This window comes from Taudactylus pleione, unplaced genomic scaffold (assembly GCF_031769625.1).
Source record: "Taudactylus pleione unplaced genomic scaffold, aTauple2 ptg000638l, whole genome shotgun sequence".
Classification (NCBI taxonomy): Eukaryota; Metazoa; Chordata; class Amphibia; order Anura; family Myobatrachidae; genus Taudactylus; species Taudactylus pleione.
In genome coordinates this window covers 2,253,604-2,397,782 of record NW_028285040.1, presented here as the reverse complement: position 1 = coordinate 2,397,782, position 144,179 = coordinate 2,253,604, and the positions used below count along the sequence as shown (strand labels likewise).

The following is a 144,179-nucleotide window of genomic DNA, read 5'->3' as shown; positions in this document are numbered from 1 at the left end:
CTACTTTGTTGATGCACGTGCGGCTACTGCGCACACAATTCACAAACACAGAAAATATATTATTTAGCACTTGGGAGGAGCACTCCTGATGGACAGAGCACCCCCTGGACAACACTACAGCACCCCTTTAGGACTGGGACACTGCACAGGACTTTGGAGTGGACACAGCCCCTATGGAGAACTGACTGCACAACACAGTCCAGCCAGCCCCTATGGACTTTGAAGTAGTGGACACAGCCCCTATTAACAACAGCAGCACAACACAGCCAGCCCCTATGGACTTTGAAGTAGTGGACAACAGCAGCACTACACTACACTACACAGCCCAGCCAGCCCTAACTCCCACCCTCCCTCTTCACTGTCCACAGCCGAGTGAGAAAATGGCGCCGACGCGGGTACCTTATATAGGATCCAAAACCCGCGAGACTCGGAAGGCGGGATGATGACGTTTTGCCTCGATTTCAGATCCGAGTCAGGCGGGAAAAGTCGAGCCTGACTCGGATCGGGGGGGTTCGGATTTCAGAAATCCGAACCCGCTCACCCCTAGTTTGAACGCCGTTACGGTGGCGTGCATAAATTAGCCACTGCGATGCCATACGTAGCCTGAGTGCTCACTGTGTACAGGAAAGTTAGCAGTTTATAAGTGAGGTGTGACCTGCCTTAATTGTGCGAGTGGCTCCGATGGTACTCAGTGTTACTGATGTTTTGGCTGGATTACAAGGTATTACAGATGTGCGAGAGGGGAAGCGGGCGTCTGCATTTGTCCGTGCGAGTGCTTTGCAAATACAAACATTAGCATACTCTCACAGCAGACTTGTGTACGCGATTGCAATAGCATTAGTGATCCTTGCTGAATCAGGCACTAAGTCTGTATCTTTAGCGAATAACAATCTATCAGCTTTGAGGTAGCTGTTATCAAGTACATTCTATAAAATACTAGAAGCTGATTGGTTGCTATGGGGAACATCTCCACTTTTTTCACTGCTTTATACATTTCCCCCTATGGGTGGTGTGTAGGGAATATGTATGTTATACCGCTGGACCTAAGCCCGGTGGATTAAATACTGACGCCGGAAGGCCAGCAGATGGAGATCCCGACAGGGTAAGTATTAACCCTACCCCTCCCTTAGTGGTGCCTAACCCCCCCCTCCCCCCCTAGTGCCTAAGCCTAACTCCCCCCAGTGGTGCCTAGCCCTCCTGGGGAGTGCCTAACCTCCCCCTGGGGGTGCCCGATGCCAACCCCCCTTCCCCTAGCCTAACCCTCCCAGAGGAGGGGGTGCCTAACCGTAAGTCCCCCTGGTAGTCCCTAAACCTAACCCTCCCCCGCGGCTAACAGCTCCTGACGCCTCGGCTTACCTACTGTACGTTCAGTATGCCGGGCGTCGGGATTTCAGCGTGGGGCTAATGATAGGCGTCGGTATTTAGACGCCCATCATTAGTCCCATGCCGGGCTTTCACTGTCGGGAAGCCGGCAGTCGACATTTTGACCGGCAGCTTCCTGACTACATCCCGGTGTGAACATAAAAGAATAAGGAACAAAGAAAAAAAATTCTGGACATCAGAAAGAGAATCAAAATAACAAGCATAACTATATGATATACAGTAGACATTTAAATGGAGACAGTGTAATCTGTAGTGATGAAATCCCAGACCTACTTATTTGTCGCACACAAGCGGCTACTTACGAGGTGTACTTGCGCATCTCTGCGAATCTCCGGGGCTATTCAGACTAGCACACAAGTCAGCTGGCTCTATACTTGCAGGTAGATGTATAACGGGGGGACATCAGGACATTCGCACTTACCATAAGTTTGTCGGGGTCATGTGAACGGAATTGCGGCCTCTGCACATGTCAGCATGTGCCAAGACCCGGCGTTTGCAACCTGTACAGTAGTGATACACCTGTGAATGATGTGGCTATGGGTGTGTACCCAGAGCCAAATTAACAAAGGGGAAGGCCTTCACAAAAAAATAGGCCCAACCTTATGAGCAAGATGATAATTAGCTGGCCACATGTGAAACTTCTGCACTTATGGGGCTGATAGTGTACACCCCCACACAGCACTGGGCACTGCTCATGTGCTTCTCATAATAGGCCATTCATTATTTTCAGGCATATGTGGCCCTAAGTCCGGCCCTGCGTGTACATTGGGGATATGTTGGTGGAGATGGTGGTGTTAGTGGCTATATGTAACGGAATGCTACGGTGGTAACGGTTCTGGAGCTGTATGACTTGCCCCTGGAATGTAAGACCTTATGGCAGTGCTACGGCACTTTTTTATGTAAGGACTAATCACACTGGTAAATTAATAGTTATTTCACAAATTAGATCAGAAATTTTTTTTTTACCAGCTATTTTCACGCGATATAAACCTCCTTGGTTCTGGTGCTGGTGTATGCCCCTTGTTCAGCTCTGGTGAGGTAGAGAGAGCTCGGAAATGAGGATCACAGGAATAATTTCACAGTCAATAGCATCAGTTTTATGTCCTGTACTCAGGGCCTGAGTGAGCGCTGTACGCTATGGTGGTGGTTTCGCAGTTCAGCGGTTATCGGCCGTCCTGCCCATGCATTAAGGTATATTATCGTAGTCGCTCGCAGTGAGTATTTATTCGCCGTGTAGTGTTTGGGGATGGTAACAAGGAGTGTCGGCTAAAAACGCAGGTGTGCCATGACCGATTTGGGGGCGGAGGTCACACCCTGCATCTGCGATCCTAGACGCATGAAATACGGCTCCAGTGTCTCAGTTCTTGTGGCCTCTCTGCGTGACCAAAGAGTTATCCGGGACTGATGGCATCTAATGATCTGTGGGCGATGCCAGTAGGCGTTTCATTACATATCCTGGCGCCTGCGTCATTTGCATATTTTTGCCGTCAGTCTGCTATCGGCCGCCGGGGAGAGAGGAGGATGCCCGGATGGGGAATGCACACGTGCCCCCGCCTTTCTTAATACGCCCCTGCAGCTACTATGTTCTTTTAATCCTGATTCAATATTTCTAGTGCTACAGATGTGTCTTCACACACCTAGCCTCAACATGCCATGTGGCGCGAATGAGCTGCGCCAAGCGGTGTAGCATTGTTTTTGCATCCTTTCCACTGGCGGGTGCATCTAGCCGCAACCCAATGTGACAAAACCGCTTCACGAGACTGTACTCATTCATCTGATATGCAACACTTCTGTCCATGAGAAATAGCGGGTAGCCTCCCTATTTGTGATGCTGTGTTTGCCGGTTCACTCGTACGTTCCACACCGAGACATTGGTGACATCACTTCAGGTTCCAATCCAGGCGCTGAAACCGTGAAGGACTCCAGTTATTAGTGGAATCCTCAGATAAGCCGTTGGCATATTTTGATTTTTCTACAAGTAGTTGTTGAGCATTACTGTACATTAAAGATGATCTTAAAGGATTTTACTGAAGGGTGGCCGTTTGGCTTATTAACAGGATTTTGTTTATGTGAACAAATATGGAGTTGTCTTCTGCAAACATTTTTTGTCTAGTTTTTGTAAACCCATATAAAGAAACATAAGTGTCCAATAGTGAAGTCTTTCATAGAACACCATGACTTGTGCAAAGTATTTTTTTTTTTAAGTCTCTTACCGAAAATCTAAATATTGATAGCTTCTCTGAACTTCACTGATTCCCAGCATTGACTATAGTTGGATTCAGTATTAGCTCCTCATAGCTCAAGAAAAGTTATTATCCACAGAATACCTTCCAATGAAATAGGCAACATAGCATAATATTGTTTTTCAATTATTTTAATTAACAATCTTTATAAATAACTGATCTTAAATACACTGGATGTTGGCATACGATATTACTTCATTTCCTCAATTTTGCCACCAAGAAGGGAGGTAGATGTGGTAAATCCAGTACAAATTTATCCAGTCACATTTCCAGATGGATTCTTGACGCGTTTTGTTCCTTGAAGTGTTTCGTTCAAGGGACTTTTTCAAAAGGGTACAGTGCTCACGATCATCCTGAGAACTGAACCTGTTTGAAAAGTCCCCCAGCCACAATATTCTCCTACGCATGTTATTTGAAGTAGAACTGGGAGGAGGAGGTGGAAAAAATTAATGAATATTTCTAATTATTCTCTTTTATATATGTATTTTTGGGTGCCACCTTTAGTATCCATCACAAAGGGACTATTAACAGTTTAATGAAAAAACTTCAAGAAATTGTATATTCAGGCCAAGCTAAAATATTTAGACAAAGTGCCTTTGCAATAAGTTACTGGATGGCCAACCATGTAATGGGATATCCACTGTTAGCAAACCATTTTTTTTTTCTTCAAGGCAATTAGAGTTGTGTTTACAATCTGACATATGTTACATACTATATGTTTTACAAATCCTAAATATTTTGCTGTGAGTACCAAGTGTCGTTTGGAACAGTATGATTTTATAAGGTGACCTAAAGCTTGGGGATTACTATAAGAGGTCCTATTAGGTTTTACTACAGCTTGTAAACCATATAGAGGCCATGAAACTAGGGCTGAGAGATGAGTGTCTGTGACAGCGGGAATAAGAATTGAAACACATGATGAAAATACAAAACGCTGAAACGACTGCTGAGCAAACATTACAACCAATGATGGTTAGAACATGTAGATTCAGGGTTCATATACAGTGCATCCAGAAAGTATTCACAACGCTTCACTTTTTCCACATTTTGTTGTGTTACAGCCTTATTCCAAAATGGAATAAATTCACTTTTGACCTCAAAATTGTACACACAATACCCCATAATAACAAAGTGTAAAAAGTTTTTTTGCGATTTTTGCAAATTTAATTAAAAAAACAAACTAAGAAATCACATGTACATAAGTATTCACAAGCTTTGCTCAATACTTTGTTGATGCACCTTTGGCAGCAATTACAGCCTCAAGTCTTTTTGCATATGATGCCACAAGCTTGGCACACCTATCTTTGGGCAGTTTCGCCCATTCCTCTTTGCAGCACCTCTCAAACTCCATCAGGTTGGATGGGAAGCGTCGGTGCACAGCCATTTTCAGATCTCTCTAGAGATGTTCAATTGTATTTAAGTCTGGGCTCTGGCTGGGCCACTCAAGGACATTCGCAGAGTTGTCCTGAAGCCACTCCTTTGATATCTTGGCTGTGTGCTTCGGTCGTTGTTCTGCTGAAAGATGAACCATCGCCCCAGTCTGAGGTCAAGAGCGCTCTGGAGCAGGTTTTCATCCAGGATGCCTCTGTACATTGCTGCATTCATCTTTCCCTCTATCCTGACTAGTCTCCCAGTTCCTGCTGCTGAAAAACATCCCCACAGCATGAGGCTGCCACCACCATGCTTCACTGTAGGGATGGTATTGGCCTGGTGATGAGCACTGCCTGGTTTGCTCCAAACATAACGCCTGGCATTCACGCCAATGAGTTTAATCTTTGTCTCATCAGACCAGAGAGTCCTTCAGGTGCATTTTGGCAAACTCCAGATGGGCTGCCATGTGCTTTTTACTAAGGAGTGGCTTCCGTCTGGCCACTCTAATATACAGGCCTGAATGGTGGATTGCTTCTGAAAGGTTCTCCTCTCTCCACAGAGGAATGCTGTAGCTCTGACAGAGTGACCATCGGGTTCTTGGTCACCTCCCTGACTAGGGCCCTTCTCCCCAGATTGCTCAGTTTAGACGGGCGGCCAACTCTAGGAAGAGTCCTGGTGGTTCCGAACTTCTTCCATTTATGGATGATGGAGGCCACTGTGCTCATTGGGACCTTCAAGAGCAGTAGATATTTTTCTGTACCCTTTCCCAATATTGTGCCTCGTGACAATCCTGTCTCGGAGGTCTACACACAATTCCTTGGACTTCATGCTTGGTTTGTGCTCTGACATCCACTGTCAAGTTTGGGATCTTATATAGACAGGTGTATGCCTTTCAAAATCATGTCCAATCAACTGAATTGACCACAGGTTAAATTTGCAAAAATCTCAAAAAAAGTTTTACACGTTGTCAGTATGGGATATAGGCCCTCATTCAGAGGCGGTCGCAAGAAGCGATCGCTTTCTTTGAATGAGGGCTCCTGGTTACCACCCACAGCTTAGCGACCGACCAGGGTGATGGTCGCGATGGTCAAGACCATTGGGGCTTGCAACAAGACACTAAGGTTGGGTCTCGGCAACCGCAAGCCCCAGGGAGCTTCCTGCTCTGATCGAGCAGGAAACTCCCCACTGACATCACTGCTGATGTCAATGCGGCCGCCCACAAAACGGCAGGCGTTCCATCAGGAACACCTTAGTTTGTGTAACCACCCCCGTGCCCCGCCTACAAAACGGGGCAAGATGTCGATCAACATCGACAGCCGCCCCTTTTGTAGTGAGCTCCGGAGCGAGAGAGTTTCTCTCTCACTCCGGGGCTTGCGCAGTGCGGCCGCTGTGCGTGCGCAGGACCAAAACATCGAGTCGGTTGCGAGCGCTCAGCGCTTGCGACCGACTCTGAATGAGGTCCATAGTGTTTAGAATTTTGAGGACAAAAACATTTATTCCATTTTGGAATAAGGCTGTAACATAACAAAATGTGGAAAAAGTGAAGCATTGTGAATACTTTCCCGATGCACTGTATCTTCATTTGTATGAACATCTTTGTTCCATGTAGTAAAAATAATTGTTCTCTGATGTTTGAATGCACAATATTATGATGTCTGTCTTTTCTATGCGGCAGATGATATAATCTGTCTAATGTGTCATTTGCACCTGTACAAGTGATAGGAAAATAGATTTTTTTATGTAATTTATAGATCAATGATGGTGTCTGTCCCAGTTTCGTGTTGTCACTTGATGCGGAGAGGGAGTTTAATTTAATAGTCTGGGATCACCTTAATGAGACCCTCTGGGTGTTTTGTCTCCCTCTGCAATATATTCCAACCATAATAATGCTCTATTCCTCTCCCTCCATGGTTTCTTCTCCTCTCCCTTTTTTATTCAAAGGGGTAAACGACAAGGCTGCCCTGATCTCAGCTGTGTCCCTAGGACCGTTAGCCCTTTCCCCACAAAGTCATCCACTCTACTCCGGTATCCGGATTGGCTCACTAGAACTAAAAGTTTCCTTCTTTGCCGATGATATGATGCTGCCGATCTCTAATCCAGCCACCTCGATACCTGCTACAATGGGTTCCATTGCACTCTCTGGTTCATTTGCAGTATATCGGATTAATGTTCAAAAATCTGAGATCCTCCCTTTAACCCCTTCCTGTGCTCCATTTCTCACGTCTCCTGTGTTATCGCAGTTTAACGGTACTCATCCATCTTTGAAATACTTTGGGATTCATATCCCAGCTAATTTAAATAACTTACATAGATTAAATATCTCCCCTGTTATTCACAAATGTTTGTCTCCGCTTCAACATTGGTAAAACACCTTTCCCTTCTGGCTAGAATAGAGATGTTGCCCATAGCAACCAATCAGATTCTACTTTTAACCAGCACCTTCTAGAAGATAATAGCTAGAATCTGATTGGTTGCTATGGGCAACATCTCCACTTCTAAAAACTCTCACTTTAGTAAATATTCCCCTAAGAGTCTGTTATTTCCGCAAACACTCTTTCTGTATAGAGATTTTCCCTTTGGCTGATGTGGCGGCTTGTTCTAAAGCATTTACCAGATTAATTTGGCAGTCCAAGAAGCATAAAAAACCTCGGCCTTGCCTAATATAATCTAGAAGAATTGTGGCATAGGTCTCCCTGTTTGGGGGCGGTAACGGGGGTCAGCAAAAGGTAAGCGTGCCAGTGTGTGTGAACGCCGTTACAGGGGCGTGCATAAATTAGGCACTGCGATTCCATACACAGCTTGGGCTTTCACTGCGTGCGCTGAGGTTAGCAATTCGTGAGTAAGGTCAGACCATGTGCAAGTGTTCGTGAGGCTGCGATTGTACTCTGTTACCGATGTGTTCGCAAACTTGCAAAGTATTATGTATGTTTGTAAGGTGGGCATGCTTATGTTGTGCTGCGACGGCATAGTGATCACAGTGGATTAGCATATCATCACAGTGAGACTGCATGCGTAATTGCAGCCGCGATCCAACCTGTATCAGGCCCTATATTCACTATATTGCTGACTGGCTTTCATTTAACCAATGGCCCTTTGTAGCAATGTATTACCCATATGCTCCAGTTGCATTGCTTCATCTACGAAGAGCGCTTATTCCCTCTTTTTATTATGCCCGGTTGCCGGAATGGTTAGAGGAAAGGACTAAGTACCTGATTCAGAGCCGCTCGCACCCAGCGTATGCAAATTTGGCTAAGTGACGGCATGGCAGGCGCTCGCTCGGAAAGGCATAAGCACGCCCACTTTGTCTGTGCGAGCAATCGCTTTGTGTATGCAGACACACATTAGCCTATGTAGAGACGCCCACTAGCGCACGTCATCTCCAGGAAGTGTATTAAAACATTGGTACATCGCGCACCATTGGAAGCGATCGCAGCGTTTGTGGTTGCCTTACTCTACCGCAAGCACTGCGAGGACTTCAGTGTAAAAAACAGGCCGGTGACGTGTACTATGACGCAGCGTGTTAATTATGCACGCCTTACAAATGGCATTGAAACACTCAGGCACGCCTGCGTTCGTACCTCCACTCCCCTGTTATTAGTGTCCTGCCCCTGTTACCACCCACAAATGGCCTCTCCTGTCACTCATTACACTGGGCTGTGGTTGTTGGGCGAGCGAGCGGATTGCGATCACACAGAGTACTTTGCGCACGCGCAGAACGAAGCGTGCACATGCGCGGTTGCTTACCAACTGCCGCATACCAGCGAGCGAACAGTCGCTAGCGAGCGGCTCTGAATCAGGTCCTAAGAGCCATCTATGATGTGTATGACCCTGGAGGCTCTATACTGTCTTAACAAAAACCTGAGAGAATGGTTTAATATCCCCATTCCCATTTCTTTGTGTAATTACAACTGCGTCACTTTGTAACAAGTAAATCTTCCCATATTGCGGATCGTTCTATTGTCACCACTGAAGCTCCTGGTTTTCTTATACGTTTTCTCACCTCAAATACATTGTCGTATTACATTTCTTTAACCGGATCTGACAGCTAAGGGACCCTGGTAATTTATGCAGTTCTTTAAACTTAGCGTGAACAAAACATTTTCCTGATGTCTCCGCTTTGCTCGCTCACACTGCTAAAGTATTAAAAACTCTGGGTTCATTTAAACTGCAAGAGGTACAAGTCCTTCCACAGATACTGTACGTCTCACAAGCACAACGTCTGCATGTTTCTTGGGGTACAAACAATGGTCCAAAGTGCAACGCAGCAAATGCGGATGAAATTCACAACATGCGGCCGTGCCCAGAGATCCGGTGTTTCTGGAACAAAGGGCCTGATTTAGACAGAGGTGCAGTAGTGGCTGTGAGTTTTGGCGCATCTGCTACTGCAAGTTCAGGCTAATGCTGTAGCCAATGGGATTCCTACATGAGATGCACAACCCACTGCTGCTCTAATCCGCTGTGGTGCATTGAAAGTCGCAATGTCAAGCAGATGTTGGCTGCACCATCGGACATTAGACCAACCCCCTGGTTGAGCAGCATGTTTGGTGGTGCATGGCTGCTGGTGCCTGTGGAACCGCATCTTTTGACGCAGTCCCTGACATAGGCATACCTCCGATGATACCGTCACCGCCCAGGGACGCCTATCGAAATTGCATGGCTCTCCATGCAATTCCAATATGTGTCCACCGGCAGTAAACATCGGAACGCATGCGCAGTGCGTCTAGGACGCATGGGCAGATTTAAAACCGTGTGCTCTTGTTTATCAATCAAACATTTCACCTCCAGCTTTGCACCCTGTACCTTTCTGCTAAATTTAGTGTTTGGAATTTGAGTTCCAGTGTTGGTCATCTCTTTCCCACTCTCACACTGATGGTTACTGTGGCAAAGAATGCACATCTCAGCAAGTGGCCTAAGATAAACGTTACCTCCTTGTGCACCAACCCTATGGCTGGTGTAGATTATTTGTCTGAGTATGGCCTCTAATGTAAATGATTGAGCATCTGTACGCAATCACTGTTGGCGACATACCCGCGACACTCATAACACGCCGATAAGACTGACCGTCTCTGTGCATCTGTTTAGTCACCGCCTGGGAACGCCCAGCACTTTTCCAAGACATCTCTAATACAGTGCATCTCATTCGCAGCAGCGCCTTTGTGTACACTCTGTGCAACGCGTGCACCAAAGGAGATTTTAGGGATTTTGTGCACGCTCAGTAGCAAAAAAATCACTCAACTCCGCGAACATCGGCATTGCATGTGGCTCTGAGCCAGGTCCATTGTATTGTTTTTGGTTCTTTTTATATTTAACTCCCTGTGGAGCACATTTAGCAGCTATACACCTTTTACCCAACGTGATTGTTGGATTCGCACCATTTATCCCCCCTCCAACCACACCTCTCTTTACTATATTGTTTTTTTATAAAGGCAAAGTTTTTGGCATTTAAACCCACTGTATTACAATGTCTTCTCTGTACCCCGCGCAATCTATTTATGTGTTTCTTCCTGATTGTATTTTGATATATTTGCCTGTCTGCAGTATTTTCCAATTGTCTTGACAATGCTTTACTCTGTGTCCAGATGGTGGTCGCAGCGAGGATTAGGATGCAGGATGACTGACAGGCAGTGTCCATTTGTGTGGGCTAATGGGAGGGTGGAATACATGGCGGGGCCATTTTGTGGGCATGTCACAGCCAGCGACTGCATCCTTATACGCAGTTTCACAGGCCTCGACGACTTTGTTGCCGCAATAATGGATCAACTGCGTGACTATCGGACACCTGAGTAGATCTCCGATTACTCACGATGTCCCGTTACATAATGCAGCCGGGGCCAGTGAAGCTACGTTTCCTGTAACGCTTCCTGTCTCCGCCCCCCAAACACCAGTAGCATGTCAGTCATGCCGCAGCTTTTGTGGCACTGCAAGTGACCTCATGGCCCCGCATCTGCACATGCTCAGTGCGGCTTCTGTACATGTGCATATCTACAGACATCGTAGATGTGTGTAAACATTGGGTTTAGGTACATCTCTGAATTAGCCAATCCAAAGGAGAAAAGAGAAACTTACAGGTAATGACAGATGCCATTACACAAAACCTTATTTCCACTTGATAACTTGCATTTTTAGTCTTTAAAACTACAGTAAGTTATGATAGATGCAACATAGCTGATGTTGCAACATAAATGCTGCTCCAATATAAAACATATTTATATATAGATAACTTTCCATGTGTCATAAATAGTATATAACTTGTTGAGGGCAAGTTATTATCTCTCGTTTGCCCTCTTTTAAAAACGAATTCTACTGTAATCAACTATATTGGGCAGCACAGATGGTGTAATGGTTAGCATTACTGCCGCACAGCACTGAGGTTGTGGGTTCGATTCCCACTACAGCCATATTCTCCCTGTGTATATGTGTATTAACCCTAGTGTGTATGTGGTAGGGAACATAGGGCCTGATCTGCACATGCGCATGCATCGCAGTGCGCGAACTAGCCACTGCGAACGGGAAAGAGATTGCAGTGTGTACGCAGACCCATTGCAGAGTGATGGTGGGTGGTGACGGGGGGGGGGGGTCGAGTGAACGCAGGCGTGTCAGTGCATTTGAACGCTGTTACAGGGGCGTGCATAATTAAGCCCCTACGACGGCATACGCAGCCTGAGCTCTAGATACCGACAGAAAGTTTAGCAGTTTGTGATTGAGGTCTGACCTGCCTTAATTGTGCGTGGCGCTCCGATGATACTCGATGGTACCGATGTTTTCGCAGATTTGCAAGGTATTATGGACGTGAGTAAAGAGAAGAGGGCGACCTTATGTTGTGCTGCGGCAGCATTGTGATCGCAGTCGTTTGCCTAATTTCGCAGCAGAACTGCGTACGCACTTGCTGCCGCGATCGCATCAGCGATCCTTGCTGAACCAGGCCCATAGATTGTAAGCTCCTCTGGGACTGATGTGTATGGCCAAATATTCTCTGTAAAGCGCTGTGGAATATGTGTGCGCTATTTAAAGAAGTGGTAATAAATAAATAATATATTTACAAAATATTACTTACCTAGAGCAATATCGCCAAATCTGCTGACCCTGAGACAGGCAGCGCCACGTTGTTGATGCACAAAATCTCCCCACTAGAAAGAAGAAAAGAAACTGCTGTCTTAGTAAGAGGACAATGGGCCTCATTCATTACAGATCGCTGTTGTGATAGCCGCTGCCATTACGCAGGTCTGCTGCGAAAATATGCCTATGACTGCAGTCGCACAGCCAGCATAGAGACTCTCACTAACGCTATCTCACATCCGTAATACCTCGCTGTCCTGCGTATACATCAGGAACATCGAGTAACATCGGACCCTCACGCACAATTACAGCAGGTCTGACCTGCCGCAGAAATTGCTAACCTCGTCGCACGCAGTGAGTACACAAGCTGCATATGTCGTCGCAGTGACTAATTTATGAACGCCCATGCAATGCCGTTCAAACGGACAGGCATGCCTGCGTTTACTCTGACCACACCCCCGTCACCACCCCCAAGCGCTGATGTCCCGTCCCTTGATCTGCCATGGCTTTCTTTCTGCGTAGGTGATCGCAGTGCGATCACAATGCCAACTCACACAGTACGCACCATTGGCCGATTTGCGTACGCTGTTGCAGCTGCGATCCGTAATGAATCGGGCCCACTGTTCATTGTTCGGGTAAGATTTCTGTGGTTCTCTGTAGGGCCCTTTAATAGTGACCAGGAAAAATCTCACAAAGAACGTAGGCTCAGATCTTCACTAGTCAAAATGTTTCATTTATTTTAATTTCCTTAATTTACTTTTGCAAATAAGCAACATGTACAGAGAGGTGCAATGAGCAGAAATCAAGAAGGATACAGACACATCAAATAAGAGACGTATATTATTAGATAATCCACAGGTCCAGCTGTGACTGTAATTGTTGTCAGGCCTGCTACTCATCTACCTACTGTATGTATTCTGAGTTTCCCTCTCCTCTGTATATACATTGCTCAAGACTCACTCACTTCATGTTATATCCTATCAGGTTTATATTACTTTGTCATTTTATACCCCCCCTCCCCCCACATGCATGCATGTACATTATCTGATGCAACTATCAGAGGTTATCTCAAAGGTTCAATTATCCAATGTTATGTACCCTTGAGTATTGATTACAAAATGCCTCATGATCTACTTGGAATACTCTGTTATAATAATGAATCACTGGGTACTTTTTGTACCACTCTTTCACCAAAATGTTTTAGATTGTATTATTTACTTGTTATAGAACTGTTCTAACAAATCCTTGGCTTTGGATTTAGTATGCAATAACATCGTTATTATTTCATGTTTGTACACTAACAATTGTTGATCATATAATAAAAGCATCTCCGAAACCACAACAAAAAATTAGCAAAAATATCCGAATGTGACCAGGGGTATTGTAGGTTTCATATTTTCCTTAAAATTGCCTTATTTGCTCTTAACTTGCTTGTTATTGGTTGCAGGGTCACATTAAAGATCTGACATTATCTTGATTTGAGGGTTTACATTACAAAACCCTGCAATTTCAAAAAAGGGTGTGCAGACATTTTATATCCACTGGAAATGGGTCAAGGCGCCCGGCTTATGTAACTGGGACTATCTAAGGCTGCCTCACACGCTAAGGGCCTGATTCAGCACGGATTGCAAGGCCGCCTTCGCACGCACACCCGCTCAATGCGAAAATATGCTAATGAATACAATCGCACGGCAACCGCAGCGCTATACCAAGACTCCCACTTCTCATTACATACATCGGCAAGTCAGCAAGAACATCGGTAACATGGAGTAACATCGGACCCATACACACAGTTGTGGTTGACCATGACCTGCCGCACAAACTTCCTGTCGCCATCTAGATCTCTGGCTGCGTATGCAATTGTATAGGCTTAATTATGCACGCCTCTGTAACGGTGTTCAAATGCAGACGCACGTCTGCGTTCCGCCAACCAACCCCCCCGTCACCCTTCCCTAACGGTCACTTCATCTCAATTCCCGCTATGGCCCGAACTGTGTGGAGATTGTATATTCTCCCTGTGCTTGCATGGGTTTCCTCCGGATACTCCGGGTTTTCTCTCCCACACCAAAATTATACTGATAGGTTAATTGGCCCCCAACAAAAATAACCCTAGTGTGTATGTGGTAGGGAATATAGAGTGTAAGCTCCTCTGGGGCAGGGACTGATGTGAATAGCCAAATATCATCCGGAAAGCGCTGCGGAATATGTGTGCGCTATATAAATAACTGGTAATAAATAAACTACAAATTGAACGAGTTGTTAGAATCATTGTTCATGTACAATTACCTGTTTTGTGTCAGTACTGATATATGCTTGTTTGGAATAAAGAATAACCTACAGTGAATAAAAATAAAAATCGCAAAACTAACACTGTGTTGGGACTGAGGGCCTGATTCAGAGCCGGACGCTCTTTCAGAGCGCTCGCTCTGAATCAGTGCCCTCCCTCTCTTTTTTGTTGAGCGGCCTCCTGGCTGCTCGCATAGCTGTGGGTGACCACCCACAGCTATAGCGAGCGGCCAAAAAGATGGTCGCAATGGTCAAGACCATCGCGACCATCGGGCTTGCGACGAGACCCTTGTGGTAGGGTCTCGTCTGCCGCAAGCCCTGGAGTGCTTTTGGCTCTATCAGAGCCGAAAGCACTCCCACTGACATCACTAGTCAGTGGGGCCGGCCCCAGACGGTAGGCGTTCCCATGGGAACATGTGGTTCCAAAACACAAAGTATTCAAATAAAAGTACAGCAGTTACACGCTATGATCCTCATATAATCTTAGCGCAAAGAGATTATACAGACCCAAGTACAATTATACATACGCAGCGCTCTGGACCAGATGTAGGCATCAGCAAGAAACTCCTCGTCAATCAGCATTCAGCACAAAAACTAGGAACCCAGGGTCAGAGCATATTTATACCCCCCAGAAATAAACAACACAATAGAGAAGTTTGTTGCTAATACCATTGGGCCTAACAGGGAGGGCATATGTTACAAGGCATTTAACAGGTTGATTCAAATAGACACAACCCAGCCTCTAACAACTGGGGGTCTCTGGTTTCCTGCTTCATGCAATCATCATAACAGTTGTTCATATTATGTACATTTTGTTGCTTGAAGTCTCTGCGGTCTATAAGTTGAGAATGCATGATGCGATCTCCACACCGATGGTACCGGAATACTGTTGAGAGAGTAAGCATCAGTACAATTCCAAACATGGCTTACTTATCACGTATAAAACCTTAGATAAGAGATAACCTTTATTTCATAGCAATTATGGTAAATGTGCATACTTGAATCTTATACCTTAAAGCTTATTAAACCTTTTATGTGAATATGTAATGTGTAAGTATGTGGGGTGTGATCTAAAGACGCTTGTTAACTTGGGGCAGATGCGTGCGCATGAAGCTAATAAACAGCGTTTCATACAGGATCTTATGCATTCGCTAATATGCGATTAGTTACCAGCGCAATTGTGCGTATTAATGTGTGTATGAGAAATGGTGCACTTAAATCTCGGCTAGCAGTGTGGAATGCTGAGCCTTATAGTTCCACACGCCCCCCTCTCTCAGCAGCCCCCACCCTTCCCAGGCTCAAAAGTACAATCCTTTGTTCTCCCAGGTTCCTGTGTAAATGCAAATTAGCACAGCTACAAGACCCAAACCTCAGATAACACTCTTGGCTTTGAAGGTATTTTATTGCAGGAAGCCTGCTAATGTAAGGTGCTACAAATGACCCTCTTGCTGTATTCGAGCAGGGCCACCTGGAGTGAGACCAGACGTTATGTAAAGGAAGCTTGTCTACACAAGCTAGTTGTCACGTGGCCATTTGCTCTGTTCAGCTAATGCAATCCAATTTTGACATACTGTACAGCCATTTCTGAAATATATCCTTTAAGGGAATTATAATAATATACACTTTATCCAGAGCACCCAAACTACCTAAAGTCATGAAATGGGCTTTTGGTGAATCGCCGTAACTTATGGCGATGGTGTCTCTGCGATTCAATTTTAAACTGATCTTGTCTCAGCCAATAATCCAGCTTCGACAGTCCACCCTTTGATAGCGAACAACATGCTATCACAATCTGATTTTAAAATATAATTTAGGCTTACATTTATATACTATTTAGTGTTATTATGGGATGGCACAAGGTGGGTGTTAATCCATCAATAATGTGTCTCTGAGTGGGGACATAAAACTACTATTATACGCACACCGCAGATCTTGGAAGATCATGTGAAAGGTGTGGGGATACACCGGTCCTATAAAGGCAGTCTTGAAGGGGAATTGAGACTTTACATTATCTGAGGTGTTTTTAAAAATAACATTTCAATAATACATTCTATGTATGTCTAAATATAATACATTAAATGATGGTATTTCCTAGTTCAGGGTTGTAATGCAGTTCTGTATTTACCTCGGTATTCATACTGACCACCATCATAATTTCGTTCTTTCGTTTTACTCTATTTTTACATTTTCCACACTTCAACACAATAGGAACACACCGGACACATATGCCAATTATTATGATGACAATCAGTATAAGGATTAAGAAGTTGCCTATACTGGCGATAATTTCCTGGACCCATTCCCCTAGACCTGAGAACCATTTCACTGGGTTCAGCCATGAAACCCATCCTTCTATCTTCTCCCTTACTTCAGCCACTGAAGCATTATGGTTCTTACGAAACTCCCATTTTAGCTGCATAATTTCATCCATCTTCCGGTCTATCGCCTCCTTGGGGTTGCTGGTATCATTGGTGACATAGGTGCAACATTTTACTCCAAATTGGGTGGCCAATGTTACGCAATACCCTCCAGTAACAGCAGTTAAATAATTTAACACTAGCCTGTGTTACACCAGTCCTTTCTTGTATGCTTGCAATTTTCTCCCTGTATACCTGAATGTGTCATCATACATCTCGGTGATATTATCTATCAATTTAGCAAGTTCCTGAATATATCTAAAGTTTAATGTACCCCGAGCGATCCTGGTGGGATCCAATGCGACTAAAACTTGAAAGCCAGCTGTCTCACTAATTAACTGAGTGGCTTTGTGCACGTCACCAGGTATCATATTTCGTTTGCCTCTGTGTTCATATTGTGTGTGAAGATATGGTGACGGTGTGTTGTTATGTATACCAAGCATTTCCACATGTGTGAGGGTCATAACTTCTGGGACTACTCTTCCCAGGTAACACAAACCTTCGGAACTCGGGGAGAGCCACTTATACGCTTTTCTTCCACATACAAAATATACATTATCAGGGAGAACATAAGGAACGGTATGCATCATTATCATTAAGCACATTTCCCTTGCAAACAATCCTATTTCTTGGTCTTCCATCTGGTACATGCAACTTTCTGGCTGTATTATTTTAGCACAATAACCATCTGGCACCTTACCAATAATTTCTTTGGTGGAACTCAATGTATACCGATACCTAAAATGTATCCCACTAGATTTAATTGAGCGTAACAGATCATGGTTTATGGACTCATTATCAGCTCTTTGTGAGAAGGTCATCGTCTGATTATTCCCCATCACTTCCCAACTCCTGGGTTTATTGGAGTTGGTTATGTTTAAACACAAAAGTGATCTATCTACTTGGAATTGATATAGTTTGAAATGAGGTGGTTTGGATGAGAGAAATTTTCCATCCAATGTTTTCCCTTTTTGTAATTCTAAAATTTCCGTGATATTCAGCAGAAATGGCACCAACCCTACATTATGCTGTCCCTGTGGCACATGTGAACACACCCAGCAATCAGTTTGATTTAACACTTTGCCTACCATGCTATGATAATCCTCTAAAGGATACCCACCCCAGTACGGGTTATATTTAGGTTGGCACCGTTGGATACAGTTCTCATCAACTAGGGACCCACAAAGCTCACAAATACAGGAATCTTCAGGCGATAAACCTCCACACCATCCCCGACTATCCGGAATGACAGCTCTCTTAACAATAACAGTACTAAGATTGGTCAGACACTCCCCTGATTGGCATTGCACTCCTCCTGACTCCACTCCATCAGCACTGCCATCCGCTCCCATTTCCTCAATCGGTCTTCCATCACAGAAACTGGATATTCCCGAACCGACCAGGATGGTGAACACTCTAAAAGAGAATATGAAAATGAACACAGCAGGCCCGTCCATTGTAACAACAATACCTGCAAATTTCTCTTAGTTCAGGTATCTCACTACGACCTTTTCAATCCTCCCGGAACAAGCTCGCGAGCGACAGGTCCACGCTGTCAGCCTTGTCTCCGACTTGTTTCTCCACCAGTAGATTGACCTTTTTGCAGTGAGTGGAATGGACCCAGGTATCTCTCTCAGCCACCTTCAAAGATGTAGTACTTGTCAGCAGCACCTGGTATGGACCTTCCCACTGATCAGTCAAACCTGAACGCAAGAAATTTCTGATCATAACATATTCTCCTGGTTCAACATCATGACAGTTAGTTTCAGGCATATCATGGGACAACAATTTGATTACTCATTGATATAAGATACTTTACAGTTATCTAGTTGTTACCCTTCAAGTCTTCCTGTGGACTTATAATCAAATGAGGTTGTCTACTGAACAGTATTTCAAATGGGGACAGATTTAGAGGGGTCTAGGAGTGGTCCTTATGCTATGTAGGACCAAAGGTAACGCTTCTGGCCATCCTAGTCCAGTCTCTGCCATGATTTTACTTAACTTATTTTTAATAGTCCCGTTCATCCTCTCTACCTTGGCACTGGCTTGCGGTCGGTAGGAGGTGTGAAGTTGGCTATTAATACCCATCAGCTTACACATATTTTGAAAAACATCACCTGTGAAATGAGTACCCCTGTCACTCTCAATGATTTTAGGGATACCGTACCTGCATACAAATTCCTGAACTATTTTCTTGGCAGTAAACACAGCAGTATTAGTGGCCGCTGGGTAGTCCTGAACCAAATTAGAAAATACATCAGTGCACACTAATACATACTTAAGATTCCTGCAGGGTGGTAATTGGATGAAATCAAATTGTATCACCTGGAAAGGTCCATCAGTCGGTGGAATGTGGGAAGGTTCGGTAGGGATCGCTTTCCCTATGTTCTTCCTCAAGCAGGTCAGACAGGACATTGCTATCTTTTCTGCTTGTGAAGAAAAACCTGGTGCGCACCAGTATGCTCTCACCAACTTGCACATACCTTGTTTCCCAGATGAGTCAGACCGTGTGCTGCCTCAGCCAGGCTGCGGTAATATGCCTTGGGGGCTACTGTGGTTTACCTTGTCCGTCCCTCCAGAGCCCGGAGGACTCTTGCCCACATCCCTTGGACTTCCAAATGGACTTTTCCTGAATTGAACACAAATTTTGCATCTCAATTAATTTCAGCATATCAATTGTTTGGAAAGACATAATTTTTTCAGTGGGAGAAAACATTTTTAACCCTGCTGCCCATTTTGCAGCTTCATCAGCTCTGTTGTTGCCCAGTGACACCGGATCATCCTCACATGTATGGGCTTTACATTTAATTACTGCCACCGCTTTGGGCAGTTGGATTGCTTCTAAAAGATGTTTTATGTGTCAGGAATGTGCAACTGGTGTGCCTGCTGCTGTCATAAAATTTCTCAGATGCCATAGAGCCCCAGAATCGTGCACCACCCCGAACGCGTCCCTCGAGTCAATGTAAATGTTAGCAGATTTGCTTGCTGCCAGTTCACATGCTCTAGTTAGTGCTACTAACTCTGCCACCTGGGTTGAGTGAGGAGGACCAAGAGGTTTAGCTTCTATGATGTCTGTGTCATTTACAACAGCATAACCTGTACATAAATCACCTGTGTCTATTTGTCTATGACAACTCCCATCCGTATAAAAAGTCACATCCACATTCTCTAAAGGTGTGTCGTGTATGTCAGGTCTAGCAATAAAGGTCTGATTCAGATATTCCATACAATCGTGCGTATCATTATGTCCGCTGAACTCACCTCCCGACAGCAACTCGCCTCCTTCCACCCTTTGTACATCATGTTGTACATATGGTAAATACATTGCTGGATTCAGCGTGCTGCAACGTTTAACAGTGATGTTTGCGGGTGCGATTAGAGCTAGTTCCCATTTGGTAAACCTAGCCGAAGAGACGTGTCTGGTTTGAGCTGAGTTCAACAGAGCAGATACAGCATGGGGAGTGTAGACAATCATATCATGACCCAATACTATGTCCTCACTTTTACTCACCAATAAAGCGGTAGCTGCTACACTTCTCAAACAAGTGGGGAGTGATCTTGCCACAGTGTCCAATTGGGCACTGTAGTATGCTACGGGCCTACTGGCATCACCATGTTTTTGTGTAAGGACACCTGCAGCACAACCATCGGCTTCCGTACAATACAAATCAAAAGGTTTTTCATAATCAGGTATTCCCAATGCAGGAGCTTTTGTCAGACTATCCTTAAGATTAAGAAAAGCCTGCTCTGTTTCCTCTGTGTGTATGACACGATCGGGCTTTGAGGAAGAGACTAATTCCTGTAAAGGCAAGGCCAAAATAGAAAAACCTGGGATCCACATTCTACAGTATCCACACATTCCCAAGAAGGTACGAATTTGCTGTTGATTCTGCGACAGTGTCATGTTCTGTATGGCCTGGATTCTATCATTTGTAAGATGTCGTAACCCCTGGGTTAGGCAGTGTCCCAAACATTTTACTCCGGATTGGCACGGCTGTAGTTTGTTCTTAGCCACCTTGTGTCCTGTATGCGAGAGATGAAGCAACAAAGGTTTAGTATCATTCAAACATGACATAAACGAGTCAGAACATAGCAATAAATCGTCCACATATTGAATTTGAACAGATCCATTGGCAGGTTGAAAAGATTGTAAACAGTCGTGCAATGCCTTGGAGAAGATACTGGGGCTGTCTATGAAACCTTGGGGTAACCGTGTTCATGTGTATTGTAAATGTGAATAGATACTGACAGTCAGGGTGGAGAGGCACAGAGAAGAAAGCAGAACAGAGGTCAATGACGGTGAAATGGGTTGCATTTGGTGGGATCTGCATCAGGATGACAGCTGGATTTGGCACTACAGGGAATTGGCTCTCTACTACCTTATTAACACCTCTAAGGTCTTGTACCAGCCTATAACCCCTCCCACCACTCTTCTTCACCGGGAAGATGGGACTGTTGGCTACACTAGCTGTACGAACTAAAATTCCCTGTTGCAATAATCGCTCAATTATTGGAAAAACCCCTAATTCTACCTCCTGTTTTAGTGGGTACTGGGGAATTTTTGGAGCTTGCCTACCGCTTTTTAAATTTACCATTACAGGGCTTACCTTTGCCATTAATCCAGTGTCCTGTCTATCCTTAGTCCAAAGAGAATCTGGAATTTGGGACAACATTTCATCTACCTGAGATGGATTTTCATTTAAACTTGTAGAGTTATACATTATCCTTTGGGGAGTGTCCAACATATCCCGCACCTCGTGTGCAACTCTCTCTGGGTTTTCTAAAAATACACCATCAGGGGTGCAATATATAACACATCCCATCTTACATAACAAGTCTCTACCCAGCAGATTAGTAGGAGTCGCAGCAGCCAGAAGGAAAGAATGCCTGGTATGCAACGGCCCAATAGTAACCTCTGTGGACTTTGTTAAAGGATAATGTTCCACTTTACCTGTTACACCCATTGTTGGTACTGTCTCGTTGGTCACCTGTAAATTAACGGGAGATTTTATCACTGACCTGGTCGCCCCTGTGTCTACAAGAAAAGGATATTCAGTACCAGCTACATCAACCATCATGACTGGTTCTTCCCTAGTACTTCCTGTTAACCTGACTATCTGTAGACTACAGGTATGACCTGACCCCTAGCGTTGGCTACCATTCTCCAATTAAGCATTTACGGCCACAATTGGAGCTGGTGCCTGCTGGACATTTGCTGGTCTCTGTGCATATCCCTTATTGGGATGTCCAGGTCTTCCCTGATTTGGGGTTCCTACTCTTTTTACTGTACAGTTTCTACTTAAGTGTCCTGTTCGTTTACAATTAAAACATGTTCGTGGATCGGGTGAAGACACGTGTTGTTGTGAGGTTTGAGCAGAGGGTAAAGGTGGTGGATATGGGTAAGGATAGGGAGGGTAAGGGTATTGTGGGGGATATGAGGTTTGTGAGTAGTATGGGACCTGTGGTTGTATAGGGTTTGTGGAATAGAGCTGTGTTTGTTGTTGCGTGGGGTTAGTGAGGGCATATAACTGTTCAGATGTGTGTGCAGATGCGAGTGTGTCTGTTGGCTGTGATGTTACCGTCATTCCCTCCAGAGCTTGTATACTGACAGCCATTAGTTTTTCGCTCTGGGTCTCTCTCTTCTTTGAGATGGTTTTTATCATGTTCTATGGCAGAGTCTATGAGGGTATCTATTGTGACTCCCCTCCAGCCAGGTTGTGAGGTGAGTCTTTAAATTCTCTTTCAGACCATCCATGAGTACCGTGACTATCATTCCCCTGTGGTGAGCGCTATCTTTAATATCTTATAACCCAGTGTACTGTGTGATATCCTGCAGAGCCCGGTCGAAATAATCTTCTGCAGATTCACTCTCCTTTTGCTTAATGGTGAAAATTTTGTTCCAGTTAACTACTACCAGAAAATATACACCCAATTGAGTTACAATGCGGGAAATGTTACCTTGGTTTACTTGGTCTGTTAAGGGAATGTCACCATCCAATACACAATCCGTGATAAATTTTGTCACGTCGGTATTGCGTGGTAGACAGGCCCTTAACACCACACGCCAATCTGTATTAGTTGGCTCATGAGAACTACCCAAATTTCTCAAAAATCTTTGACATTTGGCTAGTTCCTTTTTGGGATCGGGGAAATCATTTATGATGGAATTTAGTTCTGCTCTTGCCCAGGGACAATGCATTACTACTTCCCTCGTGGGCACTACACCGTTCGCATCTGCATTTCCATTCGGAACGGTTATTGTCCGAATGGGATGCAGACCGGCAGCGCTGCTACCTTTTGACCTTGTTACCTGGCTGGGGGTTTAATCTGTTGCTGCTACGTATGGTATTAACAACTTCCTATAACTGGTGCAGAGGTTATTAGCACTTCCCTTGCTGTTACCGATGGAGATGGCGGCACCACTCATGATTGTGGTGATGCAGCATCTACCATTTGCACAGCATGGGAAATGGCAGACATTACAATAGGCTCATCATCCACATCATAAACATTTTCTTTATGGTTGCTTAAGAGAGTGTACAAATTGCTTGTTACATTTTTATGGGTATTTTTGGTAACTGTACTTGCACCTCCATCCACATAAGGTGGGGGTGGTGAGCGTGAACTGCTGGCAACACTCTCCACAATGCTACCTTGCTGCACGTGCGCGCCATTTTGCGGGTCGCCCGTATTGCAAGTCAGCGTCGCAGATGTATTCTCTGGCAATGCGCTCGCAATGGCTAGTTTGCGTCGCTTGCACATTTTTAAGCCACGCATCCCCTTCATGCTGCCACAACTTTAAACATTCATAATATTTGACCTTTTTCTCTCGGGAGCGTATCAGACTGATGTGATCCCGGACATTATCTAGTACATTTTTATCAAAACTACCAATTCTGGGAAACGGTCTAACACTCTTCATTGTCATTTTAAACCATATATCACAATACCTTATCGTATAAGTACCGTACTTAGTATGCATAATACGACGGGCCGATCCAAACGGCGCTTCCATTAGCAGCACATCATTGTCTAACATCTCTATTGTTTGCATGGCCCCGATTCTGAGACAACTCCTATGCTTTTCAATAAAGATTTAAACTGGTGAAAGACAATCAAGATACTTTCACTTACCTGTGGACGATTTAAACGGCAGCGCCCACACACCTGGATAAGATTTGAAAAAGGCAACTTCCACACCCGGATAAGATTTAGTAAGGCAACTTCTACACCTATGGAAGTTTAAGTAGGCTACTTCCACACACCTCTCTACAACAAAGACAACATGTACACCTGCTGTGTATAGAACGGTAAGCTGCTTACCGAGCGACTAGCACTTAGCCCTTAAAGGTCATACGGTAACTCTAACTGTAGGGAACAAGTTACCCCTACCAACAAATACTCACTGTTACACACTTTTTCCTGTGCAGAAAAATACACGTTAACCCAGATATTGATAACAATTGAAAAATGTAAACCTCAACGGCTTTATTTAAACACGTGGCAGCACAACCGGAAGGACGTATAAGCTATTGTGCGACCAGTCACATACATAATAATGCGACTACCACACAACCGTATGACAACTTTTTAGCTGCGTACGCAAAAGTGCATCTTTACTGTGCGCAAAACTGCGACTCAGCCGCGTGCTCAATATTGCGACACCCCTTTAAACGTTAGGTTCTATCAACAAAGGAAAACAAACTTTTTCCTCTTGTCCCTGGATTCTAGTCGGCTTCCTTGGCTCATACGAAAACGGATAGCGATCTTTCAGCACAAAGCGGTTGCAGGTAAACCCTGCATGTGGCCACTCCACCCTTTGCTGAGATATCGATAACCGTATGTGCCGTGTGAGTAGGTAAGTGACTTCACGATGAGCCCCCAACTAAGGATACTGCCTTTGAACCTCTATATATCCATGCCTATACCTTCTAATATCCTTCCTATAAACCTCTAAGGATGACGCTAATTTGCGTACGTAGTAATCCAGTAAATAAAGACTCCAGACTTAGAACATGTGGTTCCAAATCACATAGTATTATTCAAGTAAAAGTACAGCAGTTACACGCTATGAGCCTCATATAATCTTAGCGCAAAGAGATTATATAGACCCAAGTACAATTATACATACGCAGCGCTCTCTGGTCCAGATGTTAGGCATCAGCAAGAAACCCCTCGTCAATCAGCATTCAGCACAAAGACTAGGAACCCAGGGTCAGAGCATATTTATACCCCCCAGAAATAAACAACACAATAGAGAAGTTTGTTGCTAATACCATTGGTCGTAACGGGGAGGGCATATGTTACAAGGCATTTAACAGGTTGATTCAACTAGACACAACCCAGCCTCTAACAACTGGGGGTCTCTGGTTTCCTGCCTCATGCCATCATCCTAACAGTTGTTCATATTATGTACATTTTGTTGCTTGAAGTCTCTGCGGTCCATAATTTGAGAATGCATGATGCAATCTCCACACCGATGGTACCGGAATACTGTTGAGAGAGTACGCATCAGTACAATTCCAAACATGGCTTACTTATCACGTATTAAACCTTAGTTACGAAATAACCTTTATTTCATAGCAATTATAGTAAATGTGCATACTTGAATCTTATACCTTAAAGCTTATTAAACCTTTTATGTGAATATGTAATGTGTAAGTATGCGGGGTGTGATGTAAAGACGCTAGTTAACTTGGGGCAGATGCGTGCGCATGAAGCTAATAAACAGCGTTTTCATACAGGATCTTATGCATTCGCTAATATGCGATTAGTTACCAGCGCAATTGTGCGTATTAATGTGTGTATGAGAAATAGTGCACTTAAATCTCACTTAAACTAAGTGAACACCTAGCAGTGTGGAATGCTGAACCTTATAGTTCCACACGCCCCCCTCTCTCAGCAGCCCCCACCCTTCCCAGGCTCAAAAGTACAATCCTTTGTTCTTCCAGGTTCTTGTGTAAATGCAAATTAGCACAGCTACAAGACCCAAACCTCCGATAACACTCTTGGCTTTGAAGGTATTTTATTGCAGGAAGCCTGCTAATGTAAGGTGCTACAAACGACCCTCTTGCTGTATTCGAGCAGGGCCACCTGGAGTGAGAGCAGACATTATGTCCAGGAAGCTTGTCTACACAAGCTAGTTGTCACGTGGCCATTTGCTCTGTTCAGCTAATGCAATCCAATTTTGACATACTGTACAGCCATTTCTGAAATATATCCTTTAGGGGAATTATAATAATATACACTTTATCCAGAGCACCCAAAGTCATGAAATGGGCTTTTGGTGAATCGCCGTAACTTATGGCGATGGTCACAGATGCAATCGCATGATGCTAATAGTAATATCGCCACATGTACTAAAGTGTGAGTTTATCTAAAATGGCGCTTAGGCGGCCATTCGCAAAATGGCGTCTTGCGATCAGTCGCAAGATGGTGTCGCTGCGATTCAATTTTAGACTGATCTTGTCTCAGCCAATAATCCAGCTTCGACACAGAGAATGTTCAGGGAGTTGGTCCCCGATCTCCCACATGATCCAAAATGGAGGGTGACGCGCCTCCCATTTTCACATCATGCAACTTTGTCAAAGGTGTGCAGTCAATAGGTCTCCAAGTAGGATGTCAACATTCACAATGTCGACGCCTGCAAAATTTCAACATCATAAATGCCAACATCATCATAATTTCGACATTTTCGTTAAACTTAGGGTTAGCGTTGCCATTAGGGTCACCCATGGGTTAGCGTTACCGACAGAATTACAGAATTTCACTTGGCCAAACCAGGCCCTCGCCCACTGCAGGTGTCAGCGGTGCACCATGTAAGTATTATACTATATTCTGTTGGGAGGGATGCCACTGAATGTGAACAAAAACAACGCAAAAAAACATTATTTGTTAATTTGAAAAAATAAATAATAATCCAGGTGTCTTTGGGTGCAGGTTCCACTGATGTGCTGCTTTTACAGTGCTTCATCTCTAGGTCAGCTAAAAAGACGAGTGGTAGTCCCGGGTTCCAGCGCAGCGGTCCTTGGTCTTCCTTTGTGTGCTGGTATAGTAATCTTGATTTTAGGATGAGTGATGATGGAGCACTTTGTAGATCACAGGTTCTCAAACTCGGTCCTCAGGACCACAAGCACTACATGTTTTCCAGATCTCCGCACAGAATCACAAGTGAAATAATTAGCTCCACCTGTGGATCTTTTAAAATGAGTCAGTGAGTAATGAGGACACCTGTGCACCTGCTGGGTGACCTGTAAAACTGTGAACTGTGTGGGGTCCTGGGGACCGAGGGCCTAATTCAGACCCGCTCGCAAGCGGGTCGATGGTGCCCGCATGCGCACGACGATAGAGCCAAAATCACTCCAGGGCTACCGCAGGGTCTCGTCGCAAGCCCGATGGTCGCGATGGTCTTGACCATCGCGACCATCATCATGGACGCTCGCGGAGGCCTCTCCAAGTTGCGGTAGGAGGGCCCTGATTCAGAGCGAGCGCTCTGGTCAGAGCGTCCGGCTCTGAATCAGGCCCCGAGTTTGAGACCACTGTGGTAGATTGATCCAGCTTGGTCCTGATTTAAAGTTAACGGAGGCTTCAAAGATCTATTTGCAGGGCTCTGGCTTTAGTCTGTGGATCCATCTCCGTGCTTCCGCTTAGGCGCCTCCCAGACACAGCCCGAGAACGCCCAGTACAAGATATTTCTGTGCGTCTGAATCGCAACTGCCACTCTGTGCGCACGGACTCTGGGAGCATGCACAGTTAAAAGCAAATTGTTCAACTGCGTCTGATTTGGACATTGTGTTTGACTGAGATGAGTCAGGCCCGTGAGTCTCTATGCTTTCCTCTGTATATGTTATGTTGTAGATTCTCTTAGACTTTCAGGTAGCAGCCTCCGTGAACTATGGGGCTGATTCAGAGCTAGGCGCAATCGTGATTGCGTATAAGCCGCACTTCGTGTGCGCAGTGATCGCATTGCAACTACGGACACACACAGGAATCCATTGCAAAGTGAGTGACAGGCTGTCAGCGTTTGGGAATGGTGACGAGAGAGTGGTCTGAAAAACGCAGGCGTGTCTGTCCGTTGAACGCCGTTTCAAGGGCGAGCATAAATGAGCTACTGTGATCTCCTACGTAACTTTGTGTGTCTGGAGAACTCCCAAGGCTGCAACTGGTCAGACTTGCCGCAAATGGAAGATGGCTGCTCGATGTGCATTGATGTTACCAATACGCTGTACGCATATGAGAAGGCAGCGGTGGGCGTCCTTATGCTCAGGTAAGCATTGTGACCATTAGCATATTTTCACAGCTACGATGTGCAAGGAATCACAGCGGCGATGGCCTTAGCGTCCGTCTCTGAATTCGGCCCTATATCTTTTCATAACCAGCCTCCGTATACCCCAGAGGGCAGATAGAAACATTAAGCCCGTCTGGTTTCATGTTATGTCTTTTCCATTAACTGAAAACCGGTCATTTTAGATTTCTCTGCTTTGTTTGAAAAACTCTGGGGCAATAAACCTACTGAAGGAAATCAGCCACAGCTCTCCCAGATCCTTATTAGTCATGTATCACTAAGAAATATATTATGTAAGTGTATCACAGCTTATATTCATTTTTCTGCTGTGTGCTCTGCGGAGATTAAAATGTGATTTTCCAAGATCTCGTTACACTGCCCCAATGAGCATCAGAGTTCCCGGCCTCCTGCCGTCTTTCTGCCATCTGGACCCGTATCTGACTTATGACTTGGCACTCACATCACCCTCCTCCAGCAACCTTACAGGGGATTGTATGACTGAAATAACAGACATTATGTACAGCCTGTCACTTTCTTCTGGATTATGGAAAACCTAGAAGATGGCTCAAAGATTCTAAGCTACAGAGATGTGCATTTGTATTGTAAGCAGCAGAGTTATAAAGATTCTAACCTACAGAGATGTGCATCTGTAATGTAACCAGCGGGTTTCTAAAGATTCTAAGCTACAGAGATGTGCATTTGTATTGTAACCAACGGGTTTATAAAGATTCTAAGCTACAGAGATGTGCATCTGTAATGTAAGCAGCAGAGTTATAAAGATTCTAAGCTACAGAGATGTGCATTTGTATTGTAAGCAGCGGGTTTCTAAAGATTCTAAGCTACAGAGATGTGCATCTGTAATGTAACCAGCAGAGTTATAAAGATTCTAAGCTACAGAGATGTGCATCTGTAATGTAACCAGCATAGTTATAAAGATTCTAAGCTACAGAGATGTGCATCTGTAATGTAAGCAGCGGGTTTATAAAGATTCTAACCTACAGAGATGTGCATCTGTAATGTAACCAGCAGAGTTATAAAGATTCTAAGCTACAGAGATGTGCATCTGTAATGTAAGCAGCGGGTTTATAAAGATTCTAACCTACAGAGATGTGCATCTGTAATGTAACCAGCGGGTTTATAAAGATTCTAACCTACAGAGATGTGCATCTGTATTGTAACCAACAGGTTTATAAGGATTCTAACCTACAGAGATGTGCATCTGTATTGTAAGAAGCAGGTTTATAAAGATTCTAAGCTACAGAGATGTGCATCTGTAATGTAAGCAGTGGGTTTATAAAGATTCTAACCCACAGAGATGTGCATCTGTAATATTAAGCAGTGGGTTTATAAAGATTCTAACCCACAGAGATGTGCATCTGTAATGTAAGCAGCGGGTTTATAAAGATTCGAACCCACAGAGATGTGCATCTGTAATGTAAGCAGCGGGTTTATAAAGATTCTAACCCACAGAGATGTGCATCTGTAATGTAAGCAGCGGGTTTATAAAGATTCTAAGCTACAGAGATGTGCATCTGTAATGTAAGCAGCGGGTTTATAAAGATTCTAAGCTACAGAGATGTGCATCTGTAATGTAAGCAGTGGGTTTATAAAGATTCTAACCCACAGAGATGTGCATCTGTAATGTAAGCAGCAGGTTTATAAAGATTCTAACCCACAGAGATGTGCATCTGTAATGTAAGCAGCAGGTTTATAAAGATTCTAACCCACAGAGATGTGCATCTGTAATGTAACCAGCGGGTTTATAAAGATTCTAAGCTACAGAGATGTGCATCTGTAATGTAACCAATGGGTTTATAAAGATTCTAACCTACAGAGATGTGCATCTGTAATGTAAGCAGCGGGTTTATAAAGATTCTAAGCTACAGAGATGTGCATCTGTATTGTAACCAACGGGTTTATAAAGATTTTAAGCTACAGAGATGTGCATTAGTAATGTTATCAATGAAGTTAATAATGTATTTCTGCAACTAATTTTCCTATTCTTATTTGAGAAAGTGCTAATGTAGCGCATAATATATTAAATAAGCTTAAGGGACTGTAACCTAAAATATATATATATTTTTTGCTTAATTATTCCTAGATCAGAGGATCTTGAATGCAAGACATCATTTTATATTATCCCTCTGTGCAGGCTATGGGGAAACTCTGCTACTGTACCTCTAACTGCTCGCTAGGGATGGCCATCGATGGCTCTACCATTGATGGTTTATTGTTGCAGGACTAAGCATTGGACTGTTTTTCACAACACTGCCATCAATGTTGCAGTCTTGGAACCTGCCATCGATGGCAAAAAATAAATAAAACAACACTTGCCATCGGTAACAGACCATCGATGTGATGCACATGTAGATAATAATAAATGAAACAATTGCACATTATTTCAAACCAGTAAAACTCATTAAAAAGACCGTAAGAGATAAGTGCCCAAAAGATTGGAAATAATGTGAATAGAAATAGAGAAGAGTATTTGCATTTATTTCTTGTATCTCCTAATTGTCAGTGTTAGCACCTCCTGGTCCCAGTAATATTATGCCAGATAATGTGTTACACGGATGACCATTTTAGCATATAACATTACAATAAATCCAGTGCGGATGATAGCTCCTTTGCTATATCTTAACGGTATGCAGTCGGGAAGGCGGCGGACCTAATCCCGACAGCCGGCTTCCCGATTGCTTAATCCCGGCGAGGGTTAAATGACAGGCGTCTAAATATAGACGCCTGTCATTTTACCGATGCTGGGAAACCGGCGCCCAGTATCCCAATCGAAGGGACGCCGAGCGCGGATAGCCATGGGGGGGTTAGGTTTAGGGTTCCTGGGGGGGGGACTTAGGGTCAGGCACCCCCCCCCGGAGGTTAGGTTTGGGGAAGGGGGGGGGACTTGGGGCTAGGCAACCCCCCCTCCGGGGGACTTAGGTTTAGGCGGCGGGGAAGGGGGGGTTAGGTTTAGGCGCTGGGGGGGAAGGTTAGGGTTAGGCAACCCTGAGAGTTAGGGTTAGGGGGTAGAATTAGGTTAGTGAATACTTACCTTGGACGATCGGGATTTCCTCCTCTGCCGGGATGCCGCTGTCGGGATTCCAACCGCCGGCATGGGTCCGGCGGTAAATCATACTGATTCTATCTTAACATATCCCTTGTACATAAACTGTGGCCCACAGGTGAGATAGTGCCTGATAGTGGCCCAAGCATTGACCTCACCTTCTAAACCAGCACCCTGTTAATATTTACCCAAAATAAATATCTTGCACCTGTCATGGTTAAAGGTACACAGGCTGATTAGATGCATATCATAGGGGTGTGCCTGACTTGTGTCTGTAGGCCTTTGCTGTACAGCTCTTATACATTAATGGATTGGTTCCACCTCTCCAACCACCAAGTGGTCATGCCTGCAAGATATGTGGAAGTTTGTTCTTGGGCATTGTGACAATTTTGCGCCATGATGCAGCTATATATCACACAAATACACTACAACTGTATACAGTATCTGACAAGACAAATGAGAGGCTGTGACAGGATGGGCTTTCTCTGTCACCCTTGGCTTATCTGTGCTTTTACCACATATCTACATATATACCATCGGGGCTTGCGACGAGACCCTAAGGTTGGGTTTCGGCAACCGCAAGCCCCAGGGAGCTTCCTGCTCTCATCGAGCAGGAAGTTGCCCACTGACATCACTGCTGATGTCAGTGCAGCCACCCAAAAAACGTCAGGCGTTCCTTAAGGAATGCCTCCGCTTGTGTAGCCACCACCCCGCCTACAAAACGGGGCGAGCTGTCGATCAACATTTTGTAGTGAGCTCCGGAGCGAGAGAGTTTCTCTCTTGCTCCGGGGCTTGCGCACGCGCAGTGTGGCCGCTGAGCGTGCGCAGGGCCTTAACTTCGAACCGGTTGCGAGCGCTCAGCGCTTGCGACCGGGTCTGAATGAGACCCATAGTGTGGCCAGGAAACAGCAGGACCCGGGCAGAAAGCGACGCGCGTCTGTGTGTGCCCCACCTCCTCAGAGTGTCCTCATGACAGGCAGGGTCTTCTGTGTGTCCCATCCTCTCGCGGCAGGGTCTGTCCTTTTATGTTTTTTGTATCCTGCAACTATTTCGGAACTGCAGTGCCAGCCACAGTTAGCTGGCCGGAGTGCGGGTGGCTAAACAGGTAGGTCGTTAAGTGAGGAGCATCTGTACAGTTTTTTTCACATTTACAATTATAATAGAAAATAAATTCATAGGGGGTAAATTTACTAAAGTGATAGTTTTAAAAGTGATGTTGCCCATAGCAACCAATCAGATTCTACTGAACATATAACTAGCACCTTCTAGAAGATAATAGCTAGAATCTGATTGGTTGCTATGGGCAACATCACTTTTAAAACTCACTTCTAAAAACTCTCACTTTAGTAAATTTACCCCATAGAGTAAGTTACTGTATATCTTCCCATTATCGCTAGGGCTGAGGTGGATCCAGCCAAAGATACATTTACACATTATCCACCGCGATCCATCTCTGCTGGTTATTCAGCTTAGCAGAGGCAGGAAAAATGTTGACGCTCCTCCCTCACTCCCATGTCTGTAAGTGGCTTTCCAACCTGCCTCTGAAAACAGGGATCTATTGAAGCTGCCATGGAGATCTTCAAAGATATTAAATCATCAGATTAATACATACTTGCCGACAATAAGCTCCAGCCTTCCGGGAAGGAGCTGATTGTCGGCTAACAGCGGGGGGGCGGGGCTGACCATTGACATCACATTGGGGGCGGGGGTGGCAATTGACGGCACATTGGGGCAGGGCCGGGGCGGGGCTGCACGATTGCGCCATCGTGGCCCCGCCCCCTATTCACAATGCCATTATTTTCGACATTGTGAAGCAGGGGGCGGGCCCAAGATGATGCGATTCAGCGTGAATCGCGTCACCGCCCCCCCTCACCGGGGGTTTCCAGTTTTTTCTGGGGGGAGGTCGGAAGTTGCAGGCTTTCGGGGGGGCCGGGAGCCTCCCGATTTTCGGGAGGGTAGGCAAGCCTGGGTTAATATAATTTGCTTATTCCTTTCTCCGACTTCATGGCAGCCCTGACTTATTGCGTGTTCCAAGAAATAGCCTCCAGCCCTTAGGATGGAAATGAGAGATTTTAGCCCTGATTCAGAGACACAGACAGGGCAGCGTCAGATGCCTGGATATTAATACAGATAACTGCATGAATTTAGAGTCGGCTGTACCCATGCACTTCAATTGATCGACCAATATATCGTGCGTCCATCGGCCAGTGTGTACCAGCGATATGTCTGTGAATGACGTAATTCACGGACATATCGCGTTGGCCGTGCTGCACAGCCAATGGCAGATATATCTGTCCATCGGGCAGTGTGTAGGAGCGATCAGCACTACGGAAATCACTTATTTCTCCACAACTATTTATATGCTGCTGTATAATCCTGCCCATTGTACCGGAGATTGTTTGGCCCGTGAATTCCCAAAAATATAATTTAGGACTACCAGAATTACTATAATGTGCCTATTTTTTTTCTACATGTCCTGGACGCAAATGTCAAGCGTAGAAAGCATACAAGGGGTAAATTTACTAACCATCGGTTTTGAGTCTATTTCAAAGCTGACGGTCAGTGATGGGTATGGACTTGCAGTCTACAAAACCAGCATTTACTATGCATCGGTTTTGACTGTCATTTGAAATCCAATATTGTTACCCGTCAGATTTCAAACTCCTATACCGCAGCCAGGAGCGTAGCTAGACCTATGGGGGCCCCATAGGTCTAGCTTGTATATAGACATGACACAGCAATACATTCACTGATATACATGCCAGTGAGAAGAGTTATACGAGGGGGACACTGGGCTGGATGGGGGAACAATGCAATGGGAGGGCACTGGACTGCATGGGGGGAATTTTTGCAATGGGAAGGCACTGTGCCAGATGGGTGGAACATAGTGATGGGTGGGCACTGGGCTGCATGGGGGGACATTGCTATGGGAGGGCACTGGGCTGCATGGGGGGGACATTGCTATGGGAGAGCACTGGGCTGCATGGGGGGGACATTGCTATGGGAGGGCACTGGGCTGCATGGGGGGAATTTTTGCAATGGGAGGTTACTGGGTCAGATGGGGGGGAACATAGCGATGGGAGGGTACTGGGATGGTTGGGTGGAATTTTTGCAATGGGTGGGCACTGTGCTTGATGGGGGGAACATAGAGTAGGTGGGGACCACAAGGCTGGTTGGGGAGGGAAGGTGGAAGACACTGGGCTAGCAGGGTAAGAAACACTGGAATGGGGTTCAGTGAGATGGCAGGGGGACACTGGGTTGCAAAATGGGGAGACACTTGGAAGGGGCACTGACCTGAGTTTGCTGATGTTCTATGCCTGGCTCCGCACACTCACTGCTATCGATCTCCTGCGAATGTTGAAGCACTTCACATAGCACTATGATCTGTTCAGGCTTTGTTGGGTTAAAAGATAAAAAAAAAAAAAAGGCTTCAGACTCCAAAAATAAAATGGGGTCTCCCGTCCCGATGAACTACTTCCCCGCATCCCTGGTGCCAGTGGATGCAGGGTTAAAAGTTATAAAATAGATAATAGTTTGTTACAGGCGGGCTACAAGTCCCAGACAGCCCATGCCAGCACTTGTTGAGCAACAAGTGCCGGCGTGCCCGGACATTAAGGGCACACTGTAGTCCGCTTGTAAAGAAGATATTAGAAGGAGAAGGCTTGCACACAGACTGCTTTTGCACACAAAAAAAAACATCCCTAACAAACCAATTACATACTTACCAAATCCTTGGATGGTCTCTTCTTCGTTCTATGCATTCTGTGCAGGCATCCACTGGTCTTGGTAAAATAAAAGAGTGGTACCCCATGGCTAGGCACTAGAGGGAGGGGTAGGGATTTGGGGATTGTACTTATTAGTACAATAACAGATATCCGCACCCGAAGTGACAGTGACATGACCTCCGGGACCCAGAAGACGCAGCTGCAGCCGTCGGAGCAGGTAAATCACCGCTGGCCCACCAGGGACTATATGTCAACATTCTAGCATGCCGACAATTCATCAGTGTCTACATGGTCAATGCTGACAGTATGACATACTTGCCAACTGTCTGGCTGCCCCTCCGGGAGACTAGCGGCATTGTAAAGCAGGGGGTGGGGCTACCATGACGCGATTCAGTGTTAATCACATCATCAGCTTCCCTGGACTGCCTACTTTCACTCAGGGGGGGGGTTACACGGGTGTCCGGGAGACTTACCCTCTCTTGTGGGTGGTCGGGAGTGCTACCCGATTTACGCCGTTCCGGGAGAGTAAGCAACTATGCATTATGACCATGTTGTCATTCTCATGTCGACATATCATACCACACCTGAAAGAATTCCATTTGTTGACACAATATTACCTGCCCCAATTTAGCTCTGCATGCCCACCCAGGCAGCACTGTGTCTGACGATCTAGTGCGTATCAGCCTAACATGCAAGCGAGCAACTGAACTCGCTGCCCCGATGGCGCTGTAAGTGACTGCATTCCTTTCAGATGGGATTTGTTGAGCATCTCAAAACCACAAAGCAGACATCAATGTGTAACTAACAACCCTCAGCTGAAAGAAATATCATCAAATGCTGCTGAGTGCAGTCTGTTTTGGTGAGGGTACAGCATGATGAATATTGTATTTAATGAATATGAATGTGTTCTGTTCCCTGGCCGTGTTGCCTTTAGCTGTCTGGCTCTCTCCTCAGCTGCACTCCAGTGAATAGGAACATGTAGAAAATGCTCTTTTTTTGGCTGAGCTTGTCAGAAGTTGGATTTGTACTTTGGGAAGGATGTGACCTGCTTTTCAGCATTATGTCCACATCAGCAACTGTTCTGCTGTATTACGGCAGCTGGGCTGCTCATGGGAACACCGCGGCATGAGAAGAGGTCACCGGCACGGGATACTATGTACTAAAGCAGTGCAATGTACGGTGAACTTGTTGCCAACATATTGCCCTTAACTTTGATTAAAGGTGCAGATTTCACAATGGGGTTGTTTGTTTTGTTTTCCCCCTGAACAGTTTTAACATTAAAAAGGAATCAAAGACCACGCTGACACACCCACATCGCTCATCCCAAACTGCGCCTCACTTGCTCCAAAATTCCAGCACATGCCACTCAGGGTCTCAGACCTGACACTTACTTCCTCTAGGCCCTCGTCTACCTAACATTTGTGTGTTTGATCTCATGCCCCCTAGTGTCATGCCTACCATACTGTACCCAACCGCACACCCACTACTGCTATCCCTATCATACTTATCCCTGTACCCAAGCTATATGCCCACCATACACAACCATGTACTCAGCCTTATGCCTACTAGCCCCTTGTCCACGATACACATTCCTGTACCCAGCTTCATGCACATCATACACATCCCTGTACTCATCATTATGCCCACTAGTCCCTTGTATACAACACACATCCCTCTACCAAACTTGATGCCTACTAGAGCTATGCCTGTCATACACCAAACTTCCTGCCCACCATTACACATCCTTGTACTCACCATTTTACCCGTGGTTCTCCCCTTCAATCAAAGCCGTTCAGTACAGTGTGTGTTGTTATGGCGGTAGACGGCTTCTGCTACCGAAATTCTGCTGCCACCGTGCCATAAAAATCTGTTAAACTTATTACAGGGGTGATATTATGGAAGTCTCATTTTAAATAAGGTTGGGAATAATGAAAGATTAATTGTGTAATGTAAATAAGCAGAATTTATAATACATTTGTTTTGCCCCTGTCAGTGGCGTCACTAGGGGCGTGCGACCCGCACCGGGTGTCACTCTTCAAGAGGGTGACACCAAAAATAGCAGCACACACACACATGCGGGCCGCACCCCATCCATAGACACGTCTGCTGCCCACACACCCCCTTCCTCGGCACCACCACACCCCCTGCTGACCCCAAATGGACTGGCCCTGCGGGTCAGTTAATTCTCTCACCGCGGCGTGCCCGGCGTCCAGAGCCACACACAGGCACAGAGCATCTCTCTGTGCCTGTGTGTGGCTCTGGATGCTGGCCGCGGTGACGTCATCAGGCATGCGGCACGCCGGCTGAAGGGGAAATATACCTTTCCTTTCTGGGAAGGAGAAGAAGGAGGTGCGTGCCCGCCGCCCAGACAAGCCAGCCTGGACTAAGTAAAGGAAGGTAAGTAGTACTGCACAGGGGTGGGGGCACAGCATAAGCAGCGTTACTGGGGCCACTGCATATTGGCACTACTGGGGATAGTGTATAGGGGGCACAGTATAAGGGCACTACTGGGGGCACAGCATAAGGGGCATTACTGTCTGGGGACACTGCATAAGGGGAGCTTCTGGGGGTATTGTATAAGGGGTGCTACTGGAGGTACCAAATAAGGGGCATTGCATAAGGGGCGCTACTGGGACCACTGTGTAAGGGCACTTCTGGGGGCACAGTATATGGAGGTCTAATACAGGAGGCATTGCATATTGGGCACAGCTGCAGGGTACATTGCATAAAGCGGCACTACTTAAGGGGGAACTGCTTAAATTGGCACAGCTACAGGGGGCATTGCATAAGGGGCACTACTACTATGGGCATTGTGCATAAGGGTCACTAATGTGGGAATTATGTAAAAAGGGCACTACTGTGGGCATTGTGTAAAAGGGGCACTACTGTGTGTCATAACATAAATAAGGGACACTAATTTATGGTGTAATGTGAATAAGGGGCGCTATGTGCTGTGTAATGTGAATAAGATTGTGCTACTGTGCGGTGTAATTTGAATTGGGGATAGTATTGTATGAACATGCCATTTTCTTTCGAGATCACGCCCCTTTTTTGCACCACGTGCCTTAGGCGCATGCTGTCCTTTTATTGATAAATCGCTGAGGAAGGGGCGGCCGTTCCACCATTTCTCTAGGACCACTTTAAGCACTGCTACCCAGAATACCGGCCGTGGCATCATTACGCCCGCCATCCTGGGAGGAGCACAGTGTGAATGCTGGACAGGTAAGGGGGAAAAGTTTGCGGCGCTGCGCATCTTGGTCTCGATTTTTATTTTCTTTGGGAGGAGGGGGGGGTTGTCACCATGCATTACAGCACCAGGTGACACCAACCCGAGTGACGCCTCTGGCCCCTGTCACTTGTGGGAATAGGCCTATAACGTGTGTATTTTCCAAGGGGTCAATACATAGTAAGTACCACTCATGGACCAGATACCCTCTCCGCAATCATGTTCACCAATTACAGAGGAGGACAAATCATTAGGAGTTCTAGGTTAGTGGTTCTTAAGATGTATTTAGTGCTTTGCATCGGTGGGTCTTTAGTTTTTTGGAGATGTATCAGATCCCTATGAGTGACAAATCTATTAGGCAATGGGATCCAGTGATTTCTCGTTAAATGATCATACAGATCCCCCATTAGTAGCATGCATGCATGCAGTGCCGGGGGCAATTACGGCTGGCATCCGTTTATTTCTACATCAGCCACACAGTGTTGTTTCCTTGGCAACATGCAGTAAGAATTGTCCAACAAAAGACACAAGAAACAAGTCAGATATAAAAATTTGTATGTATATTACAATGAAAGTATGACAGAGCACAATACCATCAGCAAGCTACGCGTTGTAGCAAGCACCATGAACATGTGTTCAGAATTTTACAATATTATACATCTTACACATTATAAAGCAATATATATATATATATATATATATATATATATATATATATATATATATAATTTTTTTTTTCTGGCACAGAAATTTCCCAGTGCAGCATTTTCTCCAGCTATGTTGGCCGTGATCTGCGGTCATTAGATCGCCTGGGAACATATATGAATGTTCTGACAAAGTAGCGCATTGTAATAGAACATAGAACGTTCACGGATAACATGCAGTCTTCTCTCCAATATAATTTATTACCCAGACAATGTTTGTACATCTGAAGCCCACGTCATCTCTCTCAGTGGTTGAAAAATAAATGGCATTCCTTGTGTTCCTGAAAGTTACTCTTTTTTTTCAGTTACAAACATAAAATATACACTGGTTAGTTTAAAAATATAAAGTAAGGGAATATATGTATACATTAGGGGCTCTATATTTCTGGTCTCTCGATAGTGTAAATAACTCCTATTTGTTAAATCACCTGGATTCCAGCAACAGAATTGTGCTATCGTACAATACAAATAGACAAGGTTTAAAACAGAACTTTGACTTTTGAATATATTTAATAGTTTGCATTCGGTCTGCCCACTACCTCCTATTATGTACCTACTGCTGCCTACACAAAATTGATGGAGCCATTTTGTCGGCTCAGCCAATCAATTCGCTAGCAAGTATTGACACCACTGAGGCAATCATGCTTCACGCCACTAGTTTCTAGCAAATTGACTGGCTCCATTCTTAGGCGTATTGGTCCAGCCCACAAAATGGCTGTCTCCACGGCAGGCAGCAAGCATATTTTAAATTCTGGGAAGGTCAGATACTAAGGCTCTGCCTTTGCCAGTATGAATGTTCACTTTTAGGATTTACATTACATTGTGCATGAAGGTAGTGTACAAAAAGATAATTACCTCAGATTTATTGGGGTTGTAGCCATGGGCTGCCACAGTTTAGATTTTTGCTCTTTATTAAATTAAGGCTGTAGTGCTGGGATTATAACCACTGCTGGTTTAGCAAAATCAAACTGTGACGTAACGGCTCACAGGTTCTTCCAGTGCGCGCAAAAGAGAACGCAAACAGCATACAACGACAAAACCTAAAATGTATACTGTAAAAAAAAAAAAAAATAATAATTATTTTGATAAAAAGCCAATTTTAGGCTCTATACAAGGAAGACTAATCTCATTGGTAAACCTAAATTAAAACAAGCTATCTATTGTAATGGCTGGAACTAGGAAAGGGTATGGTCACAAAAATAATCCTCTGTATATGAAATTACCCTGCACATTTTTTTGCCACTCACCACAGTGAAAATCAAGTCATATTTTGGCATAAAAGCAATTTTAGAGCCTATGCAGCGCAGGCTGAGAACAGTGACATGGCACTAGGGGCCACAAAGTATACACATATTCAGGTGTACATATAGCCAAATGGCACATTATTTGAGGTTCAGCAGGTAGCAGGACGTCAGCGAACCTCACACTGCGGATGGCATGAATTCAGAATAGACATTACCCCTGAATAGCCTGTAAGGAGGACAAACTTCGGATCTTGCGGAAGCAAATAATCACAGCTAAGGTTGAAGAAGTGACCACTCAAGGTAGGAGGGATCTTCACAAAGCTGACTATGATCTTCGGCAGTAGTGACAACTGAACTGTGCTTGTCCTTTCCTCTGGCGAGTCAAACTATTTCAATGCACAGAGCCCAAGCGACTGCTGGATCTTCATGACCTGTGCAGGTTAAGAAGGAATGGGACACGCCGACCTCTGGAGAACTTGTGCCTGAGCATTCCATTCACTTCTGAGCTCCTGCCCTATCTCAGTCTGCCTCAGGTGAGTAGACACAGAAACCTGACACTGCTGGTGGCACCGTCTGTGCGATACCGCCAGGTCTGTACTGTGCTAAGCTCATTAATTATGTACATTCAGGTCTCGCTTCAATTTATTTCACTAGAATAACAGCAGTTTGTGTTAAATACAACTAAATGTTATTTACCTGTAAATAAACAGGATTCTAGTAACTACCGTATTATCAAAATCCGTGATGGCAGTTGTCACCATACCGGGCTTGTACAAAAGTGATGTTTAGTATAAAAATGTCTATGGTATGATGAATAATAACAGATCAACTCTATCCCCCCCCCCATGTTAAAAAAATAAATAGATTGTTGGACTACATAGTGCAGAAACAGGCGTGTGATGCCCATAGCAACCAATCCGATGTATTTACTACACTTTATAAAAGCAAATTCTGACTGCCTGTTATGGGAAACACCATCTGTCCACCAGTTGTCATAAATGTTATCGTGAAATGATTTAATAAACGGAATCTAATTCTAGTCAGTTGAAGACAGTAAAACGAGGCTATTATATCATATCGTTCTCTTGCAAGTGGTTCAAATGAACCTTCCTCTCGTGGCCTCCTATTTTACATCACTTCCATGGCAATGGCCACAAACCTTCCCACTTTCGGGCTGTATAAGATGAATGTCATCAAATAAGCTTTATAGACAGCATTGTGCTAAGCATAAACACAGGATATTCTCAGATTAACAGCATCACATCCTATGGAAAGGATCTTGAGGCTTTATCACACGATGGGACAATGTACAGAATCCAGCTGTCTAATATGACCCCTGCTCAGTGAGCTTGTGCCTGTCTCAGTTGATGGCATAATGGCAATCCTTAAAGTGTATTAGAACTGGTCGTGTGGGTAAAGTGTTGAAACTAATATTTTGCATAGCAATGGTAATTACTAAAAAGGAGGATGAGCATAACTGGAATGTCTTAGTGTGAATGGCTAAAACCATTGTAATGCAGGGGATGCAAAACTTTCTACATTATACCGGTCACCCACACACAGTGGAAGAAACCCTTTTGTGGGCTGTACCAACATTTAACCATATTCATCCTCAATGATCTAATACATTCAATGAGTTCTTCCTGACTCAGTGATGTTATTGGTTCCTAGTGAACAGGAAGCCCCCAAAATGGCTGCATCCACGGTATGTGGGTGCCAGGTCCACATAAACATGCAAGATGTACAAAGCACAAACAACCCACAATGGAAGAACTGAAGACCTAGCTCATTTTTGCCTTCATAAATGATAGTTTCCTTTGCAACAGTGCAATAGTCTCTTTATTTGATCTACTAGTGACCCTACACATTGGTTCTGTGCAAGACATGTTTCTGACAACAAAAAGAAACTGCTGAACCATATTTTGGGTTCTGTAATTATGATCAAAGAACGAGAGTAGCCGTTTCCTGGGGCGTAGCCAACAATCATAAACGCATAGCCTGCCCAATGACAAGCAAAGTGACAATACTGGGGAAGCCCCAACGGCGAAACGCGTTCCTTGTGTGCTGGTAGGCTGAATATGGTTACGGCTCCAAAAATGGACACCAACGCAGAGTACACAGTAAATAACAGATCTACTGATTATTTCTGCTTTCAAATAGACACGGTTTAGATATTGTCAAGTGAGAAAACAACACTAGGAGGCTAACATCTCCCCCAGTACAGTCACTAAAGAGATTATTCAGCTGCCAAGTGTAGTGACTGCACCCCCCTCCAACATCCAGTAATGAAGGGGTGAACCTGAATCATTATAATGTGACTAAAAGAAAGAAAATAAACACACACTTATGTATGTCCTTGTTGGCAAGACCCAAGCCAAGTAAGTGCAAATGACAGGGGACCTTCATGACGCATTGCGTACAGGAAAAAAATTAGCAACCAATCAGACGTTTGCTTTTGTCTTCTAAGCTTCACTAGAAAAAGGAGGAAGAATCTGATTGCTTGCTATGTAAATGCCACATTTTTCCTTTCCATACTGTGAATGTAATCCCCCACTGATCTTAAGCTGCCACAAAATGTATTAATTGTTTAACAATAGCTGTTTTTTTTAGCGGAGAGAAAGGAACTGTATTAGATGTCTGTTTTAATAGTAAAAGCTGGGGGCTTGTAACTGCAGAACATGTTGCTACAACTAAAAAATACTACATGTTCTCTGCACTTATTTAAAGAAGTTTAAAGTTCGTTTTATAACCTGGTCTTATTTATTTTGACCAACCAATCACGTCTTACTCAACTGTAAAGTTCTGTAGGACTTACATACAATAAAGTATTATGTCTAGAATAGGTCAAAGACTTCCTTAAAACATATGCAGGGCTGGTGCTACCATAAGCCAGACCTACGAAGTCACCTAAGTTGCAAATGGTTAGGGGGTACCTAAAACATTGAATGAGTGGCATATCACTTATCCAGTGCCTTTAATGCCTGCAACACCCCCAATGTGCCAGCCACTGACTTGAAGGCTGCTGCTCCGCCAAGTAAATGTTATGTTGGGAGAGTGGCCATGAGGACCCAGCCAAGAGCCACAAGTTACAAGTTCCGCACCTCCTGCTGGCTAAGATAAGAGGCAGATGGGGTGGAGACGCAACACCTGGTGGGGGAAAGGGGTAGATTTGGGGGACAAAAGTTCTGGCACTACATACATGAAATCAGCTAAAAAAGTAACATTTTCTAGAAAAATAGTTTACATATGGATGAATGACGTAAGGTGCTGAAATTGTACCCGTGGCCCCTACATAAAGGAGTCAGCCCTTTTTATTTTGAACCAAAGCTCATCCTATCAATTCATTATGAATGAGTTATATTTAATATATAGTAACTGATCACATCTAGGTATAAATGTGAGGGCAATGAAAGCAGATTAGCGTTTAGCTTTGGGGTGGGAAGTAGAAAAGAAGTAGACATTGAATTGATTTAGGCTGTACGATGTCTGCTATTTTAAAAAGTGTCATATTCTGCAGCAAGTGTGCAAAACATTCCAGGGGGCATATGTAATAGGCTGTGGGCTTCGAGCATCGGCGATGTTTTAAAGCAGCAGTCATTTAAAAGGCAAAACCAGGTTGATTTGGCCTTTTTAATTGACTGATACTTTAAAACATCGGGAAGTCTCACCCGGGACTTGCCAAGCTTGAATTCCGCAGCCTATTACAGATACCCCCAGGCCTGATTCTGAGTCCGAGTCGATTTTGCTCGCGCAGAGTCACAGTACAGATTTAGACACACAGTAGCAGAAGTTGTATAGGCCGTCACTAGACGGTGGCTTATCAGACACACGGAGCAGTTGCGTCTTATGGGAGTGTAGCTGAAAGCGTTTGCGTACAGAGACGCACAGCCGCTCACACAGGAGGCCATACTCGGACAAAGAAACTGCGGTTACCGTATGGCTGGTGCACGTTTCGATGGTGCGACCGATGGTGCATCTAAAGACGCACCAGTCGGTAATGCAGTGTCTATAGTGGGTGGGCATCTTAGTCCTTGCACATTCAGACGCACGTCTACACCTGGGCTTTGTAGCGACATTAGCATAAAGTCCCAGGCGCGACTGCGGCATATGACGCAAGGACGGCCGCGACTGCATCCACGTCAGCATCACCCCCTCCAAGTCTGAGATTGGACTGGACCAAGTGTACCATCTCTTTCTTTTTGGGGGAGGTCACACAATTATTTGTGTATGTTATTGTCTATAATCATTTGTCTATATGCCCCGTTGACCTGCACTGTAAATTAAAGGTACATTTCCATTACTGTACTGTACTGGTACTCTGAATAGCACTCAAGCATTGACGATATAGGGCTGATATTAAAAGCCAGGTAAAAGGCTTGCCACTGAAAATAATCTCCGAAATAGTCAAAGAAAATGATAGTTGATTACCAAGGCACAATATGAAGAAAGTAAGAGAGTCCCTGAGACTCTGGTTTGGATCAATCCCTTTCCCATCCCGGCCCTCCCTCCCCAATATAATGAGAACATTTAGGAAAATAGAATACAAAATCTTTTACAGGAAATATAGACTACACTTGCTAAAATCACTCGCCTTTAAAGTGTCCATAGCTTTTTTTTTTCTCTTTAGCACAACCTCAATGTATCATGTGACAAAATGTTCTATTGTATCCAGAACCATAAGGCCTGATTCAGAGATGGATATATTGACGACGTTTATGCAGTTGTGCGATGATCAGTGGTCTGCGCATGTGTCTGAGTCTCACTGCCCATGCGCCATATTTTATTACCGCGGTCGCTTGTTGCAAGGGTTTATTGGCAAGGTGATTGACATGCAGGGACTGTATGTGAGAGCGCAACGTCGGGGGGTGGCCACAAAAACGCAGGCATGTCTCAGACGGCGGTCCCACACACGGTAATAATGGCTCTGGCGTCTTACTTCTGGCAGCAATTCTGCGTGACCATAGGTTTACTTAGGACTACGATAATCGTCTAATCTGGTACCGATGCCGCGTCTTTGTACACAGATGCTTGGATATGTGAAGCTGCCGGTGGGCGCCTCAATATAAATCCCGGCGGCTGCAACATTGCATATTTTCGCACAGCCGCTGCGTACAAAATCACATATTGGCGGCATTAGCGTCTATCTCTGAATCGAGTCCACAGTGACCCATCACCTACATACAGAAGGGCTGAACCAATATCTGGGTAATCAATTCACAGGCAACTAGTGACATGCCGATATATTGTTCCACGTTATCATAAATATTGTTTGGGGCGCACAACATGGCAGCCTCCATTTTGTGTAGGTGACGGTACACTCTGATTGGTCATGTTATCCTCTCTACCCAGCATGCCTTGCTCTGACAGACTTAACGCGAGAAAAAAAAAACGAGGCTGTGTTACACAAATAGAACTAGACTACGACTTCATAGTATTGCTACAATTCTCATAGATACATAAAGTATATAAAATAAAACAGTGCCGTTTCACAGCATGAATTCTTTTTTTTTTTTCCTACTTTTTTTTTTTTCCTTTCTAGGTTTCTTTTTCATTCTAGACGTCAAAACATATTTCCTAGTGTGCTGAGGAAACACAATGTAATACGCAGCAGCTGTAAGCCATGCCTTCAGTTAAATGCAGTGGTAGCTGTAAGGTTAGACACAAAACAAGCAATTGCCAATTTTACGCGAAGAGCACTTGGGCTACATTAACAAAGCGGAGCCTGTTGTAAGCCTCTGCTGCTCGGGTTGGAGCTGAAAACTTAAAACGGCACTCACACTCAGTGTAAGGCCCAGCATGCTGAATGTTATTGCCGCTTTAAATTTTCAGCTCCAACCCGCCGAGAAGCAGTGGCTTACAAAAGACGCCGCTGCATAAGTATAGTCCCTTGTGTTATCTGACCATGTTTAGAGGGAAGTCTCTGGGGTTTATCAGTAGATTTTGCAAGAAAAAAACCTGGATGGATGGTACCCCTCATATATGTTGCATCAGATGATGATGGAATAGAATGATTGCATATATACTATCCAAATACACAACTAATATGAAGTGCGTGCAAATCTTCTCTGGTTATATTGCTATACTTCATGATGTAATGATATACATCCTATAGTACACTTATGGTATAAAAATAATTCCATGACCTTACATGGTGGTGCAAAAAGACTACAACGTACAATCCTTCTAGCCGTTGAAGCTACCATTAGTATACGGACAGGGAACTGGTTGTCCTTATGTTGTTGATCTTAAAGGGGGTGGAAAACCCCCCAGTATGTATCCTGGGGACACGGCAGCGGTGGGGCACACCTGTCCCAAAATGAAGTCATCCTATAGGATATGAGCATCATGAGGTTAAGTTCCACATTATCCGAATACAGCAATTCTTAATTGTAAAGTAGACTTTCCCCCTGAACATGCCATGTCATTCGGCCGCGTTCAATGCAAGACTAATCAGCGATTCACCGATAGGCAGCTGGTTCTCCAACATTGAAGGGATAACACGCAGAATAAAAAAACACATATGTCTAAGAAGAAGTGACACCCAGAAGGTCTTCCCTCACTTTTCTGCACACAGTACAAGCTTGAGAATTGTAATCACTTTCCAGAAGGTGGAGATACAGAAATGAAAGGAAGTTTTTCCCCTCCTGCTCTCCGAACACAAGTACGTGAAATACTGACACTGATACATCTACCACTGTACCTGTTCTTCGAAGAAGTTATCGTTTATTTTGGTAAACCTAACTATGAAACTCGGCCAGCATGTACAAACTCTACTTCATTGTTAAAACTAAATAATCTCTGGTAATCAAAAATATCTGACCTGCTCCTTTCTCTGTTTCTGTGTAATACTTAGCAATGGAATGATAGGACTGCAAAATTGGGCTTAATCGAGCCTTGAACTCTTTTTGTTTTATGCAACTAGCATAACCTTCTCCCCATCAGGTCACGCCACAGGTCTCCACCAGAAGGGTTAGCTGGGGTTTCTAGTGCTGTGGATGGAATGACGGGGAGGGGGGCGGGGGAAGACCCCCTCAGCGGGACTGCTCCTCTAAGGACTCAGGGTAGGACGCAGTCCTGGTTGAGTGGCAGGTAACAACTCGGTTTAAGGTTTCTTTGTTTCCTTGTTTTGTTTTTTTTTTTAGTTTTTTTTGTTGTTGTTTTTTTTCTTAATGTAAGTGCTTTCAGCTGGATGGTCCTGAGTTGGTCCAGTAATTTGGCCACTATAAAAGAGCGGAATTGAGTCTCAGGGAATGTGTGTAGCCGCTATCGCTGGAGCCGCTTTGCAAACTGTAGTGGTCATCCACGTCGCTGGCACTTCCAATACTGTCCATCTCACCGGGGGTAAACTCCATGCCTTCAATGTCCACTTCTGAGGGAACAAAGAACACATCATTTAGGAAATGTTACTTATTAAGATTCATATCCCCCCAAAAAATGTACTGATCAGAGTCAAACAAGTGATTATTTACCAAACCCAAACCACCGAGTCAAAATATAGGTTTTCCTTTCTTCATTATATTTAATCAGCAAATAGATATACTCCAATCCACAAAGGCTTAAAGACTTCATATGCCAATCTGCCGATAAATTCTGCCTTCGTTATTTAGCATCGTTAGGGGAAAATGTATTGAAACTTCTAAGGAGGGCAGAAGTTTCTGTAGCAACCAATCAGCTCTTAGCTAGCATTTATCCAGTACATTCTATAGAAGCTGATTGGTTGCTATAGGCAGCATCTCCACTCAATAGAACCTTTGATACATCTCCCCCAAAAATAGGGTACACATACGCAGAAATCTGATTGGGTGTCAGCTACTCATAGCCAACAATCAGATGCTACCATAGCACTGAGAGCTCCGCCCACCTGACAACACTGAGATGTACAACCTCTCTATAGTGTGTCTATGAGAACTCTCCTCCAACTTGCAAGCACAGAAACAGACAAATCTCAGGTGCACAACTCCAAATTATTACTAATATATATATAAATGCAATAAAATTTTGCAATCAATAGATGTTTTTAGCATAATCATGGCCAAGGTTATGGGCCCACCCACCATATCCAGGTAACCTCTTTCGGGTAGGTCCCTAACATACTAGGGTTCAAATCCAGAGCGCAGGACCCCCCAAAACTGGCCCAGCCAAGCCGCCCTAGGGCACCACCATAGTAAGAAAAGTGCAGTGTAAAGTGAGGTAAAGCCTGCAGAGTGGAATACATTATAAAATAGCACTGCGCTGTACAGTAATTATGACACACGTATTGTTTATCGGTCTCACTGACGAAAACACTGATAAATATTTGTTCTTTGAAAATCATGTAGCTATGTACTAAACTAAACTAAACTTTGGCCTTAGGACCTCATTCAGAGCCGCTCGCAAAAAGCGAGCGCTTGCTCTGAATCAGGGCGGCAGCTTTCTTTTTTTTTTAAAGCCGGCCTCCTGGCCGCTCGCTAAGCTGTGGGTGACCACCCACAGCTTTTGCAAGCGGCCATGTGATGGTCGCGATGGTTGCGACCATCGCGCTTGCGACGAGACCCTGACATCACTGGTGAGGTCAACATCGACAACCACCCCATTTGTAGCCAGCCCCAGAGCGTGTGAATTTCTAACTCGCTACGGGGCTCGCGCACGCCGCACGTGCGCAATGCCCAGCCATCGACCCGCTTGCGAGCGGGTCTGAATAAGGCCCTTAATGTGCACCAGTCACTTCATGTTCTACGCTGATTTCTAAAACCTCCACAATCTTAAAACAAAGTGGACAAAGGTCAACGACAGAGAACTTTGGCCCTCATTCAGAGCCACTCGCTATTTGCGGTCGTTCGTTCTAAAACAAGGGGTGGCTATTCAAATGAACCGTTCGCTGTTTGCGGTCTGTTCACGCCTCTAGGTCTGAACGAGCGAACAAAACTTGCGTTCGTTTTTTGGAAAAATACGCCCCCTGGCCGCTCGCATCCTACGTCATGTCCGCTATTTATTAGATTAATCGAGTACATCGACCAGCGTATGAACTGCTCGCTATTCTTGTGGTTGGTTTTTGCTACCACAATTTTGCGAGCAGTTCTGGCTATAAAAGAACCCAGTGACGTGGTCAATGACGCTGCTGTGTTAAATATGCACACCCATAAAACGCCCGTTTTGACCTTTAAGCACGCCTGCGATCGGATCTCCACTCCCCGTTTTCAAGCACCTTCCCCTGTTACCACCCACATACGCCTCTTTCTGTCTCTCAAATTATCAGGCATTCGCTATTTTGCGAGCACATGAATTTCGGCCGCACTGAGTGGTTCGCGCATGCGTATTACGATCCGTACGCATGCGCAGTTGGGCAAACATCGCTCGGAGCGAACGAGCAGCTACTTGCGTCCGCCTCTGAATCAGGGCCTTTCTCCTTGTTTCAGCTTTCCCAACACTCCTGTATATTGAATCCCCTTTGTACTGTCTGCACCAAACATTATAGCTGTGTAATTATATATAATTGCCCCCCCCCATGTATAATATTATTAGCAGTTGCCTAAATATATGCTAATGCCTCCCAAAGCACAGCCTAGCATAGGGGCGCCCACTGCTGCCTTCTCTTAGCTGTGCAATGGCGTAAACATCGATAACATCGATGCATGTAAGGCAGGTCTGACCAGCCGCAAACACTACAGCTCACCGTACACGCAGAGAGCTCTCATGCTGCGCTGGAGAACGCGATGACTAATTTATGGACGCCCATCAAATGGCATTTAAACGGTCAGACACGCCTGCGTTCTTCTAACCGCCCCCAAACGCTGACCTGTCACTCACTTTGCAAGTGGGTCCTCTGAATTCATAATCGCAGTGCGGCGTATGCGCAGTAGCAAATAATCAGTCGATCTGGGTAAAAAAAAAAAGGTCACCGCGTCGATCTCTGAATCAGTCCCTATGTATCAAAACATTGACTGGGGCCCACATGATGAATGTAATTGCATCTGAATCAGTGCTGCCTGCAATATTAAAGCTTTGTGCTTCCGTAGATGAGTAATTACAGGTGCAATAAGTAGATGTTACACTGCAGTAGGTTAGGGGCTATGTAGTGCAATGATATAATGTAACCGTTTAGAAGCCATTGTGCTGTCCAATAAGCCTTCAGAATTTCAAGATTCCTACTGAATAATTCAATTATTCTACTGTTTTGCTAGGTGGTGTCTGGCTGTTTTTCCCATACATTTCAAACTCAGTCATCTTAATTTATCTTGACCTAAGCAGGGAGTCATAATTAAATTAGGTAATCGTAACAAAAATACATTCAAAAAGGGTATTTGTGTTCAGAGCGTATTCTAGTTCTAAGATTAATTATGAACGTAAGCATCAATTATACAACAATAGGTCACATATGAAAATAAATTACATTATTCACAATAAATCACTTTACTGCGATGTGTCACCTGCAGGAAGTCAGAGAGTATGGGGTCCTCCAAACCCAAAAGTACCCTTGTGATCTCCTACAAGTCAGTCATGATCTCACAAACATAAAGCCTTTGACAAAAAAAAAAAGGGGGAGGGGAATTTATGAAAAGTTGCCCACATCAACCAATCAGATGTTTGCTTTCAGAGTCGGAACTTCTACCACTGCAAGCAAGCAGGCCTACAAGGCCCTCAGGTGCAAGGCTTCACATTGCAGGCGTCAGACCCTTGCTTACTAAAGCTGGGTACACACTGAGACGATGTCGGCACCATATGTAGTTTCAGGACGAATCGGAACGACATATCGGCCGCATCGCTCAGTGTGTACGGCCAATATGTGCGCTCCCACGGTCGCATGCAGTATAGTCCAGTCGGCTGTGCCGCACCTCCAACCGGGCGATATCGCATGCAGGTAATGAAGGATGGAACGAGGGATCGTTCCATCGTTCCTTACCTCATTCTAATGTGTACCGGAGGTACAATATGTCGGCCCGACATATCGTACCGGTACACATCTATCAGGGTCTCATTCAAACCCACTCGCAAGTGCCGATGCGCTCGCAAGCGGGTCGATGTTTGGCTGTGCGCACACGCAGCGGCCGCACTGCGCGTGCGCAAGCCCCAGAGCGAGAGAGAAATTCTCTCGTTCCGTGGCTCACTACAAAAGGGGCGGCTGTCGATGTTGATCGACAGCTCGACCAGTTTTGTAGGCGTGGCGGGGGGGTGGCTTCACAAACGGAGGCGTTTCCAAGCGAACGCCTGCCGTTTGTGGGCAGCCCCACTGACATCACCAGTGATGTCAGTGGGAGAGTTTCGGCTCTATTAGAGCCGAAAGCTCTCTGGGGCTTGCGGCAGACGAGACCCTACCACAAGGGTCTTGTCGCAAGCCCCGATGGTCTGGACCATCGCGACCATCATCTTGGTCGATCGTTAAAGCTGTGGGTGGTAACCCACAGCCTAGCAAGCGGCCAGGAGGCCGGCTCAGAAAATGGAAGCGGCCGCCCTCATTCAGAGCGAGCACTTGCATTTTGCGAGCGCCTCTGAATGAGGTCCTCAGTGTGTACCCGGCTTAAGAAGAGTTCCATACTACGCTCATCTAAGGGGTCAATCCAATTAGGAGCAAATTGCGAGTTGCATTTTTCGTTTTTTGCAATCCAATAAGCAACTCACACTGAATCAGTCAAACTTAATTTGCATTTTTCCATTCGCACCACCCTGAGGGTGAGAGATAGAAAGGAAAATCTTTATTTTAAAGTTAAAATGTCGGGACATTTGGCTGAACCCCTTCGAACCCACCTCCCCCCCTAATGCCTAATTAGGAAATTGGAAGTTTCCAATTAGCTTAATTAGTCCAATAATTACATGTAATTTTAGGGGTAAAAAATGGCCTAAAATTACCCCAAAATCTACTTTTTTGTTAGTTTAGGCACCCCAAATTTAATTACAGTATTTTTTTTATTGAATAAATTATTTTTTATCATTTTTTTTTTTACAATTTTTCAGTGCCCTCAAAGTACCCCAAAACCTCTTTTTTTCCTACTTTTTGTTTTGCATTTGTCATTTAACTCATTTGGGATTAAACAAAAAAGTTTGCTTTTAATAATTTTTTTTTAATTTATTATTATTTTTTACAAAAACACAAATCAGCCATTTGACACCATTTAAAAACCTTCAATCCTTTCCTAATGCCCACAAACAGTCTTCTATACGGTCCTGCTAACAAAATTATCCAGTTTGGGGGGTCCAGGATGGTCTCCCTACTTTTTCATGCACTTCTCTCAAATCGCATTCGGCAGTCAATTTGCACCCCTCCGCTGCGAGTATTGGATTGGAGAATTCTCGGGAGCGCGCATTCGTGCGAAATCTGCGAGTTTCATTAAAGAAACTCGCTACTCGCAATTGGCACCTAATTAGATTGACCCCCTAAGAGCAGAATGGGGGAACTGAGATGTTCCTGCGGAATCGGCCGGGTATCATACAGATTTTGCTATGGGCCTTTCCATCCCTCTTTGCTTTCACTTTCTACACTTCACTAAAAAAATAACAACAACAACACTAGTCACCAAATATGCCCGATGTTCCTCAATCCATTATATCTACTGCAAGGGTCTCTTTAAACACTTTGGCAAACGGTGTTTGGATAATTGTTCTTCCCATTCCCATTGGATATGCAACTTTTTGTCTTCATTTCCAAATATATATGTCACCCAATGTTAATTCTCTGATGAATTAATGTTAGGAGGATCAGGTGGAGGAATCCTGTAAGAGGCAGATGGGTTATACATATTTTACAAATGATGCAGCTGAGGGGGCGTATTTATCAACAGGTGCGTAGCTCTATTGCCGTTTTCCATGACACGGTTCTATAGCCACACATGCCACCGCAAGAGGTGTTCTGTCGCCAATGTCTTATGATGGCAATAACATATCACAACCGACCCAAAAAAATGTTTTATTATGTGAATGAGCCTCTTAATAGTAAACAGGCCCCGGAAAAATGCAGATATCATCTTATTCAAATGAGATCCCTTGTGCTATTCAGTTGCCAATCCTGGGATAGAAGGATTAAACAAAATAAATAAAGACAGTAATAAAGTATTTAAAGCCCCCCTTCCCCTCTCACCTTGTTCCGAGTCGGTGGACAGGATGGAGCCCATGCTATCGGTGCGCAAACGCTCCATCCCGTGCAGAGAGAGCTGCTCTAGACGGCGCTTGAGGTAGCGATGTTCTCTCTGAAGCTGCTCCTTAATGTTCAAAGCTTTTCGGTCCTGTTCTTCTAATTTCTGAAGGAAAAGTAAAAATGTAAGAAATAGGTTGTGACCCCAATGTAATTCATACCTGATAATAACTGCTTATGAAAAAGAAAAATCAATCCAAAAAAATTAAATTAGTTTTAAAAGTTTTATCCATCCTGGTAGAAATATCCCCCCACCTGCCATCCCTATCCCTTCTTTTATTTTTTATACAAAGAACATTTAGGAGAACGGTTCCGCAGGTAACTGAAGAGACACCGGTGATCCGACCATAGTGGTCAGACGTTGGCTAATCATTCATAAGATAAAGCTCACAGTCATCATTTCATTAAAATCCATTCATTTCGCACCACAAAGTCCAATTAAAACCGGTGAAATGTAGTTAAAATTAGAGTAGTATATAGTAAGGAAATATGTCATTTGGATCATCTCAATGTATACCGCCCTTTTCTACACAAGTATGATCACAATCATTTCTTAATCCTCAAACTGTTAAATGCACATTTATTTTAATGGGGTCAGGATACAGTAAGCGCATGTTAGATTTGATTGCTTGATACAATGTTAGGATAGATTCCTGGATTGCGTCCATTTCTACTTATACCTTTCAGACTTTGTCACGTCTCACATTTTGAAATTGTAGCACACTTATCTATTCTCCCGGGACATCCAGGAGACTCCAGAAATTCCGGGTAGTCCCCCGGGCTCCCAGAGGAGTGGGTTGTCCTTCCTAGTGAAGTGGTCGGGGACAGGGAGCATAACACCGGGAATCACGGGCCTTGGGGATGGGGCCAATAGGACGGGAATCTATGCTAATGTCACCATGTTGGCCCTGCATCCACTTTTTTAGGAGCGCAATTCACTGCATTTCCCCATGAGTTAGGGGGCCTAATAATGCATATAGTCAGACCCCCGACCCCATCAGCTGCATCTCCTCTCCAGGGTTCTCACGGAGCGGATATTATAATAGTAGGTTCAGTATGAACTGTAGCAATGGAAGTGGCTGTAATCTATTAGGACCAGCAGTGTTAGTTACTACTAAGGGGTCGATGTATTAAACCTTGGAAGAGCGATAAAGTGGAGAGAGATAATGTACCAGCCAATCAGCTCCTAACTGTCATTATTTTAAACACAGGGGTCTATTTATTAAGCCTTGGATGGAGATAAAGTGAACGGAGATAAAGTACCAGCTAATCAGCTCCTAACTGCCATGTCACAGGATGTGTTTGAAAAATGACAGTTAGGAGCTGGTTGGCTGCTGTCTTCTATAGATTTTTCCCAATATCTTCTGGATGTATATAGTGGACATGGGGCCTGAGTCAGAGTTGGGAATAGAGAGAGAGATAGCACTTAACTGTGAACCTGGACAAACCATATTGCAATGCAAGGGGTGTAAATACATAAAAAAAAAAATTGCATGTAGAGTAAATACTGGCTGCTTTTACATGTAGCCCACAAATATAGCATAGCTTTATTATTACTCTATAATTTAGATGTCAGTTTGGACACTCTCCCAAATCTAAATCTCTCTGCACATTGTAAATCTGCCCCCCCTGCAGTGCAGCATGGTTTCACCCAGATGATCAGTTGAGAGAGATATCTCTCTCTATTCCCAACTCTGAATCAGGCCCCATGGTTTTACCCAGGTGCAGAGTTACTGTGCTCCTAAACCAGAAGCAGCCCCAGAGAGAGAGCAGTAACCGGTAGATGGGTGCTTGTAGGTTTCTATAGGCGTGGAACAACTCTTTCAGTACAATTGTGGACTGTCTAAATGACACCACAAGACAAAAATAAAGAACACTGTCCTCCAACGTGGTAGACGGAGAGAAGAAACCCAACTAACCTACCTTAATGTGCATTTTTGCTCTTTTCAAGAGGCTTAGAGTGGTATGTCGGTTGCTATCTGGCCCCAGGGGCACAAGCTGCTTCAGCTGCTCCAAGTATAGTCTTAGTTTTGCTCGCCTAGAAAACACAACATGTATACAGCATGATGTAGCGACACTTACTGCCTGAGCTACAAACAGTCCCACGCCTACGCTGCTTGGCTAACAGGAACCAGCACAGCAGAGGACGGGACGTAAAAGACACAAGACATCTGGACAAAAGGACAGACATGGCTGAGGTGCATGACCTGCAGCAGGTAGAGCTCTGCAGAGTAAATCCCCCTGGTGCAATGAGCCTGTAACAGAACACACCTCCGAGCTGTACACGGTATCTGTTTGTGGTGATCCTGCCGCACACACAACAAGGAAACGCTCACTAATAAAAGTGGCCTGCGTGAAATGAACCTGGCCTCTCACCTCTCAAACCCATGCTTCAATGTACACTGTAAAGGGCAAGTGAGCCGCTTATAACATGGCAGCGTTTGGACTTAAAATAGATCTGTAAGCAGGAAGCCCTGCAGGAGGGAGCAATGAGTGTAACACGGGGACACTGGGTCACTGAGGATACGGTGAGCGATGTTACAGTACTTTATGGGCTGTATACAACTGGGCCATAGAGACTTCTCACATTTCTAGAAAAACGAGAAGGGAACACTGGAGGCACACTGCAAGCCATTCCAGGTCTCTGACAGTCACAGTCTGCCCGGCATGATATATTTTGTGCAAATTGTTACAAAAAAAAAAAAAATTAAATTGAAATAATGGTCTGAATCGTCTGATTTTACACGTTAAATATTAGGAAGAATGACACTGGCAGTATGCTTACGGTTATGAGTTTAGGGATGTATTTGCCCCATAGACTGTGGCTGCGATTCAATTCAACGCGATGCTGAATAGCCCCAGGAGGGCCATTTCGAATCAGCACGATGTTAAGTAGGAGAATGCCGGTTCTTGTGACTTAACCTGGGTGTTTAGTGGTGAGAACCGTCATTCTCCGACGAAAGTGCCGGCCGCCAGGCTGTTAGTGCCGCGTTAAGCCAGCAAGCAGACGGCACTTTTGTCGGATTTCTCCTCAATCGGACCAAACAGCCCGCTGAATTGAATAGCTACAGGAGCTATTCAATTACCCAGACTAATCTGTATATCCCTGAGAAATTCCAGGGGACAGCCAGTCGCACCTCCAGCCAGACTCCAATCCGTCAGAGAAAGGCTTCACAGCTCAGAATCACATTGGGCTTTAGATACACGCCCACAATGCTCCTATGACACGCCCACAATGCTCCTATGACACGCCCACAATGCTCCTATGACACGCGCGCAAGGCAGAGCAGTTCGGTGGCACTCGCATTGTTCCCGCCCTGAGACACCCAATTTCACAGAAAGACAGATCTGACCAATTCAGAGTCAGAATGGGACAGACATACGCAAAGGTGTATAAATTTAGATTTGCGCACGTGCATAATGCAAAAGCTCGCCGTTTGCGTCTGTGCACAAGAATCCCTACAATTCAGAATCAGCCCCATAATGTATAGATACATACATAACACAGAGAACACTTATAAAGCACAAGGTTATAATGAGCTTGTTGTACACTTCACTTCGATTTTAGGAACATGATGAAGCGTAAGACATTCCTGGATGTGTTTACCCCTAATATCCCTCCGTAGTAGCCTGCATCTCCTCACTGCATCTCCAAAGCTTAAAGAGCAGCAATGAAATAATGCGGATCACCAGGCGCGTCCAACTGAAATGACAGCAGGTGCTGCTGATGTTACTGAATAAAACCTAAGCGAGGCAGAGCAAGCATTTTAGTTTTAGACAAAAAAGTCGCAATGCGACGCAAGGTGGCGCAGAGATCATCTGCCACGTGGCACCGTAGTAAGGTCACCCACTCAGTACAGTGTGGGAGTGTGGCGCGACAGGAACTTGCTCCATCTGTGTCATATAAATAACCCCTTGTATAACTCGCATGAGGATTCATGCAAAACAAAAAGGCACTTTGCATCTGATAGTAAAAGGAGTCAGTGTGCAGCTTACCTGTGCTTCTCCAGCTCATTGTGCGATGACCTGCCAAAGAAAAGAACAGCATTATAGAACTGCAGATGAGACAGTCATTACCCTCATTTCAGACAGCCCAGAGGTGCTTATACCACACAGGCAAGGTGTTAGCCTGGACCACAGCCTGTAAGTGATCACAGCGAAGGCTAAGGGGCACTATTTGTAAAAATAGGAGTATAGCTGCACAGTATAGGAAGAAATATGGGCGTATAACACTCATAATAATATCTACACATAAGCAGGACTGCGCACATATCGAGACGTGTACATTATCTCTTTCCAAGGCTTAGTACATAGGCCCTGATTCAGAGCCGGACGCTCTGACCAGAGCGCTCGCTCTGAATCAGGGCCCTCCTCCATTAATATGGAGCGTCCTCCTGGACGCTCGGATAGCTGTGGGTCACCACCCACAGCATATACGAGCGTGCAAAAAGATGGTCGCGATGGTCTTGACCATCGCGACCATCGGACTTGCGAGGGAAACCCTGCGGTCGGGTTTCCCAGCCGCAAGGCCAGGAGTGATTTTGGCTCTATCAGAGCCAAAATCACTCCCACCGACATCACTAGTGATGTCAGTGGGGCCGGCTTCAGACGGTAGGCGTTCCCATGGGAACACCTCCGTCTGGCAGGCACGCCCCCGGCACGCCCACCAAAGGGGGCGTGCTGTCAATCAACATCGACAGCACGCCCCCTTTGGTGCGAGACCCGGAGCGATGGAAAGTCCTTCGCTCGCCGGGTCTCGCGCATGCGCACGACGGAGCTCCCTCCGTCGTGCGCATGCGCAGTGGGGACCATCGACCCACTTGCGAGCGTACTGCCACTCGCGAGTGGGTCTGAATGACCCCCATAGACCCCACAGAGCAGTAACTGAGGGAACATCAATAGAACACTCAAGTCATCTCTAACTGCTACTCCCATAGGATATTACTACAATGTAGCACAAATTATAGCAACATTTATTTTCACTCCGTCAAAAAAAATGAAAAACATTTATAAAATGAGTATGAAGGAAATGGTGGTGCAGTCATTTACACTTCCCAAAACGTGCATCACCAGTGGACGGATTGGGGCAGGACGCATTTTGTTCCGAATTCACATGTATAAATGTTGGGAAGTGTGCTCACAGCAACCAATCAGAGGCTTCCTTTCATTTACATACTAACATGGGAATTGACAGAGTCAGGTTATTCGCTATTAGCAACCGCAATGTTTTTCTACAGTTTTCATAATTACCGACCACAGATTAAAGAGCTCATTACAGTTACGGGTACTCTCTCCATTGCAGTATAACTTACCAAGACCAACTGTGCTTGTGCATAAACTATAAATGTTAGTGTATAAAGGAGAAGCTTAACGTTCAGCATAGACACAAAAACGTATCTAACAAGAAATAATGAGATAGAATATAAATGAGATAGCAATACCAGAACCAATAGCATGGTGGTACAAGTAGCCTCCCCCTTCCCCCTACACAAAGACGCACGAGAGCTGCAAGCATCTTAAGATGCGCCTATATTGTGTTATTTACACAAATATGATAAGATAGGCTATTAGTACATCTTACACCAGTGTCATATTCCTTCACTGAATGACATAAGTATAGAGAGGCGATACGGCTCAGTCTGCAGTCACAATGCCCAATTTTACTCCACGTGCGCCATACAAAGAAGCAAGTTATGTGCTTTCCTGCTGGACATAAGTAACCACGATATGGGCCCCAAGTAACGGTGCTGATAACATTTTTATGAATACAATGAGAAAGGGGCAGGAGGACACTAGGGGGTAAATTTACTAAGAATCGAGTCTGGGGGAGTTTGCTTTTTCTTTCAACTCGATTAGCTTCACCTAAACTCGGGTGATTTATAGCTCCTGAGACTTGCTAATTTACAAAGAAGGGAGTTTAGCTGAGAGTGAGATGGCCGATGGGGAAGCAGAACGAGATTTCTCCCCCGAGTAGCAGGTTCTGCAGGAGATTTCTCCCCCGAGTAGCAGGTTTGCAGGAGATTTCTCCCCCGAGTAGCAGGTTATGCAGGAGATTTCTCCCCCGAGCAGCAGGTTATGCAGGAGATTTCTCCCCCGAGCAGCAGGTTCTGCAGGAGATTTCTCCCCCGAGTAGCAGGTTTGCAGGAGATTTCTCCGCCGAGTAGCAGGTTATGCAGGAGATTTCTCCCCCGAGTAGCAGGTTCTGCAGGAGATTTCTCTGCCGAGTAGCAGGTTCTGCAGGAGATTTCTCCCCCGAGTAGCAGGTTCTGCAGGAGATTTCTCCCCGAGTAGCAGGCTTTGCAGGAGATTTCTCCCCGAGTAGCAGTTTTTGCAGGAGATTTCTCCGCCGAGTAGCAGGTTTTGCAGGAGATTTCTCCCCGAGTAGCAGGCTTTGCAGGAGATTTCTCCCCCGAGCAGCAGATTTTGCAGGAGATTTCTCCCCCGAGCAGCAGGTTTTGCAGGAGATTTCTCCGCCGAGTAGCAGGTTATGCAGGAGATTTCTCACCGAGTAGCAGGCTTTGCAGGAGATTTCTCCCCGAGTAGCAGGCTTTGCAGGAGATTTCTCCCCGAGTAGCAGGCTTTGCAGGAGATTTCTCCCCCGAGTAGCAGGTTCTGCAGGAGATTTCTCCCCCGAGTAGCAGGTTTGCAGGAGATTTCTCCCCCGAGTAGCAGGTTTGCAGGAGATTTCTCCCCCGAGTAGCAGGTTTTGCAGGAGATTTCTCCCCCGAGTAGCAGGTTCTGCAGGAGATTTCTCCCTGAGTAGCAGTTTTTGCAGGAGATTTCTCCGCCGAGTAGCAGGTTTTGCAGGAGATTTCTCCGCCGAGTAGCAGGTTTTGCAGGAGATTTCTCCCCCGAGTAGCAGGTTTGCAGGAGATTTCTCCGCCGAGTAGCAGGTTTAACAGGAGATTTCTCCCCCAAGTAGCAGGTTTTGCAGGAGATTTCTCCGCCGAGTAGCAGGTTTTACAGGAGATTTCTCCCCCAAGTAGCAGGTTTTGCAGGAGATTTCTCCGCCGAGTAGCAGGTTTTACAGGAGATTTCTCCCCCAAGTAGCAGGTTTTGCAGTAGATTTCTCCGCCGAGTAGCAGGTTTTACAGGAGATTTCTCCCCGAGTAGCAGGTTTTGCAGGAGATTTCTCCCCGAGTAGCAGGTTTTGCAGGAGATTTCTCCCCCGAGTAGTAGGTTTGCAGGAGATTTCTCCCCCGAGTAGCAGGTTTTGCAGGAGATTTCTCCCCCGAGTAGTAGGTTTGCAGGAGATTTCTCCCCCGAGTAGCAGGTTTTGCACCCGAGATTGCAGTGTCTTCTCTCTGCAAATCTATCCCGAGCTAGCAGCCTGCTCATATCAGTGAGATATGTATAAGCTGCTTGTGTTGTATCTGTAAAAAAAACGGGTTAAAAGTTTTTTTTTTAAAAATGACATAGGGCCCCCCCTAAAGCTTAACCAGCCTGTCCTGGTTTCTAAAATTACGGGGAACAAAATGTGTAGGGTTCCACCGTAATTTAGAAACCAACACCAGGCTGCAGGGCCAGTCCTGGTTTTAAATATAGGGGGGGAAAAATTGCGTAGGGTCCCCCCTATATTTAAAACCAGCACCAGACCCAAAACGGCCGGGCTGTAATGCCACAGCCCGGAGACCCTCCGGGGCCAAAGCATTATCAGCCCAAGCCGGTCAGGCCAAGCCGGAGATCTCAGGAGAGGTGGGGACCCCCCAAAAAAGGGGTCCCCCCTCCCCCCATTAACCCCAGGCTTGGTCTGAAACCAGGGGCTCTTACCCGCACCCCTGGAGTGTTGGGTACGGGGGTAATAAAGTGGGTAAATTTAAGTAAACTATTGTATTTTACAGTGGGACTACAGGTGCCAGCATGCCTGCCCTTTGACACTTGTGGAACTACAAGTGCCAGCAGATGAGCGGCATCTGTACCCCCACTGTAAAATAAAAGTTAAATAAAGACAAAACACACACCGTGATTAGTAAAACTTTATTACACACACCTACCTATACCAGATTGCATACTCACCTATATCCTAGCGCTGGTCTCCGCAGCATCCCCGGGACTTGGCAAAACAAAAAAACAACTTACCCGACCAGAAGGACCCAGGATCTGTATGTGTGTTGCCACACATACAGATCCCTCGCGAATGCCAGCTGACGGGACTGCACGGGCTTTGCAGTCCCGCCAGCCAATCAGCGGCCGCGCTAACTGTAGAGCGGCCGCTGATTGGCTCCGGCTACTGACAGTTCCCACGTGGAAACTGCTCATTACATGGAGTTGGCAGTGCAGAGCTTCCTATAGGACGCTCAGCGCTGCTGCTCACCACCCCCCGCGCCGGGACCTCAGGCACAGAGAACCCCAGCCGGACGCCCACGAATACCCGCCGGCGCTGCAGACCGCTGTCGGTTCTCTGCCACAGCGGGCCACCCGCACTCCCGCTGGACCACCAGGGCAGATAAGAAATTATTTATTTTATTACCTATTTTTATAATGGCTCCATTTTGATTGGACGGCTGCCTGCTGCATGATGATGACATCATCAGCGGCAGCCGGAGAGGGGATAAGCTAGGAAGAGCAGAGGAGAGGCAGGTAATATTTAAAACTAAAAAACCGGGTTATGTCTGAAAGGGGTCTGCCTGGGAATTTCCCGGGTAGACGTTGTTGTGTGAAAGGGGGGTCTCGACCAAATACCTGGGAATTTGCACAGGAGAAATTCCCAGGTCTGAGCAGGAAATTTCCCAGGTGGTATATCTGAAAGGGGTATAAGTAGCTTTCACCATAAGGCACGATGACAGTACTGGATTGTATGGTGAATACTTGCATTTTCATTACTCACATGGCAAATGGGCTGGAGTTTATATACTTTTTCTATACTAAATAAAATCAGAAGCCATAACAGCAGCTGTCAGACATAGGCAATGTGAGAAAACAGAGCTATTCACCACTACAGATAGATCAGAACCATGTAAGCATTTATACAGTGTCCTGCAGCCATAAAAACAGCACACACCTGCAGGTGAGAGAGGCGGAGACAGCGAATTGTGTGCAGCGCACGGAATACACATATAGCGAGGATCGTCTCACCATTCCGACAGTCAGGGCTTTATCCCCAACTGCTGGAATGTAGTGTCCCACTCTGTATTGCTGTGCCCTCCACCCACACAATACAGGGCTGTTTTTTGGGAGTAGAGGGTATATACCGTGTTTCCCCGATAATAAGACCTACCCCGAAAATAAGCCCTACCCTTACTTTTGTAATCCAGTCCAAATTAAGCCTTACCCCGAAAATAAGACCTACCAAAATCCCATTTTGAGCTGGGAATGCTTCAGAGGTCAGCGTTCCCAGTCATGCAGTGCGCGGGTGACGTCATAACGTCACCCGCACGCTGAGGATCCTGTGCGACCGCGCCTGCTGGATCATGTTAGATCCAGTCAGCGCGCAAGTGAGAGGGACATCCCGGACGGCGGCGAGTCAGGTAAGTACCGTACTGTACTGGTGGGTGGGGGATCAATTAGAGGGGGGCTTGCACTGCAATAAGGGAGGCTGCATAAGGGACACTGCTACAGGGGGGCCTGCATAAGGGGCATTTCTACAAGGGGGCCTGCAAAGGGGGGGGGGCTGCATAAGGGGCACTGCTGTCACTGCTAATTAAAATAAGACCTACCCCGAAAATAAGCCCTATGGTGTTTTTTGGAACAAAAAAAAAAATAAGACAGTGTCTTATTATCGGGGAAACACGGTAGTAGTTATTGTGCAGGGGGAGGAGGGGGGTTCCTTTTTTTTTCCAACGACTTCCCCTCTCCCCTTGTTACTGCCCTCTCTCCCTTAGCGCAGCAGTTGTTGGGACCCCTCCTCTCTGCCTAGCCACCTTCTCCCTCTCTCTCTCCTGGGAGCTTTACATTCTCTCTGTCGTACCACCTTGTCCCTTTCTCCTTCTCTCTCATGGGACCCCTCCTCTCTGTTCTGTCTGTACCGGAACCTTGTCCCCTTTCCTCTATCCTGGTACCCTCTTCTCTGCCGTACCACAATGTCTCCTCTTTCTCTACTGGGACCCCTCCTCCCTTTCCTGGCACCTTGACCCCTCTCCTCTATCCTGGTATTCATCTTCTCTGCCGTACCACCATGTCTCCTCTCCTCTTTCTCTAAAGTGGGACCACTGCTCCCTTTCCTGGCACTTTGCCCCCTCTCCTTTATCCTGGTATCCCTCTTCTCTGCTGTACCACCATGTCTCCTCTCCTCTTTCTCTACTGGGACCTCTCCTCCCTTTCCTGGCACCTTGCCCCCTCTCCTCTATCCTGATATCCCTCTTCTCTGCTGTACCACCATGTCTCCTCTCCTCGGACCCCTCCTCCCATTCCTGGCACCTTGTCCCCTGTCCTCTATCCTGGTACCCTCTCTGCTGTACCACCATGTCTCCTCCTCTTTCTCTACTGTGGGATCACTGCTCCCTTTCCTGGCACCTTGCCCCTCTCCTCTATCCTGGTATCCCTCTTCTCTGCTGTACCACCATTTCTCCTCTCCTCTTTCTCTACTGTGGGATCACTGCTCCCTTTCCTGGCACCTTGTCTCCTCTCCTCTATCCTGGTATCCCTCTTCTCTGCTGTACCACCATGTCTCCTCTCCTCTTTCTCTACTGTGGGATCACTGCTCCCTTTCCTGGCACCTTGTCTCCTCTCCTCTATCCTGGTATCCCTCTTCTCTGCTGTACCACCATGTCTCCTCTCCTCTTTCTGTACTGGGAGCCCTCCTCCCTTTCCTTGCACCTTGTCCCCACTCCTCTATCCTGGTATCCCTCTTCTCTGCTGTACCACCATGTCTCCTCTCCTCTTTCTCTACTGTGGGACCACTGCTCCCTTTCCTGGCACCTTGTCCCCTCTCCTCTATCCTGGTATCCCTCTTCTCTGCTGTACCACCATGTCTTCTCTCCTCTTTCTCTACTGGGACCCCTCCTCCCTTTCCTGGCACCTTGTCTTCTCTCCTCTATCCTGGTATCCCTCTTCTCTGCTGTACCACCATGTCTCCTCTCCTCTTTCTCTACTGGGACCCCTCCTCCCTTTCCTGGCACCTTGTCTTCTCTCCTCTATCCTGGTATCCCTCTACTCTGCCGTACCACCATGTCTCCTCGCCTCTATCTCTACTGTGGGACCACTTCTCCCTTTCCTGGCACCTTGTCTCCTCTCCTCTATCCTGGTATCCCTCTTCTCTGCCGTACCACCATGTCTCCTCTTTCTCTACTGGGACCCCTCCTCCCTTTCCTGGCACCTTGTCCCCTCTCCTCTATCCTGGTACCCTCTTCTCTGCCATACCACCATGTCTTCTCTCCTTACTTTACTGAGACCCTTCCTCTTTTTCCTGGCACCTTGCCCCCTCACCTCTCTCCTAGGGTTCCTTCTTTATGTAAATATATATCAAAGCCTATGTTTTTCTGGGAAATATAATATATCTGAAGTTGACTTGTTTAGTGAAATGTGACTTAATTTGTCCAGAATGCGGTTTGTTCCATGAAGAAAGCAGGCATTTGTTTATACAATAACATTCTGTGGCAGTACAAGACGAGAAGAGTGATTGGCTTGCTTCACCTAGGTAACCTACAGTACATAGCTGGCGGATCCCTGCTCAGTGACCGGGCCATAACAGAACGGTTGGTAAGCCTATTGCTGACTTGTGATAATGGTTACAAACAATGGCCCTCATTCAGAGCCGTACGCTCTGAGCAGAGCGCACGCTCTGAATGAGGGCCGGCCTCCATGAAAATGGAGCATCCTCCCGGACGCTCGTATAGCTGTGGGTCACCACCCACAGGCTATACGAGCATGCAGTTTGATGGCCGCGATGGTCTTGACCATCGCGACCATCGAAAACTGCGAGCCGGAGCCTGCGGTTGAGGTTTTCAACCGCAAGCTCCGGAGTGATTTTGGCTCTATCAGAGCCAAAATCACTCCCACTGACATCACTAGTGATGTCAGTGGGCCGGCCTCTGACGGGAGGCGCTCCCGGGGGAACGCCCCCGTCAGGGAGGCACGCCCCCGGCACGCCTACCAAAGGGGGCGTGCTGTCAATCAACATCGACAGCACGCCCCCTTTGATCAGACACAACGAGCGAAGGACTTTCCTTCGCTCGTCGCGTCTGGCGCATGCGCACGACGGAGCTCCCTCCGTCGTGCGCATGCTCAGTCCAGAACATCGACCCACTTGCGAGCGGACAGCTGCTCGCGAGTGGGTCTGAATCAGGCCCAATGTGTGTTGCCTTCACATATCAAAAAGTAAATGTTTAGCTTTAGTTGTCCTTTAAATATCGGTTTATGCCGTAAAACTATGAATAGGTAGTTAAAATTAATTGTTTATTTTCCATTAGGGCTCGCTTGCAATTATATTGTTTTCCTCTTGATTCCTAGTGTTTTGAGTTCATGGTAATCACACTAAACAATAAAGTAACTTGCTCCTTGTGTGTTTAAAGATTTACTAGCTGTAAGGTCCAGTTTTTCAACAGTTACTGCCCTTGTGTGTACCTATAACTTTTTACTGCAGAAGTCTCTGCGCAAACTTTCCTCTACTCACACAAGGACGGTACCAAATGTGTACATATCGCATATACTTTCTTATGCATTTACCATTAGCAGTGTGAGCAGAACCCTACCTCAAACAAGGCACTGCGCACATTGCTGGCACCCTGTATAAACTGTAATACATATGAAACATATGTCCCAAATTTAAATGAAAATAAATCTCCGTCCTTGGCGACGGCTTTCACAGATGAATCAATTACTGGATATTTACACTGAAAACATTCCCTGTCACCATCTCTGAGCTCATGAAGGAGTGTAATGACTCTGTATAAAATGTCTCCCTGTACGCTACACAACCTTACAGTACATGGGTTTATGAAAAGAGAATTCATTTCAACAATAAGTGTTACTGCTGGGACCATTAAAGGTTGCCCGGCGATGTTTCGCGCCCGTCTCAGAGAAAGTAAGACCAAGCAATGATGTAGTCAGCACAGAGACTTACCATGCCACAAATACCGGTTACATAAACGTGGCACGGGCTAGGATTTCCCAACCGCTGCATACAGTCATTGCCAACATTATAAAATCATTTCCTAGGAAACGTCGCTACTGAGCGAGTGCACATCGGCACATAACACCCGGCACTATTTATTTATATTTGGATTAGAAATGGGATTCCCAGGTTTCTTTTTGGGAGAATTCCGGATTTATTATTCCTCATTTGTTTTATTTCACAGCTGAGTAAAAAAAAACCCCCAGAAAACATGATTCATTACGGATCGCTAATGCGATTGCAGCTGCGATTACGCACGCAGTCTCACTGCGAAAAATATGCTGATTGCAATGTCGTCGCAGCCAAACATAAGGGGATGCCCACTTTACCATACACACCTCCGTAATACTGTGCAAGTCTGCGAAACCATCGGCACCATCAGTACAATCGCCGCCTCACGCATAGTTGCACAAAGTCTGAAGTTACTCAGGAATTGCTAACCTCATCGCACGCAGTGTAAGCTCAGACTGTGTATGGCATCGCAGTGGCTAATTTATGCACACTGGCATGCCTGCGTTTCGACAACCCCCCCCCGTCAGGACCACCAAACGCTCACTTCCTGTCAATTACTCTGCGATGGGTCTGCGTAGACACTGCGATCGCAGTGAAGTCTGTGCGCACTGTCATGCATGCGCAGAATGCAACAATAGGCTGATGGCGTGCGTAATCGCATTTGCAATCGGTAATGAATCAGGCCCATTGTTTGCGGTTTCTTGTTTTTATTTTACAGAAGAGAGGGTCAGAGGATGCCGCACAGACTGAGATTGCAAGTGTCGTCATATTGACCGAACCACTCTGTCCGTGAAATTAGCTCCTCGGGGGCGGGGGACTGGGAGGAGACATGCGGATGTAGTGGGAGTGATGTGAGCGTGTAGGCGGAGATGGGATGCCCGTTTCAGAGGGATCTTTGCCTCCAGCGCGGAGCGGGTGCATGTGCAGATACTAATGATGACTGCTGCAGCCGCAGACAGACAATCAGTGGGCGAGACGGCATTACACATGCAGATGCACGGTATTCGGCATACTCTGGTGAAGTCTTGCATTAGCATACGTTACCGTGGTGAGACCGTCGCAGCAATATGGAAAAGCTATGGCAGATGCATTCAATGCAGAATCAGCATGGGCGCAATTCCTGCGAGTCTGCTCGTATTTATAAAACGGCAATCATATAAAAGGCAAAACCAACGTGGAAGCACAGCCTGGCGAACTATGGGCCTGATTCAGAGCCGTTCGCTATTTGCGGTCGTTCGTTCAAAAACAAGGGGTGGCTATTCAAATGATCCGTTCGCAAATTGTAGTTTGTTCACGCCTCTAAGTCTGAACGAGCGAGCAAAAACATACGCTCGTTTATTTGTTAAAAACGCCCCCTGGCCGCTCGCATCCTACGTCATGTCCGCTATTTATTAGATTAATCGAGTACATCGACCAGCGTATGAACTGCTCGCTATTCTTGTGGTTGGTGTTTGCTACCACAAATTTGCGAGCAGTTCTGGCTATAAAATAACCCAGTGACGTGGTCAATGACGCTGCTGAATTAATTATGCACACCCATAATACGCCCGTTTTGACCTTTAAGCACGCCTGCGTTTGGATCTCCACTCCCCGTTTTCAAGCACCTTCCCCTGTTACCACCCACATACGCCTCATTCTGTCACTCAAAATAGCAGGCACTCGCTATATAGCGTACAAACGATTTTTGACCGCACTGACTGGTTCGCACATGCGTACTAAAAACCGTACGCATGCGCAGATGTGCAAACATCGCTCGGAACGAGCGTACTGCCGCTAACGAGCGGCTCTGAATGAGGGCCTATATATGCATTGTGTATCATGTCAGCCCGTTTCATTTTTTTTATATTTTAATATATTCTGTTTTTATTGGAAGAAGATAAAAAATACAGCGTTCAAGCGTCATTTTGATAAGTTCACATAAAACAGCAAATCTCGACGCAGCGGGTGAAATTAACATCCCTAAAAAAAAAGTACAAAAAATAAGAAAGGGGGGGGGGGGGGGGATTGTAAGGAAAAAAGAAAGATAAAAATATATACATTGACCATACGAGGGTAAGCATTATGAGGAAAATCACACCATTTTATTAATGTTCCACCAAACGTAGTGTGTAGTGTTTATAAGTGCTTGTAGATTTATAATCTAGCCAAGGGTACCAGGTATTCGTAAATTCAGAGGTTTTATCAGCTGAGGTTAGGAAAAGATCCTCCATAGTCATAAACTTGTCTATTCTAGAGAACCAAACTTTACGAGTAGGTGGGGTGGATGATCTTCAAAGAGTAGGTATCGATGCATGGGCAGCATTACACAAGTGGCGTAGTAATGACTTTTATACTGTGACAATGGGGTGGAAGATTCAACAACCAAAAAGCTGGGTCAGTGGGGACAGGAGCACCCAGTATGTCTCAGGAGATTGCAATAACGTCATCCCAAAAGGGTTTAAGGTGGGGACAGGTCCACCAAATATGCAATAGAGACCCTACTGTGTGAAGGCAGCTCCAACATTGAGCAGATAGCGAGGGATACATTGCATGTAAAAGAGAAGGAAGCAGATACCATCAAAATTTTATACTGGGCTTCAGCCTGTTTCATTTTAACCTTGTATGTCTTATTTCCATATATTGCTTATCTCGTACACCGTAACCTATGTAGTGCACCTAAGACTGCCTCGCCTGGTACTCTCCTGTGTAGAATGAACAATGCATGATATTTTTATCTCCCTCACTATGGGCCTGGTGCAAAGGTGGACGCAGAAGTAGATGCAGCTGTATTAGCGATCGCCGGTCTGCAACTTTATGCAAATGGCGCTACAAAGACCTTCCCTAGTGTACATGCGTGTGTATGAATGTGCAAGGACTGAGACGCCCACTTTCAGCGTCCATGCTTACAGTAATACACTTGGACGCCACCATCGATCTCACCATCGAAACTTGCACTAGCCCTATGGCAGGTGCAGCTTCTCTGTCCATGTTTGGCCTCCGATGTGAGTGGTTTAGCGTTTGTGCACGCACACGCTTTCACCGACATGCCCCCGGCATTCCCATAACACACCGATAATCCATTGATCTGCGCCCAATGCTGCAGTCGCTTGGATTTGTGAATAATAATAATAATTGGATTTATATAGCACTTTTCTCCAATAGGACTTTCTAAAATACCAGGAACAGAGGTTTAGATTTCATAAAATACAGACACCATGAATATTGGGCCTGATTCAGGGATGTGCGCCAATGCCACTGCTGCTGCAAATATGCAAATGTCTCAGCCACCGGGATTTTGTATTGGACGTAATAAAGGAGCATTTCAATGGCTGGAATTAAAAGAAACTAAACATTCATTATGGAAATACCAGGAATGCAACAAAATATGTAGAAGAAATCAGATTAGCACAGAATGAAACAGAAAGACAGATTGCTAAAGATAGCACCATCTTATCCTATCCAGCCTCCTCCCAGTACATCTCATCCTCCAGCATCCTCCCAGCACATCTTATCCTATCCAGTATCCTCCCAGCACATCTTATCCTATCCAGTATCCTCCCAGCACATCTTATCCTATCCAGTATCCTCCCAGCACATCTTATCCTATCCAGTATCCTCCCAGCACATCTCATCCTCCAGCATCCTCCCAGCACATCTCATCCTCCAGCATCCTCCCAGCACATCTTATCCTATCCAGCATCCTCCCAGCACATCTTATCCTATCCAGCATCCTCCCAGCACATCTTATCCTATCCAGCATCCTCCCAGCACATCTTATCCTATCCAGCATCCTCCCAGCACATCTTATCCTATCCAGCATCCTCCCAGCACATCTTATCCTATCCAGCATCCTCCCAGCACATCTTATCCTATCCAGCATCCTCCCAGCAAATCTTATCCTATCCAGCATCCTCCCAGCACATCTTATCCTATCCAGCATCCTCCCAGCACATCTTATCCTATCCAGCATCCTCCCAGCACATCTTATCCTATCCAGCATCCTCCCAGCACATCTTATCCTATCCAGCATCCTCCCAGCACATCTTATCCTATCCAGCATCCTCCCAGCACATCTTATCCTATCCAGCATCCTCCCAGCACATCTTATCCTATCCAGCATCCTCCCAGCACATCTTATCCTATCCAGCATCCTCCCAGCACATCTTATCCTCCAGCATCCTCCCAGCACATCTTATCCTATCCAGCATCCTCCCAGCACACTCACACAAGACAGATACAACTGATACTATTGGGACAGTAAAAGATGAACTCAGAAAATAATTATCTAAGAGAAAATCATCCCTTGTACATGTTTACATGTTTTATCATCTGTGTTTACAAGATGGAAACAAACGTCGGGAAATGCAGGATGTTGTATAGAAACCAAGCTCAGCCATTGATAGACGGCTATGTGCTACATTATGGACTCCATCAGGTCAGCGCCACAAGACGGACAGAAATGCCGATATACAAAGCCAGGAAATTATAGGACTTCTGAACTTGACTTCAATCATTGTTAAAATATTTGACAGCTCCTTGTAAGGAGTATATAGGATATATTATATATATATGATATTATGCACAAACTGTCTTCCTACACTGAAGCTAGATAAAATTGTTAATTACGCACACACTTCTCCTCATAAGCCATGCCTACCCCAATCCTGTCACCACATTAGACTTTTCATTGTGGAGGTCGTCCTCCGGCCTCCATAGTAATGGGAAGGATACAAAAAAAAAAAGTTACCTTACCCCTGCCAGTCCAGACAACCCACGGCGCTGACCGGGAAGTGTGCCAAACAAAAAAATTAAAAGCTGGGGTCTCCCCCAACCTGGCTTTTAATAATGAAGTGGCATCCACATTAGAAAGAGGGGGGGTACCCTATTTCAAATAAAGTGGGTTCAAGGTAACTTGGGTAAATGGAGTATCCAACTCAACCCCCCACAAAGAAAAAGAAAAAAAAAAACGGGGAACTATCCAGATAAAAGTTCAAAACATCAATGTTCAACAATCTCCACAGAAAATTAGGAAGAGGTGCACCTCACATTGGCGACCGACCTGAATGCTTGATCCACGGTCTCCAGGATCTGGGTCTGGAAACTGCTTTATTACCGCCATGTGTTATTGTTATGGGTACCTCATTTTATGTTAGTTATTATCTTATGGGATCTTATGGGCATGTCCAATACATTTCCTCTTTTTTTAATTCACTATTATTGATTTTCTCCAAATAATTATTTCTCATTTGGGAACAAACCCTGAGGGAGAAATTCACACCGGCAGATATTACTACCACAAGAGGATCGATAGCTCCCAGTATAGGGTAAGAGGGTCATTAATCCCTTATGATTAAGTTGTACACATGCATTGATCTTAGGATATTACAATATACTGTGTTATGGTTTCCACATATATATATATAACTCTTATGGAGAACAAGGGTAACCTGTATCAGAACACTGGATATCTACTATTTGGATTGCACCTGTCATTTCATTCACATGGTCCATTCGGGACTACACGTCGCTTATTACTGTTGTATGTTATCATTGTTGCCCGCCTGGGACTATTGTTTGGACATCCTTTGGATAGATTTTTTTGTTGAACATTGTTCTGGACAGTGCTCACTTTTTAGCAATGTTTATTATTTTTTCGGGGTGTTTCATGGGAAGCGCCAGATGGGTTTGAAGCACTTTAGTTTGGTGTCATGATCGGCTTACGTCCCTAGTATTTACTGTCTTGTAATCACCAGATAACTGCACCCATCGGCGTCAGACAATAAGACCCCGGCGGTCTAGTGGGGGAGCGGACGGCCCTGGGCCCTCACTGCAGCGGCTTCCGGTGCGTCTCCAGCACCGGAAGCAATTCTGCCGTGCGCGATTCCCCATAAGGGACATCTCCGTGCGTCCGGTTGCAGTCCGGGTCCCCAGCTTCGCCGCTAGAAAGCTCTGCTGTGACCCGCCGAAATCACCAGAGACGTTGCTGGTGTTGCGGCCCAGCACGGGTAGACTTAAGTCGCAGTGCAGACGTCTTATTAGAACGCTCAGCACTGCTAAACTAGAAACAAAATAAAACAAAAAACTAAAGCTTGGGACTGTCTGAGCAGTCCCCGTTATAAAGGTGAGTCTAAATCCTGCTGCACCAAACGAAAAGCTGAATGCCTGTGGCTGGGGGCCGGGTATATGTGGAGGAGGACTGGGGCATTCTGGGAGCTGAAAGCTTTTGACTGTTTGGTGCCTGGATCACTCCAACCACATACCCCAAGGTAGTTCCTGTGGACCCTATGGAACCTGAAAAAGAAACATACATTTTCTATGGCACCAAATGACTCCCCACTTAAAGGACTTATGGTATTTTCGGAAAATGTCTTCTAAAGAAAAGAAAGGTGTAAGTTGTGTGGGTACCGCGCAAACAATCTGTGCTGTTGATGTTGGAATGTGACGAGCGCAGACAATGAGAAAGGGGCTCAGCACAGGAGTGAGAAACCCTCAGCAGCGAAGGGATAAATAACATACAGCCCTACCTAGTTCTCTGTATCGGGGTGGTATAAAACCCACAATCACAATACAGATACACTAACTTTTACTTATACAACAAATGTACTGTTACAGCAGCTCTTCAATAAAATAATATTACACACAGTGCAGGGGTGATGCAATATTTTAATTTTAGGTGCATTCACTTTGAATAAGAATAACTTTGAATACTAACTTTGCTACAAATCGTACCTCAGATAATTCTCAATGTTTCCCTTCTTCATTGCACAATCCTGGTCGGGATCCCGGCGCCGAAATCCGGACAGGTAGGGATCCCAGCACCAGTATCCCAACCGTCGGCATCCCAAAGGTAAGTATCGAGGTGCAGGGGGAGGGTAGCATTAGCTAGCGGGGAATGGGTTAGGCACTAGGGGGAGGGTTAGGGTTAGGCACAGGCGAGGGACAGTTAGGATTAGGGTGCGGGAAGGGGGAGGTTAGGTTTAGGCACTAAGCGGGGAGGTTAGGTTTAGGCACCGGGAGGGGGTGTTAGTTTTAGGGTGCGGGGAGGGAAAGGTTAGGTTTAGGCACTAGGAATGGGGGTTAGGTTTAAGCACCGAGGAGGGTGGGTTAAGATTAGGGTAGGAGTTAGGGTAAGAAATAGAAAAGTACTCACAGTTAGGTTCTATGGGTGTCGGGATCCTGGCTGTCAGGATGCCACTGTCGGTATTCTGAACAGCGACATCCCAACAGTCGGGATATCATACCTAACCAATCAGAACGACGTACAAAAGACACAATCTTTGTTCCAATTTGCCTTCATCCCGGAACACGCGATATATAGCATACACACTATGCAATCTTCCAAACAACGGACCAATATATCATAACGAAGCATTGCATCCGATCAGGGGCGGATTGGGATGGAAAACCAGCCCGGGAAATTTTTGCAGCAGCCCTAAATGGGAGGAGGTGGGGTCTGTGAAGGGGGCAGGATCTGATGACATATCTAAAAGGTTCTGATGGTATATAGGCGGCAAGTGGAGGAGAGACAGCAAGAAATGTGCAATCCCATCTCCTCTATATAATAATAATGCCACATATCAGTGTGTGCTGGGGGCTGTTTTATTCCCCCTCATATCACTGTATAGTGCCTTCACCTCGATAAAATAATACCACATATCAGTGTGCTGGGAGCTGTGTTATTCCCCCTCATATATCACTGTACTGCGCCCCTGTCATTAGCGGCGCTGCTATCTATAAGATAGCAGCGCCGACGGCAGGGCCATGTACGAACGGTCATAACGCATGACCGTTCAGCCGGCTGTAGCTGTCGTTGTCGACAGCTACAGCCTGGCGTTAGCCTATCCCCACAGCAGGGACAGCGCTGTCCCTGCTGCGGCGGCTGCCGGCTCCAGGGCTCCACGCGGGGATCTCGCGATACTTGCGAGATCCCGTGCATGCTCAGTGGAGCCGGCCGGGAGAGAGACACAGCGCATCAGCACTAGGCTGATGCGCTGCTGTCTCTAGCGGGTATTTATGGGCCTTAATGGGAGAGAAGGCTAGCCTCCCTGATTCTTCTTCTCTTCCTTGCGAAGTGTGAAGACCTTTGATTACCTCTATTCAAGAGCTGCAACATCCTGCAGCGGTCGCGGGGCGTTATACGTGCCGCATTGCTTCATCATGCCCCCAGCACTAGCCTCTTGGACCAAAAAATTAGGAGAGTATGTTTTTAGGATAGTAACGTGTTACAGAAGAGTGGTCATGCACAGGAATACTAGGTGACAGAAAGATGAGAACAATGAATAAATGGTGATGCGAACATTGTATTACTGGGATGTAGTCAATATAACAACGGCCGGAAAGCCGTCTGTCTAAATCCCGGCATCGAAATCCCAACTCGTGACTAAAGATAGGCGTCGAAATCCCGATGCCCATCTAGATCCCGACGCCAGAATCCCAACAGACAGCTTCCCGAACGAAGGTAAGCCGACCCGTCTTAGGTGTTAGCCGCGGGGGGAAAGTTAGGGTTAGCAACCACCGGGGGAGATTAGGGTTAGGCACCCCCCCCGGAGGGAATCGGTATGACATACCGCATGGTTCGATTCCTGGCAGCGGCAGCCCGACAGATGGACAGATCCCGGCAGCGGCAGCCCGACAGCAGTTGAAATCCCGATCGTCCTCAGGTAAGTATATACTAACCTAACCCCCCTAATCCTCCTTTGGGGTGCCTAACCCTAACCTTCCCCTCAAATGCCTAACCCTAATCCCCCCTGTAAGTGCCTAACCCTAACCCCCCCCTTCCCCACTGCCTAAACCTAAGTCCCCCCCCGGGGGTGCCTAACCCTAACCCTTCCTCCCCCTAGCCTAACCCTAACCCTCCCGCGGGGGTGCCTAACCCTAAGTCCTCCCCGAGTGCCCTAAACCTAACCCTCCTCCCCGCGGCTGTCCGCTTGTGGCGCCCGGCATCCTTTCAATCTAGACGCCTGTCTCCCGGCGTCGGGAAAATGACAGGCGTCTAGATATAGACGCCTGTCATTTAACCCACACCGGGATAAAGCAGTCGGGAAGCCGGCTATCGGGATCACATCACCCGGTTTCCCGATTGCATCCCCCCCGGAGGGTTAGGTTTAGAGTGCGGGGAGGGAGTGGTAGGGTTAGGCACCACCGGGGGCAGGTTAGGGTTAGGCACCCCTAAGGGAGTGTTAGGTTACTTACCTCCCCTGTCAGGTTCTTATACAGCCGCCGGTATTTCATACCCAACCCGTATTAATATGGTATAATTCTCTAGTTAGATTACATCTTGAATATGGGTTATAGCTTTGACCTATAAGAAGAATTAATTAATATAAGGATTATATTATAAAGTAGTTAAAAAAATAGTCTTGCCTAGTCTTGAAATAAAATACATTAGTATATACATTGTATAGCGCAATCTACTGCAAATGACAAAAAAGGCCCTTAGTACCAAGCAATACAGATAACAGATCAGTATCTGTATACAGTACTGCTCTGAGCACAACCAAGCCCCTACCCTAACACAACAAACCATAAAAAAATACTGATCAAATACAACACAAGACAAACAATCAAATGGAATGGGATTGAAATACCGGCGACTGAGGAAGCCCGAAAGGAGGAGACACTGGACTGGGGCTGGTAAGTATCTAGCGTTCCTGCTAGGCTGTTTCAGCGGGTTCTGTCCCCTCCCGCAGGCCACAGTGTCCCGCGGGTGGGGAAAACGGGTGCAGCAGTCAACGCCCGTGAATGGATGCCAGGTGCATGCGCCCGGGATGCATTCACAGAGACCGCAGCGATTGGGGGCTTCCCGGCATGTCCATAAGTGCCGGGCACGCCCCCAAGAGTGACGAGAGGGGGACACGTCATAAAAACATGCCCCCTTTTCAGTGGCCACGCCCCCTTTTGGGTGCGCACCTAACCCTCCCTGAGGGGTGCCCAAAATGTAACACACACACACACACACCCGGGGCTAACTGCTGAGACGCCCTGGACTTACCTTGTTTGGGATGGCGTCCTTCTGCACTCTGGCGTCAGGTTTGAGATAGGCGCCAGTAGTTCAACGCCTATCTTAAGTCCCATGTCGGCCTTTAGACCGGCGGCACTAATAACTACATCCCCAATCAACTGTGTAGGATTGCAATCCAAAAGACCCTATGTTTCTACAAGTAAAACACTTTCTTGCTTAGTAAACAGCCTGTCGCTCATTTTGCACAGATGTTTATATGCTAAATATACGCTTGGTTTGAAAACTTTCCTACTGAACAGCAACTGAGAAATAATTAACAACACATTAGCACTATACATACACGCCACTAGATTCTACAGGACGTAAATGCCTCTGCCAATACTTTCAACTATAACCTCAAGGGACATAAATCACGAGGAACTGAATATTTACATTACTTTTCAGGAACGTTTCTGCTTACACTGCACATTCTGGCTCAATTCACTGATCAGGAGGTAAGATGAATTACACAAATCTGGCAAAATGATTACCATGTGTAAACATAAGGCTCTTAAAGGCACAATATCACCCAGTTTTAAAAATCGTTCATACCCCCTCTGAATGTTATACCTCACTGGTTCCCTGACTCTACACCAAGAGGAAGCCTGCTTTATACAGCTAGAAACCTCTGTGACAGGTCTACTTCAGTCTATATAGTGCACTCGGTATGCATATAGTTACCTACTCCCCCCAGGGTGTCCAAGAGGCTCCAGAATTAAGGGGCCTATTTGAGAACCTAAACATCTTACTTATCAGGGTTTAACGCAACAGATATCATAGATTACTCCTGCGCTAGGCAAACTAATGCTGCAGAACGCAGTCGGTATTACTCGCAACGCTGACCTGGGCCCAGCACAATTTAACAAGCTCCGAAAAAACTTAGTTTAGTCTGCCTGGACTGTCTGCATGTGCAGCCCTATAGCTGGGTACACACTGGAGCGATGTCTGGCCGATTTGCCGTTTCGGAACTTTTACCTAACAAACAAACAAATACGGAACATGCAATACCGCGGAGTAATTATCACATTACAGGTAATCAGGAGCATTTTGGACACTTGTCCGCATTGCACTACGACACCGCACATTTATCACGCTAGCCATTTCAGCTCATGTCAGCCAGTAAATAGTGAAATACAATGAACACATGGTTTTACAAATGATGAAATGAATATAAAGCCTCTGGGACCATTCATGCCGTGACCCTCACTAGCTAAAGTTCTCTAGTATGTGCGGGTTCCAAACTATTGAAAAATCCTTCCTTGGATTTCTTCTTATAAATGTTCTCACAAATCATAATTTGCTGACAGCTGCAATATTGTATCTACAAGATGAAAAGTGACTTTTGGCGCAATGCGCATGTATAACCTATAGATCAGGCTGTGACGGGGGTCCAAGTATGGGAAAAAATTAGATCATTATCCAAAACAAACTTGACTTTAATTAGAGGAATTGTCGCTAAGCAATTGTCGTTTGCCCCTCACAAAGTTATGAAAAGACACAAAAGTACAAAATGCCAACTAAACATGGATATTACACCGAAAGGTATTTATTGGTGTCCTCGTCTCTCCAGCATAATATGATCAGGTCTCTGTACATTAATGATGCCTTCCTAATGGCGATTGGTTTTCCCCTCCTCTCTCTCTCTGTTCTTCTACTATCAGACACTGGTACCCAGCATAAGCAGTTTAAAACCACATATGTGCACTAACTTTTATGGTATGTTATTGCCATGGCTATGTTAATTATTATGTTGCTTTTTTAAAAATCATAATGATCAGTACACATAAAATGTAACTGGGAAACACACCAGTTCTGGCACCTAACCCAGAAACAGACGATGGACCCTACCAGGGGTGTCAATCCTAAAGAACCCATGAAAAGGCAGCAATGGTGTGTTCTGGTATTTTAAGCTGGAGGATCTAAGCAGAAGCAGAAGCTCTATTTCAAGTCTCCCCAGCTATACAGTGAATTGTAATAATGATTTAACATGGCAAAATCATTTTAATACCATTACTAGCAGGAGAAGATGCACGCCCCTCCCTTTTAGAATGTAAGCTCTTACGAGCAGGGCCCTCTATCCTCTTGTGCTTCTCCTTACTTCACTTTCATCTACTTCTTATGGGGCACATCCACTAGACGATCTACTCCCTGTCCAATCTCTAAACGATTTTCCCTTGATTTTTTCCCTTGAAATTTTATCTTTCAGTCTGAACGATTTGCAAACGATCTTTAATAGATCAAGTGAAATTCACCTGCATGTTCAGTCGACTGACGAGACGATCAAACGACCAGCGGGAGCGCGCATCGTTGATCGTTATCGACCAAACACTGCACGATTTATAAACGATTTTTAAACGATTGAACGATAACGATGTCGTTATCGCTCAATCGCCTGCTAATATCGTGTAGTGGATGCCCCCCTTTACTTCCCACTAGGGCACCTAACACTTGGTTGCTTTGCTCTGCTGCTTATGTGGGTCGCTAATGTAGTAATGTACATTATCCATGTCCTGGTCCAGCATTGTATTGTACTGAATTGTATGTCACTGCGGAACACTTGTGGCGCAATATAAATAGATGATGATAATAATAATAATAATAATAATGCTTGTTGTTTTTCATTGGTGAATAAAAGAGAGAGCGAGATAGAGAGAGTGTGTGTGTGTGTATGTGTGTAAGTGTGTGTGTGTATGTGTGTATGTATGTGTGTAAGTGTGTGAGAATGTGTGTATGTGTAAGTGTGTGTGTGTAAGTGTGTGTGTAAGTGTGTGTTTGTTGTGATAGGATCACTGGTAAAGTGGTCTGTGGCAGGTACATTTGTCCCAGATTCCTGTCTTATGTGTTCTAAACCCCCAGGAGAAAGTCTGCAGTGTAGCAGGCTTGAGTCTCGGCTTTTTGAAAAGCCGGTTTGGGACCTGGGGGTTGTGGGTGAGAGGAGAGGAGAGGGAGGGCTTCACCCACGGCCACTCCAGGTTTTGGTTCTCGCAGCCTGGTAACAGGCTTGTTAGGGTTCCCAGATGAAAAATGAACTATAAAGATTTATAGTATAAAGGGCGCTGCGATGGGTGGTCTTTCCAAGCAGCTGCAAAAGGGAGGTAGTCAGCCTCCTGTACAATGGTGAAGAAAAAGAGGAAGTATGCAGCGCTAATAGATACAAAAATTTAATAAAAAACAATTAAAAACAATAAATAGAGAAAACAATAACTGGTACACAGTATTGATACACAAATAAATGTGGATACACTAAAAGAATAATTGGAAAGTTCAGTGGACATAAAACAAATAATCATGCATGATATTGACCCTGTAGGCACTAATTGCTGCAGCAATATTAGGACATAAAGATGGAAGATAATGTCTTTCAGGCAAAAATGGAGTATAGTTGTATGTCCAATAGTGGGGAAATGATTACCAGCTTAAGTCCAGATGAAATGAGGATCCTGTAATTAGCGAGGGCGTCACAGCCGGCGAACATCCAACGCAAGGAAATACCTCTGGGAGATCAGTGCTGGAAAAAGATGTGTCCCAACTCCAAAGCAGGCTCCAGTATATGTCCTTAGAATAGTCCCAATGATAAGTGCCTAGATCAGGGGAAGCCACCAACACGTTTCGCTACCATTAGGTAGCTTTTTCAATGTGTCTCTGTAGCTGTTACACAGCCCTTTTTATACCACTTTACATTGTGCTTAATCATCTCCAAGTGTATCCAATCAGCTTATGTAAATTACACAATCAATAAAGAAAGAGAATGTAGACAATAGAAGGCAGACATGAAAACATTAAATCGGAAGTCTTAAAAAAATAAAACAAAAATAGAAGATAAAAGATTATTAAAAAAATTACCTCTTTTGCTATCTAAAAGTAGCTCCAATACTTAGTGCAACGGACTATCCCAGGTGTGTTAAATGTTGTTATTTGACTAGTGGTCAATAATGGTCATGTGACCAAATCATTTGGTTATATGGAACGCTACCAAAATACACCCTGCGTTCCAGGTCTCTTTAACATAGTCAATAGCTAGTTTAAGGAAGTCACCTGACTAGATCAAGTGCCGATAACTCGTCAGTAGAAAAGTCACGTGGCCGGATCGGACGCTACAGTATCACGTGATATGTTCCACATCTCAGATAGAAGCTGGTTCCTGTTTGGACAGTCTTAGTACGCATATGTATTTTATTCAGTTGGAACTCAGCGTCCTCATACCCTACCAAAAATACACTCTGCGTTCCAGGCCTCTTAATCATAGCCAATAGCAAGTTAAAAGGGTCACCTGACTAGATCACGTGCCGATCACTAGTCAACAAGAAAATCATGTGGCCGGATCGTACACTACATCATCACATTCCTTCAGATAGAAACTGTTTTTTGTTTAGACAGTCCTAATACACATGTTTTCTATTTAATTGAGACGCAGCGTCCTCATACGCTGCGTGTCAAATAAGATATCGGGTCCAATGAAGTATTTAATCTCCAATTTCTATATGACATATTGAAAAGATTAAAATTAAGCCTTATAATAATCATTCTTATTTAAAAGATATAACAGCCACAAATGGGCCGTATAATTATATAACCAACTGAAAGTGGCCCCTCTAAACTCTTATTTTATAAAATGGCATTTAGTTCTAATGCTTCATTCAAACCACTGGGAAATAAAGAATTCAGTTGGAATGTCCAGTAGATCTCCTGTTGACAAAGTTTTCTAAATCTATCACCTCCTCGTGGAGTTGGAGGGATAAATTCTAAACCTATAATCGTTAGTGAACTTGGATCATTATTGTGTTTCTCAATAAAATGTTTTGGGATGCTGTGGTTACATTTTTTATTTAAGATATTCCTACGGTGTTCCATGTATCGCACTTTAAGGGGTCTAGTGGTACGACCCACATATTTAAGGTGACAACCACATTGAAGGAGATAAATAACCCAACTAGTGTTACAGTTGATAAAACTGGTAATTCTTTTTTCCTCTCCTGTCATAGTGGAAACAGATATAGTTTTATTCAACACATGTTTGCAGGTGGTACACCTTGAACCTCCACATCTAAAGAAGCCATTGATACTAGTACCTAACCAAGAAGCAGTACAATTTTCTGGATTTTTAACATCAGAGTCTGATTTCATAAAACTTGGAGCAAGGATAGTTTTTAGAGATCGATTCTTCCTAAAGATAAACTCAGGATGAGTGGGAAGAAATTGATTAAGTATAGGGTCTACTTTTAGTATATGATAATTAGATTTAATAATTTGTTTAATAGTATTTGATTGATTATTGAATTTGCTAATAAAGGCCAATTCTCTTGATTTTTTATTATTTTTACTATTGGTGTCATTTACATTAATTTTCTCCGACATAGTCTCCTTTTTAGATTGTAACAAGGATTCTCTATTAGTCTCTGATACTTCCTTAAATGCCCTTTCTAAGATGTGTTTAGGATATCCCCTACTCATGAAAGATTCCAACATCCTATTGGATTGTTCTCGGAATCCTTCTTCTGTTGAACAATTTCTCCTGATCCTGAGAAGGTATGTTGGTCTTCCACGGCATATGATGGGCACTACGAAAATGTAGGTAAGCATCCGTCCCAACATCTTTAGTAAAATTGGAGGTTACTATTTGATCACCTCGAATCTCAAGGGTCACATCCAGAAAGTTGATCGTATGCTTGTTATATTGGTGAGTGAAATTCATATTAAAAGTGTTAGTGTTGAGAGAACGCACAAAATCAAGAGCTGTGTCCGAGTCCCCATCCCAAATAATAAATAGATCATCTATGTAACGGCCATAGAGAATCAGGTGGTCTCCGAGCCCGCCCCCCCCACACTAGACGATCTACTCCCTGTCCAATCTCTAAACAATTTTCCCTTGATTTTTTCCCTTGAAATTTTATCTTTCAGTCTGAACGATTTGCAAACGATCTTTAATAGATCAAGTGAAATTGACCTGCATGTTCAGTCGACTGAAGAGACGATCAAACGACCAGCGGGAGCGCGCATCGTTGATCGTTAACGACCAAACACTGCACGATTTATAAACGATTGAACGATAACGATGTCGTTATCGTTCAATCGCCTGCTAAAATCGTGTAGTGGATGCCCCCCTTTACTTCCCACTAGGGCACCTAACACTTGGTTGCTTTGCTCTGCTGCTTATGTCGGTCGCTAATGTAGTAATGTACATTATCCATGTCCTGGTCCAGCATTGTATTGTACTGTACTGTATGTCACTGCGGAACACTTGTGGCGCAATATAAATAAATGATAATAATAATAATGCTTGTTGTTTTTCATTGGTGAATAAAAGAGAGAGCGAGATAGAGAGTGTGTGTGTGTGTGTGTGTGTGTGTGTGTGTGTGTGTGTGTGTAAGTATGTGTGTATGTGTGTGTGTGGGTGAGTGTGTGTGTAATTGTGTGTGTGTTGTGATAGGATCACCGGTAAAGTGGTCTGTGGCAGGTACATTTGTCCCAGATTCCTGTCTTATGTGTTCTAAGCCCCCAGGAGAAAGTCTGCAGTGTAGCAGGCTTGAGTCTCGGCTTTTTGAAAAGCCAGTTTGGGACCTGGGGGTTGTGGGTGAGAGGAGAGGGAGGGCTCCACCCACGGCCACTCCAGGTTTTGGTTCTCGCAGCCTGGTAACAGGCTTGTTAGGGTTCCCACCTGAGAGTGGCCAATATAAGCCTAGTGTGTTTAGGGCTGAGTGTCTCACCTGGGAGAGCAGACAGGGAGTTTGCTCAGAGACACTGGGAAAACCTATCCTGTGAGTGTTGTGCTGTGCCTTTGTTGCTGGTGAGGGCATTAGGCCTTGCCAGGTTCTGGTAGTGAGGGAACCACCTGTGAAGTTAGTGCCCCGACAGGGCTAGGATTTATGTTTATGTTTTCTTTATGTTATTTCTGACATTGTACAATAAAGACTGGCGCCGACCAGCTTGTACTCGAATCCAGTCTGGCGTACTGTTTCCCGGCTGCCGTGTGTGTAAGGAAGGAGTCCCCTACCCAGGAGAGGGACCTCCTAATCTGACTGTGTCACAGTGTGTATGTGTAAGTGTGTGTGTGTGTGAGTGTGTGTGTATGTGTAAGTGTGTGTGTGTATGTGTAAGTGTGTGTGTGTATGTGTAAGTGTGTGTATGTGGTGGCTTAAAGCAGCCATCTCAAAAAAATAAGGGATTTCTTTTTTTTTTTTTTTTTTTTTACACAAATCACTCAGGTTATAAGAAGCAGCTTTGGTAGATTTCTTTTCTCCTTGGTTTTATATAAACTATTAATGAGTGACTTTCCCTAGTGTTGTGTCACTGCCATGGCAGCCACAGTCACGTGCCCACTACCCCAGCCATGTTTCTACTTTGTATCCAGCTTTGGAGAGCGATAAAGTAGAGAAGTTGCCTACTGCAACAAATCAACTTATAGCAAATCATTCATTTAGCACAGTCTATAAAATGACAGAAGCTGATTGGTTGCTACGGGCAACTTCTCCACTTTATTTCTTTCTAAAGTTTGATACATCTTCCCCATAGTCTGGCCAATGAATAAGAGGGGCTGAGACTGATAGGACCAATCAATCACAAGCTTGGACTTCCACTCACATTGAAGAACTTTATCAGGAAAACATCTGCAAGTAGCAGCCTCGCGGGTCCTCCATCTATGGGGAGGGGAGACATCAGAAAAAACCTTTCCCAGGTGGCAGCCTCACGGGTCCTCCATCTATGGGGAGGGGAGACATTAGAAAAACCCTCTCCCAGGTGGCAGCCTCGCGGGTCCTCCATCTATGGGGAGGGGAGACATTAGAAAAACCCTTTCCCAGGTGGCAGCCTCGCGGGTCCTCCATCTATGGGGAGGGGAGACATTAGAAACACCCTTTCCCAGGTGGCAGCCTCGCGGGTCCTCCATCTATGGGGAGGGGAGACATCAGAAAAACCCTTTCCCAGGTGGCAGTGCAGCTTTATACTTTTACTATCTGATGAACAAATGGTTACTAGCAGCCAGTTTTATGTTAGTAACTTCTATAGTGCTACATGCTGCTGGCTCTTCGGAATGGGTAAGTAATGCCGGCTGTCGGGATGCCTCCTGTCAGAATACCGAGATTGGTATCCCAGCAGGCGTCGGGTAAGTACACTTACCCTCCCCCTAACCCTCCCTTATTGTAGCCTAACCCTCCCCGTTAGGTTTAGGCACTAAGTCTCCCCCCTTCGTGCCTAAACCTAACCCTCCCGCCCAGTGGTGCCTAACCCTAACTCTCCCCCCTAGGGGTGCCTAACCCTAACCTCCCGCCCCAAAATCTAACCCCGATACGCTCCCTAAACCTAACCCCGCTGCTAACGCTAAGGGTGCCCCGGACTTACCTCGTTCGGCTTGGCGTCCCGGCATCGGGATTAAGACAGGCGTCGGTATTTCAACGAATATTTTAAGTCCCTTGTCGGGATACCCCTGTCGGTATTGAGACCGATGGCCGCTACATCTCGGTTCTTCTCCCTGGGAACACTTTATCCTTAAATGACATTTCCACAGTAACCAGTATTTCTCCCTTGTATAAAAACCTCAATATAATGTCATCTGAAAATTGGAGGCGATGGCATCTGCTTACATGGGCCCTGTGAATCTAGAATGGAATATTTATCATTGCAGCTGGTAATTGGATGTATTTTGGAAGCCTTTATTTTTAGAAACATGATAGACGACCCGAGGTTTACACTTGTGTGATATATCTTGCTACTAAGGTGAAACACCAGGGCGGCATAAATGGAGATCATTAGTTAATGCCAGCGCCGGGCTAAAGATGTGAAAAGGACGAGACGGACCAGGGGATGAGGGAAAGAGACAAAAAATCCCCATTACATCAGGCAGGCTGCAAACTGAGAAAGCAAATGACACACTCAGCCCTGCTGCATGCTATATAATTAGCTCAATGCTGCTGATGTCATTTGTATGCTTACAAAGCTAAAATACCATTCACACTGGTTTTAAGACGTTTCCATTGGTTACACTTACTCCCAGTACACACAGACAGCAAAACAGCCTCCGAACAACGAGGATGAAGAATAAAATACATTTTCATTTATTTTATTGGACAGCTTTAGTGGTTTTAGGTTGTTGTTTGTGCTCTTACTGCAGCGAGTTAGCCTTTGCCAAAACGATCTTGTCTATAATTATTAGTTAAGAACATCTGCCATTGTTCAGACAGATACAGCCTGGTGTGGACAGGTACAATTCACCTAGCAAAAAGTGGGAGAAGCAGCTGCGCTAAAGTCACATTGCTGCTTTATAAGTCATCGGAAAAAGGGCGAAGTGTAACTGAAGAGATACAGGTAACGTGTGTCACTCCAGCACCTGTGGAACTACTCATCTCAGCATGCCCTGACACAGTTCTGGGAATGTTAAAACTGTGGCAGGGTATAATGAGATGTATAGTTCCCCAGCAGCTGACGTTCCGGATGTTGCCTACTCCTGGACTAGGTCAATGACTGCAACGTTCACTGCGATAAATGAGTAAATGAGGGGAATGACAGCAATGAAACCAGTGCAGAAGCTAGTTCTGGCTGAGGCCTCATGTACGCATGGGCTTGTTAATGGTGCTGGTTTTCTCAATGTTTTATTAGTCACACGTCATTATGATAAATGATGCAGGACAAATCAGAGTTTTTTTCCCCCTACTGCGCCATCTCTATTCAAAGCATGAATATTTGCATTTATATAGCGCTAGCATATTCTGTAACAACTGGGAACAAACGTTGTAATGAAACCAGACTGGTTATTAACAGTCCGACAAGGAACTAAATGATTTGTGGAACCATTTGTCATTTTCTAATGGATTGGAAACGACAAATAGTTCAAATCGTCCAGTGTGTACGCACTATGCACGCTCCCGCCTCGCCGTCCGTCGCATCTTCAGATCTGCCGCACATGCTGCTCAATCTGAGGATGTGAGTGACGACCCCTTGCATTTGGATGTGGTGAGGGAACGACATATCGTGCGTTTGTTCACCAGATCGTGTGACAGTGTACGGACAGCACAATGTCGGTCGTCGCGTCTTCCGTCGGCCGTGTACACAGGTCGTAGAGTGTGTACCTGGCTTAAGTGGGCCATCGTGTGGTATGTACGGACAACACAATATGTCGTTAGTCATGTCTTCCGTCGGCCGGGTACACAGGTCGTCTGGGCTTAAAGGAGCCTATCCATTAGGCGACCTGAAAGTCTGAACGTCTAGCGTTCAGACCTTCAGGTCGCCGAGGTGTGGTGCCCGCACTGAACGTCGTTCGGTGAAGGAGCCCAACCTCCTATCTCTGAACATGCCAAACCTGACGAGCGTCGTCAGGTTGACGGGCATGTTCAGTAGATAGTCGCTGGTCCTTGCCGGCTATCCATTACCCGACTCTGTGAACGAAGCGACCAAAACCTCCTGGTAGCGGTCGGATTATTCACAAAGTCGGGTAATGGATAGGCCTCTTAAGAGGCCTGTACCTTCATTGTTATTGCCCCTTCCTATTCCTGGTTATTGGGAGCCAAAAAACTAGAATCTTTTTGTGTGTAATTTATTATTGGGTGTTGAAAAAAAAATTTATATAAAATAAAAATTTGGGCTACCATTAAAACCGCAAAGTAAGTGCAGAAAAAAAAAATAGGCAAAACATAAAAAATTCTGCAAATGGCACCGAAAGCAAAAATCCAGAGGGCTAAACAACAGGAGGAGGAAGCATTGCTCCAGAATGAATGGAATAACACAGGAATTTTTGGGGAGATACATTTGCAACAATTATCTTTAACGTAATCTCTCTGTTACTTCCTTACTAAATATAGCATCCACACCAAAATATCTGCATATTTCACAAGTCTCCCTCCGAGATAACGCTGTCAGCAGAAGGACCAGGAGGCGAGCGGACAGAACGGCGTGCTTTCCTTTTGCGTGGATAATATGGATTCTGAAGTTCTCTGCTCTCTCTCTGTAATAAAGACTTGCCTTTCATTACATAGTCAAAGCCTCCCTATCTAAATGAGTCAGCTCCAGACTAAAAACAATGCCACTGGCTGATGTGTGAATGTCTCCCATTCATTCCTATTTCTGAATTACAATTCAGAGCCTATTTAAGAAATGCTTTATGTGGAAACTATTAAATGGGCAGCCCAAACACAAACAGCCAAAGTGACTGGGAAATACAACACGAACGTGACGCGGTCTGTCTCCTGGATGTGACCAGAATGCATATTACCAGAAGACCCCATCCTGCCCCCAAATTCTGCTACTCCTACCTGTTTTCCCAAAGTACACTCCCCCATTCCCATCCTTAGATGACTCCCGAAACCAGCCTTCTCTTCCAGGACCCTTATAAGGCAGTGTCAGGTGGGGGAGTGACCCCTACTGACATTAAAGAAGGGAAGTTGCACTAGATGGGCATCCCCTGTAATGTCCAGAGGTGGTCTTCATTGTTCTCTAAGGGGTTACTAAGCGGTACATAGTTTGCACAGAAGCAGCTGCCACAGGCATTCAGGATATACTGAGTCACAATAAAGTAAATTTCATGGCTATTTTAAAGAGGTTATTATATGTATCTGTAAAGCGTATTTACCAGTTTTGCCCACTACACCAACTCCAATATCATTTCCTGGGAGTATACGGTGGATCAGGATAGACATCACCTATAGCTAGTGGGGAAGGGGTGGGGAGCAAAGCTGGATTCACTGCTGACCTTAAATGAAGGCAACTATGAGCCCTATACAGTCAATTGACACCAAGGCAGTTGCATTTTTGGATGTTAGTAAAATATCGGCTAATTATTAGTGGTACGAATCGATAGTACAATACTACAATGGAAACTCAAAGTATCATCATGATAATCCGCAGGAGGAAAGATATTATTTTCCATTACATTGGGCCATGAAGCATATAAGTGTTAATGACCCATATTAATCTAGGTGCCCCAGGCAACCAGTTCTGTATATTTCACTGGCATGTCCTACAGAGCAAGGTCCTATAGGGAAACCCCCCATCACCCCCACCCCTAGGGAAACTGGCATACCAGCATAAAGAAGGTCCCATAGGGAAACCCCCCATCACCCTCACCCCTAGGGAAACTGGCATACCACTGTAAAGAAGGTCCCATACAGAAACCCCCCATCACCCCCACCCCTAGAGAAACTGGCATACCACTGTAAAGAAGGTCCCATAGGGAAACCCCCCCATCACCCCCACCCCTAGGGAAACTGGCATACCAGCGTAAAGAAGGTCCCATAAGGAAACTCCCCCATCACCCCCACCCCTAGGGAAACTGGCATACCAGCGTAAAGAAGGTCCCATAGGGAAACCCCCCATCACCCTCATCCCTAGGGAAACTGGCATACCACCGTAAAGAAGGTCCCATAAGGAAACCCCCCCATCACCCCCACCCCTAGGGAAACTGGCATACCAGCGTAAAGAAGGTCCCATAGGGAAACTCCCCGATCACCCCCACCCCTAGGGAAACTGGCATACCAGCATAGAGAAGGTCTCATAGGGAAACCCCCCATCACCCCCACCCCTAGGGAAACTGGCATACCAGCGTAAAGAAGGTCCCATAGGGAAACCCCCCATCACCCCCACTCCTAGGGAAACTGGCATACCAGCGTAAAAAAGGTCCCATAGGGAAACCCCGCCATCACCCCCACCCCTAGGGAAACTGGCATACCAGTGTAAAGAAGGTCCCATAGGGAATCCCCCCCATCACCCCCACCCCTAGGGAAACTGGCATACCAAAGTAAAGAAGGTGCCATAGGGAAACCCCCCCATCACCCCCACCCCTAGGGAAACTGGCATACCAGCGTAAAGAAGGTCCCATAGGGAAACTCCCCCATCACCCTCACCCCTATGGAAACTGGCATACCAGCGTAAAGAAGGTCCCATAGGGAAACCCCCCTTCACACACCCCCACCTCCCCTTCCCCTGGGGAAACTGGTATACCAGCGTAAAGAAGGTCCGGGAAACCCCCCCATCACCCCCACCCCTATGGAAACTGGCATACCAAAGTAAAGAAGGTGCCATAGGGAAACCCCCCATCACCCCCACTCCTAGGGAAACTGGCATACCAGCGTAAAAAAGGTCCCATAGGGAAACCCCCCATCACCCCCACCCCTAGGGAAACTGGCATCCAGCGTAAAGAAGGTCCCATAGGGAATCCCCCCCATCACCCCCACCCCTAGGGAAACTGGCATACCAGCATAAAGAAGGTGCCATAGGGAAACCCCCCATCACCCCCACTCCTAGGGAAACTGGCATACCAGCGTAAGAAAGGTCCCATAGGGAAAACCCCCCATCACCCCCACCCCTAGGTAAACTGGCATACCAGCGTAAAAAAGGTCCCATAGGGAATCCCCCCCATCACCCCCACCCCTAGGGAAACTGGCATACCAGCGTAAAAAAGGTCCCATAGGGAATCCCCCCCATCACCCCCACCCCTAGGGAAACTGGCATACCAGCGTAAAGAAGGTACCATAGGGAAACCCCCCCATCACCCCCACCCCTAGGGAAACTGGCATACCAGCGTAAAGAAGGTCCCATAGGGAAACCCCCCTTCACACACCCCCACCTCCCCTTCCCCTGGGGAAACTGGCATACCAGTGTAAAGAAGGCACTGATAATCTCCAGTGGAAGCTCCTACAGTGCACCGAAGATTTCACAGACCTGTCGCATCCCTGGTTTGTGCACAGCTATGGCCTTCCAGATCGTGTTATCAGCGTCATCAGTCATCACCTACTCTGTGCCTCACTGTGAGATGTGATGGAACCACACAGTATTACTATATAGTGTACAACCTCAAGATCTTTATCTGAGCAGAGAGACATTTATTACACCGCATTTATGTACGAAACAGACAGCGTTCTTCATGTATTTCTTAACCTGTCCCTTCTCTACCGTGCCACACACACACATTACGTGGTCAGTACCTAAACTTAGAATCATCTGAGGGCAGAAAATAATGGCTTACACCACATCTATTTTATTCCAGACACAGAATCCTCCCTGCTCCCCGAGTGATTCTCTATAAAAGGTTTCTCAGCAGGACCTCTGCGGAATGTGACAGGATTGTAATTTACCCTTCCGATACACCTTGCAATTATAAAGTTACATGCTTATTTTGGGGGCTTTCAGTGGTATTAACTGCTTAGTGAGTGTCACCATAATCCACAGTGCTTGTATGATGTCTAACGCAGGCAGCAAAGACTTTAATCTGGAAGTAGTAACATAACATAAAATACCAGGCTGAGATAGGTCTATCTATATGATATTCCTCCACCCAAAGAGCCATGTTCTATTGACTGCGGTTAAAAAGATATCTGAAAAAGTGAAAAATTACTCACATATAAAACCACACTGTATAAAAGAAAGATGAAAAACAGAAACAACAAATGTAACATTATATTTTTATTTGCCGAGACAACGTTTCTGTAACGTGACTGGTCACAGTGCATGAAGGGACCAATCCACACTGCACTTCTGCAAAGCAAGTCTGCCCGGCTGTCAGTCACTATGTCTGCCGGTTATAGAAGCAGCCTCCATCCAAACCAATACAGCCAGAGAGGGACAATCTGCAGCCGATGCCTGTGACTGCACACTACATAGATATGCCTAGTAGCTGAAAGGACCCTGCCTGGATGTTTTCAACATAATAAGTGGTAGATTTACTAAAGCTTCTAAAACAGATAAGTGGTGATGTTGTCCATAGCAACCATTCTAGTTATCATTTCTGTATTGCATTCTAGAAAATGATCGGTTGCTATGGGCAACATCACCAATTGTCTGTTTTAGAAACATTATTAAATTAACCCCCAAAGAGTGGCCAGGCAGCATCCTCTGTCTACTTTTCAAGTGCAGCCATTGGTGGGTTGTGCTACCCACCAAGAACAGTTGTGAAAGGTCTACACAGTGACTGGTGAACAGCTAAACTATCCACCAGTTGAATAGCAGGATGCTGACACCAGTCCCAGTTAGGGAAGGGATGAGGGCTTAGCTAAATCCCCCCTACCTATTTATATTAGTACATTGGACCCTGCATTCTCCGGGTCAAGGGGTGCACACCACCACCCCCCTACACACCCCAGCAATGCTTTCCCACGATTCGTCCTCTCCGTTCCCTCATATTAGGAGCCATTAGCTGGGAGAGGGCACAAGTCTATCCCAAGTTAGACATGCTCCCACCACACATGTCCGAATCGGGGTAGTATTTGTAGACTTATTATATAGTTGTGTGCACGTGTGTGTAATAATGGCTGACCTTGTTCTTTCAATAATGTACTCTACTTCCACACAACTCCATGTAATAAAATATGGCTCAAATTGATTCTGTTACCTAACAAGACGGTGGGAACATCTGCAGCAAACATCACATATGGCACCAGACTGCTGTATTGTTTTCTCATGCACAAAGTACCATCAGGAAACAAAATGTCAAAGTGCAAGTGAAGTCCGAATTCCACATTCACATGATAATTTCAAGGGAGTTCTTAATGCTGACAAATGCAGTAAAAGGAGTATATTGGGGAATTCCACAGAGAAATGGGCTATACTGGAAGGAGAAGGGAAGTTTTGTAGGGGTCCCGACCGCAGAGACACATAGGCAAGATCCAAGATAGCAAATTATAGCTTTAGAAGCTTAAAACTTTTAGAAATATTACGTTCAGCGAATAAAACAAATCAACAATAAATGAAGAACTCAGTTCAACATATATTTTGCTTTGCAGAATAGAGCATCAGTGGGCCTGAATTCTTTGAGCCATATTCAATTAGAGGCGAAGTTTTCGCCTGTCCGACTGTTCGCTTCATTCGCCTGTTTCAGAGGCGAATTCATTCCATGCTCGTACACGCTTTTCGCCTAATTCAATTGCAAAACAGGCGAAAACGGAATTAGGCGAATGTGGAACAGGCGAAAAGTACTGAAAGAATTGGGGAAATCAGTCTGTACAGCAGAAAAAGATGCACTAACATAGGGAATCACTATAGATGTGTACTAATAGCCCTAATAAAACTATTTTGGGTACTTAAGTTGTTTAAATTGCTTGCTATTAGCGTCTAGGTAAAAGTGTTGAAGAATGGCATAAAGCAGTATTTTTTGGTGAAAATAAGTATTCCTGTCAAATTTGGGGTGCTTGAAAATGGGTGCTAGCATGTCTCTAAAGTGAACTTTTAAAAAACTTGAAAAATCCACCTCCTGCATGCACCTGCAATCCCAAAAAACACCTGACCCATCCTTGGGGACCCCCAAGAAGCCTATTTCACTACTTTTAATGTTTATCCACCCACTTTTTAAATTTTCACCCCAAAAATGACATATATTTTTTTGGTTGTTCTTAGGTCTTTGTTTCTGCTTTTTTTTTGCAAATTTGTCCTTAGGGGAGCTGTTCCAAGGGGTCTGAGTCGTTTCCCCACATTTGCACCCCAAAATAAAGATTTTGCATTTCTTTTCACCAGCTATTGATTGGAGAATCTTTTTTGGAGAATTTTTTCCACTTAGGCAAAATTGTACTGGAATTGAATTTGGCAAATTTTTTTTAGGCAAATTTTTTGCAAAGAAAGGCGAATATGGCTTATCGCCTCTAATTGAATTCCCCTCTTAGTGTCATCTTGTAACTTCTCTAGAGATCTGCTAAATAATATTGGGCCAAATGTAATAGGGTGACAGTTTACAAAATGTGACAGTTTAGCAGTAACCTCTCACATTGGTTCAGTTTTATCTTCAGAATGGGAACACATCTGGATGGGAGTTTAAATCGTGAGAGGTTTTTTTTTTTGTATAAAAACATGCAAGTTTGCCTGTTCTCAGACTCTATTACATTGGGCGAGTTTGCCTGTTCTCAGACTCTATTACATTGGGCGAGTTTGCCTGTTCTCAGACTCTATTACATTGGGCAAGTTTGCCTGTTCTCAGACACTATTACATTGGGCGAGTTTGCCTGTTCTCAGACACTATTGCATTGGGCAAGTTAGTATGCTCTCAGACTCTATTACATTGGGCGAGTTTGCCTGTTCTCAGACTCTATTACATTGGCCGAGTTTGCCTGTTCTCAGACTCTATTACATTGGCCGAGTTCGCCTGTTCTCAGACACTATTACATTGGCCGAGTTTGCCTGTTCTCAGACACTATTACATTGGGCGAGTTTGCCTGTTCTCAGACTCTATTACATTGGGCGAGTTTGCCTGTTCTCAGACTCTATTACATTGGGCGAGTTTGCCTGTTCTCAGACTCTATTACATTGGGCGAGTTTGTATGTTCTCAGACACTATTACATTGGGCGAGTTTGTATGTTCTCAGACTCTATTGCATTGGGCGAGTTTGCCTGTTCTCAGACACTATTGCATTGGGCGAGTTTGCCTGTTCTCAGACTCTATTACATTGGGCGAGTTTGTATGTTCTCAGACTCTATTACATTGGGCGAGTTAGTATGTTCTCAGACTCTATTACATTGGCCGAGTTTGCCTGTTCTCAGACTCTATTGCATTGGGCGAGTTTGCCTGTTCTCAGACACTATTGCATTGGGCGAGTTTGCCTGTTCTCAGACTCTATTACATTGGGCGAGTTTGCCTGTTCTCAGACTCTATTACATTGGGCGAGTTTGCCTGTTCTCAGACTCGATAGCACCTCCGCCCTCTGCTGGACCAGGCCCAATGTTCATTAGTTTAGACGTATGCTCTGTTCATTCAGCAGTTTTTCAGCCTGACAGAAGGACATCAGAATATATATATATATATATATATATATATATATACACGCATATATACACATATAAACAATGTCTGTATTAATCTTAGTGTACGCATGTTAACTGCATGTATCTGCATTTACAAATGAAAGACAGCAATTATTTTATTATTATAAACATTTATATAATGCAACTCACGAATATAACATATATAATGGTTTTGTAAAGAATATTCAAATGTTCAAGTGAACAAAACCTTGCCCATAATGAATTATAGACTAGTACCAAGGTGATATAAAGGTGTAAGGGTAAATAGGATAACACTTAAAATGTAAAAAAAAATGTAAGTGTTATCCTATTTACCCACACACCACCCCTCCCCCACGCCCATCCCTTTCGCAATACCCCACAACAATGCAGGTACATTAGGGATAAGGTTAGCACTGTGACCATCCTGAGACCCTAAATTTATCTGCTCCAAAAAATATACCTGATTTATATTTACAATAAAACACCTTTATATCACATTGGTACTAGTCTATAATTAATTATGGGCAAGGTTTTGTTCACTTGAACATTCTTTAAAAAACATTATATCTAGCCAGTGGCGGAACTCCCGGAGACAATGGAGTAATTTGCCGCCGGGTGCCAGCCCTGAAGGGGGCACCTGGCTCCATTGTCCCCCGGCCGTTCCGGGCACTGCTGGGGACTGGAGGAGCTGCATGGAGATAGAGTGCCGCTGATCGGCGCTCCATCTCCAGTGGAGATACTACGGAGGGTGCAGGGGGTGCAGTCGCATCCCCCATTTGCCAGACGCCCGCTGAGTGTGTTACCAGCAAGCGCACGGCTCCTCCTCTCCTCTCTTCCCCCCGGCACCAGCCGGAGCTCACTCCTGAGCTCCGGCTTCCGGGTGCCGCACTGCACTATGGGAGTGACATCATGACATCACACCCATATTTCCGAGGAGCGGGTGCCGGGGATGGACTGCAGCAGCACTGGAGCATGGTTTAAGGTAAGTATTTTTTTGTTGTTTTTTTTTTGTATATTTCTGCGTGCGGGGGGGCAGTACAGGGGGCACTATAGGCGGCTTATGACCGGGGGCAGTACAGGGTCACTACTGGCAGCTTACTAATGGGGGCAGTACAGGGGGCACTATAGGGGACACTACTGGCGGCTTACTACTGGGGGCACTACTGGAGGCAATACAGGGGGCACTACAGGGGGTTTACTACTGGGGGCAGTACAGGGGGTTTACTACAGGGGGCATTACAGGGGCCTTACTACTGGGGGCATCATATGGGTGCACTACAGGGGCCTTACTGCTGGGGGCACTTTTGGGAGCACTACAACTGGGGACACTACAAGGGCATTACAGCTGGGGGCACTACAGGGGCCCTTACTACTGGGGGCACTACAGGGGCCCTTACTACTGGGGGCACTGCATAGGGGGACCATTACTGGGGGCACTACATAGGTGGGCACTGCATAGGGGTACCTCTACTAAGGACACTGCATAGGGGGACCACTACTGGGGCACTGTATAAAAGGAACTGCATAGGGGGGCGGCGGCAGCTGGGGCTGGCATAGGTGCTGGGTGGGTGGTAAATTTTAATTTGGGGGGGGCACCAACATTTATCTTGCCTCCGGGCACCTGGGATGAAGTTACGCCACTGTATCTAGCGCAGGTATTCATGATTTATATTATCCATAGTGTTAAATAGGGGAACTGGGGTAGACCCCTGGATATCATCACTAAAGTGAGCACAGGTTCTCATAAATTTATTTATTTATATAATGCAAACATAATCCGCAGCACTTTACAGAGTAAATTACAGTCATTCCCATAGTCCCTGCCCCAGTGGATCTTACAATCTATATATTCCTCTAGGGTTATTTTTTTGCCAGTATCTAATCAACCTACCAATATGATTTTGCATTGTGGGAAGAAACCAGAGCACCCATAAGAAACTCACGCAAGCACGGGGAGAACATATAAACTTAACACAGTTATGGCCTTGGTGGGAATCAAATCCAAGACCTCAGTGCTGTGAGGCAGTAATGCTAACCCCTACCCCATTCGTGCTGTCCATAAAATTGTAAGTTTTTCCCTCAGTTTTCGTTTTCAGCTGGGACCCCAAACCTAAATCGCTGTATGTGTCAGGACCCCCTGCACAAATATTTGAATTCACCGCATGTTTAATGGTGTTATACACTTCCAGGTAACTTTAATTATAGCACTGCAACAATGCTGTATTTTTTTTTTCCTGTAACACTCTGTGATTTCCAGGCATATATTTATATCATACAAAATATATGTTTTTAAATTACTATTGCACATAAAGAAGCCAAAGAAATTCAGCCATGTTTTAGTAAATACAGGATGGCAAGTATAATACATTCAAATGACCTGCGGGTAGTAAACACATTTTACTTAAATGCCATGACAAGCCCTAAACATTCATTTCTAATATTAGAAGTCTTTCAAATAATCCCTTAAAAGTGACCCATTTAGGGTGTGGCTGACCCACACGCCGCTGTAACTCCCAGTGCGCAGGCTTCAGACACAGTTACTTGGTGGTTTGTGAATTCTTCCACAGTAACTCAGCAATAACAACCAAGTACAGCGTATTAGAACCACCTGCTAGAAATATACTGTATGCTAATGTCACTATCTGCAGCACTCCGGCTGCTGGAAGGAAACTGGCATTGGGATGGAAGGCTACATGTAAATGTTACCACAACAAAGAAGCAGAACATAATGTCCCAGTTCATGTCACGCTGAATGACCTGAAACGCTGCCCAGCAGACTGCTGAGGGGTGAGAGAGAACATTACAGTAATGTAATCTCACCCGCTGCTCTTAGTGCCTCCTACGTGTATCCCTGCTACTCCAAAATAAGGGCCTGATTCAGACCCGTTCGCAATCTGTGTACGCTCGCTAGATGCGTATGCAAATTTGTCAAAGTGACGCCACGGGAAGCGATCACTCGCCAAGGCATAAGCACGCCCACCATGTCTTAGCGAGCGGCCACTTTGCCTGAGCGTACGCCCAATCACACAGGCAGAGCCGCCCACCAGCACCACGTCATTTCTCCAGGAAGTGTATTAAAACATTGGTTCATCGAGCACAATCGGATGTGAACACAGGGCCTGATTCAGACCCGGTCGCAAGCGATGAGCGCTCGCAACCCGGGTCGATGGTGGCCCAGAGTGCATGCGCACGACGGAGCCGGCTCGGTCGTGCGCATGCGTGAGACCCGGATAGCGACGGGCAATCCGTCGCTCCGGGTCTCGCACCAAAGGGGGTATGCTGTCGATGTTGAGTGACAGCATGCCCCCTTTGGTGGGTGGGCCGGGGGGCGGGCCGGGGGTTCCCATGAGAACGCCTACCGTTTGGGGCCGGTCCCACTGACATCACAAGTTAGAGCCGAAATCTTTCTGGGGCTTGCGGCAACAAGACCCTACCTTCCCTGACCATCGCGACCATCATCATGGCCGCTAGCTATAGCTGTGGGTGGTCACCCACAGCTATGCGAGCGGCCAGGAGGCCATTCTAAAAAAAAAAAAAACGACCCTGATTCAGAGCGAGCGCTCTGTCAGAGCGACCGGCTCTGAATCAGGCCCACAGTGCTTGAGGTAGCTTTACCCTACTGCAAGCATTGCGAGGAAATCAGTGTAAAAGTAGGCAAGTGACGTGTACTATGAAGCTGCCTGATAATTATGCACGCCTCTAAAACGGCGTTGAAACACTCAGGCACGCCTGCGTTCCCATCTCCAACCCCCCATTATTAGTGTCCTGCCCCTGTTACCACCCACAAATGGCCTCTCCTGTCACTCATTACCCTGGGCTGTCTTTGCTGGGCGAGCGAGAAGGTTGCGGACGCAGAGTATAGTTCGCGCATGCACAGAACGAAGTGCGCGCATGCGCGTACACAGACCATCAGGCCGCTTGCGAACGCACAGCGTGAGTGAGCGGCTCTGAATCAGGCCCTAAGCCTCTATATGCCCGTCTTCTGCGTATAATAATGGTCCGGATCACAGCGTCGCTGCCCGTGTGTAGGAGATGGGACCACTGGCCTACTGTACAGGTTTCCATACTGACTGAGAGAATGTTCTACTTCTGTGTATTTAATGCTTAAGGAAATAAACCATATAATTCTGCTTAAAGCAATAAAAACCATCAATAGACCATCAATAACCCAGGATATGTGCTCTATTTCCAAGACTTCATTTATCTATTTTTAAGAAAATAGAAAAAGACTATTTTGAAGCGTTGCTGAATATAAAAATGTGCTAATGTTTAATTAAAAGGAAACCAGCGCTGTTGGTTGTAAATAGTGGAAAATAATTAAGAACCCTATTGAGAAAGAGTTGGCTCCAGTCCTGGGGAACAGTCAGGGCTTCAGGAGACGTGATCTGGAGTCTTATCATGGCCTTGTTGTTATACTATAATAAGTACATTCTCAGATCCAGAGCCTGGAAGCAGTGGAGGCTCTAGCTGGACATAGAGAGGGGTATACACAACAAGAGGGTCCCGTCATCGCTAAAGGCCGGCACTGTATAGTGTTAGCCCGTGATGTTTATTCTATGGAAAAAAGTGCCAGTACTCACTTATATAGCGCACAGAGGGCCTCATTCTGAGATCTGCATGATGCTTGCGCAATTGAGCGATTATATGCTACTGCACGTGCGCAAAAACCACTATGGCTCTTGCGTTCCCCTGTGGCAGATTAAGCACAATTGAACTCGGCGTAAGATAAGCTGCGGCTATTTGAATCAGAGCCCATGGCGCACAGGCTCAGACTCAGTCGCACAGAGATGTACAAATGTCGCCATTCTCTGTGGTCTGCGTACACTAATACAGCTTGGTCACTTCCAGCACTTTTATTTGTGTGAATAAGAAGCACATTTTCAGTGACCTGACATTTTCGCCCGGGACCTGACGCGCCGATAGCGGCTATTTGTATAGGACAGTGTATGAGGACACATCTGTATATTATTCATTCTATTGGAACAGGTATACCCTAGTACATCCATATCGGAGGACATATATATGAAAACTAGTGCAAAGGTAACAGCAATCCATATTCCTTTACAACAAGGATGGGGAACCCCAGGCCCGGGGGCCGTATAAAGCCCTCGGAATCATTTGGTCTGGCCCTTGCAGCTTTTTTCTGCCAGCCTCATCTGGCTATCAGGGTGCCTATAATGCCACCCTGCAGCCAGAATATATGCAGCAGTGCCACCAGGAGTGTCCTTAGGACACTTCAGACGGTCACACCGCTGCCCTTACAGCTCCCCGGAGCATCCTCAGGATGCTCCGGGCATTGCTGTAATCAACGGCGATTGTGGCCCCATCCCCTTGTGACATCACATGGAGGGGGCGTGGCCTGCACTAGGCCCACGAATAATATTATACATATCAAAATGGCCCTTGGCAGAAAAAAGGTTCCCCACCCCTGCTTTACAGTGTGACTATCACTAGAAGAATGACTGAATTATTGGGCCCATACATTTACCATGTATTACCCCAATTTTCTGTTCTTCCGATGCCAGGGTCGAGGAATCTAGGAAATTCAACATGTTGGAAATCCTTGATTCACCAATCCTGACCAAACAAATAATGGTAATGGGGAAGACAGAGATGGTGACCAGGACTATCTTCCTTATATTTACCGTCAGTATATGCTCTCGGTGAGCTTTAATCTATAATGGGGGCGATTCATTTAATATTCTATGGCTGGAATGTCTGCACCACTTAAATTCACTTTCCGGACATATTTCTACTGCCCCAGCTGGGGGAGGTGAATGACAGCGGATGCCAGAAGAAGCCCCTTATTGTTTTCCGATACTGCTGGGTTGTAAACTTTTATTTAAAAAAATCACAGGGGTCAGCGTGCCAGACCTTAAATGGCACACAGAAGTTATGGTGGGTACACACTAGACGACAAGTCACCCAAACCAGTGGATCGGGCAGACATATAGTCCACAACGGCCAGTGTGTACCCACTATGAGAGACCCTGCGCGTTCCCGTGGTGCCGTTCATCGCATCGGCAGATTGAGCCTACATGCAGCTCAATCTGTCAATTTGATGAACGACCCCCCCCATGCTTGCGGAGGCGGCTGGTGAACGACATATCGTGTGGTCTTACAACCATGATCATGAGGTGTCAAACGACCGCATGATATGTCGTCCGTTGCATCATTCGTTGGCCGGGTACACACACCGTCTAGTGTGTACCTGGCTTTACTAAAGATTTGCCCGCTAGGACCAATCTGTATGTTACAGAATTTAATTCAAGTCTCAATATTTTATCATTAAAAGATCCATCTTTGTATTTATTCAGTTACAGATAGTAAACAATACCAGTAAGGCCGGGTACATATCAGAACGACGTATAAAAGACACGACGGTCATTCCAAATCCCCCTCATCCCAGAACAAACAATATACAGTATACACACTGTGCAAGCTTCCTAACGACGGCACCATATAACATGACTGAGGACTGTATCCGATGAATCTTGTCTCCTGTACACACTGGGCCTGATTCAGACCTCGGGCGCTAAGCCGCGAACGAATGCAGCCAAAAGGGGCAAATACTGTGATGGCACTGTCTGGTGGAAGGACACCCGCTATGCCTTAGAGAGCGACGGCAGAGCAAACGCACGCCGGTATAAAGACACCCACCCCTCTCTCTTAGCACACGTCATCTCCAGGAAGTGTGTGATTAATCGGTGACATCGATAGCCATCGGAGTTGAACGCAGCGCTTGAGGTAGCCCATACCCCACCACAAGCACTGCGATCACTGCAGGCTGAAATCCAACCAAGTGACGTGTACAATGACGCTTCCGTGCTAATTATGCACACCCCTAAAACACCATTTAGACGCCCAGACACGCCTGCGTTCGCACATCCACTCCCCGGTTCACAAGCACCTTCCTCCAGGGGTGTATCTAGGGGTCTGAGCACCCCTGGTAAAGTAAGGGACTGGAGCCCCCCCCCGCACGTGAAGGTGTGATTGAGTGTACACATTATGCGATGTGAGATAAGTTGTTCCACTTTGCCTCAAAACGACATATCGCCCAGTATATCGCCTAATACTAAGCCTAAACCGACTGATCTACCTATAAGCTTGGTCTTGCAGGCTGCCATCAATTCTATGATCCTATAGCTCTCACTACTTCCCCCACTTTATAGTTATGTGGTTTTAAATGTGATATATATTTTCTGTAAAAAAAAAAAAAAAGAAGGATGCGTTATGTTTATATGTTGGACCCATTATTATTATTATGTAATCATCATACGTATACACATACATAGTGCGTGTATATATATATATATATATATATATATATATATATGTGTGTTCCCTCTAGCTCCGGCGGCAGGCAGGGCGCCAGAGCTAGAGAGGGCAATTTTGTGCGCGCGCCCGAAGAGGGGGCGTGGTCATGAAAAGGGGGCATGCCTATAAGACGCGTCCCCTTTTCATCATACTTGGGGGCGTGCCCGGCGCTTACGGACATGCCGGGCAGCCCCCAAGCGCTGCAGAAAGGGAGAATAGATGCCGGGCGTCCCGCGGGTGAGAACGGCTCCCGTAGGCTGTGAGGTTAGGGCGCTTTTTGCCCTCCTCCTGGAGGGCAGGGTGCTGTTTGCACCGCGCCCCGCTAAAACAGCCTAGCGGGAACGCTGTATATTATATATATATATATATATATATACACACACACACACACACACACACACACACACACACACTAGAACAACCAAATACACGGTGGCACACGGAACCCAAATTACACCAATGTTTCGGGACCAATGTGTCCCTTTGTCATGGCATGTAACCATGATAAAGGGTCACATTGGTCCCGAAATGTTGGTGTCATATGGGTTCCATGTGAAATATACACTTTTAGACCTTTTGTGCAAGCCTCTGAGTGCCACTGTTTATTTGGTTGTTCTTGTGGATGTTTTGGGTACGGAGGGCATCAGAGCAAGTGAAACCCAAGAGGTAAGTGCCAGTCCGAAGAAGCAATAGTTACTGTATGTATGTATATATATATATATATATATATATATATATATATATATAAATGCTTATTGCCTTATTTAGAAAAAGATTGCCAATATGCTGCTCCTCTGCATAGATCCCCTGTTAGGTCAGGATCTGAACAATGCATACAGAGCTAATTTAGCAAAGAAGGCGTCGAACTTTGAAACGACGGCCTCCAATCACATCGTACCACTTTATCGATCTTCTGTAAGGTGTATAATCGCAAGTTGAACTGATCTGAAGTGCTCTATATCAAGCAAAAGTTCCTATGTAATTCCAGTTACTTTTAATGTACCAGAGACTTAGAAGGGAGAATTTAGTTATTTGCTGTAACTTTCAAAGGTATCTTCTTGAATGGTAAATAATGCAAAATACCTCTTTGTGGAGTCTGGACCCGGACACCGAAAAAGACGGCCAAAGGCTACACATTAAATGATGTAAAAAATATTTATTCATACAAATTGTTTTGTGTTATTGTCATAAAAATGTGCTTACATAGGGCGGTATGTACTAACCATCGCATTAGCGATGCAGTACACCCCACCTGTCTTTGGGTACATACAGCTGTATGTACCAAGAATATCGCAAAGGACAGCTCTCCTGATAAGAGCTGTCCTTTGTGGTGTTGCCCGGTTAATACCTAGAAGTCCCTCTGGCGTCCTTCTGTGCATGCACAGAAGGCCGCAGGGGCTCAAGGGAGGGATCCGATCGGATCCCTCCCAAGGGGGAGCTTCCCGAAAAGAAGCCCATAGGATTCATAGGGCAACGCCACTTGAAGATGGCGTTGCCCATCGGGATGAAGCATGGGGAAAACTGCATTTTCAGGGGTTTTACCGCATTTTCCTATTTAGTACGTCTCGGCCAAAATCTTTAATAAGATGCTGCGTAGCCGCACTAATGGTGAGAAGTTAACATCCTTCTGTCTCACCCTATCACAGGGTGTGAGCTCCTGACAGTAGCAACACCTAGTGCTAGAAACTGCTGCAACTTCACCCTACGCGTTTTGTCTCTGTGGAGACTTCATCGGGGTAGAAATAGAGGATGGACATGTATCTTATTATTGCAAAACATTATATTCACTGTAGTATGATGTGTACTCTGTCTTGTCTGCCAGTTGAATATAGAAATATAGAACTGGCACACTAATCTTAACTAGATTTTAACCAACACAATTTGCCGGCCCCTGCCATATCATATGGTGCCTTATGAGCTATGCTCTTAGCGTACGAGCAGTCTTTCAGACGTCATTCCTGACTGGAAGAGAGCCTGTTATTTACCACGTCCTGTATGCAAAGTGCTCAGTTTCTGAGATGAGCCTCAGACAGATCCCTGCTAGAGGAATATATGGTGACCAATGTGACACTATTACATCTCATAGGAAAATACATTTTTAAGATGAGCACAAAAATGCACAAAAAGGACGGCAGTCCTGAGACATGTTTGTGGCATCTAGCAATTATAAAATATGCTTTAAAACGCAACAGCCAATCAGCATTAATGTAAAATTCCTGACAGACCATTATATAACAAGGTTAGGAAGGCTGCAGAAACACATCTGTGTATCAGGTTCAACCTTTTCTAAATTCTATGATCATCCAGAAGGAGGTAAAATAAAACTCCCAGTGAGGCAGCTGTCACACCGACTTCTCAGGGGAAAGAAAGGACATTTCTGACCATATACACTCCAATCAGAAGAATCCCGCCCTCGATGTCCACTACTAATTATAGCTAAATATAGGTCTCCAGTAAGAAATACACCAAATTTAATTTAGAATGTGTCTATAGAGACATAAAACACATACATTAAAATAGAAAAGCTGTGGCTCAATATTTCCAGCAGTATAAGCACCTTTATCTATCAATTTCTTCTCTGTCGCTGCATCTCTCCCTGCCCCTGCATCTCTCCTTCCCCCTGCATCTCTCCCTGCTCCTGCATCTCTCCCTGCCCCTGCATCTCTCCCTGCCCCCCGCATCTCTCCCTGCCCCCCGCATCTCTCCCTGCCCCCCGCATCTCTCCCTGCGTTTATCCATACCCCCAGAACTTCTAATTGCATTTTTTCCTTGCCCCCGCATCCCACCCTGTCCCTCTCCCCAACATTTCTTCATGCCTCTGCGTCTTATCTGGCCTAACCCCCTGTGTTTATCCATGCCCTTCTACCTTTCCTTGGCCCTCTTGCTCCATTTCCCCACATCTCTTACAGCCCCTCTTCCTGCAATTCTCCATTCTCCCACCTCTCTCCTTGCCCCTCTACCTGCCCACGCATCTCTCACTGCCCCTCTCCCTGCATTTCTTACTGGCCCAATGTCTCTCCTTACCTCTCTCCATGGCCCTGCTTTTCTCCATGTCCCCGCTTCTCTCCCGGCTACAAGTATCTCCTTGCCTTTTTCCTGCCCCTGCGTCTCTCCTAGCCTCTCTCCCTGACCCGTGTATCTCCTTGCCTCTCTCCCTGCCCCATGTCTCTCCTTTCCCCGTGTCTCTCCTTGCCTCTCTCCCTGCCCAGTGTCTCACCTTGCCTCTCTCCCTGCCCCGTTTCTCTCTTTGCCTCTCTCCCTGCCCTGTTTCTCTCCTGCCCAGTCTCTCCTTGCCTCTCTCCCTGCCCCGTGTCTCTCCTTGCCTCTCTCCCTGCCCCGTGTCTCTCCTTGCCTCTCTCCCTGCATTTCTACATGCCTACACATCTCCCTGCATATTTCTCTACCCCTGCGTCTCTCCTTGCCTTTCTCCTCGGCCCTACTACTCTCCTAGCCCCCACCTCTCTCCCTGCTACACATATCACCTTGCCTCTTTTCCTGTCTAAGTGTCTCTCCTTGCCTCTCTCCCTGCCCCAGCCTCTCTCACTGCTACATTAATCCCCTTGCCTCTTTCCCTGTCCACGCGTCTCTCATTGCCTATCTCCCTGCGTCTCTCCTTTACCCCCCAAAGTCCCGCGTCTCCCCTTGCCTATCTCCCTGCCCGTGTCTTTTCTTGCCCCCCCATAGCCCTGCACATCCCTCCTTGCCTCTCTCCCTTCCCCTGCATCTCTCTTTACCTCTCTCCCTTTCCCACATCTTTCCATTTCTCTCTCCCTGCATATCTCTCCTTGACTCTCTCCCTGCATGTCTTAATTTGCACTTCTCCGTGCATCTTCTTTACCTACCCGTGTCCTCCTTGCCCCTAACACCTGCATTTCTTCCTGCCCCCTCATATAAGCTGCCCCTCTCCCAGAGTATATGTATGCCCCCACATTTCTCCTTGCCCCTCTACCTGTGTTTTCCCACCTGCCCCTCTATTTGCAGGTCTTTCAATATATATGCACATATTCCCACCCACACCTCTCTCCTTGTCCTTCTCCCTGCATTTTTCATTGCCCCCCCGTACCTCTCTCTGTATCGCTATGGGACAATGCATGTATTGTATACTCGTACCTCCATATTCCCCTACACAACAAGTATGAATGTATTTGACCAGAATTAGACAGAAATATCCCAGGCATATTGTTATTAGAGATTATGCGTTATAAAGGGAATGTAGTCAGCATCCCAACGTGAGGGATGCCGACAGTCGGAATACCGCTGCCGTAATCCCGACAGCCGGCATCCTGAAGGTAAGTATCGGGAGTTAGGGGAGGGTTAGGCACTAGGGGGAGGATTAGGGTTAGGCACTAAGGGGGGAGTGTTAGGTTTAGGGTGCAGGGAGGGGTAAGTTAGGTTTAGGCACTGGGGGGGGGGGAGCTGGGTTAGGCACCAAAAAGGGAGGGTTAGGGTAGGGAGAGGGGGAGGGTTAGCATACCGACCAACAAGTGTCGGTATGTTAACCCTGTCGGGATTCCGGCGCCAAGATTCTGTCCGCTGGGATCCCGACTGCCGGCAACCTATACCCAACCCGTTACAAAGACCAGTGACTTTGATTGTGTTACAAACATAAAGAGGCAGGTGGCTCAATCCATTGTAGCTAGCAAAAGGTGCACATAAGGGGAAAACAGCAAATTCGCACAGCCCTGGACCAAGTTAGCCCTGGACCAAGTTACTAAACAGCGAGAAAAAAAAAACATTTTAAACAGCATATAAATAAAAAAATGAAATCATGTGTATTACTGATCTGATTAGCATGCATAAAATAAAGTGTTTATACTTAATTTATATGTCCACTACAGAAGTGCCCACATACACCTATCCTCAGAACGGGGCTATTTGGCTCGCCAGATATTATGTGACTAAGACGCGCCATGCGTCTCGCCAACAGTATTGGACCAAATATGGGTCTTCGTCGCATCACTATTGTGCCAAAAGTACGATGCACTAATACTTTCGACATCGGGCGCTGGCATTGCATGCAGCAGTTGTGTGCAATTCGGATGCTTACCTGGGTAAAACAGGCACAAAGTCTGACATGAGTGAGCCGCGCCAAGCATCCTTGCCACGCAGCGTTGTGCCTTATCTACGACTTTACACGAACTCCACTGCGAGGAAACTACTACTCCTAAGCGCCCAGTACACTGTAAGCGACTTTGGAGGCAGCTATGCTGCGGCGCACACAATAAACGAAGAAATAGGTATGAAAGTCCAGTATTCAGCTACATGGGGCGGAACGTCTAATTCGCGCCACGCGTCTCACGTCATATGGCACAGAAAGCATGGGTGAATGAGAATACATGGGTGAATGAGAATACACCTATATGTTCTATGTTGCTCCTCTGCAGCAGGCCAAAGAGGGAGAGGTATCTTTAAGTCAGAGGGACAGATTCAGAGATGTACACTAATGCCGCCGCTGCCGCATCTGTGTACGCAGCTGCTGGGTGAAAGTATGCAAACGTCGCAGCCGCCCAGGAATGTATTGAGACGCCCACTTGTGGCTTTGTAAATCCAAGCATCTGCACAAAAAGACGTAGCATCGGTTGCAGGTCTTCTGAGTAACCTTAAACCTCCAACATTGCGAGCGTCTAAAGTACCTTGACTAGAGTTCCCGCTAGGCTGTTTTAGCGGGGAGCTGCACCCTGCCCGTTTTCAAAAGAGCAGAAAACGCTCTGCCCTTATGGCGGCGCCCTGCTAAAACAACCTGCCGGTGGCTGTCACCGTCCGCGAGCCGCAGTGGTGAATAGATGTTGTGCACATTCGCATGGCATCTATTCAAAGTGAGGTAATAGCTTGGGGCAGTCCAGCATGTCCGTAAGTGCTGGCGTCCCGCCCCCAAGAGTGCTGAGAAGGGGACGTGTCTTAAAGACACAACCATTTTCTCGTGGCCATGCCCCTTTTCAGGCACATGCGAAAGTGCTGCAGCATGTAAGTCACGTCTGACCTGCCTCAAACACTGCGGCTCCCCTGACACGCAGAGAGCTCTCATGCTGTGAAGGCGATCGCAATGGATCATTTATGCACGCCCATGAAACGCCGTTTAAACGGTCCCAACACACCCGCATTTGCCTAACCACAACCCGTTACCTGTCACTCACTTTGCGAATGAATCATTTGTGTGATCATGATACAATCACTGCGTCTGCGCAGACGGCATTCGTGCACGCACAATGGCTAACAATTGCTCGATCCGCGTAAATATCGGCATTGAGTAAAACGAGATATGAGTGTGTAAAAATGATGTTTGTGTAAGCTGAGGGGAGGAGTCGGGTGAAGGCATCTTTGCATAATATAGATATAGTGTACGAGGGTGCCCAATGTTGGAGAGCCGTACAAAACGCAGGTTTCATTTTGCAGATGTAGATTACGTCTCATTATAAAGGGCGATGGATGGAGAACAGGGCCCGATTCAGAGATGGACGCATATGCAGAGCCGCACACAAGCGTCTGTGCAATTACTTCCATCTCAGACGCAAATAAATGTTATTAATAATAATAATAACAATATCCTTTATTTATATGGTGCCACAAGGGTTCCGCAGCGCCTTACACAGTACATAAACAAATGAGCACACAAGAAAACAGCAACTTACAGTACAAACAATGGAGGACAAATACATGATTAATACATTGCTGCATAACACTAAATAAGCAGCATGGTGTCAGTAACCAAGGGTTGGGTGCTGTTGTAAATGAAAGTATAATTAGGTGAAGGAGAAGCACATGAGGGAAGAGGGCCCTGCTGGTGAGAGCTTACATTCTAAAGGGGAGGGGGCAGACAAACAGGGGGCTGGATACAAGGGTCACAGTAATAGAACATCTATGGAGAGGTTAGTCTAAACTTAAGAGGAAAAGACAATGAGTTGAGCAAAATTGCACCAAGCCTCATGATTTGGGGGCCACAACCCAGCTCCATTTGAGGGGTCATCTTGCTGCGTCGTTCGGTATGGCATAGTTGGAGTGGATAAGCAGATTGCATGGGGAGATCAGGAGGGACGCAGGCAGCTTTGGAGATCCAGGTGCAGGCACAATCCATAGGCATGATGGAAGTGTGGTGGTAGATAAAAACAGTCCTTAATAGCAGAAATTGCTGATTTGTTACTTTCTCCTTCTGTTCTCATCCTGTGTAACTCCTGAATAACTCCAGCTTCAATTTAAATATTCCATTTACACTTTGAACTAAGCACTTAAATTCCAAGCACTGTTGCTAGAGCAGCCTCAGCTATGGCAGCCTAACAGATGCAAACGCAGAAGGAGGTGTCAGACCGATGTCGCAGGCTGGGATCACCATCGCAAGAACTCAGTGGAAAAACATAAAGTTTACATTTTGGCCCCCCTCAAAAAAAAAATTAATTTGGGAGCCCACACTGGCTGACATCATTGCGAGGACCCCCCAAAATATATAATTTAATATCCTGGATTAGAAATGCAACATTTATGCATTAAATGCTTAATTCTGGTACAAAAGAAGCACCAACCATTGCATGTGTCTGGCACAGCAGCACTCCCCACTCCCCACTGATGGCCCCGCTATACAGCCAGCGTGCCCTGGTGGAGAAAGAGCACTTTGTGCTGTGATAGGAGTCATGTCTCTTTAACTCCCCCCTGCACGTACACACAGCACTGCCCAGACAGGCCATCACGCTGCTGAGAGTCCCAGCACCCAGGTCCCAGGCTGACTAGAAGATGCCACCATTCCTGCCTAGGTACAAACCAAATTCTTCCTGATCACTTACAAAACGTACAATCATGGCACACAGCAGCTGCGTATTTGCCCTCAGACCTCTATTTATCCAGCTGCTGCGGACTGTGAGTCTGACTCAGCAAGGATCGAAGATGCCAATACGAACGTGGGCAGCCGACCTTGGCTTTCTGCGTATGCATCGCAGTGCGCAAGCGGCTCACTGCGAACGGGAAAGCGATTGCAGAGATTACGCAGATTCATTGTAAAGTGATTGACAGGAAGCGCCGTTTGTGGGTGGTTACGGGGAGTGGTTGGACGAACGCAGGCGTGCCAGTGCGTTTGAACGACGTTACGGTGGCGTGCATAAATTAGCCACTGCGATGCCATACGTAGCCTGCGTACAGGAAAGTTAGCAGTTTATAAGTGAGGTCTGACCTGCCTTAATTGTGCGAGTGGCTCCGATGGTACTCAGTATTACCGATGTTTTGGCTGGATTGCAAGGTATTACAGATGTGCGATGGGGGAAGCGGGTGTCTGCATGTTGTCCGTGCGAGTGCTTTGCAAATGCAAACATTAGCATACTCTCACAGCAGACTTGCGTACGCGATGGCATCAGCGATCCTTGCTGAATGAGGCCCTCTGTGCACTTTCTGCAACATTTTGCCGAAACGACAATAACACACTTTCAATAAAGGAGTAGCTCACACAAAAATCCAACAATTGTTCTATTTTAGTGACGTGCACATAGGATCTACCAATCATAAGCATTCAGGGGGTCATTCAGAACCGGTCGTTAGCGCCGATGCGCTCGGACCGGGTCGATGGCCCCCCACAGAGAATGCGCACGACGGCGCCGTCGTGCGCATGCGTGAGACCCGCTACGACCGACAGCGCCGGTCGTAGCGGGTCTCGATCCAAAGGGGGCAAGCTGTCGATGTTGATTGACAGCTCTCCCCGTTTGGAAGGCGGGCCGGGGGGGTGGCATGGGAACGCCTGCCGTTTGGGGGAGGCCCTACTGACATCACTAGTGATGTCATTGGAGAGCTTCCGGCTCAGACAGAGCCAGAAGCTCTCCGGGGCTTACGACAAGGGAGACCCTACCCTAGAGTCTCGTCGTAAGCCCCGATGATCATCGCGACCATCACCGGAGCGGTCGTTAGAGCTGTGGGTGTTAACCCACAGCCTAACGACCGCAACAGAGGCGGGCGGTCAGGATGCAAGTGGCCGCCCAGTTTCTGAGCGACCGCTTGCATCCTCCGACCGCCTCTGAATGAGGCCCTCAATGCTTATGGACAATCTATGGATTAGATATTTTATTTATATAATTTTATTTCACGCTAAACACTTTTAATGAGGCTCTATCATGTATAATGTAAAATTGATGTTCAAGATAAAGGATTTTTTTTGGGGGGGGGGGGGATTCAATAATTTTGGGGCACCCATCATTATCGAGGATGTTGCGTCTAAAATGCAGGGGATTAGCCATGTAAAGCAGTTAATCCCGCCTAAAAAGACGGGCAAGATGCGGACAAGGTGCCAAAAACCGTGCTATGGGTGGATTCTGCTCACACCTCAGGAAGCTGCAAGCAGAAATCTGCTAGAAGTACTGGGTGCCCGCGGAACTCGTGCCCAGCGGCACAAACAATTGAATTCCTCCCAAAATGTGTATGGTTAGTATGGTGCAATAATAGCCTTAAAGTCGTTTGAGCACTATTTTGGTAGATGACATTTTCCAGACCTGTCACTGTCCCTATGGGAGCGATTCAATCCAGCGTGTTACTCAATAGGCCCGTGAAGGCGTTCCCAGAGCTATTCAATTCAACGCGCTGTTAAGTCTGACTACAACCACTTAAGACGAACGAATGCCGGTTTCCCTGCCTTAAGCTGGGTGTCAAGTCGCAATATCCGGCATTCTCCGACTAAAGTGTCGGCCGCGAGGCTGTTAGCGCCACGCTAAGCCAGAAAACAGCTTTGCGGCCGGCACTTAAGTCGAGGTGCGAGCAGAAACCTTGTATTCAGTCTTAGCGTTGCGTTGAATTGAATCGCCCCCCCCCCATGTGCTGTAAACAATAGGCGCTTTTTACTCTACTTAAAATATTTAGGTGGCAATTTGCCGTGTCCATACTACAGTAGTATCCATCTTGAGATGTGACGCACCCAATGTGTAGGCTATGGGCCTGATTCAAAGATGGGCGCTGCGGCGACTTTGAGTGTTTATACACACTGCAACACCGTCCATGCGACTTTAGATGCCACCATCGTTCGCACCGTGGAAACTTGCAGTCCTACGCCAGGCGCAGCGTCTCCGTCTGGCCGTGGCCTCCTATGCCTGCGGCTGTGCGTCTGAGAAATCAGCCGTTTCCGGCGATGCTTCTGCGGCACTCCCATAACGCGCCCATGAATCGGACCATTTTGTGTGCACTAGTAGCCATCTCCCAGTCACCGCCCTGAACGCTGTACACCACATTTCCGATACCGTGCGTATACATCGTGGGGCGCATGCGCTGTGGGAGTGTCTAAGAATTTGCGCAGTGGCAAACAAATCACCTAACCGTGAAAATCGGCATTGCGTGCGGCTCTGAACCAGGCCCTATGTTTACTACCAGTCACCAGCATCATGCTCATTTACACCTATAGTAACCTATAGTAAGTGTAAGTGACACCCCACCATACAGGCCTATCTTCGCTTACTTCCAGCTATTCCTAGTCTGCAGATGCTCCAACAAACCATCGCTATGTGGGAACGCCCCAATGTCACCCAGCTACGCCCTCTCGCTCAGAAACGTAGATACGATTGAAATGACTTTCCCTGTACTGCCGTGCACTCAGGTCCCGAGGGCGCGCAGTGTGAATATAAAGACGCAAGATACGCTCAGCTCTGCGCCAATGCCTAGTTTCCGGATGGATACAATGAACACAATATATTAGTATAGAACAGAAAAATGTACTGAGAAGTACTAAGACCAGGCTGCAGCTATAGGGTTACACAACAATACACAGTCCGGACAATAATGGCTTATATTACAGTGCAATAACTAACAGCTTCCTAACCTCCTGTGCACCCCAGGCACTAGTGACCTCGCCCAGACTAACGTATGAAAGGCTAAACAGTAATTACTGCTGATCCACAAATAATACACCAACTAACGCAAACACATGTTCTTTCCGTTTATCTTTTGTTAAAGTCAACTCTTCACCTATTCATTCCAGTTCACCCTTCAAACCTATTCTACTAGTAAGCGTGTACAGATGTGTCCTTACACATCTTTGCTGCAGACGCGCCATCATCGTCGCGATGCGATGCGACTAGGACGCACCAGCAGACTGTGCTGATTCATTTGATATGCGACACTTGTATATCTGAGTGCGATTGAGTCTCTGAATTTGCATACTAAGTGCTACGATGTACAATGCTATTTACATTCCAAGTTCCGTTGTGCTTCATATCCAGACTCAGGTGCCCACAGATATACAGGTGTCACATATCACATTACTCAGCACAGTCTCCCATATACAGACTCAGGAGCACACAGATATACAGGTGTCACATATCACATTACTCAGCACAGTCTCCTATATACAGACTCAGGAGCACACAGATATATAGGTGTCACATATCACATTACTCAGCACAGTCTCCTATATACAGACTCAGGAGCACACAGATATACAGGTGTCACATATCACATTACTCAGCACAGTCTCCCATATACAGACTCAGGAGCACACAGATATACAGGTGTCACATATCACATTACTCAGCACAGTCTCCTATATACAGACTCAGGTGCACACAGATATACAGGTGTCACATATCACATTACTCAGCACAGTCTCCTATATACAGACTCAGGAGCACACAGATATACAGGTGTCACATATCACATTACTCAGCACAGTCTCCCATATACAGACTCAGGAGCACACAGATATACAGGTGTCACATATCACATTACTCAGCACAGTCTCCTATATACAGACTCAGGAGCACACAGATATACAGGTGTCACATATCACATTACTCAGCACAGTCTAAAGTTGTGTCCTAGTCTCGTTGTATTGTGACTTATACCCCTTTCAGACAGAGAAAAGAACCCGGTACTTTTCCGGCTCTAGCCGGGTCGACCCGGGTTTTTTTCTGTCTGAAAGGGTCAACACGGGACCTAATTCCCGGTACTTCAGCCCAGGTATTTACCCTGGGTTTTTCCCGGGTATTACACGGTTTGGCGGCTGTCTGAAAGGTGCCGACCCGGGTTTTTCTACTCCGGGTATAGTAAGCAGCGCTTATTGGCTAAGATGGCGGTGCACGGGCTGCACTTTTCATGACCTCATCTCTGTGTGCCATAAAAGCAAACCATTTATTATGACACACTGTATATTGCAGGGATAATCTGTGTTCTGTGTGAAAGGGGTCGACCCGGGAATTTCCAGGTCTTATGTGCTGTGTGAAAGGGGATTAGGAGCAAATTCCCGGGTCCTTCCCGCGTTGACAAGATATGGGAAAAACCCAGGTTTTAGGGATTTTTCTGTCTGAAAGTGGTATTAGAAGCATTTTTGGCAAAAAAACAAAAAGGCACCAGGCGCTAGTTGCACGGGACCTGGTGGCTCACTCACCCCAGGCATGTCGCACTGTGTTGCGTATTGAGGCTAGATGTATGAGGACACAACTGCGTCTGTACTCCCAGTATCACGCATTTCATCAGCGGATATCGTCACTATAAAAACACACAGTATATGGCACTGCCCAGCAAAATGCATAAACAAAATGTCCAATGCCTAATTGAAAAGCTGTGTCTTATTCTCACAGCTCTAATAAAACTACATTGCCAGCCTACACTGAACACTGGGGCTTGCGGTACTTGTACATGTGAGAAAAGGTTCTGATAGAAGTGGCAGCGGCTGTTCCTCCCACCACGTTCCTATGCTGCCGCTTGTAGAAATGTTGTACCAAGTCCGAAGCAACAAAAGTCGCAACTTAGCGTCTCCAGTACACCATGACTGGTTTTGTATGCAGCTACCATGCGATTAAGACACAATGGGGGCGATTCAATTGTTTTTTTGGGCCTGATAATTAATGAGCGCCCAGTTTGCTATTCAATTGTTCTGGGCGCTCATTAATTATCGCCCCTCTTCGCCGGGTAAAAGACAAAGCCCCTAACCAGGGTGTTTTAGACACATTTCTGCTCGCGCACTCCTGAGTGCGTGCAGAAATGCCGGCGCTGGCGGCTATCGCGCCCCGACAGAGCAACAATTGAATTGCTCTGTCGGGGCGTCTAAAAAAAAAAAAAAAAAGCCGCCGGCTAAACATTTGAATTCCCCCCCAATGAGCCTGTTCAGGGGTGGAGGTAATGCCAAGGTTAGTGCAGATGAGCGATTAGCAGCTACTGCGCATGTGCAAAAAATTCTGAAAACCCCTATGGCACATGCATTCCACTGAGTGTACGGGAGAGCTGGCATTAGGAGCGGATAGGCAAAACCTTGGGCACTCCTGGGGTGGTGACTGGGAGGAGCCCTGAGTGAGCGCGAAAAAAAAGCTGTCTCATGGGCGTGTTATGGGAGGGTCTGCATTCTCAGTCCTTGTGCTGAAGCCACAGAGGCCATGTTCAAACGTATTACAGGAGTAGACACTGCATCTGCCATAGGCCAGTGCAAGGGTCGATAGTGCATGAGATGGTTGATTGGAGTGTTCAGAACCACCGGCAGAGTTGCACCGTCCACTGGCATTGACAGTGGGTGTTCCAGGGGCCTGCGCAAGTCCCGGCGCACGCTAGTACACAAGGGGAAGGCTAAAAATCTAGCATTTGAATATTATTGCTGCTGCTGCAACTCCGCAAGAAGTCACAACCACAGCTGCAATAGCGTGCACCACCAAAACAGGCCCAATATTTAATGAACAAGGAGACTGCGCTGGCTGCGTCGGAGCATCTCACTCGCACCAAATGTGTGGCGGCGTATGGCGTATAAATGCTCGTTGTATGAGAACACATCTGTAATGCAAAAAAAAAAAAAAAAAACAAACCTCTCCTCCTGACAATTCTGTCTGTCACATGAACCAGACGTATGCAAAGAACGGTGCTCAATATTGTAATAGCAGCCCAAGCAATAAACTAATTTTAACAACACACTTACACTGTGACCAGTCCATCAATTACGGCTATTGCACGCAGTAAAATACGCAAACCTAATACAAACTGAGGTCAGGGGCCACACCATATAAATCTGTAACAAGATCATACGTGCAATGGCTGCAGAAGACCTTTTGTTCCAGCAACACCATAGAGACATCAGACATACTGAGGATTAAGCAAGTATTTATTACATTGCATTTTAGTTATAAACCATATATACCCATCCTTTAGCTGAATCATTCACGTAAGGGAGGCACGGAGCAGCAATATCATGCGTCAATGTATTACAATAGACAGAAGCATATAACAAACACTCCGCAACAGTCTGTTAATCTCGGACGTTTTATGGATTTAAAAAATGATTAAGAAAATCCTAATTATCACTTAAGTAAAGGTGTAAAAGCACAAAAAAAAAACAAAAAAACATTTTAAATGGCCTCCAAATGAGATTCATAGAAAACCGCAAAAAGAAAAATCACCGTTACGGATCCGCCTCAAACAAATGCCGCAAATCCGCCCTGACAATTGCTGCTCCTATGGCAGATTCCTACTGCTGCCGGCAGATCAAAACTTTTTTCTTTTCTGTCTTAAGGGATGCGACATTTCTATGCACGCAGTGCAAACGCCACAGCTATGTCCCAGAACGCCTGTGTCAGCAGCCCAGCACTCGGGGGCTCATAGGGGAACAGAAAGCATCACAGGACACTTAGTAAATAGGATGCAAAAAAAAAAAAATCACAACAACTAAACAAATAAATAGAACACTTCCACTCCAAAGTCACTTTTATACATGTACCTCAGGGTGTGGATGCAGCAGACGGGGTTAACGAGGATGAACCTAAATAGTGTAAAACTCTAACAAAAACACCGACTGGAAAGAAACTGTACATGCTGCAGAATGACTGCAGTCCACAAGCAGGCTAGGTTTCATTGCACGCCTTGTGTTCTAATTTAGGAAGATCTACATAAGGCTGTGCGAGCGGAGTTGAGCGAGGACATGTTATCTCTGTGGGATCAGTGAGAGAGTTCAGCAGAAGACAGCAGGGCAATGCACAGACATGATCAGGAATCGAGCAGTGCAAGGACAATATACTGTGTGTGTGAACAAGGAGGAATGCATGTGTGCAGGGGAGCTGAAGGGAAAGTACACACAGCAGGGCTCGCATGCATGGTGTACGCGTGGCAGTGTTTTATATTAGATCAAAACACAGCCAAGCCCAGGCAGGAAAGATGGCGACGGCCCCCCAGCACCTCCCCCCCATGTATTCCATAGGATCGCTGCTGTCTCAGTTGTCAGGGGCTGCTCTGTAGTTACCTGTTATTCTGGGATTTTCTAGATAGTGAGGCTGCTTTGGTTTTCTTCAATGAGTAATCGCTGTCAAAAGGTAAAACTGATGCATAGCCATGCTCTGCTTCTGTCACAAGAGAGAGAGACAAGCAGGGGGGGGGGGGATGTTTATTATGAGTATACAGTGCATGAACATTTATTTATTACCCCCAAAGATCACATTATTACAACTGCCCCCCTTCCAAAAAAACTAAAAAGTTGTTGCTCATCTCCACATGAACTAACAGACAGGAGGGATCTCCCCACTAGTGACTGACAGCTGAGTGCAACAAGCGCTGTCATCTGACACACAGCACGGTCCCAGGAGCTGACACACAAACAGGCACACACACACACAATAAATGTTCATCCCTCCCACCCACACGTGCATGGTATAGCGCAGCTACTTGCACAATCATGCACATGCCGACATGGTGGACATGTCCTGCAATGTTTACATACACACATGTGAGCATGCAATATCCTGCAAAATGCAACGTGTGTGTGTGTGTGTGTATATATATATATATATATATATATATATATATATATATATATATATATATTAAAATGCAAAAGAACTGTTCTGTGCCCGCTGCCTGTTTACATACAGCATCAGGCTACATCTGATGTACGTGCAGGCTGCTGTATGTTATCTTTGGTGTGTCTGCACGCACTGCCAGGTCAGTCTCGGTGTGTTTGTGTACACATATGACCCAGTGCAATTAATGCAGGATCCCTCAGGAAGAGATCATCCTAGATCCAAGGGAGATACTAGATCCCCTGGAAAAGAGAGGCATGACAGGCAGGGACAGTCTAATTGATATGCATTCTACATAGAGGTGTACTCAGATGTAAACAGGGTGCTGTATGTTCCCAGGGTTGTATATGGCTTGTGCATGAAAGAACATGCTATATATATATATATATATATATATATATATATATATATATATTATATATATATATATATATAATTACAAGATGAAACCACACACACAAATAAGACAAGGAAAATAAGGCAGACAGTGAGTGATGACTTTGCAGTGTCACTAGAGCAGACCCCCACCCCACCCCATCCCATGTACCAAGCAGGTCGGAGTCCCCCAACCCACCCCACCACCGCCAGTGACAAGTACCTCGGTCTCTTCTCTCCAAATATTCAGCTGCCTCCAGAAGGATTAACAGAGAATTCAACTCCATACTTGAGTATATAAATATATGTATATATAATATATATATAGTGTAAAACTAGATTCTTGCACTGATTAAAAAATAAAAAAAAACTATTCCCTTCGCCCCCGGCTGCAGAGGAAAGTGATAACAAGGCGAAGTGGGACGAACTACAAGGAGTTCAGACGCTTTGGGGACTTCTTAGTCCATGGAAACGGCAGCCACAGCTCCGATTGACATAGGAGTGACGGACGGGCCCCAATGGCGGAGCGTCGCTGCCGTGGAGGCGGGGCCCACGCCTCGCCCCCAGCCAGTCACAGCGCCCTGCGTCAGGAGTAGGGGCGGAAGTGTGAAGGGAGGAGAGTCCGAGAGAATGTTGACAGATCCCAATCAACTTGCTGAGGAGGGATGGGTAAAGATTGAGATGCCGAAGCCTAGCAACAGCGTGCGGGGCCACGCCCCCCGTGCCGGGGATTGGGCGCGTTCGTGCATGTTAAGTAGGCACCGCGCGCTGATTGGTCATGTAAAGTGCCCCGTGATAGCGGGGCTGCTCGCAGGGGCAGCGGCCAATGGGCGCCGTTGAACTTGACGTTGCTGTGAGGAAGAGAAAAGTTGAAAAGGAGAGAGGAGAAAAAAAACCAAAGGGGACACGGCCGGTGAGGGACCGTGGAGAAATAATAAGACCAGAAGAAAAGCGTATAAATACACATATTATTGTCACTAGACACCTCTGTGATGTTTACTACACCTATACATTGCATTACTGTCACACAAGACAATTGTGCACGTACATGTATTTTTATGGTACATTTATAATTATATACATATAATTAAGAATATATAACCTGTGTCTCTGAGTTATTTGAGTGGTTTTTCTTTTAGGAATCTTGTTATTTATGATTTAAAAGCCAGCCAAATATATATACTGGAGTATCCATTATGCAACCTAATCTACCTAGGGACCAGTGTATTATGGAGAGGCCTAGATTATTTGCCCCATGGCGAATTGATCAGGCTCTGACTGCAGTGCAACATGGGCCGCCAAGGTACTGTCCCGTGTAGGAATGTCGGGGAGCAGCAGCCGTTTCCTGGTAAATGCATTCAAATGTCAGGGTTTTTATTTTTTTGGAAGAATAAATGCCAGGTGCAGAAAAAGGAAATTTGACACTGTGCAAAAAATAAAATTATTTAAACAATCAAACATGATTATAGCTGCACTCGGGATGGGTATGAAATACCGATGACTTAAATGCCATGTCCGAAATCCCGACGCCCGGCATACCGAACGTAGGTTAGCTGGGTGTCGTGACCTGTTAGCCTCGGGAAGGATGGGGAGTTAGGTTTAGGCACCCCTGGGGGGACTTAGGGTAAGGCTAGGGGAAGGGGGGGTTAGGATTAAGCACCACCGGGGGGAGATAAAGGTTAAGCACCCTCCAGGGAGGGTTAGGGTGGGGGGTGGGGGGGTTAGGGTTAGGCACACCCAAGGGAGGGTTAAGGTGGTGAGAGGAGAGGGTTAAATAGACTTACAAGCCGGCGTCGGGATTATGATGTGTCGGGCTTCCAGGGTCAAGATTTCATACCCAACCCCAGCTTAGATGCGGTGGCCATTCTGAGTATAGATGTGCGGCTCTACGAACACAGACGAACTTAGGGGTTCCGAGACGAATCGAGTTGCAGTTCGCAATCACTTTGGGGTTCCAAGTCAAACCAAGTCCGGGCTCAGGCCTGCTGTCATTTCAGAACTCAGATTTAAAAATCGAAGTCAGGTTTTGGATCGCATGTAAACAGGTCCAAATGACATTATTTTAGTTGTTTTTATACATTTTTTATCGATTTTTAAGGAGTCCAAAACCGAATCCGAACTAAAAAACTTGGAGGGTAGTTTTGCCAAAGCCAAAACTCGATGATGAATTAGAACCAAAACTAAAACAGGGGGGTTCGCGCACATCTTTAATTCTGGGTAGCCTTAGGGTTATTCAGATGCCCGATGGCCCACCCGTTGTTGCCGATGGACGTCTTTGGACGCATGCAGCTGATGTGAGTAACCGGCGGTGGGGGCGCCTCATTTCAAAAGACACCTGCACCATTTACACACCTCAGATTCGCTGCTACCAAAGACGGAACCCCGATAACTCCTGCAGCCACCTCTGAATCAGGTCCTAAATACATATATAACCAGCACGCAAGTTAGTACTTGCTTGCCAACTATAGAGCTGACACCTGCTTATAACAATAAAACACACGGTAGAGAAGTGGCTATCTTTCATCACCAGGACTGTACTGTACTGCACTTGCACGCCTCGGTTCCACCACTTGCAGGGTCATACTGTACATTTTAAAGAAGTGGATTTCAAAATACAGGTGCGAGTTTTGTGCTTGTGCAACACGTCTGGCTAACACCCACTGAAGAAAGAAATATGCATAGGGACAAATGTTCCCAATCTGGGACTGTCATTGACCTATGCTGCCCCCTCCCCCCATGTGGATATTGTTGTCATAATTATATTACAATATTGTTTTGTTTTATGTAACCTATTTCAATACATAATCATACTTATAAGATCAGGGGGTATACATTTACAATGTTTGTTTTGTTTGTTGTGTGATCGGTGGATTTACTACATTCCAGACGGTCAGGTAACTGCAGAGAAGCCGGCAGTTACCTGACCATCGTTTTACCGTCAATGTTTTTACCTTACAATTATACAGTAGAAACTAGAAATGTACGAGGACACCCATACTTTGGTTTTGGATTTGGCAAAACCACCCCTGAAAAGTTTTGGATTTGATTTTGGGTTTCTCAAAACCACCCTCAAGTGTTTTGGTTTGGTTTCAGCTTTGGTTTGGGATTTCTTAAAATTTTTTTTTATAAAAACAGCTAAAATTATGTAACTTGGACCTGTTTTTGCTCCTATAGGGGTCTATTCATCATTTCTTAATTTTTCCAAAAGAGGGTGAAAATTAAAATTTTCCCCTACTTTTGTAAAAATTAAGGGTCAGAGCTATTCTTTAACAGTGTATCGCAGGAGATATCACTGATATATGTTGGTTACAATTCTGCCCCAATAATTTCCGCAATTTCCATGAGGATGTGGAAATTGTGTAATTCATCAAGTTCCGAAAAAGCATTTTTTTTGGAACTTGTGAGTGATACTGTACGCCACTCTGAGATGGCGTACAGTATCCCATGGCATACAGCAGGGCCGCCATCAGGGTGGGACTGCCGGGACTGGAGTCCTGGGCCCGCACACTCAGAGAGGGAGGGGGCTTAGACAGAGAGGGAGGGGGAGGGCCTCCCGCCGTTAGCTGCTACACCTTTCCTCGGCGCCAGGCCTCATGCTCCCTTCATTGGATTCATAAACTGGGTGCCGTTTCATAAACTGGGTGACAGGCCAGCTGCGGAACTCCGTTCAGGCAGTGTTTAGCCTATTTGGAGCATCTACGCATGTGCAGAAGCTGGGCTGTTGCGAGGACGCTCCAGCCCAACTTCTCTGCCCAACTGACTGCATACAGGTGGCTGGCGCCCTCCATTATAAATACACGAGTGGCCGCCCGCATCTGTCTGTCCCTGCTGTCCTCCCTCCTCCGGCGATGATGACAGTGCCGCACCACCTTGGGACCTCAAGAAGACAATGAGCCAGAAGTAGGCTGTTGGAGCTCAGCTGCCTAAGTAGGAATGTTGGGGCCTGGGAGGATTTAGCAGAACCCAGACCACCCATTAGAGTAAGTGCTATAAATCATTAAATATATAATTTAAGGAGTGGGGTGAGGGGGGAGAATAATTAAATATATAAGGGGGAGAAATTAATGAAATATTTTATATGGGGAGGGGGAGAGAAATATTCAACATGTAAGGGGTGGGGGTGAAGTGTTGCTCGGAGGGGGAAGAGGCCATATATATATATATATATATATAAAACCACATATACTGATTTACTGGCACTCACAGGAACATATGCCCAGGTGCCCTCCACACAACAAACTTGTGAAAATATGGACCAGGACCATCGGCTGTCTTAGGAATTATACACATAAATAAATCACGCTATAAGGGGCTCCTATGCTCGTACATTTCAGTTTTAATCCAGTTTTATCTTTATCGTCGGAGCCGCTTAGAGCGTCATTTATTGATGTGTATAATTCAGACGGTCCTGATATATATATATGTGTGTATTTTGACAGGATTGCCAGGTGGGAGGGCGAGTATTACACCCTGACCGGAAGCAGGCTTACTGAGGGAATATCCCTTCCCCTCCACAGCCACTGCCCTTCAACAGACCCGCCCCCCATTAGGGCTGCTTCCAGAAATTTTCTTTGGGGGACCCTGCCTATTTATTCAGTCTCGGGCCCCACATTTTCTGATGGCAGCCCTGGCGTACATTATACTTTTACACCGCAGCTTGTGCAGCAAAGGGATCTATTCAGATCCCTCCAGTTTGTTACTTACCTCCGATGGCTCCGGGCTGTCACAGGCTTCCTCCTCGGGTCCTCTTGTGCTCGCCTGCAGGGAGAAGCTTGTGCGGCTACTGAACAGCGGCGGCCACGGGGTACCCGGATGGCACACCTTTGCGGCTGTATAAGACACTGACAGGTTGGACACCGGCTGGAGGGGGGCAAGCCAGATTGGACACCGGCGCTCGCTGTGAGGGGAGAGCCGGATCGGACACAGGCGGGAGTTGGGGTGGGGGGTTGCGTGCTGGACCACTGTCTCAGCTCCCAGTCCCGGCTGCTGCTAGCGGTGGGGGGGTTAGAGCACCGTCTCAGCTTCCATTCCCGGCTGCTGCTAGCGGTGGGGGGTTAGACCACTGTCTCAGCTCCCAGTCCCGGCTGCTGCAGGGTGGGAGTGGAGGGGGGGCCAGCCGGATAAAATACTAACGGCTGCAGGGGTTGGGGGGGGTGAGCGCCTGATCGGCCACCGGCTGGGGGAGGCAAGTCAGATCGGACACCGGCGCCCACTGTGAGGGTGAGAGCCGGATCGGACACCGACGGGCTGGGGATGTGCTAGCGTGCTGGACCACTGTCACAGCTCCCTGTGCCGGCTGCTGCTAGCAACCAGGGTTGGTGGTGTCTGGGGTGATAAAGAGGGGAATAGAGAGGGGGGCTCAGCGCAGTGTGAGGAAATCCTTGTGGATACCTCATCTGCAGGGGAAAAGTATCACTTTTCCAAAAAGTTGACTTCACAAAAAGAGCAGCTTTTCAGAAGTGATACTTTTGTTAGTGGGGCATGATGAATGCCTTCCCAATTTTTTTTAAACTCGCAACGAACTTAAAACATAATTATCACTAGTGATAATTATGAAATGATGAGTAGACCCCATAGTATTAGTAACATCCATAACATTCATTTACAGTAAATTTTCACAAGGGAGGTACCTACATGCAATCAAAAACATGCAAGATTACTTTTTTAGATCAAGATCCAACTTTTGGCAAGACCTGAGCCGGGACTCCGTGCTACTCAGAACCCTTTAGGTGTGTTGGGTTTTCAGCAAAACCGAACCGCTTATCTCTAGTAGAAGCCCCGGATTTACAAAACCGGTGCAAACCTGCAAATGACCTGCCACAGACAGGCATGTTTGTAGAAAGCTTCAGGATATGTGCAGGCGTTTGTGTAAAAAAATTTGAAAAATTGCGAACATGAAAAAAAAAAGCATGGAGGTGCCCCTCAAATTGAGAAAAAGCCCTTGGCCTTTAAACCTAGGCTAGTAGTGAAAAAAAAACATGATTCTTCACTAACCAGCATTTGGCTGACCCAGGTAGGGCTGGTAATACTAAAGCAGGAAGCCACGCAGCGTAGGCTCCCCCTGCAATAATGTCAACTAGCATTGGCGTAACTATAGAGGGTGCAAGGGGTGCGCTTATGGGGCAAGCCGGCCCAGCAAGCAATCCCCTGCACCCAGCCAAGTACAGGCAGCGCCAATGTCTTTTTTAATCAGGAGCCGGTAGCAAGCCAATAGGAACTTGCGGACTAGCAGCCAATCAGCAGCGGCTGCCGGTCCGCTAGTTCCATTTGGCTCGCGACTGGCGTCTGATTAAAAATGACATCGGCGCTCTTAGAAGCTGGGAGGAGGCGTGGCTACGATGACATCCCTGGACCATGGCCACGCCTCCTCCCAGCTTCAGTTAGGAGAGATGGAGCGGCGCGCCGGACTCAGGAAGAGGTAAGTATTACAGGGCTGGGGTGTATTACGTGACTGGAGGGGAGATCGAGGAAATTTTGCTATGGGGCCCGCATACCTCTGGTTACGCCCCTGTCAACTAGCCTTAGACTGGTCAGTCCAGGGCTGGAATCCCTAGATAAAAATTAGGGTCTCCCCTCCTAAGAACAGTCATCCCTCAGCTGAAAGCCCGAGGCTCTTATCTGTACCCCATGGCAGTGGGTACGAAGGTAATAAATAATAGCAATAATAATGTTGTTCTTTACAGGTGTACTACTGGCCCCAGCAAGCCGACCAGGACCAATGGGTATCGACGGCAGTTTTAACATGACAGTCATGACAGTCAAAACTGATAGTCAGTACTTAGTAAATGCTCTATTTTAAAGCTCAAAACCACCAGCGATGTCCATCGGCTTTGAATTGACAAAAATAACTGACGCTTAGTAAATATACCCCCAGGTATCAAGGTTTGCGCACTGTTACACTGTGCAGCTGTTCCTGGAGAGAGGAACATAAATGTCTAAAAGTAAATATTCAAAACTTGGGATTGTACAAGGAAATTAGAAAAGGCGTCATTAATACCAGAGACACCCAGCCATTGTGATATCTTCTCCATTTGCCCTTTTGACAAATTTTGATCCTCCTTGGAATAGTTTGTACTGTAATTAATGTGGCCTTCTGGCTATTTATTTTTATTTTTTTGCAATTAATGATGATAACATGCATTTTAAAATGACAGAAATATAAGATCAGTGTACAGGAGGGTTGGGTACGGGATCCCAGCGGTCACTGTGCCGACGGTCAGAATCCTGACAGTGGATTTTGGTAAGCATTTTGGTAAGTATTTTGGTAAGTATTTTAACCCTCACCCTAACCCACTACGTTCCTGGGCATCTTGCGTGATTTAAAATCCTTGCCTTACCAAGGACCTGATTCAGCATGGAGCGCAACGCTGCGTTCGCATGCACCCGGGCGATGTTTGCAATCTGCGCATGCGCAAGCATCGCATTGCGCGTGCCTGAACCAGCCACTGCAACTGAAGGGTGCGTGCGAACGCAGCAATGCATTCCGTGCTGAATCAGCCCCAAATGTTTTCTTTTTTACCGATCTTGAATATATTTAGAAACTTGCCCTCAGCAGTATGAAACGGCCCCTATCTGCTGCCGTACACCCATCATGTGCCGTAATATTTATGCTACATTGCTACATGCTGCTTCCACTGAAACTGCCGTCACCATCGGGACGCATGTGCAGTGTGAGGCGGACGCATTCGAAGACTGAAAAAGATTGCGTGCGTCCGACATCGACACTGCCGGATCTACCTCTGAACCAGGCCTGGAGTCTCTACGAGTATGCGCACAGTAAAATGGATTGTCTTTCGTGACCTCAAAAAGGCACTTGTGGGCAGCCTCCTGGGCCTTATTATGCTATAGGACATTGATTGGTAAGAAGAGAGTCGGTAGTCTAATGAGAAGGGCAGAGAGCGTTAATAAAAGCATTAGCTTTTGCCTTGACTGGTGCCTGTAGAATGATATAACTCCTGCGAGTAAAGCAGTGCTTTATTGCCTGCTGACCTTTGGGATCACAAGTTTTTTTTCCACCAGAAATGTGGTTGTGTAGAAGCGTTGCCAAGGGGAACACAGCGGCACAGGGGAGATGAGACACTCTCTTCCCAGTGGGACAGTCTCCTCTCAGGCTGACTACCAGCATAAGATGATTGCTTTGGCACCTGACTTGTGCTCTCTCAGTTACTGTGGAATTAAAAGCTGAATGTCAGTGCAATAGTTACTCTGTCGCCCAAATTCCCCTTAAATTCAGAAGAATTATACCAAAAGATCTACATTATTAACTTTAAATGCAGTGAAAATTATATCTAACTATCTACCTATCTATCTATCTATCTATCTATCTCATATCTATCTATCTATCTATCTATCTCATATCTATCTACATATCTATCTATCTCCTATCTATCTATCTATCTATCTATCTATCTATCTATCTAATCTATCTCATATCTATCTATCTCATATCTATCTATCTCATATCTATCTATCTATCTCACATCTATCTATCTATCTACATATTTATCTATCTCATATCTATCCATCTATCTCACATCTATCTATCTATATCATATCTATCTACATATCTATCTATCTATCTCATATCTATCTATCTATCTCATATCTATCTATCTATCTCATATCTATCTCATATCTATCTATCTATCTATCTATCTATCTATCTATCTCATATCTATCTATCTCATATCTATCCATCTATCTCATATCTATCTATCTATATCATATCTATCTACATATCTATCTATCTCATATCTATCTATCTATCTCATATCTATCTACATATCTATCTATCTATCTATCTCATATCTATCTATCTATCTATCTATCTATCTCATATCTATCTCATATCTATCCATCTATCTATCTATCTATCTATCTACATATTTATCTATCTATCTATCTATCTCATATCTATCTGTCTATCTATCTCATATCTATCTATCATAGATAGATAGATAGATAGATAGATAGATAGATATGAGATAGATAATCTATCTCATATCTATCTATCTCATATCTATCTTTCTCATATCTATTTATCTATCTCATATCTATCTATAATCTATCTAACTCATATCTATCTTATATCTATAAGGGGCACTACCACTACTGGGGGCACTGCATAAGGGGCACCACTATTGAGGACACTGCATAAGGGGCACTACCACTACTGGGGGCATTGCATAAGGGGCACCACTATTGAGGACACTGCATAAGGGGCACTACCACTACTGTGGGCTCCGCATAAGGGGCACTACCACTGTGGGTACTGCATAAGGGGCACTACCACTACTGGGGGCTCTGCATAAGGGGCACCACTACAGTGGGCATTATGTGTAAGGGGCACTACTGCTGTGGGCATTGTATAAGGATCATTACTACTGTGGGCATTGTGTATAAGGGGCACAAATGTGGGCATTGTGTAAAAGGGGCACTGCTGTGTGTCATATATGAATAAGGGATACTACTATGTGGTGTAATGTGAATCAAGATTGTACTACTGTGTGGTGTATTTTGAATAGGAAATACAATTGTGTAACCACGCCCCTTTCTTTTGAGACCACGCTCCTTTTTTGACACGCAGCTACAGCGCGTGCTATCCGTTAATTGAAAAAGCACAGAGGGAGGGGCGGTGAGTTCCACTACTTCTCTAGGACCACTTTAAGCACTGTATCTCTCTCTCTCTCTATATATATATATATATATACACACATGTACGTACGTACGTACGTACATATATATATATATATTTGAAGATAAAGGGGGACAAGGACAAGCGCCTGATAGTGTAGTAGTTAGTGTTAACTTAAATTAGATACAAATATATTCATATGCGCGTACCATGAATGTGCTTGTATATTAAGCATATAAGGAACCAATCTTCAGATCATACACTACCGGTTTCTACAGCAGTCTTAACCTTCAGCCAAATTTCACCCAGGGAATAGCTGACCAGATAGCTACAACCTTTTGGAGCAGAAAAATTTGCTTCCATAGTGTGGTATGTTTTATACATATATGGTTTTTAATATACACAAATATACATGTCACACACATTAACAAACATGAGAACGTAGCTTATCTTATAGGTCGCAGTGGTCAGTTCCAGTAGTAGTACCTCCAGGTACATCTAATAAAAGTCCATTTAAGTCCATTTAGGGTAGGTCTGGATAGTTTGTAGAGTTGGTGTAGCTTTTCCAACGCGTTTCGCCTTTAACAAGGCTTCCTCAGGGGTCTTACATGATGAATTTACAGGGGGCTTTTTATACCTGTATGTCCTCCAAGATTTGGCCATTTTTGGCGCCAAAAATGGCAAAAAACATCACTACCGGTGCGAGGGCACAGGAAACCGGAAGTGTGCGCCCGCTCAGGTGTCCCCCTTTTTTTTTTCTCCTCTTTCTATTAGTATCCACAACCTTTCCCGGAAGTGTACATCACTTCCGGTTTGTGGCTGCTGCCGGAGGTGTTGAAGACAACTCCAACTAAGGGATCCCCTACATTAGCATAAGACTACCTGCTAGTCCACGTGTAATCGACTCCATTTTCTTGGAGTCCTTATAGTAGCTCCAGGTGCCATTTTGTTGGAGCTCAACCTCCTATATAAATGTCGAAGCTGAATAATAGAGTGAGACAAGTTCAGTTTCAAATTTAATCGCAGCGATGCCATCTTGCGAATGGCCGCAAGACTCCATTTTAGAAATGCGATCGCAAGACGCCATTTTGCGAATGGCCGCCTAAGCGCCATTTTAGGTGAACTCACAATATAGTACATGTGGCGATATTTTTATTAGCACTATGCGATCGCTTCTTTCACCATTTTTCATACGCACAATTATACCCACAAGGGCGCTATTAAATAATCGCATATTAGCGAATGCATGAGACTTAGTATGAAACCGCTGAAAAAGTAGCTTTATGCGCACGCATCTGCCCCAAATTATCTAGCGTCCTTATATCAAACCCCGAATACTCACACACTACATATTCGCACACAAGGTTCCATTAGCATCAAATTGTATGATTCAAGTTGGTTAAGTTAGTTTAAATGCTAAGAAATAGAGGTTTTTGATAACTAAGGTATTATACATGATAAGCAAGGTGTGTTTGGTTTCGTTCTGATGCGTACGCTTTTTACAGCATCCCGGTGTTATCGGTGGAGAGATCGCATCATGCAAACTCAAGTTACGGATCGCAGAACTTACAAGCAACAAAATGTTTAGCTGATGGAATGTTACAGGAGGCGTTACCAGAAAGACTCCGGCTGTTAGAGGCAGGAAAGTCTATTTGAAACAACCTGTTAAATGTGTCGTAACATATGCTTCTCCTCTGGGAACCAATGAGATCAGCAGGAAGTTTTCCCTTTGTCCTGTTTCAGTCTGGGGGGGAATAAATACATGTGTCCGAACACTGGTTTGCCAGTTCATGCTGAATTTTGGGTGAACTGAGGATATCTAGTCTGAGGTCTATCTCTGGGTCCAGAGGCGCAGCGTATGTATAACTGTACTTGGGTCTGTATTATTTTCTTTTACGCCTAACTTGTGTATGTATAGATTGCGTGTAACTGACTGTACTTTTACCTGAATAATACTTGTGCGTTGGAAACACAGATTCCACTCCTGTCTTTATTTGCGGTTATACTGCGTACGCAATTAGCGTTCTGTTTAGAGGTTTTAGGCAGGGTTTTGTCTTAGAGGTTCTAGGCAGGTAAATCTTAGAGGTTTATAGGAAGGAATATACTAAAGGTTAATACTGACGATTCAACAGTTGGGGGCTCGTAGGTTTATCACACTATCTGATCCACGATAACACTCGGTCAGTCCTCTCTCAGCAAAAGGGTGGAGGCGCCTTTTGAGAGACGCATTAGTCTTTCATTACCACAGTGTTGCTGAGAGCATACTGCCGGTTATTGTGTAGAGGAAGCGCTGATCAGAATCCAGGGACAAGAGAGGAAAAAAAATAAAAGTTTTTGTTTTTCCTCTGTTGATAGAACCTTGTGTTTAGAGGGGTGCTGCAGTATTGCGTACGCAGCTAAAACGCATTTGAATGTCCACAGTTGAAAAAAAGTAATTATACGCTTGTGTGGTAGTCGCATGCTTGTGTATGCGGCCGATCGCACAATAGCGTATACGCACTTCCGGTTCTGCTGCCACGTGTTTGAACAAAGCCATTGAGGTTTACATTTTTTTTTCTATCTACCAATATCTGGGTAAACGTTTATTTTCTGCGCAGAGAAAAAGTGTGTAACAGTGTGTGTATTGTTGGTAGGGGTAATTTATTCCCTAAAGTTAAGGGTACCGTATGATCCTTAAGGGCTAGGTGCAAGGGTTAGCCTAGTCGCTCGGTAAGCAGCTTTACCATTCTAAACACAGTAGCAGGTGTACATGTTGTCTTTGTTGTATAGAGGTGCGTGAGAGTAGCCGACATATAAACTCTCATAGGTCTGGAAGTTACCTTACTAAAGCTTATCCGGGTCTGGAAGTTGCCTGTTTCAAAACTTATCTAGGTGTGGAAGTGGCCTTACGAAATCTTATCCAGGTGTGTGGGCGCCGCCGACTTAAATCGTTCACAGGTAAGTGAAAGTATCTTGATTGCCTTTCACCAGTTTAAATTTTTATTGAAAAGCGTAGGAGTTGTCTCAGAATGGGAGCCACGCAAACAGTAGAAATGTTAAGCAATGATGTGCTGCTAATGGAGGCTCCGATTGGATCAGCCCGTCGTATTATGCATACTAAGTACGGTACTTATGCAATAAGGTATTGTGATATATGGTTTAATATGACGAGAAAGAGTGTTAGACCGTTTCCCAGAATTGGTAGTTTTGACAAAAATGTGTTAGATAATGTCCAGGATCACATCAGTATGGTGCGATCCCGAGAGAAAAAGATTAAGTATTTTGAATGTTTAAAAATATGGCAGCATGAAGGGGATGCTTGGCTTAAAAATGTGTAAACGAAGCAAACTAGCGTTGCGAACGCATTGCCAGAAAATAAATCCACGACGCTGAGTTGCAATATGGGCGAGCCGCAAATTGGCGCGCACGTGCGGCAAAGTATCGTCGTGGAGAGTATTGCCAGCAGTTCACGCTCACCTCCCCCACCTTATGTGGATGGAGGTGCAAGTACAGTTACCAAAAATACCAATAAAAATGTAACAAGTAATTTGTACCCCCTCTTAAGTAACCATAAAGAAAATGTTTATGATGTAGAAGATGAGCCTATTGTAATGTCTGCCATTTCCCATGTTGTACAAATGATAGATGCTGCATCACCACAATCACGGGTGGTGCTGCCATCTCCATCGGTAACAGCAAGGGAAGTGTTAATACACTCTGCACCCATTGAGGAAGTTGTTAATACCATACGTAGCAGCAGCAGATTAAACCCCCAGCCAGGTAACCTGGTCAGAGGTAGCAACGCTGCCGGTCTGCATCCCATTCGGACAATAACTGTTCCGAATGGAAATGCGGATGCAAACGGTGTAGTGCCCACGAGGGAAGTAGTAATGCATTGTCCATGGACAAGAGCAGAACTAAATTCCATCATAAATGATTTCCCCAATCCCAAAAAGGAACTAGCCAAATGTCAAAGATTTTTGAGAAATTTGGGTAGTTCTCATGAGCCCACAAATAAAGATTGGCGTGTAGTGTTAAGGGCTTGCCTGCCACGCAATACCGATGTGACAAAATTTATCACGGACTGTGTATTGGATGGCGACGTTCCCTTAACAGACCAAGTAAACCAAGGTAACATTTCCCGCATTGTGACTCAATTGGGTATATATTTTCCAGTAGTAGTTAACTGGAACAAAATTTTCACAATCAAACAAAAAGAGAGTGAAACTGCAGAAGAATATTGCGACCGGGCTCTGCAGGCTATCACCCAGTACACTGGGATAGAAGAGATTAAAGATAGCATTCACCACAGGGGAATGATAGTCACGATATTAATGGATGGTTTAAAAGAGAATTTAAAAACTCGGGTTCAGACCTCACAGCCTGGCTGGCGGGGACTTACAATAGATAACCTCATAGAGTCTGCCATAGAACATGACAAAAACATCTCAAAAAAGAGGGAGACCCAGAGCGAAAAATTAATGGCTGTCAGTATACAAGCTCTGGAGAGAATGACGTTAACATCACAGCCAACAGACACGCTTGCACTTGCACACACACTCATGTCAGAACAAGTTGCTCTCACTAACCCCACTCAACAACAAACACAACTCTATCCCACTAACCCAATGCAACCACAGGTCCCAGGATATCCACCCACTTCTTTTCCCCCACAATACCCTTACCCTCCCTATCTTTACCCATATCCACCACCTTTGCCCTCTGCTCAAACTTCACAACAACACATGCTCTCACCTGAATCACGGACATGTTTTAATTGCAAACAAACAGGACACTTAAGTAGAAACTGCACAGTAAAAAGAGTATGGACCCCACACCAAGGGAAACCTGGATATCCCCATAAGGGATATGCACAGAGATCAGCAAATATTCAGCAAGCACCAGCTCCAATTGTAGCCGTAAATGCTTTATTGGAGAATGGTAGCCAACGCTAGGGGTCAGGTTATACCTGTAGTCTACAGATAGTCAGGTTAATGGGAAGTACTAGGGAAGAACCGGTCTCGATGGTTGATGTAGCTGGTACTGAATATCCTTTTCTTGTAGACACAGGGGCGACCAAGTCAGTGATGAAATCTCCCGTTAATTTACAGGTGACCAACGAGACAATACCAACAATGGGTGTGACAGGTAAAGTGGAACGTTATCCTTTAACCAGGCCCTCAGAGGTTAGTATTGGGCCGTTGCATACCAGACATTCTTTTCTTCTGGCTGCCGCGGCTCCTACTAACCTTTGTTATGTAAAATGGGATGTGTCATATATTGCACCCCTGATGGTGTATATTTAGATATCCCAGAGAGAATGGTATACGAGGTGTGGGATATGTTAGACACCCCTCAAAGGATAATGTACCACTCTACAGTTTTAAAAGAAAATCCATCACAAGTAGATGAAATGTTGTCCCAAATTCCAGATTCCCTTTGGACAAAAGATGGACAGGACACTGGATTAATGGCAAACGTAAGCCCGGTAATGATACACTTAAAAAGCGGTAGGCAAGCTCCAAAAATTCCCCAGTACCCACTAAAACAGGAAGTAGAACTAGGGGTGTTTCCAATAATCGAGCGATTATTGCAACAGGGAATTTTAGTTTGTACAGCTAGTGTAGCCAACAGTCCCATCTTTCCAGTAAAGAAGAGTGGTGGGAGGGGTTATAGGCTGGTGCAAGACCTTAGAGGTGTTAATAAGGTAGTAGAGAGCCAATTCCCCGTAGTGCCGAATCCAGCTGTCATCCTGATGCAGATCCCACCAATGCAACCCATTTCACTGTCATTGACCTCTGTTCTGCTTTCTTCTCTGTGCCTCTCCACCCTGACTGTCAGTACCTATTCGCATTTACATACAGAGGTGTGCAATATACATGGACACGATTGACCCAAGGTTTCATAGACAGCCCCAGTATTTTCTCCCAGGCATTGCATGACTGTTTACAAGCTTTTCAACCTGCCAATGGATCAGTTCTAATTCAATATGTGGACGATTTATTGCTATGTTCTGACTGTTTTATGTCATGTGTGAATGATACTAAACTTTTGTTACTTCATCTCTCGCAAACAGGACACAAAGTGGCTAAAGACAAGTTACAGCCGTGCCAGCCCAGAGTAAAATATTTGGGACACTGCCTAACCCAGGGGTTACGACATCTCACAAATGATAGAATCCAGGCCATACAAAACATGACACTGCCGCAGAATCAACAGCAAATTCGTACCTTCTTGGGAATGTGTGGATATTGCCGAATGTGGATACCAGGATTTTCTATTTTGGCCTTGCCTTTACAGGAACTAGTCTCTTCCTCAAAGCCCGATCGCGTCACACACACTGAGGAATCAGAACAGGCTTTTCTTAATCTTAAGGATAGCCTGACAAAAGCTCCTGCATTAGGAATACCCGATTATGAAAAACCTTTTGATTTATATTGTACGGAAGCCGATGGTTGTGCTGCAGTTGTCCTTACACAAAAACATGGTGATGCCAGTAGGCCCGTAGCATACTACAGTGCCCAATTGGACACGGTAGCAAGATCACTCCCCACCTGTTTGAGAAGTGTAGCAGCTACCGCTTTATTGTTGAGTAAAAGTGAGGACGTAGTATTGGGCCATGATATGATTGTCTACACTCCCCATGCTGTATCTGCTCTGTTGAACTCAGCTCAAACCAGACACGTCTCCTCGGCTAGGTTCACCAAATGGGAACTAGCCCTAATCGCTCCTGCAAATATTACTGTTAAACGTTGCAGTACGCTGAATCCAGCAACATACCTACCATATGTACAACATGATGTACAAAGGGTGGAAGGAGAGGAGTTGCTGGCGGGAGGCGAGTTCAGCAGACATGATGACACTCACGATTGTATGACATATCTGAATCAGACCTTTACTGCTAGACCTGACATACATGACACACCTTTAGAGAATGTGGATGTGACTTTCTATACGGATGGGAGTTGTCATAGACAAACAGACACAGGTGACTTATGTACAGGTTATGCTGTTGTAAATGACACAGACATCATGGAAGCTAAACCTCTCGGTCCTCCTCACTCAGCCCAGGTGGCAGAGTTAGTAGCACTGACTAGAGCATGTGAACTGGCAGCAGGCAAATCTGCTAACATTTACACTGACTCGAGGTACGCGTTCGGGGTGGTGCACGATTTTGGGGCTCTATGGCGTCTGAGAAATTTTATGACAGCAGCAGGCACACCAGTTGCACACTCCCGACACATAAAACATCTCTTAGAAGAAATCCAACTGCCCAAAGCAGTGGCAGTAATTAAATGCAAAGCCCACATATGTGAGGATGACCCAGTGTCACTGGGCAACAACAGAGCTGACGAAGCTGCAAAATGGGCAGCGGGGTTAAAAATGCCTTCTCCAATTGAAACAATTATGTCATTCCAAACCATTGATATGCTGAAATTAATTGAGATGCAAAATTTGTGTTCAATTCAGGAAAAATCCATTTGGAAGTCCAAGGGGTGTGGGCAAGAGTCCTCCGGGCTCTGGAGGGACGGACATGGTAAGCCAGTAGCCCCCAAGGCATATTACCCCAGCCTGGCTGAAGCAGCACATGGTCTGACTCATCTGGGTAAACAGGGCATGTGCAAGTTGGTGAGGGCATACTGGTGCGCACCATGGTTTTCTTCACAAGCAGAGAAGATAGCAATGTCCTGTCTGACCTGCTTGAGAAAGAACATAGGGAAAGCGATCCCTACCGAACCGTCCCACATTCCACCGACTGATGGACCTTTCCAGGTGATACAAATTGATTTCATCCTATTACCACTCTGCAGGAACCTTAAGTATGTATTAGTGTGCACAGACGTATTCTCTAACTGGGTTGAGGCCTACCCAGCCACTAATACTGCTGCGGTTACTGCCAAGAAAATAGTTCAGGAATTTGTATGCAGGTACGGTATCCCTAGAATCATCGAAAGTGATAGGGGTACCCATTTCACAGGTGATGTTTTCCAAAATATGTGTAAGCTGATGGGTATTAATAGCCGACTTCACACCCCCTACCGACCGCAAGCCAGTGCCAAGGTAGAGAGGATGAACGGGACTATTAAAAATAAGCTAAGTAAAATCATGGCGGAGACTGGACTAGGATGGCCAGAAGCTTTACCTTTGGTCCTACATAGTATAAGGACCACTCCTAGATTTCCTCTGAACCTGTCCCCATTTGAAATATTGTTTGGTAGACAACCTCATTTGATTATAAGTCCACAGGAAGATCTAAAGGGTAACAACGAGGTAACTGTGAAGTATCTTATATCAATGAGTAAGCAGTTAAAGCAACAGTAGCAGACACTGAAATTGTTGTCTCATGATATGCCAGAAATGAACTGCCATGATGTTGAACCAGGAGAATATGTAATGATCCGAAATTTCTTACGTTCAGGTTGTTTGACTGATCGGTGGGAAGGTCCGTACCAGGTGCTGCTGACAAGTACTACATCTTTGAAGGTGGCCGAGAGAGATACCTGGGTCCATTCCACTCACTGTAAAAAGGTCAATCAACCGGTGGAGAAACAGGTCGGAGACAAAGCTGATAGTGTGGATCTGTCACTCGTGAGCTTGTTCCGGGAGGATTGAAAAGGTTGTAGTGAGATACCTGAACTGAGAGAAATTTGCAGGTCTTGTTGTGACAATGGACGGGCCTGCTGTGTTCATTTTCATATTCTCTTTTAGAGTGTTCACCATCCTGGTCAGTTCGGGAATATCCAGTGTCTGTGATGGGGGACCTATTGAGGAAACAGGAGCTGATGGCAGTGCTGATGGAGTGGAGAAAGGAGGAGTGCAATGCCAATCAGGGGAGTGTCTGACCAATCTTAGTACTGTTATTGTTAAGAGAGCTGTCATTCCGGATACTCGGGGAAGGTATGAAGGATTATCGTCTGAAGACTCCTGTATTTGTGAGTTTTGTGGGTCCCTAGTTGATGAGAACTGTATTCAACGGTGCCAACCTAAATATAACCCGTACTGGGGAGGGTATCCTTTGGAGGATTATCACAGCATGGTAGGCAAAGTGTTAAATCAAACCGATTGCTGGGTGTGTTCACATGTGCCACAGGGACAGCATAATGTAGGGTTGGTGCCATTTCCGCTGAATATCACGGAAATTTTAGAATTACAAAAGGGGAAAACATTGGATGGAAAATTCCTCTCATCCAAACCGCCTCATTTCAAACTCTATCAATTTCAAGTAGATAAATCACTTTTGTGTTTAAACATAACCAACCCCAATAAACCCCGGAGGTTGGGAAGTGACGGGGAATAATCAGACGATGACCTTCTCACAAAGAGCTGATAATGAGTCCATAAACTATGATCTGCTACGCTCAATTAAATCAAGTGGGAAATATTTTAGGTACCGGTATACATTGAGTTCCACCAAAGAAATGATTGGTAAAGTACCAGATGGTTATTGTGCTAAAATAATACAACCAGAAACTTGCATATACCAGATGGAAGAGCCTGAGATAGGATTGTTTGCAAGAGAAATGTGTTTAATGATAATGATGCATACCATTCCTTATATTCTCCCTGATAATGTATATTTTATATGTGGAAGAAAAGCGTATAAATGGCTCTCCCCGAGTTCCGAAGGTTTGTGTTATCTGGGAAGAGTAGTCCCAGAAGTTATGACCCTCACACATGTTGAAATGTTGGGAATACATAAAAACACACTGTCGCCATATCTTCACACACAATATGAACACAGAGGCAAGAGAAATATGATACCTGGTGATATGCATAAAGCCGCTCAGTTAATCAGTGAGACAACTAGCTTCCAAGTTTTAGTCGCCCTGGATCCCACCAGAATTGATAGGGGTACAATAAATTTTAGATATATCCAGGAACTTGCTAAATTAATAGATAATATCACAGAGATGTACGATGACACATTCAGGTACACAGGGAGAGAATTGCAAGCATACAAGAAAGAACTAGTGCAACACAGGCTAGTGTTGAATTATTTAACTGCTGTTACTGGAGGGTATTGCGTAACGTTAGCCACCCAATTTGGAGTAAAGTGTTGCACTTATGTCACCAATGATACCAGCGACCCTAAGGAGGTGATAGACCAGAAGATGGATGAGATTCTGCAGCTAAAGTGGGAATTTCGTAAGAACCATAACGCATCAGTGGCTGAAGCAGGGGAAAAGATAGAAGGATGGGTGTCATGGCTGAACCCAGTGAAATGGTTCTCGGGTCTAGGAGAGTGGGTCCAGGAAGTGATCGCCAGCGTAGGCAAATTCTTGATCCTTATACTGATTGTCATCATAGTAATTGGCATATGCGTCCGGTGTGTTCCTATTGTGTTGAAGTGTGGAAATTGTGAAAATAGAGTGAAACGAAGGAATGAAACTATGATGGTGGTCAGAAATGATAATATGTATACCGAGGTAGATACAGAACTGCACTACAACCCTGAGCTAGGAAGTACCATCATTTAAATGTATAATATTTAGACATGCATAGAAGATATTATTGAAATGTTATTTATAGAACACCCAGACAATGTAAAGTCTCAAATTCCCCTTCAGAACTACTGTTATAAGACTGGTGCATTCCCACATCTGTCACATGATCTTCCAAGATCCGCGGTGTGCGTATAATAGTAGTTTTATGCCACCGCCTAGAGACACATTGTTGATGGATTAAGAACCACCTTGTGCCATCCCATAATAACACTAAATAATATGTGAATGTAAGCCCAAAATACATTTTTATAGCAGATTGTGATAGCATGTTGTTTGCTATCAAAGGGTGGACTGTCGAAGCTGAATAATAGAGTGAGACAAGTTCAGTTTAAAATTTAATCGCAGCGACGTCATCTTGCGAATGGCCGCAAGACTCCATTTTAGAAATGCGATCGCAAGACACCATTTTGCGAATGGCCGCCTAAGCGCCATTTTAGGTGAACTCACAATATAGTACATGTGGCGATATTTTTATTAGCACTATGCGATCGCTTCTTTCACCATTTTTCATATGCACAATTATACCCACAAGGGCGCTATTAAATAATCGCATATTAGCGAATGCATGAGACTTAGTATGAAACCACTGAAAAAGTAGCTTTATGCGCACGCATCTGCCCCAAATTATCTAGCGTCCTTATATCAAACCCCGAATACTCACACACTACATATTCGCAAACAAGGTTCCATTAGCATCAAATTGTATGATTCAAGTTGGTTAAGTTAGTTTAAATGCTAAGAAATAGAGGTTTTTGATAACTAAGGTATTATACATGATAAGCAAGGTGTGTTTGGTTTTGTTCTGATGCGTACGCTTTTTACAGCATCCCGGTGTTATCGGTGGAGAGATCGCATCATGCAAACTCAAGTTACGGATCGCAGAACTTACAAGCAACAAAATGTTTAGCTGATGGAATGTTACAGGAGGCGTTACCAGAAAGACTCCGGCTGTTAGAGGCAGGGAAAGTCTATTTGAAACAACCTGTTAAATGTGTCGTAACATATGCTTCTCCTCTGGGAACCAATGAGATCAGCAGGAAGTTTTCCCTTTGTCCTGTTTCAGTCTGGGGGGGAATAAATACATGTGTCCGAACACTGGTTTGCCAGTTCATGCTGAATTTTGGGTGAACTGAGGATATCTAGTCTGAGGTCTATCTCTGGGTCCAGAGGCGCAGCGTATGTATAACTGTACTTGGGTCTGTATTATTTTCTTTTACGCCTAACTTGTGTATGTATAGATTGCGTGTAACTGACTGTACTTTTACCTGAATAATACTTGTGCGTTGGAAACACAGATTCCACTCCTGTCTTTATTTGCGGTTATACTGCGTACGCAATTAGCGTTCTGTTTAGAGGTTTTAGGCAGGGTTTTGTCTTAGAGGTTCTAGGCAGGTAAATCTTAGAGGTTTATAGGAAGGAATATACTAAAGGTTAATACTGACGATTCAACATAAACAATTAATAAGAGGATTCTTTTTGTAATTGCCCGAGTACAGTACTTTCAGGAGTCTAGGGGACCCAACACGACGCCAAATCTTACAGACTAGGATAAAAAAAGATAAAAAAGGAGGGGGAAGGGGACTACAGTACAAATCAATAATAAAACCATTAAAAATTCACATAAAACTGTATAAAAATACTTTAAAATGTTATTAAAATTTATATATTTCAAAAAAGATCCAGATTTCAACCAACATATAAATGTACAACACAAGTAACAATTTTACCTGTACATAATTCCGGGATACATAATAAAATACATGAATTTATAACTACATCAAAAAATTAATGAGTTAGCTTATTTTATGGAGTCATTAAAGAAACGGGGCTATTTCATATCCCTTGTTATGACCATGTGGTACCAGTGTATTGAGTTCATGAATCCAAAACATCTCTCTCTGAGCCAATAGTTTCATTAAATCACCTCCTCTTGGGCCCAAGGTTACATGTTCTATCGCTTTAAATGAAAAACTGTCTACAGATGAGTTATGTATCTCTGAAAAGTGTCTAGAGAGCGGGTGGCTTTCAACTTTATTCTTGATATTACGCAGGTGTTCTTGGATCCTTAGCTTAAGAAGTCTCTTAGTTTTCCCAATGTATTTTCGTTTACATCCGCATTCAATCATATATATCACAGAGGTAGTCATACAATTGGTGAATTCTTTGAATTTATATTCCACTAGTCTGGTCAGAATTGGTGAAAGTTCTTCTAACAGGATTTACATACTTGCCCACGTTACAGTGTCCACATTTGTAGGAGCCAACACATTTAGGCATGATTTGTTTCGTTTCGTTTCTGTGTTTCAATCGGCTAGGAGCCAGGATTTCCTTCAAATTCTTTGCTTTTCTAAATACCACTGCAGGTCTATCCGGCAAGATCTCTCCCAAAACTGGGTCCATTTTTAAAATACTCCAATGCTTTGTGATGGTTTTTTTAATCTTCACCTCATCATTATTATATTGAGTAATAAAAGGAATAAATCTTCCTTCTTCTTCTGGATTTCAATACTCGGAGCTAATAGCTCCTGCCCATTTTTCCATTCACTTTTTGACAGGGCTTGTTGTAAGATATTTTCAGGGTATCCCCTCTCTCTAAAGCGATCTGTATACACTTGTACTTGTTCTTGATAAGTTGCTTCTTTAGAACAGTTTCTCTTAATCCGATAAAATTGAGAGTACGGAATATTTTCTTTCCACCGTCTGGCATGTCCACTTTTAACGTGAAAGTAGCTATTGATATCTACCATTTTAATATAATTCTTCGTAATTACCTTCTCACCTTCACTCGAGAGTACTAGATCCAAGAATTCTACATGGTTACTGTAAATATTAAAGGTGAACGAGATTAAATCATTTTCATGTATATGATTAATAAATTGCTCAAAATCACTTTCTTCACCATCCCACACTATAATAATGTCATCAATGTATTTTTTATAGAATTGTATCTTCTTAGAATACGGATTGTTGTTGTACACATGTTCCTCTTCCCACTGGCCAATTAGAATATTCGCATAACTCAGTGCGAAAACTGTACCCATAGCAGTCCCACAAATCTGTAAGTAAAACTAATCTAAAAATGTAAAATAATTGTGAGTTAAGATAAAACGTATTAAATAAAATCTTTGTGGGAATCATTTAGCATAGAATCATTTTCTAAGGTTTTCTTGCAGGCTTCAATGCCTTTCTCATATACTATAGATGTATAGAGTGACTGTATGTCTATAGTAGCCCATTTATATTTGGTCTTCCATTTGAAATTTTCCATGTGTTGTACCACACTAGTCGTGTCTTTCATATATGAGGTCAAATTTTTCATGTGGGGATTCAGGAAGATGTCCACATACTCAGATAGATGGGCTGTTAATGATTCAATGCCTGCTATGATTGGTCTGCCTGAAGGGCAGTCCATACTTTTGTGAATCTTGGGCAGATGGTAGAAGGAGGAATTGGTACTCATCTTTCATTAGAATGTTGTTATGCAGGCCGGACACTAAAATGCTTCGCAATTCAATAAAAAATTCATCTGTGGAATCTTTCGGCTGTGGTTTATAAGGCTTAACATAATCCAAGAGTCTCTTTGCTTCTTTCTCATAATCCTCCCTATTTTGGATGACCAGGCCTCCTCCCTTGTCCGCTGATTTGAATATCAGATCCCCATTATTTTTCAGAACCTTTAGAGAATGTTTTTCTTCATTGGTATGATTTGATTTAGTGCATTCCGTAGTTACTTCATCCAGAAGATCTTTTTTTACTAGGTCACTAGTAAAAAAGGGAGTTTTAAGTTTGACTTAGAGGAGTTGAAATTGGTTAAGACAGCTGTTTCTTTCCTTGCAAAATGTCTTTTGAGTGTAAGTCTCCTGATACGTACATATATATATATATATATATATATATATATATATATATATATTAGTATAGCACCCTTTGGCTGTACAGTTTCCTAACCTCTTTGTTATATGGAGTAATTATAACAGGATGAATAAAACACGAAATGAAGTGTGCATTTTACTTGTCAAGTGGGTTAGAGGTATGGATTCAGCCTGGGGCGTCCCCTTTTTCTCTATTTAAGGAAAAACTATTTTACCTATTCCGTATGGACTGGGTGGCGGCTTCCTTGGCTAAGGAGTCCAGAGTAGCTAGATTTTTTGAGGTTTGGGAGAGTTACATATCTTTACTTCCTACACAAACACAGCAATTGCTTACTCAATGTTTCTCATCTACCTCGTGGTACTTAACGAGGCTTGTAGACAGCAATCCCCCTATTTCTTAATGAGATATCTTATTATTTTGCACAGCATCTCCTTTACTGTTCATTTATTGCTATTGTGTTCTGGGGTCTTGATGTGGGCTCTTTATCTTATGTCTGCTTAAATGCATGAGTAATACCGTGTTTGCTCTATACATTCATTTTAATTGATTCATCTATGTCTTTTATCTTCAATTGTTACCTCATTTGCTATTGAATTGCTTGATATATATTTTTGATTTGCTTCAGAATCAATAAAAAAAAACACTTTGGGAAAAAAAATGTGCATTTTACTAAAAAAAATTGTATAACACCAAAAAGTCCCATGACTGACAGATTCTGTGGTGAGTAGCATCTATGCCGACGGCATCTGGGAAATCACCATATTAAGCTGGCCTAGAACCACATCACAAAATCCAATCGAATTGAGTATATTACCTTACCACCTACCAGCCCCGTCTAGACAGAGGTCACCGCTGATATACATCGGCAATAAAGACTAAAACCTAGGAAGGCCTGACAGTGTCCCACTCTCCACTTCTCCTGACCCTTTTCCAGGGACCTATATACACAGTCACTTTGCCAGCCCAGCACAGACACTTGAAAATGTAGATCTTCTGGACACTGGGTATGATTGAGAGCCGGATGCTCTGACCAGAGCGCTCGCTCTGAATCAGGGCCGGCCTACCTAAAATTGGAGCGGCCTCCTGACCACCCACAGCTTATGCGAGCGGCCAAAAAGATTGTCGCGATGGTCAAGACCATCGCGACCATTGGGCTTGCGATGAGACCCTTGCGGTAGGGTCTCGTCTGCCGCAAGCCCGGAGTGCTTTTGGCTCTATCAGAGCCAAAAGCACTCCCACTGACATCACTAGTGATGTCAGTGGGGCCGGACCCAGACGGTAGGCGTTCCCATGGGAAAGCCTCCGTCTGGGCAGCCACGCCCCCGGCACGCCCACCAAAGGAGGCATGCTGTCACTCACCATCGACAGCATGTCCCCTTTGGTGCGAGACCCATAACGACGGCTACCCTGTCGTCATTCGGGTCTCGCGCATGCGCACGATGGAGGCGCCTTCGTCGTGCGCATGCGCATTTGGGTAACATCAACCCGCTTGCGAACGTACAGGGTCTGAATGAGACCCACAGTCATTTTAATTAGCAGAGTATAGCGCAGCATACATCAGCGTGCAGTGTGTTAGATTGTATTATTTTTTGTTTTGGGAGGTTTATGCTTGTGGTCAGCCACAATGTATTTGCAAAAGGAATTCAAAAGCACTAAAAAGAAGCATCTACAGAAAGAAAAAAATACTTTAATTTTTTTTTTTACATTTGGCCAGTAGGGAAACTTTCCATTGCAGTCTATGGATAATATCTCATTTACATCTGCCAACAAAGCTGTAAGGCAGCTTCCAACATTTACCAATACACTTTACTGAAACATTGACTACTTTCTGTAACAGAGCACCCGGTTCTGGCGAACGCTTACCGGTTCCGATGCTGCAGTTTCCCTGTGGATCTATCCAGGGGCGTATTAACAATGGGTGCAGGGTGTGCAGGGCACATGGGCCCCCAAGCAAAGGAGGCCCCGTGGGACTCACCCTGGCCTGCACCCAGTGGCAAGAGAAGTGCTATTTAATTTGGGAAAGATGACAGATCCTTACTGAATCAGCGCCGCCCCCACCACCCATAGTTTGTCACTCACTTTCTCCAGGCTCCGGCTGGCTTCCGTTTGGTTCCGCCCCCTCCGTTCCACTCTGCAGGCTGCGATTGTACAATGTTTGGCCTCGCCTCCCAGATGTCATTCATTCTAAAGCTCCGGCTGGCTGGTATTTGGCTCCGCCCCCGCCTCCAAAAGTCTATTTTACAAACTGAAGATTCTAAAGAACTTTCTTGGTTCTGACCCGGACGCTAAGCCGCGATCGCTCGCATTGAAAAGGGGCCGGGTATGCAAAGAGCCCCGACGTCCGGCAGAAGGAGCCGGACAGGGGCGGAGGGATCCTTTTGATTCCTTCTTCGAAACCCGGACCTTCGAAGCGAGTTGCTATGCCGGAGCAGGAGCATTCGCCATCTGAAGATGGTAAATGCTCCCACAGTCAAGCTCCGAAAATATTATATATTCGGAGCTCGATGAATACTGTCTCCATACTAGTGTATGGGGACAGCGGGCCATTCCGCAAGAGGAAGGTAAGTAGGAGATATCTGTGATACTAGTGTATGGGGACAGCGGGCCATTCCGCAAGAGGAAGGTAAGTAGGAGATATCTGTGATACTAGTGTATGGGGACAGCGGGCCATTCCACCAGAGGAAGGTAAGTAGCAGATATCTGTGATACTAGTTTATAGGGACTAGGGGTGTGCACCGGCCACTTTTCGTGTTTTGTGTTTTGGTTTTGGATCTGGATCTTTCTTCGTGTTTTGGATCTGGATTGGTTTTGCCAAAACCACCCTTCCGTGTTTTGGGTTCTGGGTTTTGTGTTTTGGATCTGTATTTTTTTTTAAAAAAGCATAAAAACAGCTTAAATCACAGAATTTGTGGGTTTTTCTGCTCCTATGCAATTATTAACCTCAATAACCT

At 45.3% G+C, this 144,179-nt stretch overlaps 1 protein-coding gene across 3 annotated transcripts; it reads right to left on the bottom strand.

The window, feature by feature from the left end:
* Positions 1–45,587: 45,587 nt before the first annotated feature.
* Positions 45,588–117,696, bottom strand: MXD4 (MAX dimerization protein 4). 3 transcript variants are annotated; one of them, XM_088454973.1, is made up of 7 exons: positions 117,461–117,696; positions 116,310–116,409; positions 57,099–57,128; positions 55,026–55,140; positions 53,049–53,208; positions 49,787–49,855; positions 47,354–47,369 (listed from the first exon to the last, which is right to left on the bottom strand). In XM_088454973.1, exons 1-6 carry the CDS (start codon positions 117,522–117,524, stop codon positions 49,809–49,811), a joined length of 516 nt encoding a protein of 171 aa, XP_088311099.1. In that variant the 5' UTR covers positions 117,525–117,696; the 3' UTR covers positions 47,354–47,369; positions 49,787–49,808. The 3 variants fall into 3 exon arrangements, with proteins under 3 accessions (XP_088311097.1, XP_088311098.1, XP_088311099.1); XM_088454971.1 differs by lacking the exon at positions 49,787–49,855 and having other exon boundaries at positions 45,588–47,369; XM_088454972.1 differs by lacking the exon at positions 49,787–49,855 and having other exon boundaries at positions 45,588–47,369; positions 116,310–116,406.
* Between the last annotated feature and the right edge of the window lie 26,483 nt (positions 117,697–144,179).

Excerpts from the sequence above, each read along its gene's own strand:
- MXD4 (XM_088454971.1), bottom strand. The coding sequence starts at position 117,524 with ATGGAGTTGAATTCTCTGTTAATCCTTCTGGAGGCAGCTGAATATTTG. Across the intron at positions 57,129-116,309 it reads AGAAAATCCCAGAATAACAG|GTCATCGCACAATGAGCTGG; the intron begins GTAACTACAGAG and ends TTTCTTTGGCAG. Across the intron at positions 47,370-53,048 it reads GTCCACCGACTCGGAACAAG|AAGTGGACATTGAAGGCATG; the intron begins GTGAGAGGGGAA and ends TTGTTCCCTCAG.